We start from the raw sequence: 120,309 nt of genomic DNA, 5'->3' as shown, positions 1-120,309 counted from the left end.
TTTAGTAATTCCATTTAAAAAAATGAAACTTGTATATTATATTCATTCATTACACACAGACTGATATATTTCAAGTGTTTATTTCTTTTAATTGTGATGGTTATAAACTGAAAACTAATGAAAACCTCAAATTCAAAAAAAAATTCAGTATCTCATAAAATTAGAATATTGTGAAAAGATTCAATATTGAAGACACCTGGTGCCACACTCATCTAATTAACTAAAAATACCTGCAATGGCATTTCAATGGTCTCTCAAGTGTACAAGCAATAGGGATAGCCGCACACTGGAGAGGATTGTGAAACAAAATTCATTCAAAAAAGTGTGGGAGATTCACAAAGAGTGGAGTGCAGCTGGAGTCAGTGCTTTAAGAACCACCACGCTCAGACGTATGCAAGACATGGGTTTCATTTGTCGCAGTTATGTTCTCTGATGAAAGTAAATTTTGCATTTCCTTTGGAAATCAAGGTCCCAGAGTCTAGAGGAAGAGAGGATATAGAATCCACATTGCTTGAGGTCCAGTGTAAAGTTTCCACAGTCAGTGATGGTTTGGAGTGCCATGTCATCTGCTGGTGTTGGTCCACTGTGTTTTCTGAGGTCCAAGGTCAACGCAGCCATCTACCAGGAAGTTTTAGTTTTAGTTTGCTGTACATGCTCATACTTTTCATGTTCATACTTTTTATTTGGCCAACATTTCAAAAAATCCTTTTTTTTTGTATTGGTCTTAAGTAATATTCAAATTTTCTGAGATACTGAATTTGGGGTTTCATTAGTTGTCAATTTTAACTATCAAAATTAAAAGTAATAAACACTTGAAATATATCAGTCTCTGTGTAATGGATGAATATAATATATATACATATAAGTTTCACTTTTTGAATGGAATTACTGAAATAAATCAACTTTTTCATGATATTCAAATTTTTTGACCAGCACATGTATGTGAACTTTTGACATAAACTAAATGTAGCCTACTAAACAGATTTAGCACCTATACATTATTCAGTCATTAATATGAACTTTTTTGCATTACAGAACACATACTCTTCAAAAGAGAGATGTTTAGGACAAGGTCTAGTTAAAATTCCCAGATTTGCTGTCCCATAAGTGTGCCAACCTTAATTTACATAAGATCACTACAAATTGCTGAATCACTGTTTTATTATACAAATAATTGTTCACCCAATTCAAAACCACATTTTATAGTCACATTCCAAACAGATAGATATTACAAAGTATTACAAAAAAAAAACATATACTTTTGTTTGTTTTACTGAGAACGTCTTTCCAGCTGGATAGCTACATAGGATTACGCCACATTTTAATTATAGCGGACATGCGTCTTGATGGGTATTAGTATCATGATTGATTGGGCTGGAATTAGCAGAAAATGGAGAGACAAAAAGACTGAGGTCAATCCAATTATGTAATAAATGTAGCCTGAAGTAACACACTCAGATTGCGACATCATTGCCAGCTTTGTGTTCCTTTAGATACAATCTCAAGTGAAAAAGTGTTTTGTGTAACCGCTTACAATCGCTACTGGGCAGTAGCCAAATTGCATTAGTAAATATTTTATACATGCCATAAACAGTTTAAACATGTTAAAGAACACCATTATGAATACTTTAGTGAAAGGTATTGATACATTGCGCTGTAAATCTTTACCAACATCCAGAAGGAAGAATTTCTGTTAATATGCTGTTAATGTAGTGAGGTCAGTGAAGTTTACTTAGGTTTCTGCCTGATCATCATATGTACACCAGTAAACCAAGTGGAAAATGTTTAAAATATGCATATGACTTCATAAGAAAAGCTTTGGTAAGACATTATGTTTGTATCATCTTATGTTCTATACTGTTACAATGTAGTGAAGTCTACTGTAGTGTCTTAAACTTGTGTTGGTCACAAATTTTGAACTTTGACAAAATCTGGCAACTGCCCATTAGCTTCTATTATATGCAGGTTTTTGTGTTTTCAGTTTTGTTTAATTACCAAAACTATTATTAGATACAATACATTTTAGGTTGGAAAACACTGATATAATCCTTTACATGGATCAGCCCTAATATTATGAACATGGTGTAATATGGTTTAATAATTTCTTTATTTTGTATGGCTGTGCGGGTGGGGGGGGGGGCGACTTAGAAACGCAGTTAGGAATGCAGTTCACAATTATTTTAGAGAACAAAGAAACCACTAGTGGTACACAAATGTACCACTAGTTATGTATATGTAGAGGTACAATTACTGATTCATAAATTATTAATTTAAAAAAATCATTTGTCAGGTCTTCTCTGGCTGTTTAAAAAGAGATACTTTAATATTTTCACTAGAGCTTAAGAAACTAGTTTTAGTCATATAACTATGCTGGAGCTATTACACATGAAAATGGTGGAATATTTTAAAAAAAGTGAATTCAGTCATTTTCATCGTTCTCCTCTGGTTCATTGCATGTTGCTTTGGCTGAATTCTGGCAGATGTTGTCTGCCTTGCGGGTTAAAGGTCGCACAGGGTGAGCAAGGCAATATGAAGGCTGTCTGATGTCAGACTTGACGTGACATCTGTTGGGCTGCGTGGATTCCTGTCTCCCATCCACTGGCCTTCTTTGACTGAACCTGCAGGATGCGATCAGTGGGCGGTCTATGTCCACCTCTCTGTGCTCGGTCAGCCGTATATTCCGGTCCTGGTGTGTGTAGCTCAACTCTATCTTGAGCACCAGTGATCTCTGGTCACACGAAGTGTAGTGAAACAAGTCAGTTAATTGTCAGATTGTCACAGATCCTAAATGATTTATATGACAAACTCCAGATTGAGTTTCAATACAGCATGCAATATAACATTAATTGATTGGTAATATTACTTACTTGGCATACTTTTATCTCATTGTTGCTTAAAGCAATATCAAGGTGTTGAAAGTCTACCTTAAGCCGTTGGAGGCAGCACAGTCTCAGACAGCAGTCAGGATAGTCAGCTTTGCTCAGCAGCAGAGAATGCATTTCATCTGAGCAGCCAGGCCCTGAGAAAATGTCTTCCATTGTCTATAGGCAGAGTTACAAACATATCCTTAAGTTTTTTTTTCAGCCAATGAAATTATTGTGCGTGCGTGCGTGCGTATATATATATATATATATATATATATATATATATATATATATATATATATATATATATATACACACATACACACACACGCACACACACACACACACACACACACACACACACACACACACACACACACTCACTTTGTCTCTTATAGTTGAAGTGTACCCTTTGATCAAAATTACAGACCTCTCATCATTCTAAGTAGGAGAACTTGCACAATCAGTGGCTCACTAAATACTTTTTTGTATATATACATATTCATTCATTTATTTATGAATGAACACAGCCTTACATGAACATTCAACTTGACATTAAAGAACTGGTAAAGACCTGTTGTGACAGTGACATATGCAGTTGTCATATGCAGGTAATGAAACCTGCACATTGTTTAAGCAGGTTGAGAGAAGCATTATTGGAAATAATTTCAGGTGGCTATTGACTTCTGTTGTTTGTTAGCAACGTTGCCTATGTTACACCAGTGCACAAAAAAACAACACACCCTCAATACAAAACATAACACCTGAGGTATGTGTATTTTTATTTTTATATAGCACATGTTTCTTGTACTGTTAGAGCCCAAACAAAAAACAAAAAATTCAAAAAGCAGATCATTGATTGTCCTGTATTTGGTCTGTTTATACATCTTTAAGCTAAGCTTTGTTCATACTTTATTTAAACTAAGAACAATTTAAGAAGAAAGTTAGAGTGCATCTGCGTATTTATAGTATGCACCAGGGCTCACATGGCAGCGAACACAAATTAAAGACTGAAACTCACCGGTTCACTCTGGAGTTTCACAGTGCAGTCTTGAGCAATCTTCCCAGTGTTCCTCACCGTGCCAAACACAAGCAACACATTGGAGAAAAGAGCAGAGAAGCTGAGCTCCACCTGAACTCCACATGAAAAGTCCAGAAGCTTCTGACTAGGCAGTACTGAGGGGAAGGGAGGGGAGTACACACCAATTGACAGTTATTTATCTGTTAATATAATGGAACAATGTCAGTGTCAGACAGGGCATTTTCAAACATTGTCTTAAAATGTTCTCCAAATAAAAAAAATGTTTTTGTGAGCCTGTAGTCGTATGATGGTGTAGTTTAATGAAATACAAAGAAGTATAAAAGAGACTTTCGTTAATAATCATAAATAAAATAAAAAATCCTAATTTTCTGCTCTGAAGCTCTTACTTTATGTTTATGCTTTGACATTGGACATCAACAGCCTTTCAAAAAAGGAAACATGCCATGTGACAGCACCTTTTGTTTCCCTGAAACCATGGTTTTATTCATTAAGCCCTTTTCCACAGCAGTCTCACAATGAGTCACACACCAGAGCCTACATACTGTAAAGAGGATGTACAGTGGGGAAAAAAGTATTGAGTCAGTCACCAATTGTGAAAGTTCTCTCACTTAAAAAAAAAATGAGAGGCCTGTAATTGACATCATAGGTAGGCGTCAACTATGAGAGACAAAATGAGAAGAAAAAAAAAATTAGAAAATCACATTGTCTGATTTGTAAAGAATTTATTTGCAAATAATGGTGGAAAATAAGTATTTGGTCACCTACAAATAAGCAAGATTTCTGGCTGTCACAGACCTGTAACAACTTCTTTAAGAGGCTTCTCTGTCCTCCACTCATTACCTGTATTAATGGCACCTGTTTGAACTCGTTAACAGTATAAAAGACACCTGCCCACAACCTCAAACAGTCACACTCCAAACTCCACTATGGTGAAGACCAAAGAGCTGCCGAAGGACACCAGAAACAAAATTGTAGACCTGCACCAGGCTGGGAAGATTGAATCTGCAATAGGTAAGCAGCTTGGTGTGAAGAAATCTACTGTGGGAGCAATAATCAGAAAATGGGAGACCTACAAGACCACTGCTAATCTCCCTCGATCAGGGGCTCCCAAGATCTCAGCCCGTGGGGTCAAAATGATCACAAGAACGATGAGCAAAAATCTCAGAACCACACAGGGGGACCTAGTGAATGACCTGCAGAAAGCTGGGACCAACGTTACAAAGGCTACCGTCAGTAACACACTACGCCGCCAGGGACTCAGATCTTGCAGTGCCAGACGTGTTCCCATGCTTAAGCCAGTACATATCCGGGCACGTCTCAAGTTTGCTAGAGAGCATTTGGATGTTCTGGAAGAGTATTGGGAGAATGTCTTATGGTCAGATGAAACCAAATTAGAACTGTTTGGTACAAACACAACTCGTTGTGTTTGGAGGAGAGTGAATGCTGAGTTGCATTCAAAGAACATCATACCAACTGTGAGGCATGGGGGTGGCAACATCATGCTTTGGGGCTGTTTCTCTGCAAAGGGACTAGGACGACTGGTCCATGTACATGAAAGAATGAATGGGGCCATGTATTGTGAGATTTTGAGTGCAAACCTCCTTCCATCAGCAAGGGCATTGAAGATAAAACGTGGCTGGGTCTTATAGCATGACAATGATCCCAAGCACACTGCCAGGGCAACAAAGGAGTGGCTTCGTAAGAAGCATTTCAAGGTCCTGGAGTGGCCTAACCAGTCTCCAGATCTCAAACCCATAGAAAACCTTTGGAGGGAGTTGAAAGTCCGTGTTGCCCACCAACAGCCCCAAAAAAACACTGCTCTAGAGGAAATCTGCATGGAGGAATGGGCCAACATACCAGCAACAGTGTGTGCCAACGTTGTGAAGACTTACAGAAAACATTTGAGCTCTGTCATTGCCAACAAAGGATATATAACAAAGTATTGAGATGAACTTTTGTTATTGACCAAATACTTATTTTCCACCATTATTTGCAAATAAATTCTTTAAAAATCAGACAATGTGATTTTCTGATTTTTTTTTCTCTCATTTTGTCTCTTATAGTCTACCTATGATGTCATTTACAGGCCTCTCTCATCTTTTTAAGTGGGAGAACTTGCACAATTGGTGACTGACTAAATACTTTTTCCCCTACTGTAGCTGCATACTGTGACTTTTACAACCCTGTCATACAATTGTGAACATTATATTGTGTACATCATTATATGATATTTATTCAAAGTAGTCATGCTGCTACCTTAAACTGCAACATTCTAAAATTATGCTACAGTATAATTTGACAATATTGTATTTTGTGGAGTGTTGTTCCTCTGGAAACCAAACCATTTCTACATACAGTGGCACGAAAAAGTATGTGAACCCTTTGGAATTTTATGGTGTTCTGTATTAATTTGCCATAAAAATGTGATCTGATCCTCATCAAATCAAGCGTGTTAACAAACATAATGTGCAGAAAAAGAAAAAGTTTGCAGTGCATTTGTTATGCCAGATGTAGCCCTGCATGTTCTTTCCAAATAGTTATTAGTTTTATCTGTTAACAAAACATTTTGCCAGTACTTCAGCCATGCAGCAATGTTCTTTTTAGTAAGCAGCGGCTTCCTTTGTGGAGTCCTGCCATAGACACCCTGCTTGTTCAAGGTTTATACGGACTGTAGACTCATGAACACAAATGTCAACCTTTACCAATGATGCCTTCAAATCTTTGACTGTCACTTTGGGTTGTTTCTTTAATTCATTGATGAGTCCACGCTGTTCTCTTGGGGTCACTTTGACTTGGCACCCACTTCTTGGCAGAGTAGCCACATCCCAAATTGTCTCCATTTGTAAATTGTTTGCCTCACTGTAAACTGGTGAAATGTTAAAATATTTGAAATCACTTTGTAACCCTTTCCAGCTTTATGTAAATCAACAATTGTTAATCGTAGATCCTCTGAAAGCTCTTTTTGGTCACATACGCGTATCCTTCTTGTGCAGAGCTTTCTTAAGAAGACTCTAGGTATGCTAACACCTGGCTCTAATTAGCTTTATTTAAGATCAAGGGTTCACATGCTTTAACCACTAGCACAATATGGTTTTAATGGTTGTTCTCAAATCCAAAGGGTTCACTGCCACGGTCAATGACCTATGCAAGGAATTGCATTTTTGGATTTAAATCATGCACAAAAAATGCATAAAAATGTCAGTTAACATGAATGGTGCAGATCAAGACCAAGGTGTTTTATGCTGTTAATGGGCATTGTCACAAAGCAGGTTTATAGCATTTGAAGTTGAGGTCTTAAAGACTAGGAACACTTACCAGGAGAACTACTATAGAATTGCTAGAGAAACCCCTTTAGATTTAGGAGTGGTGGCGCACCTTTACACTGTTACAGATACATCACACTATCTATAAAAAAAGCTGAAGATAAAAGGGTCAGCGCTTTTACAGCAGTACATGCAGAATAATATCCTAAACACACAGATCCCTGACCTAAAAATTACAAAGTGCATAGATCAGTGCATGCAAAACACCAACAAAGTACAAAGTTGTTGTACTGACCATGCAGTGTTTCATGTCATTTTTGTTATGTTGAAACTATAAATTTAAAGCAAGATTACCTTTCTGTTTTAAATAAATGTACCATTTTTAACTTTTGGATTTTTTTTTACTCACCTTGTTATTCACAGTAACATATTTTGATACATGGTACCCAGAATTTTAAATGCCATTGTATATGAATTAGAATAGAGCAACCCAGTTTTAAGCTGTGTTTTATATAGAAAATGAATGAGGTGAAGCAGGTTCATTACTTTGCTATTCCAAATTGACAAAGTGTACTTTAAAACATTTTGATAAATGCTGACCAGTTGTTGATACTTAAAGAGGCTAGAGATGAACATTTATGCAATGAGAAACCATTTACCATTAGCTTGTTTCCAGCAGACATCTCGCAAGAGGAGCTCCATAGTGTGCCCAGCTGTCCCCACTGGATCAGTGAGTGCCCGCGGTTCTTTCAGCGTGTGTTTAATCTCCACCACCTGCCTTCCACACACTAGCTGGTCTTTACCTAGATCTAGAAAGAAGCAAAAAGTCACTTCCCAACTAGATTAAAACATCAAAAGTATCAGGAGAGAAAATATCATACAAACATGATTCAAACCATATTTTAAAAACATGTTGCTTGATCTAGTCCATAACTAAGGAAATTCTGGAATTTAAAAATAAAAAGGGGGCAATTTTGATTCCATTTTTCCACATTGATCAGTTGAGAATAAAGCAAACAAACATAAATCAAACATGACTAATATCGAGCTGTATGCTACATTTGATGTTCCATTGGTAGCTCTTATTGAGAAGAAAGTCAAAAGTTCAATTTCTATGGTCCTTCACAAAGGCAAACCATAAACACCAGCAATTCTTAGGCAACAGTACATTCAGCACTAACAAAACAGTTCGGAAAACTTATAGGTGAAAAAACAAGTTGAATCAACAAGAAGAGATTTAATAAAGAAAACAGCACAGCACACAGCACACGCTGAAACTATATACCCCATATTGTCGATATACCTAAAATTTTCAGTCATCAGTACTTTCAGAACGTAAAAAAGTGGGGGGAGACAAACGTTTCTGTGATTGTTTAAACAGTTGCCAAGCATCGAGTGACCCCAATTAAGTATCCTCGTCTGCAGGTGTAAAGCCTCCTGAGAGGACAGTCAGCACACATTGGGCTATGGCAAAAAGGGGGCAAAGTTTGCAACAAGCATGTTAAACAGCGTTTGGGGGAAAGGGAAAAGGTGGGTGGGTTAGTTGGTGATGAGGGAGGGGTGCATTCTCAGAATTCCCACCACTTGAGCAAAAAGAGACTATAAATTCCTGGAGAATGAAGTCACACACTTATACAGCCCCTTCCCACAAAGCCAAGACACATTGCCAGAGACACCCAAGCAAACAGCTAAATGAGTGTTGCACCTGCACCCAAAAAGACATTCTAAATTACACTGTCCTATGGTGGTACACCTGGAAGGTTAGACCAGTTGTCAAGTGTTGACAACTTGTTCCTGCTCAAGTACTGAAAGTATACATGTTCTTTCATCAAAAGCACTCACAAATGTGTCATACTGTGGTGTTGTCCACATTCACTAAGATGACCTCAACAATGTATAATGTGCTACTGGCCCATTATTCAGTGATATCAGTAGCTCACACTCTCTTACAAAAGATACTAATCTAAAAATAGAGCTCTTTCTCTCAATTCACTGGATTCAAAATAATGCATGTGGTTAGACTGCCAATGACAACTTTTTTCCCACCTTTTTCTAATTTCGAAAACTATGTTATGAAAACTTATTTTTGTGTTTCCAATGTACCATTTCATATGTCAGTAAATAATGATGTATCATTATGTTTATATTTTATTTCAATTTAGTTACATTGTCATATTATCCACTCTTAGTTAGACACCACTAAACTAGAACAGCCACAAGAGAGTAGACCCTCACCCTCAGAGACCTGCTCCAAGATATGGGTGACCTTCTTCTGTTGAAGGATATGTTTGTTCAGGTATTTTGTGAAGATTCCAGTGCTTTTTCCTCCATCCTGGACCTCAAATGCCTCAGCATCCTCAGTCCTGGTTAATGCAAATAGTAATGATGCCATGTTGTAAGAAAAAATAACATTATTTAATTTAGCAGTTTGTTTATTTACTTATTTTAGCCAGCTCCCTCATGAAACACAATGCCAGCAATTCAGGAGCGAGGGCAAGCATGTGTTTTCACTGAGACTCAAACTTTCATTAATGCAATGTCACTGGACAGATGATCACACTTGGAGTGTGACATCAGGTAACAGACATTCCCATTAGCTAGCATAGCATTGGGGGGTATTAGGAGAGAGAAAAGACCATCTTATTCACCAGAGAGGCCAATTATACTCTCTTGTATTTATGGCGATGAATGGCTGTGGCAAAATGATGGTGTTACTGTAAATAACATTATTATAAATATGCTTTTTTAAAATTACTAACAATATTGACAGTACTTCAAGGATACTGACTAACTACGTTTCATTAAAAGAGAGCATAATAAGGCTGTTTCATTTTAGTGCATCAGAAAAAACTACACACTGTGTTGCATATCATGTATTGTGAAAAAAGTAGTGATGTTACATTTGACTTGACTTGATGTTACATTTCTCTTTTATTGCCCACCACTAGTTTTGTGGCCTCAAAAAATGGCATAGAAATACTCACGTCGCATACCCATACACGGTGTTTCCCAGCGGGGCCAAAGGGTTAATATCAGAGGCAGCACCACTTTGTTTGTACCTTTAACAACAAAACAATTGTTTAGAACTTTAATAAACAACATTTTGCATAAGTCACAAAGCACATAAATTACATACACTACTTTTTCAAAGTCTGAAAATGATTACAAGAATGATTTATAGAAAGTTGATTTATTTAATTTGCAATAATCTATATAATGTTAATTTAAATATTAATTATTAATATTAAAATGAACTAGCCACTAAATGCTATTTTTAGATTTTTGGTGGAGATGAAATCTACAGTGCCACTAGAAAATTTGAGAACTTTAATTTTCCACATCTCTGCATAAATTTGACCAGAAATGTGATCATATTTTACCTAATTTCACAAACTATGTGCAATGAATATTTTAGTTTTTACATTCACGTATTGAGAAATATGATCCAACACAAAATATTTTTTGTCAGAAAATTGATTTGACCATCTTGCCAACATAAATTTCAACCAAACGTTTCCGGTAAGTGGTAATCGAACCCGCAGCAGGTTAAAGAAAATTTACCCCATTCCTTCTAACAAAATTGCTTCTACTCTGTGATGTTAATGGGCTTTCTTGCTGATCATATTAGGTTGTCCCATTTTTAATGTTAAATTTCTACAGATTTCTCAATTTTTTTGTTGATGTGTGCTTAGGGTTATAGTCTTAGTGCATGATCCACAGAGATGAAGAGCATCACTTCAAAAATATATTCTCCTGTAAAAAAAACCTGGTACAAACAAAATGGGTAGCAGTGTTCTGTTTTGGGTAGAAGTGGCTTCTTCCTTGCCATCCGAACACGCAAATCATTTGTTTGCCTGATGGTGGGCTTACGATAATGGGAATTACTCATATTTCCGAAAGGCCCATAGGTCCTTTTTCACTCTGTAGAAAATGATTTGTAACCTTTTCCTGTATATTGAGCTTTGCTTATTTTTTTACTGAACTTCTCAGAAATCTACTTTGTAAAAGGCATGACAAACATCCAGAAACTTGTGTGGTAAAGACCACACTTTGTGGGGTTTCAAATGTGTTCTTGAGACATGGGAAGGGCTGATAAAAACACCATTTCCTTTTTGATTGAAACTGCATTTTAATTACCTCTTTAAATATTCATACTCCCAGGTACACATACTTTTTCTGATTAATGTTGGGTAATATTTGTAAACCCCTTTTTTGGTTTGTTCAAATGTATGCAATAGAAATTTGCATTTAAATGCTGTACAGACATCACCAACTGATTAACTGCACAGACATACATACTTTAAATGATTATTATATTTACAAAAAATAGAATAAGGCTATAGAATAAGACTTGTGACGATCACATACTTTATAACTAAATTAGGATCCCAAGAATATCATGTTCTCCAGATGATGAACATTTGTCTAAATTTAGACATTCATCCATGCTTGTCACTTTATCTTCCTCACAGCTATGAACTTGCACAGACATAGCATACAGAATCCTTTTCTACAATATTCTGAAGTAAGATTAGTTATATATTATTGAAAACACTGATTCCAAACTTTTGAACAGTAGCATAGTCTCTCTTGTGTGTAAACGTACAGTCCATTGAACAATCTTTAGATTTGTTCCAAGCATAGAGGAAGCCGCGTAGAGGAAGTAGAGTGTGTTTTAATGGTAATGTGATCCTTTATTGATAGTGACGTGAAACAACGGAAGTGTTCTTAAAACTTTGCGCTCTTAACTTTCTATTACATGGATGCTGCTGTGGATCTTCAGGCCTACCATTTTCTGCAAGTGTCCAGCAAAATGACAATGAGCTGTGCACGTCTCTCCTGCATATTCCACATAACTCTCTGCACGCACACACAGTTTACAGTGCAGTATGGTCGTGGAGCATCAATGGCCACAAGGTAGTTCCGGCCCAGGTGTTCATACCCATGCCCAGCATAGTAAAACACAGCTGAAATTGAACAGAGGAAGAAAGTTGTGTCTAGGGGGATGCTTTCAATTAGTGAAAAAGCAGTAAAAAATAGTATTTCAGTAGTATGAGGACAGTAAGGAAGAAAACTGACAGAAATATGCTGCTACACACACACTCAAACAAAGCAGGTGTAATGCAGCCCAAGTCTAAGATATAACAAACAAAACAAGACACCTATATTGCTAATACATGATACAATTTTATATACGTCCACAGTATAATGACCATGTCAGATGAGTCATACCAACATGACAAACAACTCTCTAACTGTTATTTTCTACTGTAGATACTGCACTTACTAACCACTTCCATCAGCAGAACAAACTTCTTCCAATTTAAGAAACAGGAAGTATTGAGTCTGAGTACAGTCTACATAGGCAGAACCAAAATGGTGGTTTTACAAATCTCTCAGATAAAACTATTAGGCTTCACTCAGTTTTTAACCTACATTTAAATATATAGCGCAAACCATATTACGAAAATATGGTATTCACAATGCTTAACAACACCAGATGCACGTGGCTTACAGAGAGCATGAAAATAGTGTTGTGTCCCTGCCAAAGGTAGGTCAACCAAATTAACCCAATTCAACAAGTGACAAGTATTACACAACCCTACACACAAAAACTGTGACACAGCCAATGCAATTTTAAAAAGTACACCTAGCAAGCCACAACAAACCACTCACCATAGACTCCACGATCCAGAAGCTGCAGAAATTTGTCAATGGCTGCCTCCATTTCCAGCAGAGTGAGGTCCAGCAGGGACACTACCCGGAAGCCTAGTTGCTGCAGCAGACTAGCTAGCTCATGAACATCCATAGTTGGGGCCATCAGCCTAGGGTGGTGGCTGTAATTCAGGTTCCCAATCAACAATGCCACTTTGTCAGTTGCTAAACAAAAGATTATTGAAGAAGTCCACAGTTACAGTGCATCTACTGCATCTAGTATATGTATTCTAGTGCATCTAAAAAATATAAAAAAATAAAGAAAAAGTGGAAAAAGTTCATTTTGCTCATAATTTAATTTAAAAAGGAAACTGACATTTTATATTCATTACAGTCCCTATAAAAATATTCACCCCCTATGGATGTTTTCCCCTTTTATTGCTTTTATAAATAAAATCAGTCAATATAATTTTAATTTTATACAAAAAAAAAAACGGTCAAAGTGAACAATTTCTACAAGGAAACTAAATCTAAACTAAAATATATGTAAAATAAACAATTGCATAAATATTCATCCCCCTTTAAAGTGACTGACCTACACCTCATGCCCACAGTGAAGTATGGGGGAAGGATAAGGGATGCTGTGGGTCTGTTTTCTTTCAAAGCTCCCTGGAACCTTGTTAGGGTACATGGCATCATGAACTTGAATCAAAATCTGGTGGCATCTGCCTGAAAGCTGTAGGTTGGTTGTCACTGGGTCTTTCAGCAAGAAAATGACCCTAAACATGTGGCCAAATCTACACAAAATGGTTCACCAGACACAAAATGAAGCTCCTCCCATGGCCATCTCAGTCCCCAGACCTCAACCCGTTTGAAAACATGTGGTAGTGCATAGGAGAGGACCCAGGACTCTGGACGATTTAGAGAGAACCATCTCTCTGCATTTTCCCATCTTGTGAAATGTTATAGGAGAAGATTAAGTGCTGTCTTTTTGGCAAATTTTCTTTGGGAGGTGTAGAAGGAGGAAACTTTTGCTGCCCCCAAAAAAACCCACCACACACAACAGAGCAAGACTAAAATTTGCCAGAGAACATCTAGACAAGACTTAGGCAACTGTGCTTTGGATATAGCTTTGGCCTTGCCCTGATTTCTGGAATTCCAGATTAAATCATTAGTACTAAACAGATGTTACTCTAGTGGAAGACACTGATAACAAAATGTTGTGTTTAGTATAAACGCCTTGCTCTTTATCATAACAGAATCACTGGTAAATGCAGTCAGGGACCAAGAATTGTGGTTTCTAATATTTTTAATAAGGGATTAATAAGGAATTAGGGATCAATTTTGATCACAGCTATAGTTTAGACAAAGGAGAATTCAATTAAAATAACCCTGGAACAGCAGATAATATAGCTAAGACTCAATTAGAAAGTCTGTTCAAAATATTAACAGCTGTCTGAAGCCCAAACCCTTGTGGATTAATTGCCATTTTACACAGTCCACTTGCCAATAAGTTGGATGTTGTGGTGGTCAGTGATTTATGATCTGCAGACCTTGCATATTGCTGTTCTATTTTACTACTACCATTATCAACAACATAATTATTGTATCCAAATGAAATTATTTTTGGAAATACAGCTTCCATGACACCAAGAGCTTGAGCTCTGCTAGTCCGACGCATCCTGATGGGTGGCTAGGTGTTCACTTCAGTGCATTGCAATAGAAATCACCAAATAATGTATATTTAAAAAAAAAAAAAAAAAAAAAAAAAAAAAAAAAAAACACAAATCCCAAACTCTTCAATCCAGTAAATGGACTAAAAACGAAACAAAAAAACAAACACTAAACTAAAAAAAAAAATCTGTCTCCAGTCACGATTACCAAGTCAAAGTCGAGTCTTTTATCAGTGTTCGTCAAGGAAGTCTCAGATCCTTAAATTTGGAGTCTAGTCAGGTCATGTGACTCGAGTAGTCATGTGACTGTTGTCCCCAACTGCTTGAAATCTGAATTTGTTGCAGACTTTAAGGAAGCTGTACAAATAAATAAGTTACTGATCATGATTACTGAAATGTGACTTCGATTTTGAGGAATCCTGAAAAAACATTGCATGGTTAAAGCGTTCTTTACAGTGGTGGAAAGTGTCTAGATGGTTCAATAAATCATCAAAAAGCATTCCACTATTGTAACAAGTCAGTCTCCAGTCTGTCATATATCAGGGTGCCGGTTAATTCATTGTTTCTGTTCAAATCAATGGTATTTAACTAACTAAAAATGCAATGGGTGCAACTTAAAAGTAGCTGAATTCATTTTTAGAAGGGGTGTCAAACATTTGGACTTGCATTTGGATTCACCGGTCAGTGGTGGTAATGTTATGTATATATGCACTACCAGAAAACAGCAGCATATTTATGTATGTAACTTTTTAAATTGTTCTTGTCACAAACTAAATTCACTCATGTCCAAGCAGTTGAACTGAAGTGATAGTAGCAACATTACAGCAGACATGGTAAGGCAGTCACTATTTTTAACTTTATACTGATAGATTATTTTGCCTCCTAAACATACCTGTGAGTGTAGGAGCTGGGATTTGATCAGGAGTTGCTGTGTAACAGGGAAAAAGGAGAACATGACTCAGCAGGTGTGAACTTAAAGTTCATGACAAACTAATTTTTCACTTCCATTTACACATGGCCTCACAGTGGAAAGAAACTAGGGGCATTATCTGTGTTCCATGATGTGGCTTAGGGGAAAAGGAGAAGCTCTTACTGAGAAAGCAAGTTTCACTCAAGTTTACAGTGCTTAGCCAACTGCCAACCTAGGCTTAAATAGTACAAAGAATGGGGGAAGTACCCTTCACACTATGTTTATGCATCTCCATTTATACTAAGCCATTTGACTAATGCATTCTGTTTTTTTCCTAATATTTGTACATTCCTTACCAATTTCAACATCAGCTGCCTCTGACCATCGCTCAGCCAAAACGTTTGAAACAGTGCAGAGATACGAGCCAGCACTATCAGTGTTTGCTTGTTTTATCTAAAAAATTAACAAGTTCACGTTTTAGTTTAGAATCACTTCAGTTTCAAGTCAAAGCAGAGGCTAAATATTAATCCATACAGCGGTTCAGTTAGTAGGTTATTTGGTGTTAACTGTACATAATATCATGAATAACAATCACTGAAAGGGAATGCTTGGTGCCTCTCCCCATGTCTGATCTTACCTCAAGTGTTTCTTTGTTTTCCTTTGGTAAGAAGTGACCATTGTGGTACCACTGGTACTGAGGCGAAGGCATGCCGATAGCTGTGCATTTCAGAGTGAATGTGCCTCCATGACATACAGGTTGGTGCAATGTGGGCTGGACTATTATATAGGGTTCCCCTCTCCATACAGGTGGGATACCTACTGTAACACACATAGAAAATGCAAATCTAACTTAGACTACTGAACATTATGCTTACTTGTGAATAAAGATAATTAAACCAAGTTAAGCCACAATGCTAGGGATGCACAATAATAAAACTGGCAAATTTCTTTTTTGCCTTTATCTTATCTTTTCTTTTTGTATTGTAATTTGATGGTGTATTTTTGTATGTAATATATATGTATTTTAATATTTTATATTTTAAGTTAATAAATAACAAATGAAAGTGATGTGGTAAGTCAACTGGAACTGTGGTGGAAAAAAACAGTGAGCAACTTGAGCACTCGTTGAATTTACTGACTTCAGCAGCAACAACCAAGTAGAATGTTTTAATAGTAACTAAGACCAAAGCTTTCTTAGTGATTTGTGGCCTCTCTGCTGCATTCTTTAACTGTTCAGCCCTATTGGTATCCTTGTGACTCTCATTAACCGCTTGTTTGGACCACATGAGGTGCTCATATGTGATAAAAATGCACAGTTACAGTGACATAGGACTCCATGGCAAATATGTGTCCACGCATCATGTTACAGCTTTTTTTCCCCTGTTTTCTTTAGTGATTTCATGACTTTGATTTTGGCTCCATAGTAGAGTGTGGTGATAGCTGTGTTTGTAAAATATCTGTGAAACGGCACTATATTTTGGCTCTAAATTGTGCAACATAGCATAACATAACATTTCTCAACAACTGAATATGGATGCAAATTCTTGGCAAAGAGTTTGTTATTCACTTTGACCTTTCCAAGTTGGGAAACTTTAACATTGCTTGCTCGATAGTCCTCTGGGTGGCAGCAATGAAAAACACCCAGTTGTAGTAGCTGCCAACCTTAAGACCTTTGAGCAAGCAATGTCAAATATTCCCCAAAGCAACCAAGCCCAGTCAGATTCCTTGCTCATCCAACTTGTGCCAAACCACAGACTATCTGGGCACTGCACTTCTGATTTTTGAGTTTTGCCTTTTATGTTTCAACAACACTGCAATATCAATTAAGATTTAGAAATTTTTTTTTGACATTCGTAAATTAATTCTGAATCATCCACATCGAGATGCACCCAAAAGTCTGCATTTCTATCTTCTTCCTACTGTCTCCGTCCCTCTCTCACTCCTGACAATACTGCCATTTTGGTTCACTCCCTAGTCACATTCCATCTGGACTATTGCAATTCCCTTCTGTTTGGTCTCCCACTCGTACCTTCATAAGCTACAACTGGTTCAGAATGCTGCTGCCTGTATTGTCAGCAGAATCACATCTATTTATTACATCACCCAAGTTCTTCAACAGCTCCACTGGCTCCCTGTTGAATGTTGCATTAATTCCAAACTTATACTGCTCACCTTTAAGGCAATCAATCACCTCACCCCACCATATCTCACCGAACTCCTTCACATAAACAGACCCAGTCAGATCATCTTTTTCTATTAGTCTCACTGTACCTGACTGTCCACCCGTCTCTGGAACTCCACTGGACATCCGTAATATTGACTTCCTGGATGTTTTTATATCATGCCTCAAAACTCATTTTTAATTTAAAATTGCCTCCCTGTTTTATTTTGTTTGTCAATGTTTTTTGCTTTGATTTTATTATTTTATGTACGGTGACCTTGAAAGTCCTGAAAGGTGCCTATAAATACATTTTATTATAAAACAGTAGTGGACATCTATAGCTTCTAAACTGAGAAAATGTGTCACTTGGAACAAATACTGTATGAAGATACAGAGCAGATACCTGCTGAGTTTAACACCTTCACTTTAACCCATTCGGTGAAGATGTAGTTGCAGTACAGATCGCTCACTCTGCAAATGTACTTCTCAGATTTTTTAAGACAAATGTGAAGGTTGCTTTCTGTGCCATGTGCGACCTACAAAGACCACATACAGTAAAATGAGCATTAATACAAGCTGCATTGAATTATTGATGCAACACTACAAACCTCTAGGAAAGCAAACACTACAAACCTCTTGTTGTTGACCATCAAACCACTGGTACCGCAAAGGGCCTGTGCCTACTGCTTGAACACTTAGTGTCACTGGATAGTTTTGTGGAACACACACAGACAAAGGCTGCTGAACAATGGATATTTCTGGTATAAAAAAAAACAAAAAAAGATTAGAATAATGTACTGTAGACTGATTGTGGTGGAATATAGTGTTGAAAGAATATGTCATTCAAATTCAAATAGTTGGCATACGCAGTCTTCATAGGGCCTATAAGCAGATATGTATATTCCACTTTTTAAAGAGAACGACGGACACAACTCACCAATTTTCATGACTGTTGGGCCTTTTTTAAGAGTATGCAAGGGCTTTGACCACAAAGGCACTGCCCTGTCTGAACAGTAAGTCATTATAACATTATCTGCTGAATAAAAAACACGTACAATATTCAATGTAACAAGAATAAATAATGTTGAAGCAAATATGTAGCTAGCAATGTTTATCCAACTTCTCCCTCTTCCCACTTGGCTTCAACTAGAAGAATCAACATGCAGCAGGCGGTAGAAACGTATATACTGCCCAAATAAAACAATCAAACGAAACAATAGAGCCACAAAACACCACGAACACCCTACAGGAACTTCTAATCAGTAGAACAGTCATTCATCTAGTTTAAACACATGTTGACAGATCTACGTCTACACGAAGTATGTGTCTACTTCACCGTTACAAATTCCGTTACCGTTGTTCAAATTCCCGAACAACTACGGACGGGAGACCAAAACCTTTCTCCAGCTCACACAAATGCGGCGAAAGCCGCGCTTGAAATCATTACTAGTTACCGTGATGCAAGGTGACCAAAAGAAAAGAGGAAAATGGTGTAGGCCAAGTTCCTGGAAGAAGTGTATGCTAACTAACAACTACCGGTGTGTGTAGAATATTCGAGCCTTCAAATACTGAGGAGACGCATTCATGACAATTTGCACTGGGTTGTGTATATGTCGTTTAGGTGAGTTTTGTGCGTTGCGAGAGCTTTGCTTAGCAAAAATATGACTGCTGAAACTATTTATATATATATATATATATATATATATATATATATATATATATATATATATATTTTTTTTTTTTTTTTTTTTTTTTTTTTTTTTTTTTTTTGATTGTTTTACTTCTATTTCAGTTTTTGTTCATGTGTGGTTTTGGTTGCTGCCAAAAAGAGAACAGTTCTGCTTTAGCTTTTTAGCTAGCTAGCTAATTCATTTGAATGCACTTTCCAGTAGTGCTGCCACTAACGACATAACACTGGCAATTCATCTCTCGATTATTTTGACGATAAGTCGATTAAAGTAAACGATTTATTTTCCTTCAAAAAGTAAACTGGCAATTTGAAATACTTGTATTTCGAAAAAGCTGTAAATAAAGGTTTACATATTAACATATTATTGTAAGTTTAAACAAAAACTCATGTATGTGATATTGTATTTATGCGATAACAAACAACGCGATCAGTCCACGTGTGTTTTTTTATTCAGGTGCTTGTGCTATGCTTTCGAAACACTACATTTTTGTTTTGTGCTCATTTTAGATTATCATTCTTTCGATGCTTTTGGCTTTTGGACACTTAAAAACACAACCGAGTCTGCTGCAGCCCCCGTTATTTAAAAAAAATAATATAATAATGTGTGTATATATATATATATATATATATATATATATATATATATATATATATAGTTTGTGTGTGTGTGTGTGTGTGTGTATAGATAGATAGATAGGTGTGCCGCCAATGACGCTAGAAAACGTGACTGGTCGGGAGTTTCAAAACCACAACCCTGTAATCAATAGCCCAGAGCTCTAACTGCTCAACTACCAGTGCCTGAACTGAGGTGTTCAAGGTGAACATGCATGTTATTCAGTTTCTGTCCTCAGCAGTGGGCCCCGTGAGCCCCATCCCGCAACACTCACAGTGCTCAGTCTCACAGTCAGAGCAGACCCACCCACATTCCAAATGAACTGCGCCTGCCCAAAGCTGTCGCTGACCCCGCCCTCTATGTACAGAGCGAGATGTAAATGCGTCTTCAGTGTGACACGAAAATAAATCACTGCATTTAACATACACAGTCTCAGTTACTTACTCACCTTAAAACTAAAAAAATAGAAAGAAAACACTCTTTTAAGGTCACTTTTCCGGTCCCAAGCCCAAGGGTTTGGAACTATGTCTCCTTTAAAAAAAAAAAAGCTGTACACCACCTGTTTATGCAAAAATTGAAATATTAGAAGGAGGAATTTGTTTAAATCTTTAAATAAAAGTGTCTTCTTAGAAAGAAAAAATGTTGTCTTTGTAAAAATAAATGTCATATATACTTAGTAAAAGTACTAATACCACACTTTACACTTCTTACACAGAAGTAAAGATCCTGCATTTAATGCAGTTTAAATGTTCGGTATCGCCATAAAAAATATTTAACATCTCGGCCTGGGTCAGTGTCTAATCAACTACTGTTGTAAGCCTGATTGTAACGGACGAAAATAGACACAAATTTGGAAAATAAACGTATGTAAATTGATGGCGTCTTTCATACTGAGTACGGAAAAATACAAATCGGTGTGAAAGGGCCTTAACATCCAGCACGACACGCGCACAAGGGTAAGATATATTACCACATTTCCAAAGTCAGTGCCGGTGATTTCCAACGCCGGTGCTGGAAATCACCGGCACTGGCTTTGGAACGCAGCTAATAATATGGCAACAAACACACCATATAATAAACCATGTGATGATTGGTGCAATGCGTTTACTTTAAGCGTATCTGAAATCTAACAGAGGTTTAAGGAATTAAGTAGAAATAGTTGGCGGGCATGTATGCTTTTCGACTGTGGAGAGCGATGTTCAGTTTTTTTAATGGAACCTGAATGTCGGCAAATGCACTGTGTGCTTAGTGCGCTGCTGTCCTTTCAAAATGTAATATTCCTTTTTAAAACATGATCATCTTCTCTCAAACATTTTAGCAAAATTAAGTTGATAGTTCCCCTAGCTTTCCCCTAGCATTCCCTGGCTTTTCTGCAGCTTGCAGTGTCCTTCTCATGTGGAGACCTTTGTTCAGCCCTTCTGTACTCTCCGGTCACAGCGTTAACTTTCATCCAACATGCTCAACTGGGTAGGTCAGGTCAGGTCCTGTTTAAGAACATTCTGTTGCTATCCTTTTTCTGCTGTGACCGACAATTTCCCCACTTGTGGGACTAATAAAGGATTATTTTATCTTACCTTACCTTAAGAAGTTCTTGGGACAATTCTCTGGAATGTTTTGGGTAATTTTGGATGACATCATCCAGTGCCATCCTATGAATTTTACATCAATAACATATGATTCTATATATGTTAGAATACATTTCTCCACTACTATCAACAGTCATATCATCAATAAACACAACTGACTCTGTTCCATATGCAGCCATAAATGCCAGTACCATAAAGGTGCATCTGTATGCTTTAAATTAGGGGTGGAAATCTCTAGGCACCTCATGGTTTGATAGAATTACAAGGGCTGCGAATTATAAAATGATTATCGATCCATCTTTTTTAAATACAGGATTGTTTTTCTTACTGTGTGACTACTTGGTACTTTTAAAGCTAATTATTTGTAATGATCTATAATAAATTTGCTTCCAATATCTTTTAGTAATACGCAAACAATGTGGCAAGTTAACTGGAAGGTTTGCAGTGGGGCTGCGGTGGATAAATGTGGTAATATATCTTACCCTCCATAGTTGCCTTGAACCTAAACGCTTTCCTAAGAGCCCAGGTTTGGCGTGTAGGCATAACATTTCACATGTAGGAATTTACCCAGTTCAGCAGCAACAACCATGTTGGATGGGTTATCAGTAACTAAAACTAAATCTTTCTTGGTGATCTGCTACATTCTTTAAGCCATATTTGCACTTGTGTTACTTGCATTCAACACGCTTATACGCCAATTCGCTTGGAGCTAGCTGCTAGCTGGCACTTGTTATTGATTATAAAATGCATAGTTATAGTGACATAGGACTTGCATCATGTTCCAGCTGCCACTTATTGATGATAAAAATGCACAGTCACAAAACACCACCTGCATCTGATCAACCATGATTTTGTGAGTTAAAAAAAATGAACAGAATGTTAGTGATTTCTTTTATTTTTTACTTTTTTCCTTCACTTCCAAACAGAACAGTGAGTGATAAAGAGAGAAATGAGAAGGAAGAGATAAAATGGCTATAGTTACCATTGCATTATTTGCAAATCCAAGACAGTTCCCACAATACAAAACAAAAAATTCCCTAGTGCCAGTTCTACCTAGGGACTACATAGGAAGCTACAAGCCCTTGAACTTGCATGCAAGTGACCATTGCGATACTTGTAAATCCAAGACAGTTCCCGCAATACAAAACAAAAATTTCCCAAGTGTCAGTTATACCTAAGAACTACATAGTAAGCTATAGTGGGGGGCGTGCTCTCCTCCAGCGTTAGTGGCAAAAAGCAGCGGTATCTTTGACCTGACAGCATGCCCCACCCCCAGAGATCCACCAGTTGGCTCTGACAATGCGTGTTCAGTTGCTCTGCCATCAGCCCCTGCTTTGCCGTTGACGTTTTGGGTTGCTCTTTCTGGACACTGCCTGTCCTTTTTCCACTGTCTCAAGTTCGCAGCACTGACTCTTTCTGTACCACTAGCACACCAGCTGCTCAGCCATTGCCTGTTCACTTGAGTCCATACATTAATGAAGGAGCAGTTGACTCATTACACAGTGACTTGAGCTTAGCTTCTACACACACAAATGCTGCAAAGCCACTAAACTTACCAAGTTACGTAACTTCCCAAAGGTGTGTTTCTTTTTGTAACTCATGTAAAGGTTAAACAGTTTTAGTTAGTGATTATCAATTAGGAATGTCCCAACTTGACCCAGTGGCATTTTAATATTGGTATTGGCATGATTTTGGCATTAAAAGCCCATTTAAAGATCTTTAGTTTTGTTGTAGCAGAGCGCCTTCTGGCAACCTCTAGGCACCATTAATGGACATGATTCTTACCTTCCACAGTGAGGGACTTCTCAGACAACAACAAAATAGTTTAGTCACCATGCAGTATGAAATTATTTTATAGTGGAAGACAATGCAATATCTAATATTCTTTTGCTTTGGCTGTTGATAGCATAAGTTCACAGCATTTTTATTGACAGCATTGTGCTACCTTCCTCTTTCCTGTGCTCATTTTTTTAAACTACCCGAGACAGAACAATGCTCATTTGTGATCTTTGTCTGTGAACAAAACAAAAATAGATTTATTTGAAGTTGGTTTCAAATTCTAACTCTCGATTAAACAATTAAATAGTGCAGCAGTTACATTGTGTACATTTCAACAGCAGAATATAACAAAATGCTGCATTATTCAAGGTGGAACAGAAAGTTTGAGGAAGAGGACATCAGTTTAGCGTAGCTCAGAGGCTAGTTGTAAATGATGCAGCAACAACAAACAGTACATAGAACAGTTAAAAGCGTTTGTTAGTTAATATGTCAGACCAGTTTAAACCACTATTCTGTATTTCTGTTTTTTTGGCCATGCTGCCAAAACCACCCAGTTTGGTTTTAGTTGTGCAATTACATACCTGGTACAATTACATGCCTGTTTAGAAACAAAACTGTCATGAAAATGCTTTGTTCTACCACATACCTTTCTTTGATTCTAAACCAGCACTAAACAGTGTATTCAGAGCCAAGAGTGTTAAGTTAATGCATGCACGCTATAGAAAAGCAAGCCTTGGCCTGGGCTGAACTTTTTCAGTCTCAATGTGACTACTCTGTTTAAATAAAAAAAAAACACCATACTATAAAATAGTTATTATACATCAGCAGTCGAAAAACAGCAACAGTTTGGGAGTTTTTTTTACCACTATACACACACAAATACACACACAAAGTGATTTGACTGCAGCACTTTAAAATAACTGGGAGCTGAATGGTCAGGTGTGTCAATCAGACTGGATTATAAGATAATACACATAATAATACATTCCAAAATGTAAAACATTTAAACAAAGTCATTTAAAACTTGATACTACAAATACATGTGAAAATATATGCGTTTGGTATGTCTCATTATACAAACTGTTCACTAACAATGCAGTCATTTTACTAGTGTTTATTAACAGCACATCTTACCTTGTTGTGAGGCTGTGTTATTTACAGAAACACAAAGTTTTGATTGGTGTCGGCCGACAGGCAGCAAGGTACTTTAATACGTTTTGGGGGCGGAAAAAGTTGAGACATCCTTATTATCATTATTTACCAACAGTAATATCTGGTGATCTTGCTTAGAAATGTGTGTCTGCTGTGTAACCAGAGCCCTTTTATGCTTGGAAAATGAAGCAACACGACTGCTGGTGTCCAAGATTGTTTACTCTGGGAGGGTGCTCAAACTACTGAGTGGCAGGATCATCTGAGGGGGCTGTCCTAATTAAGCCTATGCCCTGCTTTTAGCTAGGCCATAACCAGTGGTGAAACAAATTCCGTCCACCATCCATAGATAAACCATAGTATATGACAGAGTCTTATGTCATATCATTTTCGGTGATTAGTGACTGTCGAAGAGGTTGGTGTTCGAATCTGTTACTCTTCTTTGAAGTCTTCTTGCAAGTTGCTTTAAAGCAATGGCTACATTCGGAAAATGTGATGTGCTCTTGCGCCTATTTGTGGGCCTGCTATAAATAGGGCCCATCTGGCACCACATGCTTGGCTATGATTGACAATTGCAGTGCTTTGCCACAGGGATAGCACACTCCTAGGACTAGGACAAACACACAAATTGTGAGTATAATTGCATGTAACAATGTTTTTGTTTTTTTTGTAAAGAAACATTAAGTTTGACATTTTATCTATTTAAAAGTCAATGTCTGTTTTTGTGGACTAAACGTTTAGGCAACTAACTGGTTCTATTTATAACACTTCCAAGTGCTCATAATGAAACGTCTTTCTTGTCCATGGTGTCTTTCTTACCACCAGACTTAGTACCACTGTAAAGTTTTCAGTTTTGTATTAAGTCTCAAAATAATGTTAAATGATCTCTTTCTTTCAGTGGCTCTTTCAGTAATTGAGTGGTGCATTTTATACTGGCAGCAAAAAGGCAAAGCCTGGTTTTATGTCACAGAGACAGAGGAACCTTTCTGCAAGCCAAGCCAGTGCTTAATTTTTGGACTTGTGGACAATGACATCCCGGAGGCCCATGACCCGTTCCTACTCAAGCAACGGAAGATCAGGCAGCCAAAATGGGGAAGATGTTCCTTCACCGCGTTTAGACAGCCGAAACTACTTGTCTAATGTTCGGCCTGAAAACAGGTAGGGGAGCTTTTGACTATTCCCTCTTTTGTCCAGTTTGGTAAGAAGATATGGTGGACTGTGTGATCAGTTATCGTGTAGTTACTGCAGTCCAACAGGTTGATAGGTAAAAACTCATGGTCTGTAGTGTAATATTGACATGGACAATAATTGCAGTAAATGTCCTGCAGTTCATTATACAGTTACTATTATTGTAATAATATGCTATAGAATAATGTCTTACTATATTACATATATTTTTATTCTAAACAAATACCTCAAAATAAAACAATGAGAATGTAGTAACATTCAATTTATTTGATTTATTCATTATGAATTATACTTAAGTTACAATAAAGTATGATTATTGTAGCAATTTACCATAATCAATTTATAGTATTTATGTCATAATGTTAAAAAAGACCATAGCACATTTACCAGCATCTGATCAGAACATCAACAACATAACTAGACTTGGCATCCATTTATTTAGTTGTTAATTTGATTACAAACTGCTAAAATTGGCACAAACATACAGACAAATAGTTAGGATAATGTCATTATATAATTAAGTTTAAATAATGTAAGTTTAATGACTACTATCTCATGAGTTGCTTTTGGTCTGCCTCCTCTCTAACTAGCAATTCAACATACAGGTATTCAAACTACAAACCATTGAGGTAAAAAATACTTGAGAAGTCAGTTTCCAACTAATGGCACGCCTAACAACATAACTCTCCTTACCCTTTTATATTGTTTGCAATTCCTTAAAAATCAGACAGTCTGGTTTTATTGTCAGAGTTTACATTGTATAAAGCTTTCAGTCCCTGCTAAGATGTTTACACTGTAAATAATGCTGTCAATATGTTTAATATTCTCTCAGTTTGCTGGAATCACTAAACAATTTTCCCTTCCAGAGTACACAGTGTTGATAATTATTACTTTATTAATAATACGTCCCCATTATTCTGTTTCTGGCTTATATTCTGAGTGTTTATGGAGTGAATGATTAGTTTATTGATTGATGCAACACCAGTGCCAAATGGTCTAAAATACAAGCCCTCCAAATTTCCATTTCCAGGAGCACATTTTGTACTGTCATGGCTCATCTGACAGAAGAAACACAGCCATGTTTTGAGACTACCATCAAGTCCAAGGCAGTGTCAGAGGCCTGCAATGTAAAATTCACCTGTGTGGTTACAGGTATGCTACTGTTACTGGTAGATTTGAGTGCACTCAAAAATGCATGCAACTTTTGCTTTGTATATACACAGACTAAAGATAGTGACTATTAGAAACTTTAAATTAATCACAGTTAATTGGTGCATAAACGGTTGGCAAAAATGAATAGCCAATGAATAAGTAATGAAGCACAATTTGTTTTATCATGAAACATTGTTTTGGAATCCTGTCTTATATATAATCCTGTCTAATATGATTATTAGGAAGTGTGGCAAAAACATTTACCTGTATTTACTCACAACACTATTTCTTATGTTGTCCAGGTTACCCTGTACCTGAGCTGACTTGGTATAAAGATGATATGGAACTAGACCGATACTGTGGCCTTCCAAAATATGAAATTTTTCGCAATGGAAAAACTCATACACTACATATCTACAAGTATGTTGCCAAAAGTTGACTTTTGCTAAACATTTGTTATTACAGTATGTAGAATCATAAAGTAGAAGTAACCAAAGGAAAATAATAGTAATTGTACTAAAGTATTATTTTAGAGATTATTATTTTGAAGTAATATTGAATAGTTAGATATATGATAGAATAGTTTTTGTACTTTTAATCAGAAGTTATTACTTTTTACAATTTCATTTAGACCTTCAGAGTACAAAACTCAAAGGCTTGCCTGTGTAAGCCTTGTGCTCCTGTGTAAATGAATGTATATCTTTTATTAAAACTTTCAACCAAATTTAACACTGTAAAATAAAACTATTATATATATATATGAATGATGTGATTATGCATTTCTTTATAGCTGTACTGTGGAGGATGCAGCCATCTATCAGGCCTCAGCCAGGAACAGTAAAGGCATTGTCTCTTGTTCTGGGGTATTGGAGGTGGGTGCAATGAGTGAGTACAAGATCCACCAGAGGTTCTTTGCCAAACTCAAGCAGAAGGCTGAGCTAAAACGTCGAGATATTGAAGAGAGTCGTCGCAGAGGGAAGGAGAACATTCAGCATGAACTGCTGGGCAACAGCCAGGATCGCGTTTTCAGGAAGCGTAGGTTACCCGAAGGTCAAGAACTTGGCTCACTTTCTGCAGTTCAGGATAGACTAAACGTTGACCATAAATATGAGGCAATTGATGAGAAACAGCCAGCAGTGGTTGATGAAGAGGTAAATGGGTTTTCAGTGGAAACACATGAACCAAGCACCAATGGAAGTCAAGAGAATGATACACAGCAGCTCGACCATGTGCACGAGAAGGAGGAAATAATCAGCACAAAGCAGGCCACCAAAGAAAAGAGCAGAAAGAAGATCAGGATATCCAATGGATTTGATGAGGCTGTTACCAATCAGCCCAACCAAGACTCTGGAGGAGGAGTGGAATCTGAGGAAATGAGTTTGGCAAAGTACTTGGCAGCATCCTTGCAATCCCAAGCTGCTGAGGAACAGCAGAGGATCCAGGCACCAGATATCACAATCACCAATACTGGCACCATTCAAGAAAAAGAAAGGGAATCAGAAAAGGAAACGGAGGGAGAGTGGATGAAAACCGAAGACCTGGAAAGGGCACAAGAAAGGTCCAGAGAAAGAAAAGGACAAGAAAAATCAAGAAAGGAGAGAGAAAAAGAACAGTTTGTCCTTGAACACAGGGTCGTGACTGTGTCTAAGGATCAGGCACCAGCACACAAAGAGCCTGAGCATCTGCACAAGTCTGCCCTCAGCACAGTGTTCCACTCTCTGAAGGATATATTCTTTGGAAAGGGGAAGAAGTTAACTGACACTGCAGATGATGTGAAGAATGCCAGTGTCATAACTGCTGAAAAGGAAATTGGTCCAGAAGCACATTGCTATCCCCAACAAGGGCAAGATTCTACTTTAGAAGTCTGTGGTATGGCCTCATCACAGCTGGTACAAATAGAAGTGGATCAGCCCTATCAAACTGGAGACCTACATGTGCATATGGAGCCTCCCCTGCAATTGCCACCATCATTACAGCTGAAGATAGTGAGCTTGGATTTAGATGAACAAACGTCTGGATTTATCACTGATAATACACAGATGTTACCAACTCATGAGACAAATTATAACGCCTCAGAGAGCAGCTTTAAAGAACAGAAAAGAGCTCAAGAAAAAAAGGGCCAAGATGCTCGGTCCAAAACCCTGTCATTGCCACTGATTGAGGTGAGTTTGTTATGGATCCTCTTTAGCAATCTCACTGCTGTCTATCTGCTGTAGCTACATCATAGCAAGCACTTAAAAAACTATTTATAGATGGAATGTTTATGTGACAAGACTTGAGTCAATCCCAGAGCAAGACTGCACAAGCTATGCACAAAACAGCACACAGTCCAGATAGCACACTGCACAGACATTAATGTTTATTTTGACTCAATAACGTCTTGTCTTTGCATTGACATTTTACAGCATAGAACACTGACATTTACATGTTGACATGTGCTTTATTCTTCCATTTACATTTCTGAATGAATTTGAAGTGTGCTGGCCCTTTAAGGCCAAGCTATGAGCAAATGTAGGGTGAGGGTGAGTGAGGCTGCTTTCTTTCACCGTATCTAGACTGGTGAGTGTATGAGTTTCAGTGCAATAACACTCACAGCACAGTGGCAGGGCATGATGACAAAACAGCACTTTTTATCTACCATAATAAACAATATAATGATAAATACTATTATAATACAGTAACAAAAACATATAGTAAAACAAAACAAAAACAATAATAAAAATGATTATTTAATGATTATTTATTTAATGATAATTAATTATTAATAATATTCAAGGTGTGTTCTAATTTGTTATTTAACTGCCATTTCCTTTACAGCATGACGGCAAAGGTAGTCACATTGTAAAAGTTGATCTGGAAATGCATGATCATCCTTGTATTTAGCCAGTCCACATATTCTGACTGACTTTGCAAGGCACATAAACACAAGCACCATTTAATACCCGACTAGCCAGCTGACAGTAAGAGTTCATATTGCTTAAAAGAGAAAAACATTAAACAACATAATACATGTATTATTAAAAACGATTAACATAGCTATAATGAGAAGTGCCAACAAAAAATCAAAAGCACCTGGTAATTTTTGATGCCTTTAATGCCATTCCTTAAATGCGAAGTGTGTGAAGGAAGGCTTAAGCATAAAAAAAACACCTCTTAATATTTGCAATCAAAATGATTGAAGCCCTGTTTCAAATTATGTTTATTAGCAAAATGTACAAACTTTCAGCTGTTTGCAATAAACCAGTCACACCAAATCAAGTCAATTTAAATATCTCAACACAACTAATTTAACAAGTGGTTTCTCCAATGCAAAATGCCATTGTCCTCTTGGAAGCTCCAGTGACACCCAAACAGCTTACTCCCAGGATTACCTGATACTTGTTTAAATCCATTCAAGTGCCAGAGGAAACAAATCAGCCCCAGAACACCCACCAAGCTAGGCTATGCTGTAGGCAGAGTGTTCTTTTCAGTATATAAGTTGCAGCATGCAAAGTAATATTAGTGAATTAAAGGCCACTGCCCATGATGAATGGGCTAAGATTCCTCAGGAACGCTGCCAGAAGCTGATGTCTGGCTGTGGATCCCAGCAGGTCATAGCAATGTGTTATCTACTAAGTACTGAAGACATTTGTAATTAAGGGGTTGAATGATTCTGGAACTGCAGTAGTCATAAAAAGTGGCTTTTTGTGTTGTATTTGGAGAAATTTGTGTTGAGCTATTCACATTGTTCTTGTTTTAATATTTTTTTTGCTAGCAGTTTTTTTTGCTTTACAGTTTGTAAACTTAAAAAAAATAATAATTTGCAGTGGGGGTTGAATAATTTCAATTGTAACTGTACATTTCTCAGATTACTCACTATCCCACGGCTTAAAATAAACTTCTTTCTTCATAGCCACAGCTCTCTACCAGTCTCTACTAATTTACAAACTGTGACAATTGTTCTATTGCATAGAAAATCTTAATATCTTATTACATTCTCAAAGAAACTGTTCATTTGGAAATGTTTTTCTGAAAGCATATTTAGAAGTAAAGGTTTTTCACTTTTATCGAAGAGCTATGCACTAAGGAATAAGAAAGTGTTTTGATTATGTAATATTCTATTTGGACACAAATATTCTGTTGGGCCAAAGAGGATGATGTTATGGAGAAAGTCAAATGAGGGTTGGCAAATAACTCTGGATCAGCATGATTTTAACAATTGTATCAAGTCCCTTGATATAACACTAAAATGTAAGAAAATATTTTTCTGCATCCTGTTGATTAAATTACAATTTAATTGTTGATTACAATACAAGTTGATTACAATTTCACTTATTTAATTTTTTTGCAACACATTTCACACCTGGCTAGTATCGTTTTTAGCTAGTGTGTTTCTTCATAAATGAAACTGCAATTCACCTAACACATTGTGGGAAGTGTATGTATGCTTGTCTTTAAGAGGAACTTCTTGTATTTATGGGTTTTATGAAATCTGACTTCTGCGAATCAAAAGGAAGTGATTGTGTGATGCCTATTGCTACAATAAATAACACTTTACCCATATACATTTTATATCATGGCTGTCACAACAATTTTATCAGAAAAAAACCTTCTGAACTTTCAATGAACGTCAATATAAGAAAATTTTGGAAGATTTGTCATTGGCCTATTCATCATGACATTTTGACATAATGTAAAGAGCTGCTGTCATGGGAAATTATAACATTTTAAGCAAGATCTTACAGTTTAATCTAACAAAAGAGAAAAGGGGTGTTTGGTTTGGTCAGTACTTAACATTCCCTTTGGCAAGTATTGCCGCTTTTGTATCCAGCTTAGAGTCCATTTTTGTTTGGCAAATTTGCCCCCTGTACCTTGCAAAAGCTTCTAGTTTTGTGAAGTTTTGTGGGCGGTCTTTAATGCATTGCTCTTTTGAGGTCTGTCCACACATTTTCAAAGATATTTAGGTTGTAGGACTGTGTGGGAATAAACCTTGCAGAGCTTGCACCTCTTAAGGTGGCATTGTGGATTTTGAGGTGAATTGTTTTATGATTATCATTATCTTTATCTTTTGTTTTTTCACATACGTTGTGAAATGTTTCAGAGTTTGTTGTATTTAATCTATTCTTCCCTCTACTACAAAAATGCTCCCCATGGCATTTGCTGCAGCAAGCCCAAAATATGACTGACCCATCCCTGTGCTTACCTGTTGGAGAGGTGTTCTTTTCTGCACTGTTTTTTCTCTAAACATAACGTCTTTGAACATACTTGTTGTACTAAAGCATCCCATTTTGTATCCACATACTTTGATACACTTTGACCGGATTCTGTTTACTCTTGTTACAAAAATGCACACACAGTGAGTAGCATTTGTTCTACACTGTGGAGAAATAATAGATGGTCCTCACATTTGCGTAACATCTTTATCAAAAAATGTGAAAGCCCATTTAAACCACAAGGGAATTCAGTCTGTAAATACTTTTTTTCTCAACAGACATATTTCTATTTGCTTAACTGTATCCGAGCACAGAAAACACATTCTGTTTACACTTGTGTAAAATATGCCGTATGAAAGCAGGCAAAGTTTTTTTTTCCTGATGACTCTTCCATGAAATTCACATATATTCAGGTATCACTGCACAGTAAAACAGTGAACTACAATGATCTCCTTGAAGGTCTTTTGCAGTCAAAAAGTCTGAGTATTTAAATTTCTTGGGGTGCCCATACATTTGCATGATCCTTTTTTACTTGAAATTGTACAAAATAAAAATAATATAATAATAATAATAATAAAAATATATATAATATAATGAAAAATAAGTGTTTAAAAACTTGAAAAAGAATTAGTAATTTGTACAAAGTTCCTTTATTTTTACAAGCTCAAAAGTAATTGGATTACTGATAATCCCCATATCATCTGTCCAAAAAATGATGGAGGCATTGTCATAGCATGGGCATGAATGGCTACCAATGGAACTGTCACTAGTCTTAAACGCTTTCTTAGCATTTGGTGACATCCGTTGTTTCCAGACTTCACGCAGTCCTTGCATGCAAAAAATATTACAATAATCATTATATTTAAATCTGTGAAAATGGGGGACTGTGTAAAACAATGGCTATACAACTAATTAGTTCAGATAGTCAAAAACTAATTGACCATCTAAAATCATTTTCTCTCAGTTGAGGGTGACAGTTTGGGTCTTTATCCAGACAAGTTATACCTCCCAGAAACTTGTACTGTTGTGCAGTTGTTTAGAAATTACTCCAAGAGGCTCTTCTGTACTTGTAATTTACAATCATTGTTTTTCATGGGTATATATATATATGGTTTCGCACATATAAAATCCCTTTGTCATTCATGAACATTTTACCAACCACAGTGGACAAAATCAAATTGGACACAGATTAGAAAATGGTTCTAAAACATTTGTTATACTTAGTCTGTTAGAGTAACCATTAAGCACAATGATAAGCGCAATGACAAAAAGGTTTGAAAAACGGGACAGTTCAACATTTGTCAGGGAGAAGTGCTGAGAAGAAGTGGCAAAGTGGCAAAGAGGAGCTGTCAGAACTGCACAGCTAAATATTAGTGTTTTAAATTTTTAAAACCGACTGTCAGTTTATGTCAATAATATTTTTTTGTCCAGGGGTATGGTGAGCTCCTGGTATTGTTGGCCTTTTAAGTGGCTTCCCTCAAAAGAGCTCTTCTTGCTGTAATGCTTCCCGAGAGCCTCGTCTTTGCAATCCATATGATGTAGCTTTCATTTCCTAAGAATTGTTCCAACAGTGCTTACTGTAATATCCAGTTACCTGGATATTATTGTGTAGTATTAAAGCTACTGAATAAATTATATAGCAACTTTTAATGATTCACAGGTAGAGGCCAAATATAGGAAAACTGTAAACCTGGGGCTTACATCGACACAAAGGTTAAATACTTTTGAACCTTATGTCTTAGAATATTTTCTTAGATAAAAACCAATATTGCTTTTAAAAATAAAATGTAACATGGCACAAAATGTTATAATTATAATTTTGTTTATAAAGCATCATTTGTAATCACAAATCTAGCCTTTTAGGGAGTGGAACACTGTAAACAGTTGCAATCAAAATTATTCATCCGCTATTGCAACTTAGGTTTTAGCAAAATGTACAGACTTTCAGCTGTTTGCAATAAACTTATCAAACAATAACAATTTAATAAGAGTTTCAGTTACCACTATTGAAGGTTTCAGAATTATTTTTATATTGCAGTTTCAGAATTATTTAACCTTTTCATGACAAGACTCATTAGTACTTAGTAGATCACTGTTTTGCTGTTATAACCTGCTGCATACGTGATAAGCTTCTGTCACCGTGCCTAAGGAATCTTGGCATTTTCCTCATGGGCAATGATCATTAATATTTTGGGGGTTTTTTATAACTTCCTTTTTTAAATCCCAACAAAGATCACTCCAGTATGTTTCAGGACTTCTTGTGAAAGCAAGCCTTGGTGCACTTTGAGGTATTCTTGGATTCACTGCAGGTTTCCAGTGACAGAGGAAATTTTCACAGAGAAAAGTAAAGTTTCACAGAGCCAGTGCCTTTTGGCATATGTTTCATTCTTCCTGATCCGGACATAGAGCTGATCTATAGGCCCCCCCAAAAAACAAAAAACATATTTTCTTCATCGCTACACAGAACAGAATCCCAAAACATCTGTTGCTTATTTAAATGGTTTTACGCTTTCGGGTCATTACTGTGCAAACTGAAACCTTTCACAGATTGCTGTTGCTACAGGTCTTTTGCAGTCATTTGAGGGTTTTTAACTACCTACCTCCTCAGGAATCTGGGCACAGCCAGTAATAGCTTCCTTTTTCTGCCACATCCAGGTAGTGTAGAGAGCAGGGGTGGAGCCAGACATTTTAAACATCCGGGACTTAGCCCAAATATCCATAACCATACTTCCCCTGACTTCCCCTGACTCTTCTGTGTGATAAAGTAAAATTATATATATAAATAATATAATGTACTTACACACACATTCACTGGCCACCAAATGTTATTAGTTACACTTGTTTCTAAACCCATTATCATTTTTTACAGCTCCACTGATCATATAGGATACTTTAGGCAATAAAGTATGCAGAGAAACAGAAGAACTACAACCTGTAATTATAGAACTACAAAGGTTTTTCTGTATGATAAGCAGAGCTGATAAAATGGACTAGGAGGTGTACCTAGAGTTTTTACACTTGACACATGGTATATTCATATTCATGGCAGTCTTCACAATTGTTTTTACATATACCATGAAATATTCACATTTACACAAAAACTATAACTAAGATTTATCTTTGTAATATTACATAAAGTTAATAAAAAGGTATAATCCGAGTTTGTTAAAGTTCAACACATTAACTACATCTATTTTTTGTAAACCTTATTACAATGTGGTATATATTCATGTCCACTTGTGTGTGTATTTCCCAAGGCAACAGATGACCATACAGAAGGCAACACAAATGAGAACATGGTAGAAATGTCTTGTGAGACTACTGGGCAGGACTGTTCTTCTCCCATCGATCAGGTGACACAAACTGATGGAGAAATGCATACTGCAGCGAAACAAGACTATACTGCAGACTTTACCCAGATGCCAGAGGTCTCCCTGACAGGCTCAAATATTACAGACCATGAAAGCATAGAAAGCTGCCCGGAGGTTCACCTTTCACAGCCAGTAAGCCATACTTCTCTTCTGGTGGAAACAGCACCAAGTGTACTGAAGATGCAAGAAGGATATTCTTTAATTAAAGAAAGTGTAGGCAAAGACAAGAACACTGAGACTGTTGAGATGACAGACTGGCCAACTTTACATGAAACCAGAAAGGAATGTATTACAAATGTTCTAGATGAACTCACATTAGAGCCTAGTATGAATGAGTGGGTCTCTCCTTTGCAGGAAAGTATTCAAGAAAATAGAACATCCATCCCTACAGTGATGACTGGCATTGTGGAAAATGAGCAGCAAGATGTAGAAGCATTTGTGAAAGTAAAGGATATAATAGATGGAAATAGTTGCAGTGCTAAATATGATGCAAGGAAAGTTGATAGTACTAAAGAAAGGAGAAAATCTAGCGTTGAGGAAGAGTGGGATATGAGTATTATAGAAAAGAAAGCTGATGTTATTGAAAAAAAGGGGGGTAATTGGACTGGAGAAAACAAGAATGTTAGCTCAGATCAAGCTTCTTTATGTACTGTGGTACAACCAGATATTTCTAAATATACAAGACATTCTGAAGTGGAGGTACTAGAGGCTTACTTGAGCCCAAGCGTAATAGATAAATCCAAGACCCACACAAATGTCCAGACTGAGAGATACATAGCTGAGTCTAAGGACCCATCTGTGACTCCTCCAATCATTATTCTCCCAGACACAAGAGAAACAGTTATTAAAAATGTAGCTAAGATGAGAGCTGTACCAATGATACCAGAAATCAAAGTCACAGTCTCAGAAAAAATCAAATGTGAGGAACCCGTTAGTGTCCCCAGAATAGAAGCCCTGGTATCGGAACCTGAAAGAGTAATGCAACCACTGGCACAGGTTGCACACATTTTTAGAGATAATGAAGCCAAAATTCAAGAACCAACAGATGATGCAAAAAGAGAAGCAAGAGATGACAAGGTGGTGACTTATGCACAACCTGTAGGTGTTACACCTACTCAGCAAGAAAGGAATGTGGATTGGGCTCTTCCAGACCAGAGAACCCAGGAACTACAAAACCAGGAAGCTATATTACGTCACAGAGAAGATCAGGATCAGATTACTAGTGGGCGGAATAGAGCAAATGACATTACTAGTATTCCTATAATCAGCATAGCTTGTGCTGATGATGTTACACCTTCTCAAGGGCAAGTACAAGGCAAGCCTACCCTTAATGATACAGTTCTCCCAGACACTATTGGTCCTAAAATGCAAGTTTATATGCTTCCCTCTGTTTCCACTGCACACAAAGAAAACACTCCAGTAAACAGTATAACAAATGAAATTTCACAAAATTCTTTGGCTGCTATACTCAGAAAGGTTGAAGGTGATCTGAACCATATAGGTAGCCCCAGCAGAAGTCCTGAGACTGAAAAATCCGCACTGCTAAATGAGCAGAATATGTCAGACAAAATTAACTTAGAGATTCAAATGAGCTCTAATGTTCACTCACCCTTAACAGCAAAAACACCTGATGTAGAATCTGATGCAGACAGGGTCCAAAGGGATAAACCTGCGATGGAGAAACTTGGCCTAACAACCCCTGTTGGACCTACACTTCCCCCACTTAGCCCAGCTAGTTTGCGTAGGCTTATGGCAAAATATAACCCAAATTTAGAGAGTCAGGGTCCCATTTCTGCCATTTCAGCTGATGGAAATGAGAAAAAAGGGGAAGAAAGCGGAGGTAGCACACCCACATCAACTCTGTCCTGTGAGAGTAGTCCCAAAATGAAGCGTAGAGACAGCCTGACCCTCATCCCGTCTGCCACCCCAGAGGAACTGGCATCTGGGGCCCGTCGAAAGATCTACCTTGCCAAAACTAAGTCTGAAGACGAAGGATTGGACACTCAAAATAAGAGAGACAGTCCAAAAATGTCCCCAAGCCAAGCACGCAGGGCAGCTTTCTTGCAACTTCAGAGTGGACAGCAAACACCACCTATGGAAAGACGTTCTCCCTTGTTTGGGCGTCGAAAAGCCACATCTGAAGTGTCCAAACCCAAGGAAGAGACCTCAGAGGAAACCAGCAATTCAAACACAGAAAGCAAAACAGCAGAGAAAGAGAAGCTAGACCCATTTAAAGGTAACAAAAGGGACATAGATATATTTCAATGTTTTTAAAATTGTGTCCAGTACTAATTCTCTGTCATTTCAAATTGTTGTGGATGTTAGCAGTGTCTGAAGATGCAAGTTGCATCAGGTGCTTAAAGAGGAATAAGTGTAGAATCTGAAGTTGGACAGGGGAGCATGGAAACACTGGACAGTATGTACCTTAAACCTTGTTTGGCTGCTCCCATCCTCCCTTCCTTAGCTCCTCAGGTAATCCGGAAGATCAGGGGAGAACCCTTCTCAGATGCCTCTGGCCACTTAAAGTTGTGGTGTCAGTTTTTCAATGTGCTCAGCGACTCCACCATCACGTGGTTCAAGGATGAAGAAGAGATTCTGAAGATGTCAAGAAGGTAAATGTCAGTTACCAAGCTTCATATAAAACATCACTCATCTGACCATACTTTTGTCCCCTATGCCCCTACTATATAATGTAAATAAGGTCATGATATGTATATTAGGGCAGCATAAATGCAGTTTAGAAAAACAGCTTTAAACATTACTGCTGAGGGTGTCATATAGACTTCTAGGCCCATATACACATGACATAAATATGAGGCTATGCCGGAAGTAGTGGCTGTAAACTGACACCCATCCATTTTAACATCAGTGGGTATTAAAGTCTATATTTGTGTCACTAGATGCAATGTCATCAGACTCACAAGTTAGTCTTTGACATATGCCCACAAGTGGCAGTATGCATATTTCTGTATTACAGTGCCCTCATGTTGGCAAACAACAATCACACTCATTCAAATAAGTTAAGGGCTCCATCAGCAGTTCTTAGAGATAATAAAAGTATTTTTTTCTCAGTGCAGGGGACGAGAGTCAAGTGGCGCTGGCCATTGTCCAGGCATCCAGCAAAGACTGTGGAGTGTATGGCTGCACAATCAAGAACGAATATGGCACTGACACCACAGACTACTTACTCAGCGAAGACAGTAATTCTGCATTAACCCATTGATTCATCAATAAACTGAAAAAAAAATCTATCTGATAAACTGAACCTGCCTTGTATCAAATCTTCCCTCTTCTCTTTTTGGCAGTACTAGCAGAATTCTTCTTAAGAGACGATTTAGAAGGTAGTTAAATTCAATATGAAAGGGCAACATTTTTTTTTAGCTGGGCAGCTGCTCAAAGACTCATCTGATATACTTTTGTTTGGTGGTCTCCACAGTGGGGGAGGAGATCGAGATGACACCTTTGCTGTTCACCAAAGGCCTAGCAGACCCAGGATACTGGGGAGAAAAGTTTTTCGGGCGCATCATGACCGAGGAGGTGCAGATTGGGGAGGGCTACACACACAAGACCAGCAGAGCAAAGGTCATATATGGTCTGGAACCGATCTTTGAGTCAGGAAGCACCTGTATCGCAAAAGTAAGAAACCCCATTGCATACGGGACCAAAGAGGAGAGCAATCTGTCTGAGAGAAATCTAGAGGTCACCAAACAGGTAAGCACTTCTGTGTCAGTGCATACTCAACAGCAAAGTACAGGATTCTGTTACTATAGCCAAAAACACAGTATGACAGGTAATGACAATGACAGGACACTTTCTTCAAGTTAAATCTATTCTTGTGTTTATTTATGACAAAACAATGACAAGATAACCACTTATGAACTAATAAACTGGATTCTTTACAAGATGTGGATGACAATGCTAAATGCCTTAAATGAATGATTCTTTTTTTGTACATATCTGTGTCATTAGGAATGTAAAATTCAGAACACAGTTCGGGAATATTGTAAAATCTTTGCAGCTGAGGCAAGGGTAATTGACAACTTTGGTTTATCACTAGAGTAAGTAATGTGTTTTTATGTGTATTTAAAACCATTTCAATATTTTTAACAAACTACCAGATCCATTGTATGTAATTTTGTCAGATATTAGTGCCAGACATAGTCTGTCAAGAAACTGTTTTCAATTCAAAGTAACATGTTCCTGTGAATACATTGCAGAGGTGGGTAGTTACTAGCGAACTTAGCTGAATTAGTATTTTAGACTAGTTTGTAGAACAAAGTTTTGTTCCAGATTTTTCATAGATATCCCAGCCAAAGTATTTGTTAAATTCTATTTAGAATATTTATTATATTTATATTGTTTTAATGAGCAAGTTTTTTTTTTACATTTCCCCTGTACTGTAGTAACACTACTTTGCTATTATTAACCTTACAACATTAAAAGTTGTAATACAACTACTTTTCTGTAGGTTCCTTGATGCCCCTAGGTTAAACGCCATTGGGTTATGCTATTCCACCCACCTCTGAGAAAATATCTCAAATTAAATTGTATTGATTGTTAGATGTTATACAGTTATGTTTTTCTGTACTATATGTAACTAGTATTATAGAAGCATCTGAAGTCAACCCACTGATTTGTGCTTTTTGCACTGCTGAATTAACAGAGTGATTCCTTTATATTTGATGTACCGGCCGGCCAACACCATCCCATATGCTACAGTTGAGGCTGCTCTGAATGGGGTCTATTTGAAATATTGCCTGATGGACAACACTAGCAGAATGACGACTAAAACAAGCTCTGAAGTGGAACAAAAATGCTGCACTTTCCAACATTGGATTCACCAGTGGACAAATGGCAATCTGCTGGTCACTCAGCTTGAAGGTGAAGTGATAAAATGAGGACTGTTCTATTTCTGCAGATCTGCCATCCCGCAAAGTTTACTTCCAGCCCTAAACACACAGTGCACTAGCAAGACTCAATTAGCTGGATTAGGCATAGATTAGATAGAGGGTAGATTAGAGGTTAAACTCAAAACTCTGCTAAATGATAGATCTCCAGGAAGAAAGAGACAAGTCATATGTTTTGTGGTGGGTCAGTGGTTAGAGCACTGGGTTATGGATAACAGGGTTGTGGGTTCGACAACCAAGTTTGCTAAGCTGCCCTTTTTGCCCTCCAGGCACCACTGCAAAGGCTGCCCACCGCTCAGGGCACATGTGCTCACTGTATCACTACTGTTTGCTCACTTGTGTGTATATGTGTGTTCTCTGCACAGATGAGTTAAAGGCGGCAGTCAAATTCCCACACAAATGATGGATATGGCTGTTTTGAGCAACAGTAACACAGAATAACAGAACTACCAACAACAGAATTAACTTAATGTTTCATACATTTCAGGTGTGGATACAAAGATTACAAACATTAGGATTGCCACAAAGTCCAAAGGGTTTGTCTATATATTTTACTCTCATTGTCTTGTCATTGCTATCTTTTCTACTGATTTTTTACTCTTGATCTTTCATTATTTTATTGAATAAGGCTCCTTTAAGTCATTATATGAAAAATATTGCCATGTGTGCTACAGGTATCAGAGTCTAACAGATGAAGGTTCTCCAAAGATACTGGAACAGTTTGTGGCGCAGCATCAGTGTAACTACTACTGTGGGTTGCTCGGCTTAAGGCCCCTAAAGCTCATGGACTCTTTGCAGCAGCCAAAGGTAAAGACATCAAGGAGCCCTTTGCTGGCCCGGAGGGTGGGCACTGGCTCATCCAGCCCCCAATCCCAGAAGAAGGGCTTGAGCAGCCCTCAAACAGCCCACAAAGGCAACTCTAGTCCTAAAGTGGCAAAAAAGCCTGCTGAAGATGGAGAAAAGCACAAACCAGTGGACGTTTCAAAAGCTGTTAGGATGCAGTAAAGAAACCAGAATGGAATTGAGGCGAAAAGGAATTGGTCACTCTTCATGTTGCTGTCAATGTTATATTGTACTCTACATTAGATTTTAGGAAGGCCAAAACAAAAAACTGTCAACTTAACAGCAGACTGGTGTGACTTTAAAACAATTATGTCTGTTTACTCTGTTTATTGGATCAGCCTATGTCATTATTAAACACGGTGAGGAAAATTACTATATAGATACAATAGACAGAATTGTCAGTCAGTGACCACAAGAGTTTGGCAACTGTGATGTAATATTTTTTAAGTTGCTCTGCAACAATTGCCACCTCTCAAATTTAGCCAACGTGTTGATGCGAAGCTGAAGTCAGTTTGCTTGAATCAACAAAAAGAGTAGAGAACCTGCAAATAAATACATAGGTGGATTAACTGGAGGTTACAGATATTTGAGGATTTGAAGATTTTCAAGGAATGAGTACGAAAAGAATTCTAGAAAATTCCTCAAACATCTATGATGTGTATTGATACTACTGAGTTACTGATTTTCTTTTGTAGATGCAACTGGATTCACGCTGGCTATCAAATTATTTTGCATTTTAAAACAGTGGCCATGATTCTGTGGCAGTGCATTGCACTGGAATGCAACACTAGTCAGCGTCAGCATTTAGAGTTTTATTAGTGGTTATTATATAATTAATAATGTTCACTTATCTTTGTTTTTGCGCTGTGTATACTATTTTAAAAATGGTAATGTTCAATTGTTAACTGATGAGTGAACATGTTTTTCATGTTACAGGTTTTTTTAAGTAATCACAATGCAGAATTATTCATAACAATGGAATATTTTATTCATATGTTTGAAGGACGTTAAGTGTGATTAAAAAATCAAACTTTCTTGGGACTGTAGGAAAGTGTGTGTGAGTGTGAGTGAGAGGATGTTGTGTAGAGAATATAATGTATTTTAGTTACTTAAATATTTTGTGAAGTTAATTTTGTATTTGTAAATTACATTATGTAAATAATTGATTCTTTGTGGTTTAAGTTCTCATAATGCATAATAGGTTAGCATACATTTCACAAGTGTGTACAGCAAAAAAACATTCAAAGCTAATTAGACAATATATATAATTTACAATATATATAATACAGCAAAACCTTATCCATATACACATTGTGTAATTATCCACATACAAATAAGATTAATTTACGTACAATGAATTATACATTATACAATTATACATTACAAAATACGACAATCATTTCCTGCCACTGTTTAAAATGAGCTGTGTGCATTGTGTCAGACTATGCCATTAATTGGTCCTATATGCACTTTGTTTCATTAAAGAGACGGCAACATTCAGTGAAGTAAACAGTAGCATTTTTCACCATGCTCCAAGATCCCTCAAAATAAATCTGTGTTCCATTGTTCAGAGCACTGCAACAAATTAACCATTTGACAATGAATTTCACGTTTTCTGGGCAAATGTATCCTCTATCAAAACCGATTTTCTGTACTCTCTGCAGATTACCTTTGATCTTACCTGTCAAAAACATTGTAGCAGCAGTTTTGAATGTTAGCACTGGTGGAATTAAAGACAGAATCCTTAAACACCTTTATACAGTCCAGTGGAGGAACAAAAAGAATACCTGAAAGTGGGTCAGAGAATGTCATAACTTATCAGTGTAGAAATGTGCATTGTACACATTTAAGTAGCCACTTTAACTATATCTGCTAGATGGGTGATTCCAGATCCCTATAATTTTACAGAAAGAAAACTGTACCCAGTCTCTTTCAGTTTCCGTCATTATTATCACTATTATTCAAACATAGGCTATGGTTTGTTTCTCAAAAACATGCTGTCTGAGAAGACATTGAAACACTGCCTGAGATTACAGTATAACAACAATACCAGCAATAATTTATGAGTTCATTCCGACACTGGTAATCTAAACACACTATACAACATAACACTGAGATACAGCTGTAACACTGCAGGTACCTGATTAAGGTTCGGGTACTGTTTGCACAATTTACTTACCAGCAACACAAGCATTAATCAGTGAAACACATGTGCCTGTGAACAAGGCTCTTAGCACTAAAGCAGATATGTCACTTTTCCTTGAGGGACAGATAGAGGCTGTGACAACAGAAGATGAACATTATTAACAAATTACAGGGGAGAGTGGGGTACAATGAGTAATTTTTACATGAGCTGATCTATAACCAACAGAATATGAGGCTGGAATAAAACTAATGCACACAACAGACGTTCAGGATTTGTGGCATCAAACCTTAGCAGTGTGTTTAACTATCAGACAACAAAATATGGGGTCAGAAAAAAGTCTTGTCTTGTGGTTCACTTTGCCCCATGTTAGAGGTAAACTGATCCAGCTGAGAAAGCTTCCAAATATGTATAATATGGCCAATTCCACTAATAACTACATACATTAACCAAATAAACACTAATAACTACATACATTAAATAATTTCTGTTTAAAATTCTATAGTAATTTATTTTTTAAAAAATCACCATTTTGCATTTTGTCAGACAAACTAATTTGTCTACAGTTCTAAAACCTGAAGATAGTTAGATTTGCCAAGAAAAGGACATGCAAGTCTTTTATTCTTTTGTGGGCCCTGGCCATCGACGAACAAAGTGAAAGGAGGCTTACAAAGTATGAAGAGAAACAGATGAACTTGATGAAAGTGCTCCTATATGGTACGCAGAGCTGTTATAATGGGTCGGGTTCATTCCAAACCAGGGGTGGTCATAATATTATGATATGACTGCATAGTTTCAATAATGTTTGATTTTAATATTTGGAAGTAATCAGAAGTATGCAAATATGCAAGTGATTACTCACACAGGCCTCCAATGACAATTCCAAGTGAACTGAAGTTGGCAAAACCACACAAAGCATAGGTGCTGATGATTTCTGATCTGACCTGCAAAACAAAAAGGCTATGTACTTACATATATATTCTAATTGTAATGCTTTACTTTTATGCAACTAGTAACATTGAGTTTTAATCCCATGTATGTTAAAATCATTAAGCTTGAATCAACTTGGTTGATCTGTTAAAATGTCCAGTGTATCTTTTTTCTGTTTGCTTCAAGAGACAAACAACATTTAAACTCTTTTTAATATTTCTGTGGGTTCTGAATAATTAACAGTGATGTAAATGATTCTAAAAGGAGCAATGCAGCTGTAGAACAGGTTATATTCATTTTAAGATCCGTAATGCTCCATATTTTAAAATCTGTGATCAGATCTTGAATTTGAAACATTAGACAAATCATTCAAAAAGTCAGTGGTTTTCAGCCCTGGTCCTGGATGACCCCATACCCTGCAAAAGTTGTCCTTGCTCCCAACACACCTGGCCAGCTAATCCACTAACTAAACATACAATAACACCAACTTAATATGACAATTTTGAATAGTAGTGTATTCCATATGGGTGTTAAAAAAAGAAAACTCACTGAGATAAACTGCCCGACTTCTGTGATGCCATTTAGTCTGTTATTTTTCAGCTTTGACAGCTTCTCATAAGCTATAAATTCATTGAGGAAGAGTTTTGTTCCGATGAGTTCAGCCACTGTAAAGGACTCTTCCACTGGTATACCCATCATGAAGGCCACAGGCATGAATACATACGAGCAGATGAGCTGAGGGGTTAAAGCTAAAAGTCATTTTTATAGACATACTGTATCACAGGTTTGGAGTGCTTATTAAATGACCATATGGTGTCATGATTATAAGATATATGACCAATGTCCCTGAAGCAAAGTTAGGTAATACTGCACCTCAAAAGTGATATCTGGTTTTCCCACCATGCCTCCCAGCCATTTCAAAGCTGCATTGATGAAATCCAAAATGGCAAGAAATGCAATCAAGTTAGCAGCTATGTTAGCCACAAGTCCAATAGAAGCAGATGCTCCTGCGCTTGCAGCCTCCAAGATATTTTGTTCACCCCTAAAAAAGCAATAAGCAATTATATTTAATACAAACTTTACACATTTTACACATTATAAAAGCAACGCTGTTTGATGTGTGATTTTAATTTGACCAGCTAATAATCTAAACACAACAAAGGCTTCAGGTACACATTCAGTTTTAGCTTCCAAAACCTAATGCATTTTTTCACCATGCAAAGCATAGAATTTGAAATTCAGAACATAACATAATGTTGGCACCCTCTAACACCTTATACTCAATCAGTTATGTTGTGCCATTCTTAAATGCAGCTCTTTAATGTTTTGGTTTTTTTATGGATCAAACGAGAGCTTAACTAGATGGGGCTTAAAACAACCAGACAAATCTAAAGTAAACAATATTTGCCACATTTCTTTGCGCTTTGAATTAATTCAGATTTAGATTTTGTTATAAAGTGATAATACAAATTTAAATTGAAGCAGGTTATGGCCAAGCACAGAGTGTAAATACAAAAACAGAGTGTAAATACAAAAATCTAAATAGATTAGATAGATATTATTTTAAATCTGTATTTTAGCATTTAAGATGTAATTCACAATTGAAACTAAATGTTGGTTCGTATATGGTTTGTACAAGAGCAATATAAAACCAATTTTAAAGATCACGACATACAAACAAATGTCTGGATTCCAGTTTCTAAAATCAATTCATTCACATTCTTGGATTTAAAATAACATCTGGGGTATAACATGCAAAAGCACTCGAACTCAAATTATAAACTGCAGCTACACTGATCTCTGCGGATGAGTTCTGTGAATCATGGGATGAAATATACTGCCGTGATTGCTCCAATATGAACCTATGCCATTTGTAATCTAGGCACTTTTGTTTTTCCTCAGTAATTCATCAGCTTCTGTTCACACTTAAGCTGTCCCAGGAAAAGTATTAGGTCTAGGCCATGTATATTACAGCATAAACTACCAGAATTTTCACCCTTGCTTTGCATTAATGCTTAACTCCTTTCTAATGAATTAACAGTAAAACCTAGATAAAGTGCCTGTGTACATAGGGCTTCAGTTTGCAAACATGCTAATTCACTCTTTAGCACTTAAACTACCTGAGCAGACATCAGCTACCATTAACACTACAGTTTAGCCTGCTTTGTAGTTTGTATGACAATGCCTGAGAAGATAGCTTGGGCAGTAACACTGCAGAACACTATATGTGACACACTTGCAGCAATATTAGAGTACAGTCCTGTATTACTGTCATTGTTGTTGGTGGTTGGTGTGGTGCAACAGATAACACCATTACCTGATAGTGAGCTACCACTACCACGTGGAAGACTGGGGTTCGATTTCCAGACTGGGTTACTACGCTGCACTACACCAATAAGAGTCCTTGGGCAAGACCCCTAAAACTACATTGGCCCATCTCTGTGATACGAGTAACTTTGTAAGTTGCTCTATGTAAAAGCGTCAGCTAAATGCTGTAAATGTTGTTTCATAGGCACACACCCGCCATCCACTTTGATCTCATCCTCAGATTTATACTTGCTCTCCTCAGTTTCGGGGTACGAGAGTTTGGCCACAGCTAATGCACATGGTGCAGCCATCACAGAGGCAGCAATCAGCGAAGATGGATCAATCTGGAGAGATGAAACAGCAGAGGAGTCACCAAAAGGAAGAACAATGCCCTGGAAATGAACCACATCTACTTAGTCAACGTTTAGCCAAGGCTTCAATAAGTTGCATCATATGTGCTCAAAATTAAACGCACCAAATACTTAACTGGCTAGAGGTTTGTTCACTGCAATGTTTGATCATATGTTAAAAACATCAAGAGAGTTATCCAAAAAGTTCAGAGAAGAGATCATTGCCTTGCACAAACAAGGATACATGTAGACACTGAATGTGACAATAAATGTCCAGATTGCAAAATCTATGAAAATGACAAAAGCTGTCTTACCCCAAATGAAATGAAAGCTCCCATTACACTACCAGCAATGGTAGCAAAACCTCCAACTATGACCGCATGGATCTCAGACTTCGTCATGTCTTTTAGATAGGGACGAATCAGCAGTGGTGCCTCTGTCTAAAAGAGACAAAAAAAAAGGCCAGAGAACCAAAACAACCCAAAACAACTTTGGTTGTACATAATACATTATAATTTGAATGTACACCTTAGTCAAGATCTATTTTCTGATCGGTCATCTCATGTTTTGTATTTTTCCCTGCTTTTTATGGTGCTTTAATTATTAGCCTCCATTTCCAGACATGTTATTACCACATGTATCCACAGGAACACTGAAATTCTTTTTTTTTTTTTTGGTTGAGACTGTTTCCACACAAATTCGCCAACAAACTAAGTATTACTTGGTTTCAATCAACTTTAGTTACTTTAAATAGCCAATTGCCAAGAATAATAGGATAATGTTTAAGGAGAAAATAAAACTAATAAGTACTAAATAGCTAGCACTAGAATTGTAGTCTAGTTTTGAATAATACTACATAAATGGTGCTAAATAGTCCATCATTATTTAACAGAAGTATTATTATATTACCTGCCCAACAAAGATATTCCCTGCAACACTCAGTGACTCTGTAGGAGAGGTTCCCATTGTTATCTGCATTATCCAAGAAATCTTCGTAGAAGCAAACACAAATTCAACCAGACAGACTGCTCATAAATATACACAAATTGGTCATAATACAATGCTACTACAATGGCACACTGATTATGAATTCATTCAATAAAATTACACACAGAGTCTGTGTCTCACCTTAATTATTATCCACTGCATCACTCCTAGGAAGTACAGGACTGACATAACACTGCTGAAAAAAATCACTATAGGCAAAGCCTACAGAAATACAGCTTCAGAGTCAAATCTACTGTATAGATTTTGTAAAAAACAAACACACACAAAAAAGTAAAAAGTGTAACGTTTAGCAATACTGACCTGAAACGCAAAGATTCCTGCTTTGACTAGAGCACCGAAGACAAAAGTTGAGCCAGCTTGGGTGTAGTTCAAAAATGTCTTTTAAAAAATGAAGAGATCACCTATTAGTTTGCAGGTGTGTCAGCTTTTATATTGCTTAGGATATTAAAAGTGCAAAATGTTGCAAACGCAGGGTGCTCATCTTATGTTAATTTGAAATAAAAGCCAGAATTTACACAGTTTCATCAAAGATTTGTTATTGTTTTATTTGAATAAGTTTGCGATTTTTGCATATGAAACTAGGGCTTTGACTGATTCCTGTTGAAAGACATTATTGTGTTATTTGAAGTACTCACCACTGAGAGTTACTGATTTACTAGCTCAGTAACTCTTAAATGAAGGGAAAACACTGAATAATACCTGAACTTGAGCTCCGAGCCAGTTGAAAGCTACATAACCTGGCGTTGTCCTTATAACAAACAGGCCAATGGTAAATTGAAGACCAAGACCCCAGAGAAGCGTCCTCCAGCGCACCTAAAGTAAAAATCAAAAATCCTTTTTGCTGACCCACTTTACTGTACGCATAGCACAGAACATTTAAGACATGTCTGCAGTGTCTGTTGCCTTTAGAATGGACCAGAAGGAAGTGTGAAGATATGGTGAGTTAAAAGAATTGTTTCTGACTGCATGGCTTACCGCATTTCTGTGTGCAGAAAAGATGAACAAGCCCAAGATGAAGAGGCAGACGCCACCAAAGGAGACAAGCTGCTCCGGCCGCTTGCTTGTATCTACTACCAGCCATGCTACCAGTAGTCCCACTACTACCACTATAAACACCCTGAAGCATTACGAAACACAGCTTTTGTGAGAAGTATTTTTTCAAACAACTTGTCAAACGTTTGCACTCACTAATTACTTTTACAGAGTGATGATAATTACGCAAAAATAATATGTGGGTGTGAAACAGTTGAGAAAAGTTAAGAATGCTTTTTAGGTCAAACACAAAGAAAAATCAATCCCAGGCCAAATTTTACAAAGATTACAATAATAACAGTAGTGATACTACTGTGCTTTTCCCCATGTTAATATATTGTTAGCGATTCAAGACAAAATACAGTTCAGACAATTGGACTTTCTTAGGTAAGATGTTAGACTTGAGCATTCAGAATTCAATACTGCAGTGTATTGAATCTGCAGTGTGAACATGCCTCAGATAAAAATTCAATATGATTTAGGTTGGTGAGAAATACAATTTGTCATGGTGTAAAAGAAGTAATCACTCAGTAATCGCTTGCATGCTCTGTGAGTCATATGCGGACACTGTGTATACTGTGTAAGTGCTTTTTCTTTTATGTTTTTGTATTGCCTTTAAAAAAGTTTTTGTTATTTGTTATTTTAAGTTGAGTATGTATTTTACTACCAAAAAAGTATTTTCTCTTAATTTTAGAGGCTGTGTAAAAATATAGGAAAGCGACAAGTAACAAGAAAGCGACATGCAGAGCTTGGTGGTTTTACTAGAATGCCACACATTTTATTTTGAGTGGCCAATTTATCTAAAGTGACCTACTTACCACTTTATCCACCTGATATTGGTTTTAAAGCATCTCAGAGCAGGCTTGAAGAACCGCTTTATACTGTCACCCTTGTACTTCTTTACAAGATCATATACAGTGAAGAACACTGTCACGCTGGTAAGAACAACAAGAGCAATAGCCCTCTGGAAATTCAGCCAGCAAGCAGCAACGAAGTATGCCACATAGCCTGTGTTTTTAAAAACAATAGCATACAACATAGCTCTTTCATGATTATAGGTGTCTAGCTATAACAACACACTTACATGAATTCCATGGTATAGTGTTTTTTCCACACAACGTTTCAGTAGCTAAAAAATGATACAAGAATGTATGTTAAAAACTGTACCTGCAGCAAGTATTCCAAGGGCAATGTACCTGATGATTCTAGAGTGGGCCTTTAGGACGTTTTCAGTGGCCATGATTGGTTTGTATAGTTTACTACAGTACCCATAAAGAAAACATAATTACAACACTTTTATAAGCTTGATGTGCATATTTACATTCACTGTTTTCACATTATCTTTATTCTGTAAATAAAAATAGCTTCTTCATATTTGCAGTCTTACCTCACGATTGACTTGTACTTTTTAGTTTCCTCCTCTTCAATATCATGCTGGTGATCTGATAAATTCTCCCCCTGTCGGATCAAACATGCTGCCATTTAACTTCTTCAATCCAATAAATCGCTGCCAACATATAATGTCCCAGATAACATACCTCAGCTTGAAATGCTGGATTGTCCACTCCATGTGCATTTCCATTGGTAACACTTTTCAACTGAATACCATCAGTATCCACTGCAAGAGAAAGCTCAAACTAAGAACATTTTACATATAGCCCCTGAATCACTAACATCCCAGGAAAACGTACAGCTGCAGTCTCTTTATTATTTTTAACAAGCATGTGCTAACATTCTAAGCAAATAGACTCTGAACAGGTCCTCAACACCACAGAGAGGTAATGGCTTACTCATTCTGCTGCTCCCTTTGAGTGACAAGTGCTGAAAGATAACACTGAGGAATATACTCAGCTCTTCCTGTTGTCTCTTATTATTAATTAACCACATGGTCATGAGGTCATTTTGAGTTATTTTCATGTTATCACAATCATAAATTTTACTATCACACAGATTATTCTAATGACTCTATTTTATGCCACACATCATCATAAGAGTAAGATAAGATGCAAGTTACAAAATAATCTTTAAGCTAAATAATCTTTTTTGCAAAGTCCTACAGTCCTCCACCCTTCTGATATCTAATCTGAAGGTGGGAAGTCATAGATTGTGTTTTAACGCAAGATTACACAAGACATTCAAAGGTCATAATGATAGAAGCAAAAGTAATTAAAACATCTTCAACTATATGTTTCATGTTGACCAGTGTAGAGGAAGCGGATGTAGGTGGAATCACAATGACGAATTTATACCAACTGTTAAAAAAACAGCACATTTTGACTTCAACACACTCTAGCACACCTCAGCTACACTAGAAATCCTCATGACTTAGCACAAGATGGCAGTATTTTACAGTGATTAGTGCAGAGAGTTAGAGGTGAGAGGTTAGATATATGGAATAAACCTTACGTCAAGATGACACCACCCAAATGACTAAAATAGAACAAAGGGCCTAAGACTAACTCGAAGACTAAGACTAAATTATTTGGCATAATAATTTGATCCAGATAGGCAAGAATATCAGTAGATCACAATGACCAATCGCTCTTTGATGATCTAAGTGAATAAGCTGGAATATAACTAATAGAAATGCATCAGTCATGCATTTTGAAGGTCAATTACACTGTAGACATGCACTCAGAGCCCCACGTGCAACACCAGCCTATTATTGCCAGCCTATTAGTGCACTCTCTGCCAGAGAACCTGATTTACATTGCATTTGTTGTTTGCTGGAGAGCAGGAATCAAAGAAATACGGTGGCTTTCCATTTATTGTATTTTTCTAGCTACCCAATGAAATGTTCATTGTGCCTATGTGTACGTTGAAGGTGGGGTGGTAATCATCCAACATCCTAATCTCATTAATGTTGGTTGTTGAATACATTTAAATCCTCACAGCAATACACCAAAATCAAGTAGAAAGCCTCCCCTGGACAGTAGACAGTTACTTAAACAGAAGCAGGATAAACCATTTTTATTACCCTTGATTTCGGAAGAAACAATGTATCAGCAGTTGTTCCAATTATTTTGACCATACAGTGTGGTCAGTGTTTTGTCCATATAGTGTGTTTAAAGCATTATTTTTGCATTAAAAATGGGTACACTGAAATAAGTTATTTACTTAATAAAAATGTAACTGCAAAATAAAAAAATCAAATTGTCAGACTGCCAATGATGTGTTTGGAGCATATATCTACTGATTCAACCAATTCTAAAATATACAGGTAAATAACAAAGTGTAAGTGATAAAAACATTTTCCAAGTTACCACAACAGCATGTATAGTCTTAAGCAAACATTTGATCACCCTTGACCAAATGGTGCATTTCGTAATTTAATTTATTTAGAGTAGTAGTTATCACAACCTTTGTAGCTAATTAAACATAACATAAAATATAACAGATTCCATGTTTGTTGATGTACACAATTCCATAACTATCAAATAGCTGCTAAAGGCTAACTGGCTTGTAGTGGCCATATTGTGATTACAAATTCACTCACAATGTGTAAATTATGCTGTATGGTTCTTGGGACTTTTTTGTAGGGCATGCCATAGAAATTGACCAAAATGCTTAATGCTTTGTTATAGTGCCACAACCTGGCTGAGGGAGATCATATTGAGTAAAATGTTTTGTTTGTTTTTTTTTTTTCATTTTTTGATCATTATTTACCTACAGAGGCCACAAAGTATTTCAAGACAAAATTTTAAAAGAAAGGATGAATTCCAGGAACTCTTGTAGGAACGCTTGTAAAGGGAAAGTTGTTTGAAACACTGTACTACATAAAGTAAAACCAGTGTTTTGACAATATGTTGAAATGGCTAAGATATTCTTGATTTTTTTAACAAACACACCCTAGTGGTCAATTATTTTAAAACTTCACTGGTTGTTGGAAAGTATCTCTCTACACACATAACTCAAGTTTAATGATGATCGACCCTGCCCTTAATATTATTCATTGTGTTTACTTGTTTGTATTCTAGATAAGATATTGATTTTTTCCATTTGAATCTGTTTGGTTTTCTTATCTGCTCTCTGTCAGAGGCTAGGACTGTGACAATGCACATGAAATCTTTAGTTTAGTAAATCATTAGAGTTTAACCCTAATAGTGTGGAATACAGTGGCAATGCTTCTGCAGTCTTTTACATATGTTAATTAAATGATACACAGACATTTGTAGCAATGCATGACAAACAAATGCAATTATTTCTGGGACAATATATTATTCCAAATATTTTTGTGACAGGTCTAGTCTATGACTTTTAATTTGGTCTGCCCAATTTGCTTACAAAAAAAAAAAAAGAAAGAAAGAAGAACTCATGCAGTATGAACTGTTAAGACAAGTTAAGACAAATTGCTGGTAAGACAAGCATAATAAACTCCCATATGACTGCCAATGACCTCACACCTCACTAACAAAGAACCATGAAAGAGTTAGTAGAAGGAAATCTTGTGACCTTACCACAAAACTTTGTTTAAAGAATGCTGCAGAACATGACAAGCAACTCAATCAGCGAAGGTATGTTTGTAGAAAACAATGAACTGTATTTCACTGTAATTCTGTGAAGCATTAGGGTGGATCTACAATGCTTTGGGGTTGTATTGCAGCCAGTGACATTGCCAATATTGTATGTGAAAGAAACAATAGATTCCACAAAATATCAGTAATTCCTGGATGCAAATATCAAATGTCATGTTAAATGGTTTAAGCTCAAAAGAAGATGGCTTCTTTAAAAATAAAGATATCAAGAAAAACTCAAGATCACAACAGGCTACCTGAAGAGACCTGGAGCCTTTGGAATTGCACTCACAGTTTGCTGACCTAAACATTATAAAATATATGTACAGACCTTAAACAAGTTGTGCATGCAAAACCCAAAAAATCTCTGAACAAAAGACCTTCTGTAAAGAACGGTTGGCAACTACAAGAGCTGAATGAAAGCTGGCTACACAATGTAAATGTAAACTGTGATTTCTGCCAAAAGATGTGTTACTTATTCCTCAAAATTCAGCCTATATGTTTGCACAAACCACTTTGAATATAAATTTTTAAAATTTATTATTTAATTTATTTTATTATTAAATTATTATTTATTATTTGTTTTGAAAGGCAGAGTAATTATGTTTATTAGAATTTGCTAAAAAATATTATTTTTGGTTGATTATAAATATAGGCTGTGTCTCCTATAAATATTTATGCTGGGTATTAGAAGTGTGTTTCTTTAATTTAAAACAAGAGATGCTAGATTAAAATGGGGCAGCCACATTACACAGTATCATTCCAAGCATTGTGTCTCAGTTTGAAAGCAAAATAGTACTACAAACTGTGATGTCGTATTCTCAGCTTTTTCTTTACAACAAAAAAATTAAAGCCTAATTGAAATTTAGTGGGAAAACAATACATTTTTAGAAACTTTCATTAAAGGTTGTGCAGAAAAAACAGATTTTTCCTGAATTCTTATGATCACCTTCAAAAAAGTGACAACACTAAATTGTGCAGCAAACATTTGTTTCACAAATAGTTAGTTTTGTTCCAGAACTTTTTGCAGTGTCACTTTATTAAAGGTCATTGTAAGATTGTTAGATAGATCTTCAAATTCATTAGGATTTGGGCATGTATTCCCAAGATGAGATGTTCTATGTTTATTAACAATATTAACATCTCCTATTCTAAACCAAAGAAGCACATGCCAGATACCAAGCATTTTGGCTGATTGACTGCATCCAGGGTAAGCAATAAATTATGTTTGATATGTTAAATTTGATTTGTTGCTAAACTATTACTTAATTAGGTAACTTTCATGTTACACATGATATGGGCATAAATTATTAATATGAGCTCCTTAAAGAGTGTTATGCAAAATTAAACAGTGTTTATTATATTTACAGACTGATAGTGTGATATTAATGTATATACTTTTTGTACATTTTTAAAATAATGATAATTGTTCTTTCCGTTAATTAATAATAAACATTTCCAGTATAATTCAGATGATCTGTACTGCCCTGCCTTATTTTATTTTAGACCAACAGAATTCAAAAAAGAGAATAATAGTATGTAAGCATCCATTTAGCATGTTAAAGACTGGGCACTAACAGCATCCTGACAAGATTATTGCCTTAATAAACCATTTCAAATACCAAATCCAATAATGTAGCCCATGTAGCATCATAAAGCAATATGAATGTTTTTATCCCTGCTCAACTGTTTTGCATTTTTGTCTACTTTATAAAGATTATACTTAATCTTTTCAAAAGGTTAATGCTCATGCTCTTTCAACTGATAGTGAGGTTCTGACTACCCTACTGGCACAGCAGTTTATCATCCAGCAGCTATGAGCAATGAAGCTACACAGAAGAAAATGTAATAGCAATAAGATGTGTGTAGAGCCTGTGACCGTGATGAAGCATCATAAAGTTTAATAGCACTTATGTCTTTTCTCAGAGTACTTTATGACGACACATTCATTAAGCAGGTTCAATCTATTGTTTTCTGAGCATTCTCAAGCCTTTAATGTGCGAAAATACATTAACAGAAGGTAATGAGGGAACTTTATAGACTCCACTGCCATAGTAAAAGGACACAAATCCACTCTCATACATGTCTAATCAACCAGTTCCAATCATTACAAGACTTACAACTGACTTCACACAAACATCTAAAAAGGTGGATTAGTCACAGCAAATCTTAGCAAACAAATTAAAAACTGTTATATTCCAGTAAGTGTTAGTTCTCCAGACTAGGACAATTTTTCCTTTGAATGAAAATTCTCAAATCAAAATAGGGTGTAGTTCAGGACTAGGTTTATTTCGTGGCAAGGAATCCAGCCACGAATCCAGGTTGTTTTGGCATTTGATTACAATAACATACTTCAAAGTCTAGGGGCACCAATATCATTCAGGGTTTTTTTTTATGATTATGTTAGTCTACTATGGGATTTATTCTGTGATATTCAAATATTATGGTGGCCCTAGAAATAACCCCACTTCAAAAAAGGAACAATGATAAATTTAACCAAACACATAAATAAAAATAAGAAAATAAAAATTATTCCACACTTAAAATGGAGAAAAAATATAAACCAAAACAAAAAAGACAGCAATGTTAAATACTGCACAGAATTGGCACTGTTTCTCAGAGAAAAAAAAGAAACAGAAACTCCAGAAGAAAATAGTGCAAGCTAATTGCTAAAGCTAACACACAAGGATTATGGGACTTAACATAACAAACATGGTCACCCTGAGAAATTGCTAATTTACTTCTCAATTAAGTATAATTCATTTTGAGAAAGAGAAGTAATTTTATGCAGTTTACCAGAAAGTAGTTTTAAGACTTGGGGCATGGTGTTATATTATCAATCATATTATGCTAACTATATGCTAAGCCCATAACATGATATGAAATGTTGAAAAGAGACATGGTATTGTGCAATGGCGAGATCCATATCTGTCATAGCAGTTAGACCATCACAAAAAATGTCCTGGAAAATGATATCTAGAATATATCGATATCATACTCTCTCAGACAGACAGGACTGTTCTTGTTGTACCAAGCATTAGAGGTTTAATATATAGAAGTCACTATTTTTGTTTGTCTTTGGGCCAAGATAAACTGGTAAAACAATCCAAATCCATGTTAGATTGTATCCGAGCAAGCTAACACTTAAACTTCTTCACTTTTTTCACTTCACTTCTCTCTCTCTCTCTTTATTGTCAACCATTTTGACAATGGCCCTTTATGAAACTATAACATATGGCAATGTATGTGAAAATATAGTGCAATATATTGAATGACATGAAGACATTTCCATATATAGGAACAATATATATATATAATATATATAAATATACATATACTATATATATTTTACAATATACTGCAACATATGCATGGAGCCATGTTTGTCTATATATGATATGATACATATAAATAAAACGTATTTCAATGAAGACAAAACATGCACTATGACTTGTAATTGTTTCATTAAAACAGTTCATGTCTTTTTCATTAGCTCTTTAGATAAAGCTGACAGAAGTCATCAGAACAGAATGAATTAAGTAATTTCATATCGGAATGTTTACTGAGTCATTTTGTCAGTGCACTCTCTTTAAGGCCTATGAACGTCTAGTTAAACCAGGCTAGAAAACATGAAACAAAGCAAGCCATAGAAGTGAGACAGAGATATGAAAAACTTGTTCATGAACCACACCAGATTACATTTTTCTTTGAACACTGTAACATGTTTCCTGCCCCGCAATACTCCAACTACATATAGATCCACCCCAATAGATCTCTCAGTGAAACATTCCTTAAAGGAAGCAAAAAAGAGTGCCATGACTTAAAATATATAATTATTTTTTACAGATCCAGGAAAAAGATTTTCATTAACATTAAATGGCATTTTCTTTCTATAGTCTCTCAAATTGTTTGCTAAAACTGCAACCAGTTTTCCCATCTTATTTACTCTCATGTTAATGTCACTGCATAGATAGAACATGAATTTAACAAGATATTACATTTTGTCTATTTTGTCTAAATGTTGGGACATCCCTCTTAATCATGAATTTATGTGCTTCATTAAGTCCTGTTACCAGAGATGTATAAAATCAAACGCCTATCCATGCGGTTTACCTTACCGTTACACACATTAGTGAAAGGATGGGTGGTTCTAAAAGGGAACCCATCCTCCTCTGGTTGACCCCAGATCCAGTAAACAGATCCAGATCCAGGAAAAAGATTTCCTTTAACATTAAATGGCATTTTTTCCATAGTCTCTCAAATTGTTTGATAAAATCTACAACGAGTTTTCCCATGTTATTTACTCTCATGTTAATGTCACTGCATAGATAGAACATGAATTTAACAAGATATTACATTTTGTCTATTTTGTCTAAATATTGGGACGTCCCTATTAATCACGAATATATGTGCTTCATTAAGTCTCATTGACAAAATCAAACACCTATCCATGCAGTGTACCTTCCCTTTACACACATTAGTAAAAGGGTGGGTGGTTCTAAAAGGGGTACCCATCCTCTGGTTGACCCCAAATAATAACAATAATAAGCAAAACTGGAATAAAAACAATAAAACAAAACTGAATTAAGATACAAATGGCAAATGTGCAGTTAAGCCATTAAAATGAAAATGTGAGTGAGAATAAAAAGTCCATGCAGATAAACAGTGACAAGCATATTTATGCAGTGAGGTGAGAATGAATCCATGCAAGACCCTAGAGCAGGACAGTGGGCAGCAGGGTAGTGGAGAGCCAGGTCTGGCTGTACCAGGATGGAATATTAATGCCTGTAGATTTAGAATAGAATGGAATGTCTCAAAATCTCCTGTGGAATGTTTAGGTGTCCTCCACACTAGATCTTGTAGATATACATACAACTAGAATGTTCAAATTATGGCAGATCAATTAGCAAGCATTTTCCTTTGAACACTAACACATCAAATGTCTGTTTCCTGCCCAACAACACTCTTCAGACTGACCACATTTTCAATATTAATCAATGCACTGTGCGATTACATTTTCTTTCAAGAGGAAACACTAAAATAATACATTCTAGATCTCAATGAATGAAGTATTCCAGTTGAAAATCTTTATTCATTACATAGTGGAATGCGTTGAGAACAAAATAACAAAAATCTATGTAAATAAAAATTATTATCCCATTAAGGTCTGGATTTGGAATCATATTCAAAATAAATGTGGAAAATCAAATTACAGGCTGATCCAACTTCAGTGGAAATTCCTCAAGACAAGTTAAAATGAGGCTCAGTAGTGTGTGTGGCCTCCACGTGCCTGTATGACTTCCTTACAATGCCTGGGAATGATGATACTGATGAGGTGGCAGATGTTCTCCTGAAGGATTTCCTTACAGACCTGGAATGAAGCATCAGTCAACTCCTGGACAGTCTGTGGTGCAATGTGGCGTTGGTGGATGGAACGAGCTGGTGATCCCAGATGTGATCAATTGGATTCAGGTCTGGGGAACGGGCAGGCCAGTCCAAAGCATTAATGCCTTCATCATGAAAGAACTGCTGACACACTTCATCCACATGAGGCCTAGAATTGTCATGCATCAGAAGAAACCCATGGCTCACTGTACCAGCATATGATCTCACAATGGGTCTGGGAATCTCATTTCGGTACCTGATGGCAGTCAGGGTACCTCTGGCTAGCACGAAGAAATGCTTCCCCACACCATTACCCACTGCCAAACCAGTCATGCTGAAGGATCTCCATGGCATCTCCAGACTCTGTCATGTCTGTCACATGCTCAGTGTGAACCTGCTCTCATCCGTGAAGAGCAGGGTGCAAATGCTGAATCTGCCAATCTTGGTGTTCTCTGGCAAATGCCAATGGCCCTGCACGGTGTTGGGCTGTAAGCACAAGCCACGCTTGTGAACATTGGGCCTCCATACCACTCTCATGGAGTTTGTTTCTGACAGTTTGAGCAGAAACATGGATATTAGTGGTCTGTTGGAGGTCATTTTGCAGGGCCCTGGCACTGTTCCTCCTGTTCCTTCTTGCACAAAGGAGGAAGTAGCGGTCCTGCTGCTGGGTCTGCTCCATGTTCTGGACACTGTGCTGACTGCCTCTGCAAACCTTCGTGCCACAGCTGTGGGTTGTAGACACCACTTTAATAATACCTCTAGGAGTGAGAGCACTGACAAAATGCAAAAGTGACCAAAACATCAGCCAGAAATGATGAGAACAGACAAATGGTTTGTGGCCACCACCTGCAGAACCACTCCTTTATAGGGGTTGTCTTGCTAATTGACTTCCATTTCTACCTGTTGTCTGTCCTATTGCACAACAGCAGGCGAAATTGATTTACAATCAGTGTTGCTTTCTAACTGGACAGGTTGATTGCAAAGAGGTGTGATTGACTTGGAGTTACATGGTGTTTTTTTTTTTGAGCAGTGTAATAACATCCACAAAACAGTGAAGCTCTTCCTTTTGACTAGTGAACTGTGAGTAATACAGTTGCCTTTCGACTAAAAGTCTACTAAATATTTTCACAACTGTATCCACAGTGACTGAAAGTTGCTCTCTCATGGATTAAGCTCAGTTACAATCCATTGTAATGGTCAACTACTATACAGTAATGATTTAAACACAGGCACTCCAGTAAGGAGTATCCATGAGGACCATCAAGTGGGCATCCATTACCTTTCAGAATATTGTATGTTTTACTGCTACTTATATCATCCTAATTTTAAGAATTAGTTTCTTGCCATTTCCTGACTTGAGACAACCTGCAATATTTTCTCTTTGTAGAACTGTGTTTGGATTGGTAAGTTGTGGTACACCTGTGTTTCGAGAACCATGGGAGTGAAAAGATCATGACAAAATTTTCACTTTTGGTTAAATTGTTCTTCTAAAGCTAGATTTAGCAATTTGTTGAACCTGCCCACATTAAAAGTTCTCTCTGATCCAAGTCCTGCTGTGTGACAAAACAAAATGTCTTACTTTGTGAAACTCAACCTGCTAAAAGTCCCATCCATATAATTTTACTAACAGTGGTGATTGGAGCATAATGAGTGTCATCAGAGAAGATTTTAATGTCATGGTCAGAATCATCATGACCCAGCAAGTTCTGTTTTGTAAAAAAAAAATATCAGATTTTTTCTAATGATTAAATTAGGCAACTTCACTGTATCACAATTATTTACACATGGAAAGGCTTATGTTCTGCTATTACTGAAGCATACTTTGATACGGTACACGCAGGTAACTGGTACCTACAAAGATTTCCTCTCTGCTGAAAGACACTGCTGTCCACTGAGAGGTGACCAAGCTTCAAAAATCACCTTTGGTCCAATTCACAGACAACTCACAGAACATTATTTTAAATTCTAGTGGAGATCCCAGAATTTCCAAAAATGTGCCACTAATTAATTAAGTCAAATTATGGGGACATTTAAGGTACATTTGGTGTTTAAATGGTTAAGCCAGGCAAGCAAAAGGGTTAATAAGGAATGAAACTTTTTTTATTCTGATAATACTTTTCCCACCGTGTTGATGTACTGTCTCCTTAAAAACATACTACTCTGTGTGTAGTGGTGTGACTTTGTACAAAACTGCAGCACGGAAGCAACATAGAAAAGAACATTAAGTCAACTGAGCAACTCGAGCAGTTTGTACCAAAGAAAAGTCTTTCAGTAGTTTCAGTAGTTCTTTAAGAGATTTTTCTAAAGAAAAAACAGCTGAACAGCGTTCAGGAAACAGAACGCTGGAAAGCACAGGTATGTCTAAACAAAGTCTGCTAGAAGAGAAAACTCTAAATGGTTAGTTTTCCACCACATTTACACCTTACCACCAAGGTTTAAATATGCATATGTATCTCACTGTACTTTACAATTTCAGCCTGGGCTAGCTCTCTGGAGGTTTTGATCATATGGCTAGGGTCATATAACTATATTTTTAAATCAAGGGCATGTTCAATAATAATTATTATAAAATAAAGTACACACCTTCAGTGGTTTCAACTTGGTGCGCAAGTAGTCTGTGCACGAGAAAAGGGAGGTGTTTTCTCTCCCTGCGTCACGGTGTCATCCTGTAGACACAAACATACACACTCATTCCAGCAAATTGAGAGGTGTTTTTAGTGTTTAAATACAACACTACAAACAGTGTTTAAATACAACACTACAAACAGACAAAAAGATTCGTACTTTCTGGTCATTCGGCTGTGATCCCTTTTGAATAAGATTATGGATAATTGCAGCTCTCGCCTCTTCAGCCAAAAAAGGCAGCTTTGTTTAGGACTTGCTGCACGTCCACATACTGCTGTTTAAGCTCCCTTGTCGTAGTGCGTTTAATTTCTGCAAACAATGTGCAGTCTTCGTCGGCAGGTCTAAAATGATGAAACAATTTTTAAGTGGTGCGATGAGGAAGAGAGTGGACTGCTCTTCCTCGCACATGGTGGTGGTGGCGGCTTTCAGTGGTCCGAGTAGCTTGACCATTCCTTCCGCTGCAGTGATGTCGTCTTCATAGAGCGTGTGCACGTCACTTGCACCTTTCCGTAGTTTTCTGTCCAGGAATGAAGCACGCTTTGCCGCTTGATGTTCCAAAATCGCTCCAACATATCGAATACACGATTCCAACAAATTATCACGAGCTGTTTTATCTTGTGTTCTGGAACACCAAGTAACTTCTACTTGCCTTTTAAAATCGCGGTAGCTACCGTGCTGCGATAAAAAAAAAACAACATATAAATAAAATAATAAAAAAAAGATCCGTCTGTCTCGCCCTAAGAGCCGCACTGCAACCGGCTCATTTCAGGCATGTGTTGCTAGGTCCATGGTATACACAATGCATTTAATGTGCGTTTTTTTGTAAATTCCACTCATCACATGCCTCTCTCAGCACTGCCCCAATAGTTACTCCTGTATGTGTGTCGTTCAAAACGCGCATTTAAACAACGCAATTCTTCATTTGCCAGTCAGCATCAATGAAATTACAAGTTGGTTACATTCAGTTGTACACGACGTCCAGCTATCTGTTGTGATTGCGACTCTCCATCCATTGGCTCGCGTTTAATGTCATTCTGTTATTTTTGATACAGTTTAGGTATGTATCTAGTTTTTACTGAAGGCGCTTTAGCGTGTGAAGACGTTCACGAAAGTCTTCTTTTTCTACTACACTGTAGGGCCGCATTTCGTTGCAAATGAAATGAGAGATGGCAGACGTAATAAGCATCGCTCTTTTGGTGTGACCCAAATTTTGTGGGGAAATGTGGTCAATAGCAATGCGGGTTCAAAAGTCTTTCTCGTGTTCAACAATACCATGTTGTCGTTTTAGGTGAACTGGCAAGTTTGTGGCGCTATTAGAGAATCTTAATTCTTTGAATATGGCAAAGGTCTTGTCTGTCTGTCCCTCAGTTTTTCCCCTCTATTTTGTACACAGTAGCTATATACACAAAGTAGCCGAGAAAATAATAAAATGATGCAAGTATATTCAAAATGTCTACAAAGGTTTAACTTTATGTTTAATGTAATGACTCAACCTATCCTGGCTTGAATCATCTCAATGTTGTTGGCTTCTATCAGTGCTAGTTTTTTTAAATATTTTTTTTCACCAAAGAGAAAGGCGAGAGAATTAGAAAATGAACAGCTGAGCAAGGTAAACTGTGAATATGAGGTGAAATGAGAAAGAAAAGAGAAGGATAAGGTGGAAGAAGATAAAAAGTGGTGGAAGGAGAGAGAGAGAAGCAGGATAAGGTGGAGGAAGAGAAAAAAGAGAGGGATAAAGTGTAAGGAGGTGTAAGGAGAGAGGTGTAAAGAGGGAGACAAAGGTGAAAGGAGCAAGAAGAGAAGGATTAGGTAAAATGAGAGAGAGGAGCATAGGATTAAGTGGAAGAAGAGAGAAAATAGGTGAAAGGAGAGAAAAGAGAAGGATAAGGTGGAAGGAGAGAGGAGAGAAGGATTAGGTGGAAGGAGAGAGAGAAGAGGTGAAAGGTGAGAGAAGAGACGAGCAGGATAAGGTGGGAGAAGAGAGAAAATTGGTGGAAGGAGAGAGAAGAGAAAGATTAGGTGGAAGGAGAGAGAGAAGGATAAAGTGGAACGAGCGATCAGTGCTCTCCTGTGATTAGTGGATGCAAAAAATATTTATTTTAATAAATGTGTATTATTCAAACACTCAAAGAATTGGATTACTTCTTTCTTAAACCTTGCCTTAGGGCAGTCGTGGCCTAATGGTTAGAGAAGTGGGCTTGAGATCGGAAAGCCACTGGTTCAAATCCTACTGGCAGGTAAGAATTTGGGGTGGGGCATGGGCATATCTAACAGGTTGACAGCCGTGCCACCCCTGCTGCCACCCCAGTTGGCAGCAGCATATTAAAGGAAAATGTATGGCCAATTTGACATTTACGACCGCGTCTTTATAATTACTTATTATAAAGACCATAATTTTTTTTTCCTAGTTTGTAAACTATTACATCCCAGTTTTTACTTCTGAATAAACTAATTAAAACACAAATTTACAGGTAATTATTCTTTTTTCTCTAGGTTAATTTTCTGATTTAGCACAAACTAAACATTTTAATTATACCTTAAGCAATATTGTCTTTAGTAAACAAGCATACAACTTACTAAATACAAACCTTTTTTTTCTTACAACTTTTTTCCACAAACAAAAGCTATATTTGCTTTGATATGCAAGTAGAAATTACACTTTAGATACAACTAAAATCGGTTTGCTACAGTCAATTTATAATATCGTAGTTTACTTACATACAACACATAAAGACAGGAATATTCTCTTCAAAAAGACCACGGTTTTTATTGTGATGCCTTTTTAAAACATGTACCACCTTTTGTGGTTTTAAAACAAAATTTTAAATACCACAAAACTATGAAATAAACATTAATACCATAATTAATACCAAAATTACATTACCAAAACATCCTAAATATAAAATAAAGTAAATTATGGTCTTTTTTCTATTTAACTTTTGCAACTTTTTTGTAACCTTAAATATACACTAACAGGTCACTTCATTAAAACCACCTTTCTTGTTTCTATACTTACTGTGCATTTTATCAGCTCCACTTTCCATATAGGAGCACTTTGTAGTTATAGTAGTAGTATAATTCCAGATTGTAGTCTCTCTTTCTCTGCATACTTTGTTAGCCTTCTTTTACCGTTCTGCAGTGGTCAGGCCCCCCACAGGATGACCTCAGAGCAGGTAGTATTTGGGTGGTGGATCATTCGCAGCACTGCAGTGACACTGACATGCTGTGGCATGTGTGTTGTACTAGTACAAGTGGTTTGGACACAGCAATGCTGCTGAAGTGTTAAAACACTGTTTCCACTCAATTAGACACCCCTACCTAGTTGGCAGACCAACTACCAGGAGGGTGGATATTTCTGGTTGTTGGACCATTCTCAGTCCAGCAGTGACATTGAGGTGTGAACTCCAGCAGCACTGCTGCGTCTGATCCACTCGTACCACCAGAAATGGGTGAATGTCACATTACATTATGAGATGGACCAGATCCTCATTCTCCCTGATGAATAACACTGCCATTGTACACCTCTTAAGTTCTGCTTCAACTTCATTTTTCTGAGAAACCTGATAAGAGACAAGACATTTCTTATATTTAAGCACTGGGCCTCATCATCAGGAGACTGCTAGTTCTTAAAGTTATTAAAGCAAAGCTACTTACCAGATACTCATTGATAGTGTCCACATCCTCCCCAAGGTACACAATAAGGCACTTAAGCAGACACTCTTTTCAGATTCACCTCAAGACTCTAGTTAAGAACACAAACATATACAATGCAATATAATAGTGCCTGATTTTACAACTTGACTAAAGATGCAAACACTATACAACAATGACAAATGCAAAACCAGTTAAAATGCCTGTCACAAGATTGTATATGATATAAGGCAAACTTTGATGTACTAAGCAAGTACCTACCTGATCAAGAACTTTCAGTTCACTCTCATTCCTTGATTCTGATGAACTCAATCAGCTTGTGCATGCTTGTACAAGGAAGCCAGGAATCGCGGTTGAAGTGGAACAGTTCAGAAATCAGAAATTCATTATTGATCTTTAAAAAAAATAAAAATGCACACACAAATGTAATTATATATTACATTACAACTGTGAGGTGTGATCTATTTTTATCAGATCTATCAGTTCAGGCATGCATGTTAAATTGGTCTGGCTAAATTTGTTAGGTTCTTATAATAAGTTAATTTACAGGCCACAACTGCCCTACTTCCACTGCTTAGAAATGTTACTTACTTTCATAGTGAACAACGCAGGCCATCGCACCTTCAACTCTTCCATTATTGATTCCTTTTTGTCGTCAATTCCATTTTTGAGGATGGCTGATGACATCTTGACAAGTGGCTCAAGAATGCATTGAAGCGTTGCACTGTGTTGAAGCTTTGTAAAAACAAAGTCAAAGAGCGTGGCGTCAAAAATCTAAATGCTTTTTTATAAAATACATACATTTTATGCATTTATTATACATTAAACATGTTTATGCTTTCCTTTCTAGTTAGGCATATCAGTCTTGGAATTAACACATTAATTCACACATTATCGAAGCTAGCACTAACTATGCTTTATGGAAAACACACAATTTAAATAAATTACACTGTCGTATATCCTGCATGAACAGTCTACAAATATACTTAAATCGTCAAAGGGAAAACGAATCTCTCTAAGCCCCCAAAACTGCTTATCATAGACACTAGCTAGCTAGTGCTAGCTACCCGAAAACATTTTATAAAACAGAACAGTCAATAGGGTGGTGTGGTGGAAATCTGTTCAAAGAGTGATGAAGCAGACAAGGGAATATGCATTGAGTAGCAAGTTTAATGAATCTGCACGCAGCTCGTGAACACAATACAGATTGCTTCAATGGTATTCGACATACATACTTATAGGAATATCCCCCTCCCACCCTCACATGTTGCATACGCATCCTGAACTCATGACTCACGACACCTGGCACCTCCTAAGAAGGAGTGTATGTGATTAACACTGGTCAACACTGGATTAACACTGACCTCTGACACACTCCTCTGCCTATTGTTGATAGATTTAAGACACTGTGACCCTGAGTGTGAGGGTGAGTCGGGGAATAACATGATTAACTGCTCTGTTTCAGCTAATACTTATCCATATGTTCCTTTTCGCCAGACAACTTCACAGTCGAAGCGAGGTAATGGCGTACAGTGAAACTGGACGAGAAGCAATCTGACATGATGTCACAAAATTGTGAAATTGTGTCTTTCAAGTTTTTTTCTAGGGGAATGTTTTCTGCTTTTGGGCAAACTGAACAAAACAGGTTTGAACCGGAAATCATAATTTCCAAAGAAAAGAGAGGAGAGAGAAAAGAGGTGGAAGAAGAGAGAAAAGAGAAGGTCAGGTGGAAGGAGAGAGAAAAGTGGTGGAAGGAAAGGGAGAAGAGCAGGATACGGTGAAGGAAAAGAAAAAGGAGAGGGATAAGATGGAAGGAGAGAAAAGAGAAGGATTAGGTGGAAGGAGAGAAAAGAGAAGGATTAGGTGGAAGGAGAGAGAAGAGAAGGATTAGGTGGAAGGAGAGAGAAGAGAAGGAGTGTACATTGTTTGAGTGCTATGGCCCATTTATTTTCAGTGTATTTGTGCTCATCTTAGTACAGCTCAGTTCATAGATCATCATGGCAAAGTTTTCCTTTGGATAGTTTCTTCTTGCTGCCTGGATCACTGCCCCTCTGACACAGTCGAAGACTTTTTACTTTCCCTCTCACATATCTACCACTCATCACGTGTGTATTACCATAATGAATTTCCTTTGATAATGCCCACCTACAGTAGTGTTACTATTTCTCAGATTCCAATTGTATGGTCACTTATTTCTAATATGCACCATTACCTTTTTATTATAACGATTCTATTTGGTGAAGTAATCAGCTATGTCTAAAAGTAAAAAACATAAGAGATAGTGGGGCTACAGTTTTTTTTTTGATTGCTTAGGCATAAACAAATTTCCCATTCAGTGACCCAAACCACTGCAGTCCCATTCAGGCTATTCAAACTAACCTAAGGGTATTTTCTGAGTAAACAGTGAAGCACTTTTGTAAGACTAAATGCATTGTAAGCTAAATGCCTTAAATGTAAATGTAAAATGTAATAGTTACACAGAGCAAGCGGTTGCTTCACCTTCATACCTGCTGCAAAATCAGTTGTGCTATGGACACAGCAGATAGTTAGCAAACACAAGCTCTTAAAACAGAGGTAGCTAGCTAAAGTTACATGTTGTAACCTACTGCGAGTACAGAACAGCTACAACAACTTTGACCCAATAGATACCTCCAGAACATATCTTGTTGAATGTCGCATAACTAACCATCTTCTAGCAGGACAATGTCTCTAAGCATACTGCTAAAGCAATACAGTGGTTTTCAGGGAACCAACTTGAAGGAGCTAGATATAGAAATATATCCCAAGAGACATGTAGCTGTAATTGCTGCAAAAGGTGGCTCTACAAAGTCGTGACTTTGGGGATTATGCATGTTCAAGGTTTTTTTTTTGCTACTTAAGTGCAATTCCACCTTAAAAGCAGTTCCACCTTAAAAATCAGTTCTACTTAAGCGCAATTCCACCTGAAAAGAACTTCCACCTCAAAAGCAGTTCCACCTTAAAATTTAGTGCTAGCTTCAGTTGCTGCTAATAATTAGGCTGTGAGCATCAGATTCAGCTTCAGATTAAAAAGCTGTATACAAGGGCGCATCACACAATTAGGCCAGACAATCTGGAGTTGGAACGGTGTTGATATCTCGAAAACTGTAGGACTAGTTGCACGGCAAAGAAATGCCCGAAAAAAAATTTAAGAACTAAAAAATGCATTTCCAGCTTAAATGGATCCCATCGCCTGCTGGGTTGTTGCTAGTTTCTGTGGTGGTTTTTCTAGTGTTGCTGGCTGATCACATTGGTGTTGCAGTTCCACCTTAATTTCAGTGTCATTACTGAAATTACTGCTGAGAATTAGGCTGTGAGTATGTGAGACATTGTGAGGCTTTGTGCATGAGTTTGTATGTGTGTGTGAGTTAATGGCCTATTAAATTCTGTGCCACCTTAATTTTATAGCTATGTTAATCAAGGATCCACCTTAAATTCAGGGATAACATAAATGTAGTTCCACCTTAATTTCAGTGTCACTGTAAACGCAGTACTACCTTAAAAGAAGGCTACATGCCAAAAACTCTTACACTTACACTCTTGAACCACTGATTAACACCTTGTCCATGGGGACCATCAAATTGCAGATTAATTACGAATAGTCTCCTTACTTCTAATATATTGGAGAAAGATGATACCAAACAGCTAATTTGTACTTGCATAAAAATCTAATTATTGAAAAATAGCTATAAAGATTTTGGCCCCTTCATGCACTAGCAAAGATAATACATTTGATTGGTTCGATTTTTATCTTCTCCCCAAGGCCGTGTGTCTTTGTTAGTTTTTCTTTAGTTAGTAGTCTTAGACCACTGTAGGGCCAAATTGTAATGGCTAGATGACTGGTGCAGCGAGGTCTTGTGGGGTTTTCTTCTGGTAGGGTTAGCTGCTGTGGTCACCTACCAAAAGTGCTCCAAGAAAGGACAACCACTGAAAAGGAGACAGGGTTATCGGCACCTAAGACTTATTGATGTAATTCATTGAGGCCCCACCGCACAACTTACAAGACATAAAGGATCTACTGCTAACATCTTAATGCCAGATACCAGAGGTATTGTGGAGTCCATGCCTCGCATGGTTAGATCTGTTGTGGCATAACAAGGGAACCTACTCAATATTAGGCAGGCGGTACAAATGTTATGACTGACCCTTCAATCACTGTTACAGCTAAATATGCTGAGTAATGTTATTCAGAAACATGGTACAAATTTTCCCTGCTATGCAGATGACACACAATTGTCATACATTAGCCAAACCAAACGATGCACTTCAGCTCAGTCAGATTGTGTTACAGACATTAAAGGCTGGGTGGCAAATAACATCCTCCAACTAAACTCTGACAAAACATAAGTCATTTTCATACTTTCAATAGCTTTTCAGTTGCACCAAGTACAACAGTGAAAAACCTTGGCATTATGATATACTGTGATCTGTCCTTTGATGCACATACACAGTATTGTACATACACAGGAAAGGTGCACATCTCTATTACAAATGGTTGGCTTTGCTCAAAGAACAATACACAGACTATTGACTGGTACCACATCAGCCATCTTGCTCCCTCAGCCATAATGTTCTTCAGTTTCTCTCCTTATTCAGATTTACAACTAACGTGACTTCAAAACACTTAACATGATTTAACTATGATAAATATGAAAGCAATACATGTATAGAGATGTCAACATGGTTAATCTAATTATTTACATTATTTGTGGCATTTACTAAAACTACTCTCTCCAGCTGCTGCAATCACAAACTTTAAAAATAAAAAATAAAACTGCAGCAGTTGAAGTGCTCACCAGAACTAAGCTTAGCACAAAAAGTAAGGAAATTTGTGTTTGGTAGATTATTTCCTTGTTGTAACAATGCTTCTTGGCAATAAATATTATACCGTTGGAAAGCCCATTAATTTCCCTTTTAGATGGCGACACATTTGTAAGAAATATACATTTGTGGGATGAGCAGCAGAGCTGATTATGTGGGTTGCACCCATGAAACATTTGCTAAATCCTCTCTGCCAATGCTAAACAGCTTCTGCAATTGACTCATTTGGTGTTTGATGGACTGGATGATTGAAGTTTAAAGAAACAGGACATATTAGCCATTGAACAATTTATTAATTTAAACAGGTTTTAGTAACGTGTGGAAGTACCTTACACAGCTACAACAGCCTGGCACCTCCTCCTCATGCTTGTCACCAGCCTGATCCCCCACTGCTGTGGGATGGCATCCTATTCTTCAACCAGCATTTGTTGCAAGTCAGCCAAGGTGGTTGTGTTGGTCACTCTGGCACGAACAGAATCTCAACACTCATCGCTGAACATAAAGTTCTTCCACATGTTTAGGTTCCAGTGCACGCACCATCGTCCTGCAAACCTTGACTGCAAATCTGTAGAAGACAGCCTACGGTACCTAAGTGCTGATAGGGTGAGAAAACAATCATCTTGGGGTGTTGTCTTCTTGGGATGCCCACTTCGCGGCAGTGTTGAGATTCTGTCTCTGACATGGAGATGGTACTAGGACTCACTCCAAATAATGCGCAACTTGGTTTTGCGGAACACCAGCTTGAAATTGCCCTATCGCACGAGCCCTGTCCTGATCAGTCAAACGTGGCATGTCAATTCTTGGAGAAATAATCTACCAAAAATATTTTTTCTTACTTTTTGTGCTAAGTGCAGAAAATTCAAACACATTACTACAAATATCCCATCCCTTAATTGGTTGTCTTAAAATCCTTTTAATAATTTGATGTTATCTGATTGTAAAAACTCCTGACATTCAATATAAAACTCTTAATGGTTTGGGCCTGCAAATAATTTGGTGATCCTATTGAATTCTACAACCCATCAAGTACACTTTGCTCACAAGATGCTGGCCTACTGTCAGTTCCTTCAATTACAAAAAAAAGTTCCCCAAATCAAATGTTCTGAATGGAAGATCAGGTCAGAGCCCATTCACCTGAATATAAAGCTTGTCTGAAGACTGGCTAACCTGTCCACAGCTGGCTTATATTGAATGTTAATGTGTTGACACACACAATGTGTCCAAATGTTTGTGGACAGCCCTTTTAAAATAAATGCAATCAGCAACCTTCATTTGCAATTGACACATATGTGCAAATGCACACTCATTTGTGTTTGTGTAAATACTACTACAAATACCTTGTCATGACATAAGACAAAGCCATATGCTCACAGTCCAGTATTTTCTGTTACACAATACACAGTTACAATAATAATACAGTAGTGTTTAAACTACTGTGGTAAATCGAGATGGGTGGATTTAATTATTGCTCTCCATCTCAGTTTTACTATTTATTGGATTTTGTTGGAAATGCCTCTGGGCTCAGCAGTACAATTTAGATGATCAAGGAAGTGGCCATGTCTGAAGAGCTGTCACTGAAATATAATGTGAGTACATTATGTAAGTACATAATGTACAGTTATGCACAATATAAATGTTGTCCATTTGTAAATTCCCTGTCTTGGGTGGCACGGTTTGTGCCATTTTTCTTCTACCCATGTTTGGTTGAATACACCATGTTCTTGAGTGTCTAGCTATTTCAGTAAATACTTACTGTATTTAGTAGTGTTGAAGTAGTCCACCAAAGCCCTAACATTAAAAATAGTCCCTTTTTTAAGTTATAACTGAATGTGTTTGAACCCTCTGGAGTCATTCTGGGCATTTTTGATTGTTGCACATCTTCTAAAATGTACTTATGGCATATAAGATATAAGATAATACCCATGTTTTATTTCAGAATGTTCAGAACAATCTTAGCTATCTCTGTAATTAGTGATCTAGATAACTGTGTGAAGAGAAACCCTAAATCAGATTTTAGAAATTCTTCATGTGGATGAATTGCTGAAAATTAGCCATTAAATATGATGTTCAGGTTTTTAATATCACAATGGTGATTTAAGAGCAGCTTATGATAAAAATAATTTGTCTCTGACTGGATGTGCTAGTTTAAGAGTACAGGCTAAATCATTTAAAGTGGAACAGAAAAGTGTTTTGCAATTTAACATAAGTTTGCTTCTGTGTTCCTCATCCACCCTAAAGGCACTGTTTTCTCTGTTCAAATTTAGCCCTGCTTCTGCTGCTGCTTGTAGTGACATGACTTGATTATCTGGAGTCTACTCTTGTTTCCTTTCACTGGCATAAACTGATTGTTAATATTATTAATAAAGTAAACACATGTGAAGTTGTCTGGATAAGATGGGCTTAATTGATTGCAACTGTTACCTTAACTAGTGCACTGGCAACAGAATGTAACTCCATTTACGGTGGAATTGAAAATTTAAATGAAAAGCTGACTAATACAACTGTTCCGATAATGTTTTTCATTTCTTGTACTGTCCCTCATCCTTTGTGTACATTTAAGAATGTGTAGTAGGAGGTGCAGAATAGTGTGATGTAGAGACAGACAAAACATTTTGTTACCATGTTTCTGCTTACAGCAACCTATGACCTGTATAAGTTTAAACTGATGTAAGCCTTGAATTCTTGTTAATCTGTTATTATGTTACTAATCCGAGATGAGATGCAAAGACAAGGTTGAAGTAGCATGTTCTATCAGTCTAGTCTGTTTATAGGAATAAACTTGTATGCAGCCTATATTAGACAGATTTAAGTCATATTACATTTGAACCTAATCTGAAATGAACTCTGTGACAACTTCACCAAATAACCATATTTATGGATTTCACAATATACCAGAAATATGGTAGTTTTTTTATTTCAATTCCACAAAAAAACTGTTTCAACATGAGCTCATACTGCACTGTATGACACTGACTGTTGTGTTGTGTAAGGTTGTGTTTAGAAATATGACTTACCTGTTGTCCTTGTCCTCAAGGGAATACGGCCGCCTTCCAGGGCTTCCCTTGTGCTGGCTGGTAGAGCCCACGGCCATATGTAGAAGGAGGGGTTCTATTGTGCTATGTGGTGTTGCCCAGAGGAGGACAGGTGTTCCTTCTGAGTCGCGGTTTAAGATTTCCTCCTCTCGAGTTTTTTCCCCACAGTCGCCATTGACTTGCTCATCAAGAGGCTCGACAAGAGGATTTAATTCAAATAAAATGGTATCTCAGTAAAGCTACTTTATGACCCGTTACTTTCACAATACCCGTTGTAAAACTATTAAAATAAACTTGTAATTTTAGTCATTATTTGGGTTTGTGAACCGCTAAGATAACTGTGAATGTTTTGTTGTTGTTGTTTTTAGATATCCAATGGTTAGTTCATTATAATTGTTTTGGTCCGTCCTATCAATCTAAATAGCGCCTCACAACAGACAATGAAACCACAATTCACCATCTGTATCACAGCTTTTAGTCAGGCAGAAAGAGGGCCATTCCCACGTCTTCCTCAGTAAACGTTATTACGCTTGAATTTGACTGAAATACTGCATAATCATTACGCATGCAATTAAAGAGTTGTCCCAACGTGTGCGTTATATGACGTCAACGCGATCGAACCCGTCATTTAAAAATATAATTAGATAGCTAGCAATAGCTATCTGTTTAGAATAACATTCTGATTCTGCGAGGAATTGTAGCTAGCTAACGTTTTGCTTTGTGTTTCTGCTGTGGGGTCCTCATGGTATGCACAGGTCGCTTGCCTGCTGCTATGCAGGAAGAGCAGGACAGCAACGAAAAGTAGCAAAGACCACAGGCGAATGTAAACAATACGCATTTTATACTTCGCAAAACAGAAATGGACTGGAGCTTCTGCCTTTTCAGTCAGCATGGCTTTTAGAACGCCATTCCAACCAACAGTTTCTTATTTATGAACAATAAACCAAGCTTAGGTTATCTTGTTCGTAGTTAGATAGCCAGCCAGCTAGCTATTAACAAATCATAGCGTTGCTTTTTTCTGAAAAAACAAAACAAAACGTAGTGCTAGCTAGCTAGCTAGTTAAAGTAGACATCTGTTGGCGTTTAGTTAGCTCGGGAACCAGGTGGATAAATTAGTAAACTGGACAAATTAACGAGCAGTTTGCGGTTTGTAATAGCATTGGATTGGCTAGCTATATTGCCGCTGTACAGTAAGCATTGAGAACATTCTTGGATGTATGTAGCGCTAACTCATTATCTTAGCTAAACTACCTTATCCTGCACGTGATTGGATTCACGCTGCTAGCTAGCGAAAATTGTTAACCACTTCTTCGGTGACAAGAATTCCTGTTTCAGAATCAGTGGCTTGTGTAAGTAACACGCTAGCATGTGCCGCTTTTTTGCGTGTTACCACGCTAGCTAGCTTGTTTATGTGGCAGCTATTCACATGTCCTTCTATCTAGTTTGTCATGTTGAAATTCTTGTGACCTGTATCGCCACGGCACCATACGGTTGCTACAATCAAGTGTTTCCAGGTGTACAGTGTCAGTCATCACGATAAAATTATAGAAAAAACTGTCGGTACACTATGGGACAACGGCAAATCATGGATGCCTATCATGCCTATCATGGATAAACCTGAAAGCGCCAGAAGGAGGTGAAAAAAGTGCAGTAGGAAACGGATGATGGGAACGCTAGACGCCAATATGTTGGCAGCGACGAATAATCAGTATTCAAATGTAATTGCCAATTTTAAGATAATATAAAATACAAATATTATTTAAGTTTTGTGCTGCCTTTAGGTAGATTTATTGGATAAAGTGGTTATAAGTCCTTGTCCGGTGTTAGCACTGTCTTGCATAGTTTCATGTTTAGTCATTCCTTTATCAGTTCAGCTTAATAAGGGCCTTTTTTTGCTAATGCACTGAATCCGAAGTGTTAGAGCAAGAACATTGCTACAGTGATGGTAGTGCTATAAAATAATCAGAATTGAAGACCACTGGATTTAACATTTTCTGATTAATTATTTATTAAGCTTTTTATTTCACACACATTTTTTGTTTTGCCAGGTTTTTGAAACATTTCAACCATGGGTGACATGAAGACCCCTGATTTTGATGATCTTTTAGCTGCCTTTGACATCCCTGATGCTACCAGTCTGGATGCCAAAGAAGTTGTCCAGGAGAGTCAGGATGATGCAGAGGGCCACCTTAAACACCCAGAGTTGTGCATGGACACCACAGTGTCAGTCCCTCACCCAGTGACCGCATTGGATGCTCCAGCTGTTAGTGTAATAGTGAAAAACACTAATCTTCAGGACTCGTTTGAACCCCTTATTGAGAAAAAGAGTTCACAGTTTCTCCTGCTAAATGGATTTAAGAATTCTTCTTGCTCTCTTGAAACACATCTTGCTGGTCATAGTGATTATACCGTGTTGGATACATCATCGTTGAACGGGAACTGCTCATGTAGTTTCTTGGGAAAAAATCCTGTGGTCTACAATACAGAAAAAGGTCCTCCTCTCTCAAAGTCAAACTTTAGTCCTGTTTCCAACTCAGAGTCAGAAGACATTCTGAGCAATGGAATTAACAGTCATGGAGATTCATATTTTCCAAATGACTCGCTGTTTATGTCTTTAGACACTTCTATGTCAGACAGTCACGGAAACTCACAAGCATACTGCTTGATTGACAAAAGCCATAAAAAAGAACCTGGTTGTAAAATTGTGGACAGTTCCAGCAGTGTTCCAGACATGTTTCAGATGGGAGGTGGGAGATCAGAGTTTATAAAAAATCTGTTGGAAAAGACATGCGGTCCAGTGGATGATTGCACTGATGATACTGGAACAAGTGCATACCCATCTCCTGAAACTAATCCTTCCTGTCCTCGTACATGTGTCACGACTCAGACCTTCTTAGCGGTGGCTCATAAGGAGAACACAAAGGTTAGTCCCAAAGTGCCTATATCACCAAGGGGCCCAAGAAGCCCTCTCGAAGTAGTTAAACGGTTAATGAAACAACCTGACAGCCCTATGAGTATATGTATTGACAGCAGTGGAAAAGCATTGCCTGCTGTGGCTGCAGGCCCACCCCTAGCCATTCCAAGAGTCAGAATAAAAACAATCAAAACTTCCTCTGGACAAATGAAACGGACTGTTACTAGCATATTTCCAGATTCTGAACCTGAAGATCTCCACTCACCTTTTGGGTCATCGCCATCTCAGTCATCAGTTGAGGATGCCTTTTCTAGGATGTTGTCTGTATGTCATTCCAGTGATACTGTCAATGAAGTTATTTTTGAGAATGAAAAGCAGGGATCAACACCTCCCTCAGGTTGTGCATCAGCAAATGTTGAATCACTTAAAAGTTCAAAAAAATCTCCAAACAGTACTTTTAGATTGAAAAGAAGTCAGAAAGCAAGTAAGCAGAGGAAAGTATCTCTCGCTCAGGTGAGGTGCTCTGCTAATCCAAATTACCTTCCTAAAGCTTTACACTTGGCCAACCTAAATCTAGTCCCCCACAGTGTTGCTGTATCCGTTACAGTAAGATCCTCCACCCACAGGCAAGACCAATCTCAGTTGATTTCACCTACAGTATGCAGCAGTGTACCTTTAGTGCACCAAGTTAAAAAAAGTTCACCAAAGACATGTGGTGTTATTCACAGTTCTGCTGCTGGAACTTTAAATAGACTGTTAAATTATACTAACCCTGTGCCAACTTATGTGCCCAACCTGACTCCTCCATCTGACAGTGATATTAAGCTCCCAGCTCATGGCTACTGCTGCCTGGAGTGTGGCGATTCTTTTGGGCTTGAGAAGAGCCTTGCTTTTCATTATAGTAGGCGGAGTGTGCATATTGAAGTGACCTGCACACACTGCTCAAAAACCCTTGTGTTTTTCAACAGGTGTGCACTCCTAGCACACGCTCGAGATCACAAAAATAAAGGTATGATGATGCAGTGCTCGCAGTTATTCATGAAGCCCATTCCTGTTAATGAGATGTCAATGCCCAGCAAACTTGATTCCCAGCATGAACAGTCTGCATCACAGATGACACTCGGCAGAGGCCTTGTGCGTTCATTTAGAAACCACAATGCAGTGCCTCTCTATCCAGATAAAATCGTCCAGCCACTTAAATGTCTCGAATGCGGTAGTCAGATGTTGGATTATATAGCACTCGCGGGTCACTATCAGAGGTCATCCACAGAGTCTGAGGGTTTGGTAAGTAAAAGACATAATTATATTTCACTGAGAGACACAGTTGAACCATTTATTCTTAGAGGACAGCACTGTGAACACTAAGTAAAATCTTTGCATTTTGATATTGGGGTGTTTCCCCCAAAACAGATGTGCAAAGTTTGCACAATGCTGCTTCCAAACAAATGCAGCTACAGGGCCCACCAGCGAATCCACACCCAAAAGTCCCCTTTCTGCTGCCCTGAGTGTGGGGCTCTCAGTCACGCTGTGGACTTTCAGAAGCATGTAAAGGAGAATTGTCTTCACTATGCACGTAAAGTTGGCTACTCGTAAGTAACCCAGATGTGACTGGCTTCCATTTATTTTTACATGTTTATTCAACAAAGGGATTGTGTTAACATTGTCATCTGATTGTGTGGGTTTTTTTTTTTGGGGGGGGGGGGGGGTTTGGATAATTATAAAAAACATTTAAATGTCCTCCCTTCCCACAGGTGCCTACATTGTGAGACATTTTTCATGTCACTTCCTCTCCTAAAAAGTCACATTGAGGAGAAGCATTGTGAGGTCTTTTATAAGTGCACCATTTGTCCTGTTGCTTTTAAGTCATCTGATGGCTGCCTCATGCATGTCAAGAGTAAGCATGGTGGCAGTGAACCTTTGTATCAGTAAGTTTCCTATATATAGATGTCAAATTACAAATGAAAATGTTTTCCTAGAGCCTGACAGGACAATAGGAAATAAGTTAGTATAATATAGTAAGTAAATAAAAAATTAATGCAAACGGAAACTCCACATGTGCTTTTGCAGGTTAATCCATAAGTGCTCCTGTGAAACTGTTTTTAAGAAGAAACATCTATTGTATCAACATCTCCATCAGCAAACATGTATATTCAGATGTCCTGAATGCACATTGTTCTTCATTCAAAAAATAGCTTTGGTGCAGCATTTCAAGGTTTGTAGTTCTTTAGTACTGTGTACATTTGCACTATTGTTCTGTTTTTATTCAAAGTATTTTTAACAAATTGTCTGTAGTGGTTGAATCACTTGCTGAGGCATGAAATGTTAGACAATAGAATACGTTTATGCAAACATTTAGTGTCCTGTAACAGATCTTCTTAACAATCACTAAGATCATGGCAGAGTTAAACTGCAAATATATATATATATATATATATATATATATATATATATATATATATTATATATATATATATATTATATATATATATATATATATATATATATATATATATATATATATATATATATATTTAAGTCTATAGTATTTTGAAATGGAAAAGAATTAAACAGCTCTGATAAAAGTAAAGCATGTAATTTCAGAGAGACACATGTAACTTAAGTAATTACATGAAGTATTGTGATAACAGCTTTTTCGCTTCCATTATGTAAAGTGTTTTATTGCACAAAGTCAAGCTGTTGGGCAGCAAAACATTTGTACATTACAAAACATTGTATTGCTTGCACAAAAAGTCAACAGAAAGAGAGCTCATGACATAGCTTAGCATGTTACTATAACCAACATTTCATTTCATGCAGAGGTTTCATGGTGGTGTCTTCAGAGGAGAACAATGCCCAAAGTTTGAGACTGAGTCAGGTTCAAATAAACTGAATAATGCGTCAACAAACCAACGGGCAAAGCAAACCAAAACCAGTAATATGGCTGTCCGAGAAGCTAGAAACTGCTCTAGTTCACACAAGCCCAGCAGTCTGAAGAACATTGACTGGAACTGTGGAGAATGTGCCCTGTGGATGCCAGACAGAGAGACATTTTTCTGTCATATGAAGACTAGCCATGGCAAGGTGAGGGCAGCTTGTGGTATTTATCTTAGTACATGAGTGAAACTGCAGTGTTTCCCTAGTTTTTTTTAAACCATTTTAATCTGCTTTAGTTTGTGCTTAGACCTCTTGAGTTTAAACAAGTTTTTTGTTTTTTGTAGTCGGTGAAAAGAAATCCTTGCCAGTTGTGCGAAAGGTCCTTCTGTTCCCGCACAAGTCTCAGGCGACACATTCGTATTGATCATGATGGGAAAGTTTACATATGCTGGTAAAAAGGAAGATGTATAGTAATTAGTAAAATGTATAGTAATTTAAATATATATAAATGACTATTTTTTAATTATGAATTTATTTAAAATATGTAATCTACAACATTTAGACTGTTTGAATGTGTCTCATTTTCCAGTCAGGATTACTTGTACAAAATCTCACTTGCATGCTTGTCTAGACTAACAGACATCTTAATAATGCTTAAGATTCTGCTTCTGTCTACTGTTTCCATGCCAGTCTATTTTTTAGTGCATACACTTAAGAAGCGTAGAAGAGAATGGTCACAAACAGCTTTTACATGATACATATCTACTAATAAATGTACGTAAAAGTAAAAAACGAATGTTGTTTTAGTCTTCTTTAGTAAAAAATATGCCTAATCTTTGTATGTGACTTGTACTGCTATTTCTATTTTAAAGGTATTGCACAAATGAGAGGATGGCCTTCACCCAACTCTCCATGCTAAAGAACCACCTTGGTTTGATGCATGGAATCAAGAACCTAGACATCAGTCATATGGCTAATTTAGTCGCTGAAGAGACAAGCATGGGGTTGGTAAGTGCAGTTCAATAGCAAATTTCAATACCTAAGTAGTCTGTGTTGATGATCGTGAGTCAGTAGGCATGTTTGGTCCAAAATCTAAAGTGCTGATTGGTGTATGTGTGTGTATGTATATGTATGTATGTATGTATGTATGTGTGTGTGTGTATGTATATGTATATATATATATATATATATATATATATATATATATATATATATATATATATAAAATCAAATAAAACCCTTATGGTTATGGCCTGGTCCATTGTGTGCAAAGACAACGTCTGCATAAGGTCAAATTAATATTTTTTTGGTGTGCTAAACGTAAACAAGAAAAAAGCAAAAAATGCAATGGTCAAAATTATTAGCCCTCTAATAGTCAATAGTGTAGGCTTTCTGGATTAAAACCAGCAACCTCTTTTGGTAGTTTCTAACTAAGTTGGCACATGTCTCATGAGGGATTTCTTCCTTGGCAAATTGTTCAAGATCATGCAAATTACTTGGTCTCCGAGCATGGACCCAAACCTTGACCTCCCTCCACAGATTCTCGATAGGATTGAGATCAGGGTTCTGAGATGGTCACTCCAGAACCTTGATTTTGATGTCTTTCAAAAAGTTGTTAACTAATTTTGTACAGTGGGGCAAAAAAGTATTTAGTCAGCCACTGATTGTGTAAATTCTCCTACTTAGAAAGATGAGAGAGGTCTGTAGTTTTCATCATAGGTACACTTCAGCTATGAGAGACAAAATGAAAATCATCCAGGAAATCACATTGTAGGATTTTTGAAGAATTTATTTGTAAATTATGGTGGTCCAAAAGTAATACCAAAAGTATTTGGTCACCCACAAACAAGCAAGATTTCTGGCGCTCACAGACCTGTAACAACTTCTTTAAGAAGCTCTTCTGTCTTCCACTCGTTACCTTTATTAATGGCACCTGTATAACAAGTATACAATATATCTGTATACAAAAAACACCTGTCCACAGCCTCAAACAGTCAAACTCCAAACTTAACCATGGCCAAGACCAAAGAGCTGTCAAAGGACACCAGGAAGAAAATTGTAGACCTGCACCAGGCTGGGAAGAGTGAATCTACAATAGGCAAGCAGGTTGGTGTGAATAAATCAACTGTGGGAGCAATTGTAAGTAAATGGAAGACTATTGATAACCTCCCTCAATCTGGGGCCCAACGCAAGATCTCATCCCGTGGGGTCAAAATGATCATGAGAACGGTGAACAAAAATCCCAGAACTACACAGAGGGACCTAATGAATGACATGCAGAGAGCTGGGACCAAAGTAACAAAGGCTACCATCAGTAACACTACGCCGAGAGGGACTCAAATCCTGCAGTGCCAGGCGTGTCCCCCTGCTTAAGCCAGTACATGTCCAAGCCCTTCTGAAGTTTGCCAGAGAGCATATGGATAATCCAGAAGAGGATTGGGAGAATAACCTCAGAATATCATCATCAACTTTTTGGTAAAAACTCAACTCGTCGTGTTTGGAGGAAGAAGAATGCTGAGTTGCATCCCAAGAACACCATACCTACTGTGAAGCATGGGGGTAGAAACATTCTTTTCTGCAAAGGGGACAGGACGACTGATCCTTGTTAAGGGAAGAATGAACAGGGCCATGTATCGTGAGATTTTAAGCCAAAACCTCCTTCCATCAGTGAGAGCATTGAAGATGGAACGTGGCTGGGACTTCCAGCATGACCATGATTCCAAACACACTGCTCGGGCAACAAAGGAATGGCTCTGTAAAAAGCATTTCAAGGTCCTGGAGTGGCTTAGCTAGTCTCCAGACCTCAACCCTATAGAAAATTTGTGAAGGGAGTTGAAAGTCTGTGTTGCCCAGCAACAGCCCCAAAATATCGCTACTCTAGAGGAGATCTGCATGGAGGAATGGGCCAAAATACCAGCTACAGGGTCTGCAAACCTGGTGAAGACTTACAGAAACGTCAAAGTTTTTTTATTTTGTTATTGACCAAATACTTATTTTCCACCATCACTTACAAATACATTCTTTAAATTTTTTTCTAATTTTGTCTCTCTTAGTTAAAGTGTACCTATGATGAAAATTACAGACCTCTCTCATCTTTCTAAGTAGGAGAACTTGCAAAATCAGTGGCTGACTAAATACTTTTTTGCCCCACTATATGCTTCAGGTCATTGTCTTGTTGGAAGACCCAGCAACGACCTAACTTTAGACTGGCAGCAGATGTTATGTTATTCTTTAAAATATCCACATAATACTTTATGTGTATTTAGAGCAATGGGGGTTTTCTTGGACAATGACCACGAAGAGCCCTTTACACCAGTCTTGCATGAAACATCAAGTCCAGAGGAAGTGAGTTCAGCAACATCATCTTTGCAGTGGTCTGGGAATCCTTGTTAACATCTCTGATTATTGTTCGCTGCAAAGTTTTTTACGCTTGCATTTTTGACCACAGCCAGGTTTATTTTTAACAGACTCTGTTTCTTTGTACTTTGCGATGATACAAAGCACATCTGTTCTAGAAACCATGAGATACATAGAAATGGCAGTATATCCTTCCCCCTGAAAATGAAGGTCCACTGTTTTCTGTCTGAGATCCAGACTGATTTCTTTTTTTGCCATGATGATATTGCTTTTTACAAAGATTATAGAGCAACCCTAGAGTATCCCTTTATGCAATCGTTAAAGTGATACTAACTCTGCTTCTTGGAGTCACTTAAAATAGAGAAGGTTTATTGTTAATTGACTTCTCAGGTGTGGTTTTAAACCAAGTTCATTTGCTTTGCAAGCACAAAATCACACGGGGGCTAATAATTTTGACCATATCCGTTTTCACCATATTTTTCATACACTGCACTTCTTGTTTAGTCTGTAATCTATTGCAGTCAGTTATTGTCAATGACCTCACACTCATTTCTGCTTTAAGCCACGCCCACTAAAAGTGTATTTAAAAGTATTCTTTTTTGATACTCCTAGGGGTCTAAGAGATCTGCAGCAAAGAACAGTGGGGAGGGAGGAGACAGTGTAACATCAAACACCACACCTTCCAAACATCTGAAAACCCTTTTTCGCTGCTCCAAATGTGGCCTCACCACTGGGGACCTAGGACAGTTCCAAGAACACATACCTCAACACAAAACAGATGCTGAAACACCCCAGTGCCAGCACTGCGGCCTGTGCTTTACATCGCAGGTGGCACTGTGCAGGCACCTCTACATTGTGCACAAGGTAAAAAAAAACTGAGGTGAACAAACAGGAGTTGTCAGATCTTGAAAGCACATCAGACCAACAGAGTAAATTTAGTAAAGGTGGATTTCTGTCTATAAAAACAGGTCTATCCAAACTTAAGACTGAAATCTACAGTGGCACTTAGTCCTTGAATACTGCTCTTTGTTCTGGCAGCACACGTTACAGTTCAGGAACAAAGTAGACGTTCTGTGGATGAAGGAAAGGCGTAATGAGCCAGCTGCTATACAAGTGTTGTACAGGTTTGCAGAGAGAATGATAGCTGGGCATGATTACCAACTGTACAGTATTTGCAGCAGACAAATGTGATTATCAAAACACGTTGCCTTACAGTGAAGTCTATATTTATTTCAAGGTTCTTATCTTAAGCTAATAAACTGTTAAGAACAAGTACTTTAAATGCCATTTTATCATATTCATGTAACAATGTAATGCTGTTCATGCAATTAATCTTCTCATTCATGTATGGACATAATCATAATGTATTTTCTTCTACCTTCAAGTCATATTGCCAACATAAATTAGTTTTTTAAGCAAAATGTACTTCATTGAATGATGAATCTTAAAAAGTAGAATATTGTAAAATGTTTTTTGATTTATTACATGTAAAATGCCATTTTACATTCATTTGTTTTACTTTTAATCAGATTGGCGAAAATTGGTGAAAATTCTGAAATCCAGTACTCACATTATTAGATTGTCATTTAGAGTTTGAGTATTTACATTACTATTTAAACAGTACAGAAAAAAGCCCAGAAAAGTTGCTTCAAATCCAAAAACTACTACCAAATGGTTTGCTGACCATGATATAACTGTGCTTGTTTCGCCAGCCAACTTTGGTCCAGACCTTTTTTTTCATTAGCAATATAAGCAAAAGTAAAACAAAAAGGCCTAAAATATGTTACTCATAATATAGAATATAAAAAGAATATTAAAAAAATCTATTTGTGTCAACATTTTAACAAAAATGAACCTTTTTGTGATGCACTAATATGTCTTTGGTACAGGCAACATGCAATGTATCTTTAGTACAATATACCACTGGCTCGTTCAAATGAATTGTAATGTATGAATTTGATGTTATATTCAAAAGACATGCTGGACAGTCATGCAGCACTTTGTACAAAATTTTAACAATATCTGCATAAGTTATACTGAGCCTATTTGAATGAGGGTGTAAACAGTGTTGCTATTAAAAAAAATAGTATTCTTATTTTTGGAGACCATAAGGCAATCTTGAGAAAGGTGTTAACGTAACCCAGGTATCTGCTCTCAGAAAATATGTATTTTCATATTCATTTCCTTTACTAGTTACACTAGCATTTATATTTAAAGAGCCATTCTTACCATTAAAATTAGCACTTTTGTAAACGCATATATGAACAGGTCTTCATAACTATAATATTTACTCAGAGCTATGACCTCAATCTTGTGAAACAGTATTTTGGTGCTGTTTAGCAAAAACCTTGTATATTGCTGCTATTTTAATGTGGCAGTTCTTTACAGCTGTGAAGGTTAAGAATGTCTGTCTTTTTTCCCCCACTTTTCTAGTAAAGTTGCCATTTTGGAAATACAAGGTTTTAATGTGACAGCAATTACCAATTTCGTGTAGTTTTGGGTCTTCATAAATATATTTTCAGATATTTTGTCTTTATTTTGTTTTGATTGTGTCTGACTCCTCATCCTATTCTGTTAGCTGAATTAAATGTACAGGGTATTTATGATGAACAGGAGCATTTAAATCAATGTACAGTCATGCCCGAAAGTATTCATACCCCTGGCAAAGTTTGACTTAAATTTACTTTTATTTAACCAGAAGTTATATTTTTGCCTTGAAACGACACAGGCATCTCCCAGGAGATAACACGATGATGTACAAGAGGCATCATTGTGGGAAAAAGTATTTCTCAGCTTTTATACACATTTGAACAAAAAGTGGCATGTCCAAAATTATTCATACCCTTTGAAAACTGTCACAGTATATGGGAAAATCCAAAGTTCTATACCATTCCAAATGGTCCAAGCTGTTTTAAAGCATCCTAATTACCCTGATTCATTGGGAACAGCTGTTTTAATCAACTCAACAGGAGAAAAACAGCAGCTCTCTGCAGTTGGTTTGTGGACAGTCATGGCTAAGACAAAGGAGCTCACTAAGGACCTGCGGCTGTGCATTGTGGCCGCTCACAAGTCAGGAAAGGGCTATAAAACCATATCAAAATGTTTTCAAGTTCCAGTGGCTACAGTGCAAAGTATTATTAAAAAATACAAGAAGTTCCGCACTGTGGAAAATCTCAGAAGATGTGGTCGGAACCCAAAAGTGACACCTGTGCTGGCCAGGAGAATAGTGAGAGAGGTGAAGAAAAATCCAAGGATCACCACCAAGGCCATCCTGGTGAATCTGGACTCTGCTGGTGGCGACATCTCAAGGCAGACAGTTCAACGGACACTGCACACTGCTGGGTTCCACGGACGCAGGCCAAGGAGGACACCACTTCTCCAGAAAAGGCACACAAAAGCCCGCTTGACCTTTGCAAATGCTCATCTGGACAAAGAAGAAGACTTCTGGTGTTCTGTTTTATGATATGTGTGCACCATTTGGCGTAAAAAAGGAGAAGCCTTCAACCCTAAGAACACCATCCCCACTGTCAAACATGGTGGTGGGAACCTAATGTTTTGGGGGTGTTTTTCAGCCAATGGACCAGGGAACTTGATCGCAGTAAATGGCACCATGAAAAAAGAGCAATACATCAAGATTCTCAACAACAACATCAGGCAGTCTGCAGAGAAACTTGGCCTTGGGAACCGGTGGACATTTCAGCACGACAACGACCCAAAACACACAGCCAAAGTGGTGAAGAAATGGTTAGCAGACAAAAACATTAATGTTTTGCAGTGGCCCAGCCAGAGTCCTGACTTGAATCCAATTGAGAATCTGTGGAGGGAGCTAAAGATCAGGGTGATGGCAAGGAGACCCTCGAACCTCAAAGAGTTGGAGCTCATCACTAAAGATGAATGGGCAAAAATACCAGTGGAGACATGCAAAAAGCTGGTCAGCAATTACAGGAAGCGTTTGATTGCTGTAATAGCCAATAAAGGCTTTTCTATTAATTATTGAGAAGGGTATGAATAATTTTGGACATGCCACTTTTTGTTCAAATGTGTATAAAAGCTGAGAAATATTTTTTCCCACAATGATGCCTCTTGTACATCATCGTGTTATCTCCTGGGAGATGCCTGTGTCATTTCCAGGCAAAAATATAATTTCTGGTTAAATAAAAGTAAATTTAAGTCAAACTTTGACAGGGGTATGAATACTTTCGGGCATGACTGTATGTGCACAAAACAAAACAATGAAAATCTGTCATTTATTTAGGTATTATAACATTTTAGCTCAATGTGAATGACATATTTAAATGATCAAAAACAGAACAATGGCAAAAATGGAGAAGGTTTGTGTGTGATTTTGAAGAATTTAGCAATGTTTCAGTGATTGACGCAGCCCACAATCAACAGTCAGATAACATAAATAGTAGTTGCTACTGATTTGTGGTATTTTTTAATTCCTAAATTATTCATTTTAACATGTAATGTTGCTCAGCCCCTGTATCAGCACCTAAATTGTACAAAAATAGTCTCCTACCTTCAATCTGTGCTGCAATGTTTTAAAACAATATAGTCTTTTTAGTGAGAGTGATGTTACATATGTCTCCTGCTTGATATTGTCTGATCTGCAGATAATGCCCTGGCAAAGATCGATAGAAGGTTGGTCCAAATGGCTAGGGGATTAGTTTAAATTGCACCATGTCACCATGTGTCATGATTTAGCCTGAATTCTGGACTCATAAATTGGTTTGACATGTTTTGTCAAACCAATTTTAGCACATTTTCATAATCCTGCTTCTGAGAACATTCTGCCCAGCACAATTTCAACTTTCCCAACATACCTAATCCATTTTAGTGAGCAGCGAGCTCTCTCAATATCCAGCTGGGTGCCTATGGGAAGCTTCAGGGTTTATGGCTATATTGCCATCCTGTTGGTAGCATTAGCAAAGCCTTTTGGTCTATATTTTCTTAACCATATGTCATGGACATTAAATTATCTGACTTAAATTCTGCATAAAATGAAGAAGATTTTATATATACATGTTATAATATTTTCACCTGTTTACAAACAATTTTAGATAATTTGCATTATATGCATAATTGAAAAAAAACATTTCTGACTTTTCTGACTATAAAAGCCTCTCCCCAAACAAGTGAACAGAACTCATACATGGTCAACATGGGAAAGACTAAGGAATATTTCAAGGTCATCAGAAAATCGTGGAGGGTTACAAAGCTGGCAGGGGATACAAAACCCTTTCCATTAACTTTCCACACTTAACTAGCCAAGGCCAGGCTTGTCCAAACGGTTAAAGGAAAACAAGTGAGCTGCAGGAAGATCGTAAGGTACCTTTACTTTCAAAGTACCCGGCTAAGGTTTGCTCATGATCACTTTGAGGACTCTAAGGCCAAAAACCTCTGCTCCTCATTAAGAATCTTTAGATGGGTTGTCATTTCATCTTCCGATGAACAATGAGAAAACCAAGGCCTGATTGAGGAGGCCTAGTCAGTTTCCTGACCTTAACCCAATTGGAAATTAATGTGCAGATCAAAGTCCACAAGAGATATCCAAAGAACCTTGACAAATGGTAGACGATTTGCAAGGAGTGGGCCAAGATTACTCCATGAACCTGTGCCAGCAAATACGATTCATAGCTGTAATTTCAAACAAGGGTTATTTCACAAAATATTAATCCTAAAGGGTTAAATAATAATTGACCCTATTTTTTATGTTTAAAATGTATTATTATTTAATTGTGCAACTTATATTTTTGGGTCTAATATTTAGGCATCTGTTAATAAATGCTACTCTTGTTCAAAGTTTGAAGGCTCTACTTGCATTTGCAAAATCTGCAGTGGGTTGACTTGAAGAATATCCAGACTAGGCAGACTAAACTGATTAAACTGCAATTGCATTGCAAGACATTGAAGTCTTTGAATGTCGCTGAATATCTGTTGGGCTTGCTATTTAGCAGTCATCCTTGGTCACCAGTATTGTTTACTACATTTAGCCCTATAAATTTGACGAGTAAACTAAATTTGGACGTTATTTAAAAATGTATTCTTGCTGCCCCCAAGGCTGAGATGCATACTCTTATTTTACTCACGCCTCTTCAGCACAGTTTCCTGCGGAAGCTTAATCACAGGAAGTATTTTCACTGCAGTGCCGAATCAATAACTTTTACATTATTTCTTATACGCTGTAGAGTTAATCGATTACAATTTGATAATAGAAAGCTCTCCGCAAGAAAATGTTCTCTTTAGACTTTCTGGACGATGTTCGACGAATGAATAAGCGCCAGGTTCGTATTGAGCAGCATAGCAGTTAGTGCTAGCTCAGGCTTACAATTCGTAATCTTAATTTAAATATGGATCGGCGTCCAAATGTCTCATTGTGCATGGTGCAAAGATTAATTATATGGCTTATCTCATTTCGGTTGCGCGAATTATTGTATTTAACAGCAATTGCTTGATGTGGATAGTTTTTTAAAGTTAACATTATCATGACAAATCTCGCATCTAGTAAAAAGTTAAGCTAGCTAGATAGCTAGCTTTTCATTCGACTCGATTTTTGGCGCTTGAGGTTTTCCTTTTGCTTGGTTAAAAGCGAGTATGGAAAAATGCCAACCTTAACGTTAATGGTTGCCTGGTATATGTAGCTGGCTACCTCTTGATAATTTACCAGACATCTGCCTTTCTATATGATTAAACGGTCAGCCGGTGTATCCCGTCTTTATGACAAAAAGCATAAATGATTAACATCAATTGGCCAGCGTGTTTCTGACTGTTATTTCATATTTCAGCTGTATTATCAGGTGCTGAATTTTGGGATGATTGTGTCGTCAGCGTTGATGATTTGGAAAGGCTTAATGGTTGTCACTGGAAGTGAAAGTCCGATTGTAGTTGTTCTCAGGTAAGAAATGTAACCAAACAGATATCCGTTATTAGTATGTCTGCACGCAACTGCCTTGTAATCTCAACGTGTAAATGCTTAATAGACACACAGTAGTTGAAACAAAAGCCTAAGAGTAAAAAATTAAGAATGATAATGGTTAAATATTATTAAACAATTTGCTGCACAACTTACTATATACTATATTACTACTTTTTATTTCAACTCAGTGGAAGCATGGAGCCTGCATTTCACAGAGGAGACCTCCTCTTCCTTACAAACCGTGTGGAAGACCCAATAAGAGTGGGAGAAATTGTGGTGTTCAGGATTGAAGGAAGGGAGATTCCCATTGTGCACAGAGTGCTCAAAATTCATGAGAAGTAAGTCAAGTCTTAAAACTGTTTAACTCCGCTTCAGTGCATCAGCTGGAATCTGTAGATTCTTTTTTGTGGTTGTAGTTGTGGTTATTAAGCCTAATTCAAGATCCTGTTTGCACCTGTTGAGTTTAGGTCTTAAAGGTCAATTTTCATCAGAGCAACATTTATTATTAAGATGTTAACAAAGTTATTCATAGTGATTTGGTGTGAAATTAAATTGTCTTTGGTTGTTTGCAACACTGAAAATGAAAATCACAAAATATTACAAATTGTTGCATTAATAGTTAAGTATATTTTTTAACCTAAATGTATTTTTAAAATGTGGTGAGGAAGAGATTTGTTAGACAGAACAGTACTCTTCTGTAAAACGTTTAGATGTACCACTAATTTACTATTATGAACGTTACATATAAGAGGAGACAGTTAAAACACCTTTTTTGCTATCAAATCATTATTTTTACATTGTAGACATGCAAAACTGTTTTATACAGATATTTAGAGCTCTAAGCTTAATTTCTGTAACACTGTTTATACATACAATTTTTTTACACATTTTTTTTATTTTTATTTTTAGTTCATTCTAGTGGTAGTAAAATCTAGTTTAAAGTGCACAGACATTGTTTTATGTTTAATTCGCCACAGAGGCTGTTTGCTAGTGTTTTACCAAGTGTGCCCAAAACCTTTGCATTGCAAGATTGTCCTTTTTTTCTGTCCCTGTGGTTAACTTGATATCAAATACTCTGGATATCAAAATACACCTCTACATTGTTTCCTTGGAATAGTGTTCATCCATGTTCAACTCAGGAAGGCATTACTAATTAACCAATAAATTTAATCAGGTGTGTTTAATGAGACAGAAAGCTAATCTCTGCAGAGCTGTGACCAATAATGAGGCCAGTTTGAGCCTTATAGTTTTGCTGACCCTGACAAATGTGCTGGTTGTTAAAATCGGCCAATGTAATTGGCCATGTGACAGTCGGACTGTGTTTTATCTGCAAAAAAAATGCAGACAACTTAAGCAATTAACCTCTTGAATTGATACTGTGACAAATTTACTTTTAAATAGGTGAAGGAAACTCCAGTTGTGATTGTTTTGTCTTTTTAGAGAAAATGGAGACATCAAGTTCTTGACGAAAGGTGATAATAACTCTGTGGATGACCGAGGCCTATATAAGCGAGGGCAGCACTGGCTGGAGAAGAAAGATGTGGTGGGCAGAGCCAGAGGGTAAGTTCTAGCTTACATAGACACTGGATATCACAATGATGTTTGCCTTTATATAGTTTGTTACACAACTTTATGGAAATACTGAATAAACATTTCTAAATGAGTAATTTTTTATCATTTTCCCTCTGTAGGTTTGTACCTTACATAGGAATTGTTACAATTTTGATGAATGACTACCCTAAATTTAAGGTAGGCCCTATCTGCATGAAAAGGAAAATAAATAAGCATATTTCTTATCAAATTTACTTTCTTCAACTTTTTCCTCTCTTTTTTTTCATTCCATACAGTATGCTGTTCTATGTATGCTGGGACTCTTTGTTTTGGTACATAGAGAGTGACTCCTCCATCACAAGGCATCAAGAGAGAAACGGTCTGAAAACCCTACTGTGGGCCATTTTTTGTAGTGCATTAAAGTTGCTTGTTGTAATCATGCACATATTAAAACGGGTCAAAGCTTCTTTTTTTTTATTCTGTAAAAATTAACAGTCCAGAGAGGGGTCCAATTTGAAATCTTAATACATTTTTACTTGTAAATCTTACCATTCCATACGAAACCAATTTTGGTGTTTCTTATTTCCTTCATCCTAATGTTCCTTCACCATATGTTCTAATCCCTCAATCCTGTTTCTAAAGTTCAGAATTTTGTATGGAGTAAATAAAAATAATGAACCACATATTAGCATAATTTAATTTCATTACATGTTACATCATTTTATTTGACAATATTGGTGGTTATAAGGATAGCTTAATTAAGCTTCTCAGATCAGGAATTCTGTCTAGTATTTGAGGTCATTGAGGATAGCAAAGGAATCTGATCCTAATTCTGACTTTGCTTTATGTATCTAATTATGATAATGGCACTAATCTTCAAATATGTAGCACATTTTTAGCTCTTAGTTAAAATTGTGTTCAAATCCTTTACATAATTAAAAGAACGTGTCTTAAAAATACCAGTAAGGATCAACAGTGTAACAGTTATTATACTATTGAAACAATAAAACAATCCACATGCAGAAAATATGATCAACAACAACAAAACAATTAACACTTTCCTAAATTGTTCCTGAATAATATTCTGTACAATTAACGTCTGGTGATTCTACATGCCTAGATCGCACATCTACGTTGGCCCACTTTTCTGGGCAGCTCTGCTCCAAATGTTTAGTGCATGGCGGTTTCAGCTGTCTCACTTTAATGATAAAGTAGGCTTTTATTTTAGTAGCCCATGTGTAACCAGATTTTGTTGGTTGTGTACACTTTGATTACTTGTACTAGTAGCACATGTAGCACACAGTAGTAGTAGTAGTAGTAGTAGTAGTATGTGCCAACAGTGCAAACTGACAAAAGGATTTAGATCACAAGTTTGTAAGCTAATAGGTTTGTAAACTAATAAGATTAGAGGACCTGCAACATTTGCTAAGTAACTGTATATTGGTGAAAGTATAAAGTTGAATTTAAAGCATTTCTGCTAAACAAATAATTTTTGCCAACAAGAGAGTATCTAAAATAATTCAAGGAAAATATTCATTGTGTATTATATTTCACAACTGCATTTTGTCTGTGAACTGAAACTGTGGTTGCTCTTTTATTATTAATTATAATTATACACCTCAGGGGGACTGACTTGTTGGATCAATGAGCCCTGGGAGTGGCCAAGAGAACCTGGTCCTCCTGAAATCAAAGGATGCAGGTTTGTTTCAAGCAGACTTGGGTCTTGTGTGCTGTGTGTGTGGAAGCTATTTGCGCCACATGTGGTTGATGGGTTCATTTTGTCACGACTGCTTGGATTTGTGGACGGCACGGCTAAAATCACATTCTACAATCACTAGCCTACTAAAACACAGGCCCAAAGACACTTTCAAAAACTTCAGGGAAAGGGTTTAGGGAAAGCTACTGAGTATGAAGGGGTAGAATGGGGAATGGACAGGGGAGAGGGTTTGGAGGAGCCGAGAGGCTGAGCGTATCTCTAAAGAACGTTTTTTCTGGGCTCTTTTGTTACCATTCGTGTTAGCCGTCTCTTTGATTTGTCATCAATTTTCCTCCTGCAGCCACATCCAGGGAGGTTGGCTACAGTCCCATGGATCTTAAATATCTGAATAATATGTGCAACTGTAGTCACAGGAACATCAAGCTACTTGGAGATGGTCTTACACCTTTACCTTTAACATGCTTGTCTATAATTTTCTTTCTAATCTCCTGAGACAACTTTTTCCTTCACTTCCTCTGGTCCATGTTGAGTATGGTACACACCATGTCACCAAACAGCACAGTGACTACCTGTAGCCCTATATATAGGCCCACTGACTGATTACAAGGTTGTAGACACCTGTGATGCTAATTAGTGGACACACCTTGATTTAACATGTCCCTTTGGTCACATTATTTTCATTATTTTTGTCCCGGCCTGTTTAATAAGTTTCCCTTTTAAAATAATTCTGTGGATTTTCATTTGTTTATTTTCATAGAATTTTTATTTATTATTACTTTTGTCAGATTCAGGTTATTTCTGTGACCATTGTGGGTTTTTCTTCATTAACCGAGGGGTACCAACAATTTTGTCCACATGTGTACTTGAGATGCTGTTATGGATTGAGGTTGAGTAAACCTTTTAATCTAACCAATTGTAGCATTACGCCACTAAGAACTTACCTCCAAGCTGAAATGTGTAAATAGTGTATATAGCTGATTGCTGTTTGTTTTGTGTTTATACAGTTTTTCTTCTGGGTTTCTTGGGGTGCACAATAAACACCACACCTTTTGGAACTCTTTTTGTAGGAAGTTTATTTACCGCCAAATTGCTGTATGCCAAGGTACCTCTTGTCCACACGACCCACATTGGGAGACTGATAATGGAGACTCAGCTTTTTAATGCTGTCGGTACATTAGGTTACAAAGAGCCAGACGCAGCAAAACAACCCCAAATCGTCTTCGAACCTTCACTATCTTTGACCTTAGGGACCTACTGTGCTTCTCTTTTTTTTTTTTTTTTTTTTTTCTTTAAATGGTTTATCAAAAAGTTCTATTTTGGTCTCGTCTGTCCACAGGATGCTTTCTCAGAAAGACTGTGGCTTCCTCAAGTAAGTTAGTAAGCAAGTCTCAACAGTGTGAACAGTGGTGTCCTTGGCTGCCTGCCATAGTGTCCCTCACTGATATTGCTCACATTGCTCAACAACGCGTTCAAAACCAGGAAAAAGGAGCAGCTAATTGTAGTGTAGAAGTGTAATGAAATAATTAATGTTTATGTTCTAATGGTCTGGCAAAAAAATATTTCAGATCATTTTTGATCTAGGAGTGTGAGGCAGAGGTTCTTTGTTTGAAAGCGCTACAAATTGATGCCCAGAGGGAGCTGGAATTGATTGAGTTTAGAGTTAAGCCCATCACTCTCCCTCGAAGTGCTGTCTCTCTTGCAGAATATTCTCTGACTCCCCGTCACCCAAGCTGCTGCTCCAGTGCCTAAGCCCAGCTCTTCAGCCCGCTCAGAAGCTGTAAGTAATACTGGACACTTTGATGTTAGTCAAAATATTGGTCTTGTTTCTACTTTTAAGGAAAATGAGGTAGATGCCTGTTTTTCCATTTTTTAACATATTGCTACCACTCTTTGTTACCCTTGTCTGTTGCTGCGACACTGGCTAATAAATTTGTTTTAACCCATAAAACAGTTTTTGCTTCAGCCTTACAACATTAGAACAAGTAGTTCTGGCCTTACAGCCCCTACAAAAAACAATGCTAGCCCTGCTGCTGGGCCCTTTCATGCCAGTAGTTCTGCCCTTACGGCGTTGTGGGAGTGTTTTTACTGCCATTAACAGGGTCATCTCATTGTGGACTGCCCTGCTCCTAAGTGAAAAAATGCTCGCTTGCCCTAGTGACATGCCTGGTCCAGCCCGGTTCTCTATCCAGTTCTGCCATAGAAGCTGTGTTTCAGCCCTTTGTATTTGGTGGTTTTGTTTCTCTGTCTAAAACCAGTGATGTTAAGCAACCCATACAAATTCTGAGAGATACTGGTGCAGCTCAGTAATTTATACTGGATGGAATACTGCCTTTTTCTTTTGTCTTATTGTGGTAGTGATGTTCTGATTCAAGGCATTGAACTTGGTGTGCTTAGAGTGCCCTTGCACACAGTGCTTTTACTGGGTCTGTGAGAGTAGCTGTTTGTTCCAAATGACCTGTTGCTAGTGTTTCGTTTATTTTAAGAAATGATGTAGCTGGTGATGAGGTTTTTGCACAGCCTGAAGTTGTAAATAAACCCATTGGGAATCCTGTCCTTCCTTGTGAGGAAGCAGCCACAAGGTATATGTTCTCTGTTATGTTATCTGTTCTCTGCTTGTGTCCTTACTTGTGCCCAAGCTTGTAAATTTGCGGATATTATTAATTTGTCAGACACCTTCCTGAGCAAGGACGACCCTGAGCTTGAGCCCCACACCCGTTCCTCTGCCACTCCTGCGCTAATGTCAAACTGTTCCCAAAAAGCTTCTGACCCCTCCACTCTAACTAACTAATCTAACTAAAATTTTGGACCCGGTCACTCAGTCTTGCTTTGATTTCCACACAGCAAGCAGACTCCTCCCTTGAACCTTGTCTTAGTCACCTCAGCAAATAACATGAGATGCCTGCGACTCTAGATATTCTGTTTTTTATTTGCTGTACTAGTCTTCAGTAGGCGATGAAGTTCACCAAATTGTGGTTCCCTGTCTTTATAGGTTCCTTATAGGTATGTAGTTTTGTCTTTGGCCCATGACCATTCTCTCTTTTGTCAATTAGGAGTTAGGAAAACAGTACAATGTGTGTTAAAACGTTTATTTTGGCCTTCCCTCAAGTCTAACACTGCTCAGTACTGTTGTTCCTGTCTTGCCTGTCAAGTTGTTGGAAAACCAAATCAGTCTATTTTTATTTATTATTATTCTGCTTTCCATGTGCCCCATATATCTATAAAGTTCTATAAAGTCAAAGTCTGTAATCAAGGCTTTGATCAAATTGTGCACCACATTAATTTTGCCAAAGTACATTCAGTACACCCACCTATCGGACAACACCTGTACTGTGTTAACCCCCTTAAGCGCTCTCTCTTTAACAAGGAAGAGCACTTTTTGGAACATGGTCTTTCCTAGTAACAGACCTTGGTGTTCTCCTTGTCTTTTAGTCCCAAAACCTGATGGTACCTATAGATTCTGTACAGATTGCTAGAAACTGAATGTTATCACAGTCCCAGATTTGTTTCCTCTTCCCAGAATTGAGGATTGTGTTGATCGTATTGGCTTGTTAGCAAGCTAGCGGAAGTGGAGCAAGAAAGGTGGGCTACATATCGAAAACAAGCTGAACGAGCTGAGAACAATGATAACCCAGAGAATGTTGCACTCTCTCAGACAGCACGCCTGATTCAGCGATCCTACAGTTTGCGTACCGTCAGAACCAATCCACCGATGACGCATGTGAGAATGCTGTTTATCGTCTGCTGCTCAGCATTCAACGCGGTCATTCCAACCAAACTGGCAGAAAGAGCTCCTCGCCCTCGAACTGACACCCACTCTCTGCAACTGTGTGCTAAACTTCCTGACGGACAGACCCCAGTCAGTCAGAATTGGCAGCCGCACATCCAGCACAAGAACTGTTAGCACTAGGACCCCCCAGGGCTGTGTGCTGAGCCCCCTGCTGTACACACTCTTCACGTACTATGGTACTACGTGGTCTCCCAGTGCAAAACCAGCATCATCAAGTTTGCTGATGATACTACAGTCATCAGACTGATCACTGGTGGCAACGAAACAGCTGGAAAACACAATGTATACTACATTTCCTCTTCATTTCTGTGAGACTCAAAGTAAGTTTAGCTACAATGTTTTTCCTGACGGACATTTATTCAGTATTAGCTTTTATAGCCTACTTTACACATGACTAACGTCAGACCAAGCTAACATTACATGTCTAGTTAGCAAAATAACGTTCTTCAACCTGATTTTATCATCTCAAAAGCAGCATTGCAACTATACTAGCACTGTGCTTTTCATTACAACTTGATTTCATAATGGATAATTCAGTCAGTTCTAACCTCTTTCCTTTCATGTCTCCTTTTCTCGCGACTCCTCCGAGGGAACACTTCGTGCCACTAAGTTTTCCAAACAAATCAGTCTCATGCCGTTCTGTCATTGTCTCGTGCAGCATTCACTGCACTCAGAGATTTGAGATTCATGCTCAAAAATGTCAAATTGGCCATAGGTTTTTTTGTTTTGTTTTGTTTTGTTTTTTTGGGGTGGCCCCTCTGCTCCATGGTTTGGTTCCCTCCCCTGAAGTCTTAAATGGTTCTCAAGCAGCACTCTGGGAGAGAGACCTCCTTGTGTTGCTCTCTTGCTGTTTGTGTTACTTGTTTGCTTGGCTTTTGACTGTGTTTTGTGACCTGACTATGATTTAGACTATCCCCTATATAGACTGTAAGCTGTATCTGCTCTGTATTATAGTTGTATATATTTTGTACTATACTGTAAATATATGTGTACACAGAGTGCACAGGGTAGAGTGGCTGACACTTTGTTGTTGGGAGTGGGTTTGTCTCTGTGTATGTGTAGTCAGGGAGGTAGGTAAGTCCTTTGTCTTTTGTTTGTTGTTTGTTGCACACAGGTAAGGTAGGTGTTGTAAAGTTAGTTTGGAGTTTTGTTGTCTTGGCCTGGGTCACTCTTGAAGTTGTTCTGTTTTTTTATGTGTCCATAGTATACATCTTAATCATAGTTCTGATTGGTGTTTTATTTCCCCCATATCCATTACTGTTTGGTTGGATTCTCATTTTACCCCTTATAACTGTCGTGTTGCGGCCTGACCTAGACCGGAGGTGAGGTGGTGTCAACAACCCACAAAAAGTCATGTAGTGCATAGCACATCCGTGGATAGCAATAGCGATCATGCGGTTTTTTTTTTTTTTTTTGTTTTGTTTTTTTTTTTTTTAAGATAAAGGAGAAACGATTAACACATCAACATTAAGAGAAGAACATTGTTGTGTGTCTCTGTGTGATAATTCTTCAAGGCACAACTCAGAAATTAGCTTTCATAGGTTTGCATTAAATGCATATTCAGTTGAATGTCAAATTAACATTTACAGCGGACCAATCTAATAAAGTGATGCCTGGATTAATTCTAAGAGCTGCGAGAGACAGGCGAGTACAGAGTTCAAGAGGACAGACACTGAAATCTGTAAAACTACTCATTGATTATTCTAATTAAAAAGGCACATGCAACCACCATACTGCCATGTCTTTAATTAGATTAAAAGAAAATTTAATAATTTTGTTTTTAAGATTTTTTTTTACCACTGGCCACAATAAAAAATAGCAGATTTACAAGCTTAGAAACTTAAGTGAAGATAATAAATAAATATAAAATAAATTTATTTCATTATCAAACAAGCTGCCATGTAAAAAAAAGGATTGCAGCAACTTCTGCATTTTGGAAAACCTCATATCATGTCCTCTTCTTCTAACACTACAAAGTCACACCACTCCATTCTTGAAGCCCTTCTCCCGCTTACTCCTGTGTGCTGTCTTCAAAGCCTGAATGACGTGCTGAACATCATTTATAATTATGTTTGGCAAATTATGAAAACATCGCTTGTAGAATGTTATTTTGCGTGCTGACCGGTTAAAAGCTCAAATGACTGTGCGTACTAAACTTAGATGTGGTACCCGGAAACGTCGCCTTAGGCACCTAGTCAATTCAGATATCAATTCAGTCAATGTTTTTTCAGGTTTAGGAGGGACTGTTATTTTGACAGAATTTCGTTCGCTACTCTGCCTAAGTGTTGCAAGACAATGCTATGGTGGTGTCTCCTAGTCCTAGGGGGTTGCCCAGCCAGAGGGGCATGGACTGTGTATCTGCTACGTGTTTAACTTCATGCATTGTGAATGAGAGCTGACCTTACAAACATCTGCAGCATCTGAACATCTTAAGTATTGGTGTTTAAAGCAACGTGTAAGGAACCTCTGCTGCATTGACACAGTGACACAGAGAGCATCCTGCTTGGTCTCTCTTTGTGCCTGATAGACTTAGTGTTGTCTGTGGGCTAGATTTACAGTCAACCACTCTTATTCATTGTGTGTTAGTTCCAATTAGTGTCCTGCAACTCTGTGGCAGTATTTAAAAACAGAAAATAACACACTACCCCTGCCTAAAGGGTCAAAATAATGACAATGCTGCTGCTCTCTGTAAAACAGTGACGTTTCTGTTGCCCATGGGGTAAATGACAGTAAAATACAAGCTGAGGTGAGATAACAGCTAGCATTCTTTCAATAGCATAGATATGTTATATTTGAACTACCTAGCTGTGCTGTTCCATCTTTCATGATGAGTGTGATGAACTCAATGAGTTGAATAGTATAAGTTTCATTTTAGTTTAGTAAAATAAAAAAAAGGATACGTGCATGTGTGGAGTAGGATGTAAGTGTGATGTAGCTACTGACATCGGAAAAGCGAATATGTGTACCGCGGGCTGACAGACATGCATGCTCTTATTTTACCCACGCCTCTTCAAAGCAGTTTCCTCCGGATGCTAAATCACACGAAGCTGCTAGCTAAGTATTTTCACTTTAGTGCCGAATCAGTAACTTTTACATTATTTCTAATGCACTTTAAAGAGTCGAGTAATTGCAGTTTGAAAATAGAAAGCTCTTCGCAAGAAAATGCTCTCTTTAGACTTTCTGGACGATGTTCGCCGAATGAATAAGCGCCAGGTTCGTAAGGAGCAGCGATGGTAGTGGCTCCGGTTTACAATACGTCATCTTTATTTCATTTTAGTTCAGCGTCCCATTGTGCATAGTTCATAGATTAATTATGTTGCTTCTCTAATTTCGGATGCACAAATTATTGTATTTAACAGCCACTGCTTGATGTGGTTTTAAAGTTTAAAGTTAGCATGACAAACATCGCTTGCAGTAAAGAGTTTGTCAACCTTAACGCTTGAAAAATTAGCGTAATCTGTTTGGATTATGATTTGAGCATTCATTCCGGGTATCCCGTCTTTAAACTGAAGAGCATGAATGGTTAACAGATGGCTGAAGTGTTACTGACCGTAATTTCTTATGTCAGCTGTATTATCAGGTACTGAATTTTGGGATGATTGTGTCATCCGCGTTGATGATTTGGAAAGGGTTAATGGTTGCTACTGGAAGTGAAAGTCCGATTGTAGTTGTTCTCAGGTAAGGACATTTAAACTGCTTTGAATGCTTATAGAGATAAATTCTTGAAAATAGAAAGTTGAAAGCATTGTGCTGTAAACCCCCAAGGGGAATAAAGATTTGTTAGTGACAATACATGTTTTTATTGGTAAAACTGCTTTAGATTTAACAGTTGGTGTGCTTTTACAGTACTCGTTTTTAATCTGGTTTTGTCATGTGTATTAGAGATGTTATAAATGAACAGCCAATTGTCAAAGAGCCAGAACAAGACAAAAATCACATTTTGTGCACTATTCAAGTTTTTGTCAGGTTTTATTGGTTATTTTAAAGCTGCAATTCACCCTTCAATTTGGAAATCAGTGCCTGGTGGCTTTGCAAAGATAGCCACTGAGTGAACAGATTTATTCCTTTGGTGAATCCCACCATAATAAACACATTAGTTGAAATACAACTAATGCTTAAACAATGTCCTGTTTGTTATGAAGGCTCTGTCGATGACAAAACCCTCTAAAAGTGGTCAAACACCCGCCACACAGCAAGGTGTAAGCCAGTAATGGGCCAGAGGTTTTAGGGTGGCACTGGCAATCCCTTTAAAAAGTGCATGCTAAACTGACATCAGGTCTGTGCTTAACAGAAACACAGTAGTTGAAGCATGAGCCTTAAATATTGCAAAAGAAGAGGTCTATGTAACTGCACAAATTATTGTCTTTGTATTGCCAACTCAGTGGAAGCATGGAGCCTGCATTTTTTAGAGGAGACCTTCTCTTCTTAACAAACCGTGTGGAAGATCCAATAAGAGTGGGAGAAATTGTGGTGTTTAGGATTGAAGGAAGGGAGATCCCCATTGTGCACAGAGTGCTCAAAGTTCATGAAAAGTAAGTAAAACTTTTTTAACTTGTTCTGGCCAAAATATTTATAAAAGTGCATCTGTTAGAGTATCTAGGTTCTCATTTTATTGTTATAAAAAAGGCAGAATATTCTGAAAACTTAATTCAAGATCCTAGATCAAGTTTACAGATGTTTTAACATTTCTGCATAATTCAGATGTTAGGATGTACACAGAGTTTATTTATAGTGATTTGATGTGCAAATGTAGCAAGTTTGTTTGGAATACTGATGCTGAAAACCAGTTTACAACAAAATTGCATGAAGACAGTTAATTTTAACACAAGTTACTTGAACACTTAGCACTGACGTGTTCTATTCTGTCTCTCTCCCGCTCCCTTCACTAAATGTATTTTAAAAATACACCATGTCATTGTAAAGGGATTTGCATAACAAAACAGCCACCCTCTTTTCAGCATCAGCATTTTTAAAGATGGTTTGATATTTGCATCTACGAATTTTTGGTAGTCTCTGAATTCTATTCTTTACTCTACACATGCAATACTGCCAATGCCACTGGCAGCAACACAGCCGGAAAATATGACTGTTTGCAAGGTATTTTTTCATGAAATGCAGATCCTTTTTTTATATACTGTACTGGTATACTGTATTACTGATGGCAGAGCATAGCTATTAGCGGATAAGTGACACTTTTGTGCCATCTAATCCTGTATTATTTAAATCTGAAAAAGTATGTTCTGTACCATCAGTCTGACAACAGCTAAATGTTTAACTGCTGCAAATCTGGAGATGGAAGCTGGTTAGCATTACCTTTTGTAGCATGATAATATTCTGTTCACCACATTCAATACAAATCTGAAGGATAAAGTTGAATTAGATGAAGTTGTATTAATTAAACATGCTAAGCTAACTTTTGCTTAGCTTGCCTGGCTTTAGGCATTTTTCTCTAAGCTTGTCCAGAAATGCATGTAAGCATGTCCTTTATTAGGGGTGGCTTAAAGTGCAAATTTCAGTTCCCGACTGAAGAAGGAGCCCAGGATCAGGAGTGTTTAAGTGAGATAACAACTGATATCAAATGTCTACAACACTGACAGTCCTACATGTAAATACATCTTTGGTTATTTTAGTGCAGTTTGCAAGTAGGAAAATGAGTCTAACATTTAACGCAGCATTATTTATAGTCAGTTGAGAAACAAATGCTAAAATGGCACAAATGCACTCCTTAAACCTATTACCTGGCAAATACGTTTTTTAGCAGGAAAAATAAAACAAACTGAGAAAATAGAAATTGGACAGGCTTACAAATCAATACTGATTTGTTTAAAAATATATATATTAAAGCAACTGTAAAATATGACATTTTTGCTTATTTGCAAGTACACTGCTCAAAAAAATAAAGGAAACACTTTAACAACACAATATAACTCCACGTAAATCAAACGTCTGTGAAATCAAACTGTCCACTTCGGAAGCAACACTGATTGACAATCAATTTCACATGCTGTTGTGCAAATGGAATAGACAACAGGTGGAAATTATTGGCAATTCGCAAGACGCACTCAATAAAGGAGTGGTTCTGCAGGTGGGGACCACAGACCACTTCTCAGTAAATATGCTTTCTGGCTGATGTTTTGGTCACTTTTGAATGTTGGTGGTGCTTTCACACTCGTGGTAGCATGAGACAGACTCTACAACCCACACAAGTGGCTCAGGTAGTGCAGCTCATCCAGGATGGCACATCAATGCGAGCTGTGGCAAGAAGGTTTGCTGTGTCTGTCAGCGTAGTGTCCAGAGGTTGGAGGTGCTACCAGGAGACAGGCCAGTACACCAGGAGACGTGGAGGAAGCCGTAGGAGGGCAACAACCCAGCAGCAGGACCGCTACCTCCGCCTTTGTGCAAGGAGGAACAGGAGGAGCACTGCCAGAGCCCTGCAAAATGACCTCCAGCAGGCCACAAATGTGCATGTGTCTGCACAAACGGTTAGAAACCTACTCCATAAGGATGGTATGAGGGCCCGACGTCCACAGATAGGGGTTGTGGTGGCTTAGCGGTTAGAGCTCCGGGATATCGATAACAGGGTTGTGGGTTCGATTCCCGGGCTCGGCAAGCTGCCACTGTTGGGCCCTTGAGCAAGGCCCTTTACCCTCTCTGCTCCCCGGGCGCTGGAGTTGGCTGCCCCTAACACGTGTGTGTGTGTGTGTGTGTGTGTGTGTGAGTGTGTGTTCACTACCAGATGGGTTAAATGCGGAGGACACATTTCGCTGTACACTGTACAGTGACAAATACGTGCACCTTTACCTTTTTACCTTTTGTGCTCACAGCCCAACACTGTGCAGGATGCTTGGCATTTGCCAGAAAACACCAGGATTGGCAAAAATTTCCACTTTAATTTTGTGTGTGACTCCAAATCCAGGCCTCCATTGGTTAATAAATTTTATTTCTATTGATGATTTTTTTGTGATTTTGTTGTCAGCACATTCAACTTTATAATATATTTCATTCATTTAGATCTAGGATGTGTTATTTGAGTGTTCCCTTTATTTTTTTGAGCAGTGTATATGAAATTATACATTACCTACTAATCTACCAATTGTCTTGTCTATTTATGAATAATGTGTTTTCAGGCTCATTTAGTACAAATAGTATTCTTTAAAAAAGATAAGCCTACAGCTTTATGCTAACTGTGGCCAACGTCTTTTTCCTTTTAATGTTGCCTTTTCCGTCCCTGCAGTTAGCCAGATTACTGTTCATTAACTCGAAATGTCAACATTTTAAGTAGTTTAACCAGGTTTGTTTGAAGAGGTGTGTCTGAGGCCCAGAAAGAGCCAGTTTGATTTTGCTGATGCTGAGAAGACTGCAGGTTGTTAATATTTATTTTTATTCTGCCCATATTTCTTCCGCAAACAACTCAAATAATTAAAACCTTTAATTGATATTCTGCGCTCAATTGACTTTGAATAGGTAAAAGACACTTCAATTGTGATTCCTTTCATCTTCTTAGAGAAAATGGAGATATCAAGTTCTTGACAAAAGGTGATAATAACTCTGTGGATGACAGAGGCCTGTACAAGCGGGGGCAACACTGGCTGGAGAAGAAAGATGTGGTGGGCAGAGCCAGAGGGTAATTTCCGGCTTTACACAGACATGTCGTCCATTGGGAAATTTGCCATCATTACATGGCTTATTACACAGCTTTATGAAAATACTGAATGACTTTTTTTACTTGAGGCTTTTGTGTGAACATTTTAGAATTATACCATTTTAAATAATTTTCCCTCTGTAGGTTTGTGCCTTACATAGGAATTGTTACAATTTTGATGAATGACTACCCTAAATTTAAGGTAGGTAGGTCTGCATGATTTAATAAAATAAAATAAAATCATGAATGTGTTTATTTTATATCATATGTACTTTATTAAACTTTATTTTCTTTTTTCCCCATACAGTATGCTGTTCTATGTATGCTGGGACTTTTTGTTTTGGTACATAGAGAGTGACACTCTGCTATCAAAAACAGCCTGAGACAAACAGTTTGAAAACCCTGCTGTGGGCCAGTTTTTTGAAGTGTGTCAAATTTGCTTGTCAAAAGTAGTTAAATTTTGTTTTAATTATGTAAAAGAAAATCTGAATTTGAAAAGCTTTATAAATCTAATTACAATATTGACACTGCTCTTAAAATACACATTGATATATTCTGGATGCATGAAATGTATTAAAGCTAAAAGAAAAATAAAATATCAGTGACAACATAAGCATTTCTTTAAATAAAATCCTTTCTAAACCAGGTGTTATTGAGGTGCAGAAGCTGGTTTAACTGAAATACACATTTGTGTATCTTCGGCATAGAAGTGAAAACCAAAATTGTGCTTACAAATTACGTCACACGAACTGTGTAGTTACTACAGCAGGGGCTTAAACAGAACTTTGTACAACACCAAAATGCAGTTATTTAGGTTCTAAAAAATCTGTTTACACTGACAAACTGGTACCTGTGTGTTAGATAAATATCTAAACCAAGCTAGAACTAGTCCACCCTAAACCAACCATATTTTCCATCAATTAAGTATGTGATCAGTGTTGTAAATGTAACACAACCAGTCTCTGTGGATAGCAATAAAATATTTACTGTTTTAGTTAATGCTAATTCTATAATGTCATGTTTTCTGATCCCTGAGAGAAAGATGTCCATTGTTGATGGAATAGAAAATGCAGCCTGTAGCTTTATTTAAATTTGAATGCATTCCATTTACAAACTGTGTCAAAATATGGGCTCAGAAGTGTCAGATTCCCTGACGCAGAACTGCAGTTTTTATTCTTCACCTAAATTCTAATTCTCTCCATGTGCTTAACAAAGTGTTCCAAAGCTGAGTAAGCACATAAACACAAACTTTGCTTTCATGTTCTCTACGGGCTTAAAAAGGTTTCCTCAAAGTTCCTGTAGAGAAAAGTTCTTAGAAACATGGCAACCCAAAGAACAGAAGGCAGAGACGTGCCACTTTCATAAAGCTGACGAGCACTAAGGGGTTAACAATTTGGAGGTAGCTGTGTAAAGCATATCATTGGTTTCTGGTAATTCACTACAATGTTTTAAAGAATTGAATAATACTCAAAGCTAGAACTGTACCAAATAGAATCTTCAAATAGAAAGAAAATGAGCTAGCAAAATATAAAATGCTGCCACCCATCTTATCTCGACAACCCCTTTTTCAGCTGTTTAACTTTTCAAGCTCTGAGCAGCTGTTTTCAGTTATTTACTGGTTTTAAGATGGGTCGTAAAGTAACACTTTATTAAAAAAAAAAAAAAGTCATATTTGTCAGCGCTATCCCGTCAGATTTGGGTACCTGCTTCTCAGACCTCTGAAAACTCTATCCTTTATAACATCACTAACTATTCTTGTTTAACCAGACTTTTAAATTCATTAAAGCTCCTCGGTATGTCTCAGCCACACACCTCTGACATTTTTATTTATCAGGACAGAATCTGGCCTATGGAACTGTAGAAGGCTGAAATAACACATGGCTGTATTGCTAAACATTATGATATAGCAGAAACAGTTAGATATGTACTTTCATAACGCACTAAAATACGTGGTGCCAAGAAGGTGCAAGAAGGCACCTTTAATGTAGCAAGTGTGTTAAATATTATCTGTGAGCTAGGTCAAACATGGAAAAGAAAAATGGCATCAGCAGCAAATGCAACAGGGAAACAGAAATGTGGTGTCAGGTTACCAGAATAATTCTACATCTTTACAGTGGAGGCAAGAGGACACTGTATTGTCCACTTGTACACTTTATTGAGGATAACAAACACTTTTGCTTGATCGGTACTGCCTTAATGCCCTATCTCCTAGCAGTTGACTAATTGAAACAGACCATTACTTGATGACAAGCTTACTATCACAAGGAAATATGTAATTAGAATATAATATTCTGCTAGGTACCTGGGCATTAGGGATTTGTGGGCAATGAGCTGGCCACTGAATCAGAGATTAGTGAGGAACTTATTCTATCATTATTCCTATTACTTGATTCCTGTAAAGCTGCTTTGCGATCATGTCAGTTTTAAAAAACGCTATACAAATAAATTCGATTTTGAATTTGTATCATGCTGGATCACAACTACAAGTATAAAGCCTATACAAGTATAAATGTCTATATTTTATATAGACATACACACAGTCATAACTTTTCAGTAGTCATATTACTAAGTATGATGCATAGGTTCATAGAAAGTACAACCCACTAGAAACTCCCTCATCCTGCTGCAAGTTTATTGACATCCGGATGCAAGTATTTTATCACTGAGGAGATGTGTAAAGGTTTTATTACTGGTATTAGTGGTGAGGCACATCATTGTCCCTGTAGCTTTAGGCCTTTTGATCTATGGACTCTGCCCTCCTTCTTCAGTGTAAAGCATTGATGTAAATGAATGCATATTTTTCATTTGCTGAGGGCTGTAGCCATTTTTTTCGTTTTTTTCCTTTTTTATCCCTCCATTGTGGAGATGTAATTAGAAGCTATATCTTGACATAAATACCATTACTGATGTATTATATATCTCTCTGAAAATAAAATAACTTTCCACAAATTTCAAATAGGCCCTAAATTATTGTTTAATTGTTGTTAACATTTCAACAACTGCATTATAAATCATGCATGCTATATCCACTTTATTCACATCTGTTGAAATGCTTTTAACATGATAATCATTCTTTGATTGTTACTCTCCATTTAGGTAAGGTAGTAGAATGTGGCTCTGATGTCTACAGTGGTTTTAAATTGTGTAGAAAGAAGGCGTTTAAATAGCTCAGCAGTATGAGCTCAGCACAGCCGTCCCCACTGTGCTACTATAAATGTCCACCAGCTTATCCTGACCAATGAAACTGCCTTAAGGGTAGGACAGAAACCAGGAACATTTTACAGGACTTCCTTTTAGCCATTTGAATATTAGCATAGGTATGGCTGTGAGATCTTTAGGCAGAATCTGCAAAATTGGACTGCTCTTTATTTCCTTGGTGACGCTGTCCTGCTTACCTATAAGTGCATCAGTCAGTCTCGATTTAACTGAACTAAAAAACAAAATTTCAAAAATCAAAGTAAATCCACGAGGGAATCTTTGGGCAACAGGTAGGTTTTGTGTTTGTATCATTGAACAATATCAGTATTCTCTGTTAGTATCCACCTTTACCCTTGTCTGTATTCCCGTATCTTGGTTTTCATTTTCTCCATTCTCTTTGAGCATCTCTGTGCTGTACCTGCATGTAAACTGCAAACTGTTTTGCACATTTTTGCCCCAAAGGCAAGAACATAGGCACGGACCATTTGTATTAATTACACATCACTCTTTTCAAGTGCTTCATGTATTCTCTTTTTCTAGGACATTTTATGGGTAGAAAGAATATTCCAGACAGCTATGTAGAGTCATCTGAGCTGAAGCTAAAGCAGAGAGCCATGCAGCTTCCCCAGCAGAGGACATATCCTGTCAACCATGTAATTTCAACTGCTTTATTTACACTAAATGCTTTTTATCTGTTTTTTATCTTTGATCTCAATTTTTAACTGTGTCCCTCGTGTTTAGTAGTCTCAGTGATTGGAGTGTGGACGTGAAAAACGTTTCAACAGTGTTGTTCTTGTCTTGTGCTTTTTTCCCCCCTTTAGGACATGGACTTTGTGGTAAAGCTTTTGAAAAGCTACCCTGCAAAAAGGAAAAGATAAAAGCATTACATCCACTGATAATATGGATATTTTTGCTCAAATACAGCAGCTTATTACCACAGAGCTTATCTACAACTTCTATTCATGACTGTCGAAATAAGGAGCTGGGATCAAATCCTTTTTGCATGACCTATGTTCATCAGGACATATTTTGATATCATGCATGTGATACATTTTAGTCAAATATTAAAAGACAAATTAAAAATAGTTCTTATTGTTGTTAATTCACTTAAAATGTGTTGACGCTTGCAAGCTACTAATCTGCCTATACTATAAAACTATAGAAATCCTCTTAATGTGGATGATTATACTGGTTAATCTAGTGGGTCAACTTGTGGAGAATTTTTTTCTGAACTGGGCAAGTTTCAAGTCACGTTTATTTAAATACAGCTTTTAACAATAGATGTTTTTACAAAGTAGATTTATGGATATCCAGGTCCAAGCCCCAACTGAGTTAGCAGAGAACTGTGGCATAAAATGTAAGAAATGTACTTATCTTGTTTTAATCTACTTTTATATATATATACAATAATATAAACATTCTGTTATTTGAACAGTTTCAGTTTCTAATATAACAGTAATTTGTCTGTGGCAAACAGGCTAATTCATTGATATAGACATATGCCAATATATTGATACCCACTTAATGTCTTAAACTTTTTCCTGTCCTCATTTTCTTTGTTTATATTTGGTTTCATTATACTGAATGAATGTGTTTCTGCTAAAAGTATTGTATTCTGATGTGGTCTTCAAGGAATGAGTTGTCACAATACCAGAATTTTGGTTTTAAAATGAATCCAACTGTGGGACCACAGTGCTTAATATCAAACAAAACTTATTTATTTAACATGAAATATCACAAGTTTTACAGCTAAGTTAACACCTTACAATTTCACAAAACTTTTTTATCAATATGAAACTCTGTGTATGCAGGCAAAATGCTAAACCTGACTTACATTAATAAAGAATTAAAAGTTAACAGTACAGGTAGGCATAAAACAGCAAACACATATTGTATACATCTCTACAGATCATCATACAGATTGTAACTTATAAGTTATGAACACTCAGTTGAATCAAATGTTCTCTTCCAACCAGGCACCACAAAGTATTTATCACTGAATGTTTATACCTACCAGCTGAATGTATTTATTTTAGCAAATCACCATTGCTGTTTCACTAATTCTGTCTTAAAGAAACAATTCACAGAAAATCCTATTTGCTCAGTTTTCTGTTTACAGCAAACATAGGTGATGTACTTCTTCAAGAAAAACTGGTGTCCATCTTTAGATGTGATCATTTTTACTTTCTGTTATGCATATTTAAATTTCATCTATATTCTGGAAATAAAAGAAGTGTAATTTATGTTCAAAGACCCCTTGATTCATTTAAATGTACTAACAGTGGATTTGTGAAAGTTTTTTCATGAACTAAAAAGGGATACCTATACAACCGACCCCAGTCACCTTACTCACCTATAACTGAAATGGTGTCAGATGCAATATAAAATGCCAACGTATCTGAAAAGTATAGAGAATAAAACTGACTTTACTGTTAACATTAACATACATTAAAACACAGTAAAACATGTTCATATTTTAAAACTTGAATGTACTATGAAAAAGAAATGGCTATGCTCACAGTAACTTCTTATGTCAGCGCGCCACCTGCTGCTCCAATGGTAAGCGAGCTTCAATATCCGTCCGTGATGCCATCGGGTAAGTAACCAATGTAAGAGCAGAACGATCGTGATCACATCCTGTTTTCTGGGCGGACTGCAGGTCTCGTGGCTGACTTTAGATCAGCAGCAAAAGCTCATTTGTGAAGAACATACGTTTATGAGACAGCCACGTTTTTCTTACCACAAAGAGTATTTCTTCATAAAATGCCGTTAATATTAATATGTGGCCATCCTTGCAGCGGTAAAAGCCGACGAGCCAATGAATTAAGAGATTATTTTATAGAAAATACAGACCGAAAGGTTTACATTGTGGGAGATGAAGGCCTGGGAGTGGACCGGAACTCCGTGTATGCAGGTGAGAAGAAGCTGCTGTATTTGCTTAGCGCTAAATCCGCACGCTAATCAGTTTACATGACTCTACTAGATTAAGTACATGCAACACAATGCCCTTGTTACAGATACGGTTCTTTATAATAATAATAATAATAATAATAATAATAATAATAAAACAACAACAAAGAGTAGAAAAGGGAATAACCGCTGTGTGAATACTTCTTTGGTGGCTTAAATGGGCTTTACGGGCTGTTTTCATGTATAGCCATCTAGCTAATGAAGATATTGTTTCCCCCCCAGACTCCCAGAACGAGAAGAATTTGAGAAGTGCTTTGCGATCTGAGGTCGAGAGGTCAGCTTATAATAATATAAGACTACATATCTGTTTCTAGTGATTCCAAGTGTTTTACTCTTTAAGCTTCCCAATCTAATGTCTAGTCTGTTCATCTTTGAAAACAGGAAACTCAACAAAGATGATATCTTAATTCTGGATTCCTTGAATTATATCAAAGGTAAATTATGTAGATCAGCTATTATATAGTGGGATATGTTTATATTCCCGTTCTAAGTATAATACCTCAACTTGATAGATGTCACGTATGTTTTTTTCTGTTCATGTGTATGTGTTTCGGAACTCACTAAATGCCATTTGTAGAATTACCTAAGCGTAATGAGTGGGCATTGCACCAATGTATGATTTTTATTTTATTTATTTATTAAAATATATGTATTGTTTTATCCCACATTTTCATCCTAATTACCAATTGCTTTCTGGTAAGGTAATGCTGTCTAGGTCTGGCAACACCTCTCTCTGATTTCCAGGTTACAGATATGAACTGTTTTGTCTGATTAAGCATGCACAGACACCACACTGTTTGGTATGTATAATCTTGATATTGGAAAGCTGTGACTAAATTCAGATGTCTAACAGCTGTTGGGCAGACTTAAATGTACATGTCTTTTGTTGCTATGCATGTAGGTCTACTGTTTGACATCAGCTGATTTGAGCTCAGATTGGAATAAGGAAAGAAAGGTAGATTGCCAGTATTCCCAGGAAATGTAAGCATACATTTACCAGTTTCTTGTAACTTGTTTTACTGTACAGTAATGAGGTCTAAGATGCTGTAACATATGTTTGCTTGACCATGTTAATAAAGACAGGCAAACCAAAGTATCCTCTTGATAAATTGTTTAATATGTAAGACTGACAGTTTTGTTGTATGCTGTAATACCTTTACAAGAATGTGCTTTAACCTTTTTCTGTAAAACAGCATGTGTGAAACCCTTAAATAAAGAATACAAAAGTGTTGTAAAGTCAAAGTACATTGAGTTATTAGAATGTTAGAATTCATTGTCTTTTTAGCCAGTAAATGAAGTTAAATACATTTTGTTTCCTTTTGCCGTTCTAGTTTGGATGCTCTCATTTTGAGATTTGAAGCCCCTGATTCAAGAAATAGATGGGACAGTCCACTCTTTACCATTCAGAATGAGGACACTCTTCCATTTGAAGCCATTTCTGATGCCATTTTCAAAAGGAAAGCACCACTACCTAACCAGTCCACTCAATGTGTAAGAATGTCCTCTTTTGAAAAGCTTGGCAGTATATGGTACTGTGTAATACTTTTTGGCATTTAAGACAAGACAACCATATATACCATTTGTGACATTTTGTGACAGATGGAATTTGTCTTCCACCTTGTACCCATCCGTGCAGTGAACTCAGACCAGTGAAACACACACAGTGGACAGTGAGCACACGTGTGGTGGGCAGCCATTGCTGCTGGGATCAGAGAGGGTCAAATGAAGCCAAATTTATTTGTATAGTGCTTTTTGCAACTGTTTCATATCCTCCTCTGGTCAGAACTAATTATAAATTATTGATAAAAGTTACCAAACCATCCTTACTGTTGAACTGCTCTGGTGTGCAACATACTCATGATCATGATTTAATAAGCATGGTGTAGTATAACTTGTACATAGTCATGGCAGTGATGGTGAGAGTAATGATGGTTACTAGTGGTAATATTTATAGTGGCAGATAGTTAACATGGTCATTAGGCAGGTAGCAGTGGTAGGAGGGTGTGCCACTGATCTGGAAGGGGGGGGTCCTGCTGGCCTGACTGGTAGGTGGCAGATGATCTGATGCAGGTAGAGGCTTTATTACTTGGAGAAGGTATAGAGACAGACAAGTTAGTTCGGAGTATTATCATTAGTTCTGAGTAGTATCAGAGTGTGTCTGATGCCTCCGGCAGGTCTGACTATAACAGCCTAATTAAAAGGAGAGCTAGAAGGTAGCACAGACACAGGAGCACCCTGAAACGCTAGCGTCCATCTGCTCCACTGTCTACAAACCTGAATGATCCGTGCAAGCAGTGAGACGTCAGCTCCATCATCTCAGTATACTACTATTCCTTAGGTCCGTGAACCCCTGGACCTACAACCTTTATCTAAGGGGAAACATTACCAAATTACCAAAAGATAAACAAAACAGATGAGTTTTCAGCCTAGATTTAAGGATTGAGACTGTGTCCTGAACATTATCTGAAAGGTTATTCCAGAGTTGGAGGCCTTTATAAGAAAAGGCTCTTCCCCCTGCTGAGTAGGGCTGCAACTAACAATTATTTTAATTAAGATTTAATAGAATCTTTTTTTTTTTTATTAACCTATGAATCGAATTAGAAATACATTTCCATGTCTATATTTAAAAATAGAACATCGAATAACAGAGCAAATAAGTGCATACAATAAGTCAGTAATAATAGATTAAATTCATATATTAAATTCAATTAAATCAAATGTATTCATACATTAAAAAATAAATTAAAGCATAATAAGTGCATTGCTTATGCAAACACTGCACTGAATTGGAGTGAGGAGTGAGACAGGATGAATTGCCTTTAGGTGTATGTAGTGTGTCCACTCATACTTAAAACCTGAAGCCTAATCATTAAATACCCCTATTGTGTACAAGCTATATGTTTTTAAAAAGCACATTTACACACTGCTTAAGCAAATTACACTGATAATAAAAGTAACACACACAGACATACTGGATCACTGTCATTGTCCTGTTAACAAGCAAAAAACAGCATGTAACGTGCTATGCTGGTTCGCATAGTGTGAGTGCGCTGTTACGTTTCCTCACTTCAAAACGGAACGAATTCGGGATATTGTAGTGTCTGTGCTCCTACACGTTTAAGGATTTAAGCCGAACCTTCTTTTCTGCGCCGGTCATGTTTAGTTTTTTGGAATGTCTTTACTTCTTGATGTTAAACTTATTTTGAAGGGTATGCCTCCACTCCGGCTCGCTTCGTTCAACTCGCTCTTATCTATTTTTTCCAGCGTAATTTTAATTAACCTATGAATCGAATTAGAAATAAAAGCGTGTACCATTTTTTCTGCCTCCTGTAGAGATAAGGAATTGCTTAGTTTGGCAATATTCCTAAGATGTAGAAAGATGTCGCTCAATTGATAGGTCTGAATCGAATATGATGCCAAGATATTTAGCTCCTGGACCAGGAATAATGGAATAATCAGCCATGTCTAACATTAAGTCTGACAGTTTATTTCTAGTGTATTTTGAAACAAAAATGAGACCCTTGGTTTTGATACTGTTAAGAAGAAGAAACTTATGTGACATCCTGAGGTTTTTATCCTTTACACAGTCCTTAGTTTTCTTTAATATAAATTTATTGTCAGGTTTGGCTGATATACAGAGCTGTGTGTCATATGCATAACAATGGAAATGAACATCATGTCTGCTTATAACTGAGCCCAGTGGTAACATGTATAATGTAAATAATAGCGGCCCTAAAATAGAGCCTTGCAGAACTCCATATCTTTTGTGTAAGTTAAAGATAAAGCTTTTATCTTTATGAACCAACCATTTTCTCTCATCTCCCTAGTAGAATAGTATTCTATTGTATCAAAAGCTGCATGGAAGTCGAATAGAATAAATATATTAAGAATAAAGATAATAGCACGTAGCCTTGATCAGAGGCAAGAAGGTGGGTGATTGTAATTTTCACTAGGGTTGTCTCCGTCCTATGATGGGGTATGAATCCAAATTGGAATTTCTCATACATGTCATTTTTACTCCGGTATAAGCAGAGTTGTTGGGGCACAGCTTTTAATAAAATTTTGAATATAAATGTTAAGTTTGAGATGGGTCTGTAATTAGACAATACACTAGGATCAAGATTTGGTTTCTTGATTAAAGGTTTTATGACTGCTAATTTAAGGGTTTTGGGTACATGCCTAAGCTAAGGGATGAATTTACTATTGTTGAAAGAAGCCTGATTATAATTGGGAGTATTTCTTTTAGTATTTTGGAGGTAATTGGGTTAAATGTACAGGTTGTACAATTTGCTGAGCCTTTGTTCTACAACTAAGTTATGTTCTAAAACAGCTACACCAGGCAACAGCCATGTTTGATTTAATAAGGAAGATTGGGTTTGTTTTCTATTTTACTATGAAAATAGTCCATAAAAAACATTACTGATTAAATAAGCTGGAATCTGGGGTTGAGTATCTGCCTGGCTTTTAGTAAGTTTAGAAATCTTACTAAAAATAGTAAGATTTCTAAACTTACTAAAAGCCAGGCAGATACTCAACCCCAGATTCCAGCTTATTTAATCAGTAATGTTTTTTATGGACTATTTTCTGGGATGTTTTTTGTCATTCTCAATCAGCAAGGCCAAATACGCTGAGCGAGCCTTAATGAGTGCCTTTCTATATTGACTAAGGCTGTCCGCTAGGCAGAGTGGGACACCTAGTTTGGTCGTCCGCCATTTACACTCTAGTTTCTGCACTGTTTGTTTAAGGTACGAGTTTGATCACTGTACCATGGTGCAAGCCTTTTTTGACTTGTTATTTTACATTTAAGCGGTGCCACTTTGTCTAAGGTTGATCAAAGGGTTTGTTCTAGACCGCTTGTTAATCTTTCTAGTTCCATTTGGTCTGACTGAGTGTAAGCTGGGGTAGATCCCGCTGAATCTGCAGCAAAATCGCTAAATTCTTTAAAAAAAATTCAGAGTAGGGCCCTGGAGGCCTATGAATATTAAATAGTGTGAATGCATTCTTATTTGTGGTTGGATTTGATATATTAATGTAGAGAATCTCAAAAGAAGTGAAGGTGATGCAGTGTTTTGGAATAATATCAAGTGTATTCTGGTAGATTATGCATACTCCTGCCTCCTCTGCCTGATGATCTATGTCTATGTACATAATTATAACCTGCGGGGGTGGCTTTATTTAGTGCTAAATATTGATCAGGTCTAATCCAGGATTCAGTGAGGCATAAAACATTACTTTACTAAATAAAATTTACTAAATAAAATCAGATTAAATTAAATATTATAAAATTACATATTTATTTGTTTTCAATCAAGGGTTTACTCCATGGGGTTACTTGGAGGGGTTTACATCAAGATATAAACCTCTCCAAGTTGAATTGATTTATAGAAAAGGGCTCATGATCTAAATCAGGTTTGTCCAAGGTTTGTCCAAATTGTCCAAATACTTGTGGACCTGACTGTAAATGCTCTTCTGCTTTTTGTGTTGCAGCAGCCACTGTCATCTACCAACTTTTTATATGAGTTGGACAGAGTTACTCAAGATATTGTAATGGTAAATTTTTCAGCGTTTATTCTGCTTAAGGAGTATGCATCCAGATAGGTGATGCATCTTTAGGCAGTAATTGTCCTTTTTGATTTCTCTCTTAGGCTGTTCTTGACTCTCAGAGGACCAGTGTTCCTGGGGATCATATTCTGATTCCAGGAGCTACCGAGAAGATATCCTTTTGTAACATGTTTTGTATTGCCTTTACCTTGTGCACTGCATAAAAGCTTTTTCTTAGAAAAGATTCCAAAAAATTCCTGGTTCATCTCTAGTCAATGAACTTTAGCATCTGTATAGATTCTACAGATGTTCTGACCAGGTGGCAAAGAATGAAAAAGCCTTCTAAAACATTAACACAATGAAGCGTTTACTTAACCTTACATTTGTTGTCCTTTCATCAGACTTTGACATTTCTAAGGAAAGAATAGCCATGGTGCCACTGTTTACTTTTTAATTATGCTGTTTACTAAATATTCAGCAATAGCTTTAGTATAGCACCAGATGAAAAAAAAGATCTTTCTGTAGAAAATTGGACCTTAAAGCACTGGACATAATTTACACAGAATGTTGTTTGTATTAATGTTTTTATTAGTGGTTTTGAATATTCCCTAATATGTCTTGGGCATTTAATGCTGTTTTTGTACATTTGCTGCATCATTAATTTAATTTCCTTAACACTGCAACACATAGAACTTACAAGAAGTCGGAACATGGCTGAACTGAGGAAGCTTCGACGACAGTTCATTAGTTACACTAAGATACATCCAACAGAGGACATTGGGCAGATAGCCAATATGTTTGTGCAGTACCTCAACAAGAGTATGCACTGATGACTACTGTCAATTTGGTCAGCTCCTGTGTAGCTTATTCTTTTGCCACATTTAAACTCCTTCAATTGTAAGTTAAAAGCTTCAGTGTTTTATTGGTTTTTCGCCAGTTCTATTTAATGGGAGTCATAGCATCATGGGTGTATTTTTAAGATGCTTTTCCTACTGTTCACATTAAACTAAATTGTATTAAAGGTGTTTCAAAGAGAAATGTACCCTACCCTGCTGTATTCCACTTTTGTAGCAAAGTCTCCAGGATATTGATAAGGAATTATGTCCTACTCTCGGGTCTTTCTTCAAGTTGCGCTAGCATCACAGTACATTGCAGTCCATGACAGTAATTTCTTCTGCCCAGTATTGTTTATTCAGAATTAATGTATGGGAGAGCAAATCACACATTTTGGCAAACATTCCACTACTACTATTGTACCCAGATCAGTTTAGTGTCCTGGAGCTTCATGGCAGAGTGTGGAAAAAAAATGCCCTAACAGCTGGTGTTTCCTCTTTTGGCGAGAATATAACCTCACATTCCTGTAATTATGTACCAGTTTCTAACACATGTTTTTTTTTTTATTCCTCCATGCCTTTTTGCTATTTTAAAAGTAACCTACATGTCTTCTCAACATCTTAAAAATAATATATTTTAAAAGCATACTTGCACACAAACTTCAAGACTTATCTACATTCTGCCTCAGGCAGGAACCTAATATACCAGCAGTAAGACATAATGAACTCTCACCTTTTGATGTCCCTTCTGTCAAGCAACACCCAGCCATAGGAAAGCTGGTTCTGCTTCCAGACTGTAGCTGAAATACTGCCCAAACTTTGCCATAGTTATTTAGCTTTAGCTTTGCTAACTTGAAATGGTTGGCATGAATCCATTTTTCCCTTTTGAACTTTGCAGCTGCATTTGTAACCAGTAAACATAAGGTCATACAGACACACACAAACACACACACACGCACCTTTTGTATTTTTATTTGAAGGCTGCTAGCCTGATCCCTGAGAAAGGGACAATCTAGTGTTCCTGAGGCACTGAGTTCACCAGAATTCGCCTTTGTCTCGAGGACTTTTGTTTAACATTAGTTAAGCCTCTTCAAGGCTTGGGTTATGTTTTGACTTCCATTGTTATGCAGATGAGATGCAGCCCTATATATCAGCCAAAACTAATGATAAATCTAGATGAAAGAAAATTGAGGACTGTGTAAAGGTTGTAAACCGCTGGATGTCACACAACTTCCTTCTTCTAAACAGTAACAAAACAGAGGTAAAACATTTTGGGTCCAAAAGCCACAAGAAATAAACTATGATTTTGCCATTATTCCTGGTCCAGCAAATCTTAGCATCATATTTGATCCAGATCAATCATTTGACCAACATATAGCTAATATTACTAGGACAGCCTTTCTAAATCTTCGGACCATTGCCAAACTAAGAAATCAGAGCCACACTGATACTGCTCAACATTTTCTGCTCTCCATAAATCAATTCAGAACTATCTCTGTCTCTTTACCTTCTCTGAGTAAATGGACACCTGTTCATCCGGCCCGACCTGTTGGAAGACTAAGCTATAAGGTCCCCTTTACCTGTATCAGACCAGCTGCCACCACCCGTGCAAGACCAGCTGCACACCCTCCTACCACTGCTACCTGCCTAATGACAATGTTAAAGTCTACATGGACTCTTAACTGTCTGCCACTACTAATAGTACCACCATCAACAATCTTTACTCTCATTACTCTTACCATATCTACTATGATTATATTAAGTCTTACTCCACCATGATTATAACAGACATGATTATGTTGATTCATGATTATGAGCAGTACAACAATCTTGATGTTTTGGTGACTTTTATCAATAATTTATAAATAGTTCAGACCAGAGGAGGATGGGTCCCCCTTGTGAGTCTTGGTTCCTCCCAAAGGGTTCTTCTTCCAGCTCTGAGGGAGTTTTTCCTTGCCACTGTCACCTTTGACTTGCTCAGTGGAGGTCATTTCATGTCTTCTTATGTTGTTAATTTCTTGTCTTTTGACTGATTACTGAAAGCTGCTTTGTAACAACACCAGATGTAAAAAGCATTAAACAAATAAATCTTTGATTTGATAAATTGATTGAAGTAGTGTTTGTTTTCTGTTAAAATTTCAATGTTGTTTCAATATTGATTGATTGAGGGTGATAAAGTGACTGACTGTTTCGCACTTCATTTTGATGAGCTGAGTGTTTAGCCTTAGCATCAAAGTTAAAACATTTGAACTGAAATTGTGCGAGCCTGAGCATTGATAATTGAATCATCCTTGATAACACACATACCCTTCATCTCTCACATAGCAGCAGGTGTTGTCGGCAAGGTTCAAACCTAACTTCAGAAGATAAATATTGATACTTCTGTATGCCTGGCCACTTGTTGAATTTGTTGGGTTGTGCTTATGTCAAATTTATAATCTGGATCTTGTGATAAAAACTGTGTAGGGGCCAATATTTTATGTCTACTCTTTTACTTCTCCTTAGAAAGCCACAAGAAGGGGGGAGGTTACAGACACACACACAGTGACAGCACAGTGAGGAGGGAGGGAGAGAGAATGTTCTTTCGAGAGACAAGAGTAGGGGAACATTGCACTTTACATAATCCAATAGACCACGCTGGAAGGGTGAGGGAAATGAATGACAGGAAACGTAGTAAAGTTTGCACATATTTTAATGTGATTGACAGTTCAAAGGCAAGAGTGTAGCAAAGTTAAAAATTCATATTGAGCAGGCTCCACAAATCAGGTCGAGAGGAAGAAACCTAGAGAGGAACCAAGACTCAAAAAGGGAACCCATCCTCCTCTGGTGGACACCGGATAATAAAAATAATAAGCAAAGCAGGAATAAAAACAATAACATAAAACTGAATTAAGAAAATAAATGGCAAATGTGCCATCAAGCCATACAAGATGAAAACGTGAGTGAGATGATACAATTCATGGAGATAAACAGTCAGAAGCATAGTCATGCAGTGAGGCGACGATGAATCAATGCAAGGCCCCAGAGTAGGATAGTGGGCAGCAGGGTAGTGGAGAACCAGTTAGTACCAATATTTACGTGTTTGTAAGAGATGCTCTGAAGGTGATGAAGCCCACTGTGGACAAAGTAAAGATGGTAGTCGATGTCTTCTGAAGCTCAAATATACCCTATCTAACGACAGGTGGGCATGCCTGAGCTGAGGCTCAAACAAGAGTGTGTTACTAGGTGAAAGTGCACCTACCATATGCTAAAACGGATTCTGGACTCCAAAGATGCAGTCATCTCCACTCTGGCTGATATCAATGCACCTGTTGATCCTCTATGCCAAGAGGAATAGGAGGTACTGCAGGAGGCCTGCACTGTTCTAGAGCCATTTGAGCAGGTCCCTGTGGAGATCAGTGCAGTTACAGTGCACAAATGTTATTTTTCTTATTATTTTTCAGTTATCATGTTAATCAGTTGTTGTATTATTACTATGGAAAAGTAGACATGACCAGATATATAATAATAGATATAGTGCTAAATAAAACAAAGCTTAATATTAACACATATTATTTACTTTTTTCAGCTTTGTTATAGTTTCTAAGATATTAAGCCTGGGCAAGTGACCACTAAACAGTGGGCAGTGGTGGCTCAGCGGTTAGAGCACCGGGGTATCGATAACAGGGTTGTGGGTTCGATTCCCGGGCTCGGCAAGCTGCCACTGTTGGGCCCTTGAGCAAGGCCCTTTACCCTCTCTGCTCCCCGGGCGCTGGAGTTGGCTGCCCACCGCTCTGGGTGTGTGTCTGTACTCACTGCCCCTAACACGTGTGTGTGTGAGTGTGTATTCACTACCAGATGGGTTAAATGCGGAGGACACATTTCGCTGTACAGTCCACACTGTACAGTGACAAATACGTGCACCTTTCACCTTAAACACCAGACCAGAGAAACCACGGGTAAAGTGAAGAAGTTAGTGGATGCTCTCCGTTCATTTATGGAAAGAAAATGGTTGATGAAGCTCTTTAGAGAATGACTTTAGCAGCAACAGCCTGTCAAGTCTACTGCCAGGGATCCAAGATGGAGAAGAGGCAGCAGGACAGGAGGAACCACAAGCATCTGCTGTTTGGAGGTTCTTTGAAGAATGACCAACTAGTAAAACTACAAGGAATT

General features: G+C 37.3%; 7 protein-coding genes and 2 long non-coding RNA genes across 21 annotated transcripts; 6 read left to right on the top strand and 3 right to left on the bottom strand.

The window, feature by feature from the left end:
- Positions 1-1,143: 1,143 nt before the first annotated feature.
- On the bottom strand, positions 1,144-19,106 carry malt3 (MALT paracaspase 3). 5 transcript variants are annotated; one of them, XM_072694751.1, is made up of 15 exons: positions 19,023-19,106; positions 18,506-18,601; positions 18,202-18,326; positions 17,972-18,104; positions 16,045-16,226; positions 15,764-15,860; positions 15,390-15,425; positions 12,846-13,049; positions 11,959-12,136; positions 10,154-10,228; positions 9,405-9,532; positions 7,829-7,978; positions 3,886-4,040; positions 2,925-3,041; positions 1,144-2,728 (listed from the first exon to the last, which is right to left on the bottom strand). In XM_072694751.1, exons 2-15 carry the CDS (start codon positions 18,588-18,590, stop codon positions 2,420-2,422), a joined length of 1,974 nt encoding a protein of 657 aa, XP_072550852.1. In that variant the 5' UTR covers positions 18,591-18,601; positions 19,023-19,106; the 3' UTR covers positions 1,144-2,419. The 5 variants fall into 5 exon arrangements, with proteins under 5 accessions (XP_072550852.1, XP_072550851.1, XP_072550849.1 ...); XM_072694750.1 differs by having other exon boundaries at positions 18,506-18,604; positions 19,023-19,099; XM_072694748.1 differs by having other exon boundaries at positions 18,506-18,604; positions 18,923-19,042.
- Positions 19,107-24,982: 5,876 nt separating this feature from the next.
- On the top strand, positions 24,983-41,881 carry alpk3a (alpha-kinase 3a). Its single transcript, XM_072695896.1, has 15 exons — positions 24,983-25,015; positions 25,284-25,543; positions 26,164-26,202; positions 26,604-26,725; positions 27,028-27,145; positions 27,516-28,887; positions 35,175-37,524; positions 37,753-37,900; positions 38,361-38,488; positions 38,594-38,629; positions 38,725-38,999; positions 39,258-39,346; positions 39,952-40,169; positions 40,683-40,731; positions 40,870-41,881. The coding sequence occupies exons 2-15, from the start codon at positions 25,413-25,415 to the stop codon at positions 41,198-41,200; spliced, it is 5,406 nt and encodes a 1,801-aa protein (XP_072551997.1). The 5' UTR covers positions 24,983-25,015; positions 25,284-25,412; the 3' UTR covers positions 41,201-41,881.
- slc28a1 (solute carrier family 28 member 1) lies at positions 41,709-62,476 on the bottom strand. The gene is made up of 19 exons (XM_072695836.1): positions 62,409-62,476; positions 61,291-61,322; positions 50,347-50,426; positions 50,196-50,266; positions 49,976-50,067; positions 49,627-49,816; positions 48,752-48,893; positions 48,476-48,589; positions 48,077-48,154; positions 47,897-47,977; positions 47,678-47,758; positions 47,083-47,208; positions 46,632-46,762; positions 44,985-45,153; positions 44,661-44,846; positions 44,044-44,125; positions 43,218-43,316; positions 42,720-42,825; positions 41,709-42,613 (listed from the first exon to the last, which is right to left on the bottom strand). The coding sequence occupies exons 1-19, from the start codon at positions 62,474-62,476 to the stop codon at positions 42,499-42,501; spliced, it is 2,043 nt and encodes a 680-aa protein (XP_072551937.1). The 3' UTR covers positions 41,709-42,498.
- Positions 62,477-64,267: 1,791 nt separating this feature from the next.
- On the bottom strand, positions 64,268-73,610 carry LOC140575535 (uncharacterized). 2 transcript variants are annotated; one of them, XR_011980827.1, is made up of 6 exons: positions 72,837-73,610; positions 70,151-70,417; positions 65,575-65,718; positions 65,245-65,377; positions 64,987-65,074; positions 64,268-64,892 (listed from the first exon to the last, which is right to left on the bottom strand). It is a non-coding gene; the product is annotated as an uncharacterized lncRNA (long non-coding RNA). The 2 variants fall into 2 exon arrangements; XR_011980828.1 differs by lacking the exon at positions 70,151-70,417.
- On the top strand, positions 73,531-82,962 carry znf592 (zinc finger protein 592). 5 transcript variants are annotated; one of them, XR_011980826.1, is made up of 9 exons: positions 73,532-74,203; positions 74,903-77,052; positions 77,179-77,357; positions 77,520-77,693; positions 77,836-77,980; positions 78,586-78,849; positions 78,987-79,093; positions 79,333-79,416; positions 79,515-79,599. XR_011980826.1 is itself a non-coding variant. In XM_072695899.1 (9 exons), exons 2-9 carry the CDS (start codon positions 74,923-74,925, stop codon positions 82,876-82,878), a joined length of 2,127 nt encoding a protein of 708 aa, XP_072552000.1. In that variant the 5' UTR covers positions 73,535-74,203; positions 74,903-74,922; the 3' UTR covers positions 82,879-82,962. The 5 variants fall into 5 exon arrangements, 4 of the variants coding, with proteins under 4 accessions (XP_072551999.1, XP_072552000.1, XP_072551998.1 ...); XM_072695899.1 differs by lacking the exon at positions 79,333-79,416 and adding an exon at positions 82,612-82,962 and having other exon boundaries at positions 73,535-74,203; positions 74,903-75,777; positions 79,515-79,650; XM_072695897.1 differs by lacking the exon at positions 79,333-79,416 and adding an exon at positions 82,612-82,962 and having other exon boundaries at positions 73,536-74,203; positions 79,515-79,650.
- Positions 82,963-88,030: 5,068 nt separating this feature from the next.
- On the top strand, positions 88,031-93,241 carry LOC140575159 (signal peptidase complex catalytic subunit SEC11A). Its single transcript, XM_072695351.1, has 6 exons — positions 88,031-88,286; positions 88,788-88,897; positions 89,107-89,256; positions 90,359-90,478; positions 90,610-90,667; positions 90,766-93,241. The coding sequence occupies exons 1-6, from the start codon at positions 88,236-88,238 to the stop codon at positions 90,814-90,816; spliced, it is 540 nt and encodes a 179-aa protein (XP_072551452.1). The 5' UTR covers positions 88,031-88,235; the 3' UTR covers positions 90,817-93,241.
- Positions 93,242-96,133: 2,892 nt separating this feature from the next.
- On the top strand, positions 96,134-104,228 carry LOC140574731 (signal peptidase complex catalytic subunit SEC11A-like). Of its 2 annotated transcripts, none has more exons than XM_072694663.1 (6): positions 96,134-96,293; positions 99,542-99,651; positions 100,356-100,505; positions 103,478-103,597; positions 103,760-103,817; positions 103,923-104,228. In XM_072694663.1, exons 2-6 carry the CDS (start codon positions 99,569-99,571, stop codon positions 103,971-103,973), a joined length of 462 nt encoding a protein of 153 aa, XP_072550764.1. In that variant the 5' UTR covers positions 96,134-96,293; positions 99,542-99,568; the 3' UTR covers positions 103,974-104,228. The 2 variants fall into 2 exon arrangements, with proteins under 2 accessions (XP_072550764.1, XP_072550763.1); XM_072694662.1 differs by lacking the exon at positions 96,134-96,293 and adding an exon at positions 98,850-99,186.
- A 3,139-nt stretch (positions 104,229-107,367) lies between these two features.
- On the top strand, positions 107,368-107,898 carry LOC140574732 (uncharacterized). Its single transcript, XR_011980773.1, has 2 exons — positions 107,368-107,466; positions 107,635-107,898. It is a non-coding gene; the product is annotated as an uncharacterized lncRNA (long non-coding RNA).
- Positions 107,899-109,471: 1,573 nt separating this feature from the next.
- kti12 (KTI12 chromatin associated homolog) lies at positions 109,472-118,265 on the top strand. 3 transcript variants are annotated; one of them, XM_072695360.1, is made up of 9 exons: positions 109,472-109,727; positions 110,006-110,057; positions 110,165-110,217; positions 110,528-110,583; positions 110,685-110,764; positions 111,115-111,274; positions 115,274-115,333; positions 115,429-115,500; positions 116,014-118,265. In XM_072695360.1, exons 1-9 carry the CDS (start codon positions 109,577-109,579, stop codon positions 116,152-116,154), a joined length of 825 nt encoding a protein of 274 aa, XP_072551461.1. In that variant the 5' UTR covers positions 109,472-109,576; the 3' UTR covers positions 116,155-118,265. The 3 variants fall into 3 exon arrangements, with proteins under 3 accessions (XP_072551461.1, XP_072551459.1, XP_072551462.1); XM_072695358.1 differs by having other exon boundaries at positions 115,271-115,333; XM_072695361.1 differs by lacking the exon at positions 115,274-115,333.
- Positions 118,266-120,309: the final 2,044 nt, after the last annotated feature.

Source organism: Salminus brasiliensis, chromosome 13, assembly GCF_030463535.1.
Source record: "Salminus brasiliensis chromosome 13, fSalBra1.hap2, whole genome shotgun sequence".
Taxonomy (NCBI): Eukaryota; Metazoa; Chordata; class Actinopteri; order Characiformes; family Bryconidae; genus Salminus; species Salminus brasiliensis.
The sequence above is the reverse complement of the archived record's forward strand: the minus strand, read 5'-3'. Positions and strand labels throughout refer to the sequence as shown.

Excerpts from the sequence above, each read along its gene's own strand:
- malt3 (XM_072694751.1), bottom strand. The coding sequence starts at position 18,590 with ATGACTTACTGTTCAGACAGGGCAGTGCCTTTGTGGTCAAAGCCCTTG. Across the intron at positions 15,426-15,763 it reads GGCAGCTGATGTTGAAATTG|CAACTCCTGATCAAATCCCA; the intron begins GTAAGGAATGTA and ends CCTGTTACACAG. Across the intron at positions 2,729-2,924 it reads GCTGCCTCCAACGGCTTAAG|AGATCACTGGTGCTCAAGAT; the intron begins GTAGACTTTCAA and ends TCGTGTGACCAG.
- LOC140575159 (XM_072695351.1), top strand. The coding sequence starts at position 88,236 with ATGTTCTCTTTAGACTTTCTGGACGATGTTCGACGAATGAATAAGCGC. Across the intron at positions 88,898-89,106 it reads CCGATTGTAGTTGTTCTCAG|TGGAAGCATGGAGCCTGCAT; the intron begins GTAAGAAATGTA and ends ATTTCAACTCAG. Across the intron at positions 89,257-90,358 it reads GTGCTCAAAATTCATGAGAA|AGAAAATGGAGACATCAAGT; the intron begins GTAAGTCAAGTC and ends TTGTCTTTTTAG.
- alpk3a (XM_072695896.1), top strand. The coding sequence starts at position 25,413 with ATGACATCCCGGAGGCCCATGACCCGTTCCTACTCAAGCAACGGAAGA. Across the intron at positions 26,203-26,603 it reads TCAAACTACAAACCATTGAG|GAGCACATTTTGTACTGTCA; the intron begins GTAAAAAATACT and ends TTCCATTTCCAG. Across the intron at positions 28,888-35,174 it reads TGTCATTGCCACTGATTGAG|GCAACAGATGACCATACAGA; the intron begins GTGAGTTTGTTA and ends GTATTTCCCAAG.
- znf592 (XM_072695897.1), top strand. The coding sequence starts at position 74,923 with ATGGGTGACATGAAGACCCCTGATTTTGATGATCTTTTAGCTGCCTTT. Across the intron at positions 77,053-77,178 it reads CCACAGAGTCTGAGGGTTTG|ATGTGCAAAGTTTGCACAAT; the intron begins GTAAGTAAAAGA and ends CCCCCAAAACAG. Across the intron at positions 79,094-79,514 it reads GGGAAAGTTTACATATGCTG|GTATTGCACAAATGAGAGGA; the intron begins GTAAAAAGGAAG and ends TCTATTTTAAAG.
- LOC140574731 (XM_072694662.1), top strand. The coding sequence starts at position 99,136 with ATGCTCTCTTTAGACTTTCTGGACGATGTTCGCCGAATGAATAAGCGC. Across the intron at positions 99,652-100,355 it reads CCGATTGTAGTTGTTCTCAG|TGGAAGCATGGAGCCTGCAT; the intron begins GTAAGGACATTT and ends TTGCCAACTCAG. Across the intron at positions 100,506-103,477 it reads GTGCTCAAAGTTCATGAAAA|AGAAAATGGAGATATCAAGT; the intron begins GTAAGTAAAACT and ends TCATCTTCTTAG.
- slc28a1 (XM_072695836.1), bottom strand. The coding sequence starts at position 62,476 with ATGCGGCCCTACAGTGTAGTAGAAAAAGAAGACTTTCGTGAACGTCTT. Across the intron at positions 50,068-50,195 it reads AAGTACAAGTCAATCGTGAG|TAAACTATACAAACCAATCA; the intron begins GTAAGACTGCAA and ends TGGGTACTGTAG. Across the intron at positions 44,126-44,660 it reads AAGTCGGGCAGTTTATCTCA|GTCAGATCAGAAATCATCAG; the intron begins GTGAGTTTTCTT and ends TTTGTTTTGCAG.
- kti12 (XM_072695358.1), top strand. The coding sequence starts at position 109,577 with ATGCCGTTAATATTAATATGTGGCCATCCTTGCAGCGGTAAAAGCCGA. Across the intron at positions 110,218-110,527 it reads TTCCTTGAATTATATCAAAG|GTTACAGATATGAACTGTTT; the intron begins GTAAATTATGTA and ends TCTGATTTCCAG. Across the intron at positions 115,334-115,428 it reads TTACTCAAGATATTGTAATG|GCTGTTCTTGACTCTCAGAG; the intron begins GTAAATTTTTCA and ends TTTCTCTCTTAG.